Source organism: Hippopotamus amphibius, chromosome 5, assembly GCF_030028045.1.
Source record: "Hippopotamus amphibius kiboko isolate mHipAmp2 chromosome 5, mHipAmp2.hap2, whole genome shotgun sequence".
Lineage (NCBI taxonomy): Eukaryota > Metazoa > Chordata > Mammalia > Artiodactyla > Hippopotamidae > Hippopotamus > Hippopotamus amphibius.
In genome coordinates, this window is record NC_080190.1 from 44,448 (window position 1) to 187,774 (window position 143,327).

Sequence of the window (143,327 nt, forward strand, 5' to 3'; positions counted from 1 at the left end):
GAGGCAGGGACAGGGCAGGCCCAGGCGAGCTGTTCTAGAGTTTAGGGCCACGGCCCTGGGCCCACCCCCAGGCTGACAGGGCCACGGGAAGGAGGAGGGGAGTAGGGCTGGGGCTGGACTGCGGTCTGCCAGGTAGATGCCATGGGGCCAAGAGGGGTACACGGTGGAGGGGGGCAGGCCACCTGGGGTCAGGGCCCAGTTGGGGTGATGTCCACAGTGGGGGTGGGACCCAGGCAGGGTGACCTCCACCGTGGGAGCGGGGCCCAAGCAGGGTGACCTCCACAATGGGGTCAGGGCCCAGGTAGGGTTGACGTCCACGGTGGGGGCGGGGCCCGGTAGGCGGAGGTCCACGGTGGGGGCAGGCCCCAGGTGGGAGGACGTTACTGTTTGTTAACCGTCCCTGGGGTTGCTCTCTGAAGGCAGTGTACACGTCGTCGTCACTTTTATTTGACCCCATAGACGCTGCTCTCACTCCACGTGGCTGTGCCCTGAAGACACGGTGCTGGGGGAGACGCCAGGCACCAGGCCACCCTGTCCTGATTCCATCTGTGTGACTCGCAGAGCAGGACATCCGCGGAGGCGGCCGTGCTGTGGTGCTCTCAGGGGACTGGGAGGGACCCCGGAGGCTGGTCCGTGGGGAGGGGTCTCCTCCGGGGGGCGGAGGATGTTCTGGAACCACAGAGGTGGGGGCTGCACAGCACTGCGACTGCGCGTTGCCTATGAATTGTTCCCTCGGAAACAAAACCACACTCAGCGTAAACAACACACGCCAGGATTTCATGGAAACGTCGCCCACTGCGCAGGCTGGGGAAGCGGCAGCGCCTGTGACTGGGGGGAGGTGGGGTCCTCATCCCCGAGACCGCCCTGCACCTCTGCAGGAGGCACTGCGCCCCCAGCACGCGTGGGGCCTGGCCCCTGCTCCCTCAGGCAGAACTGAGACAGGAGCCGCTTTCGTCCCCAAGGCTGAGAGGCAGCGGGAGGGCTGCATGGAGGAGGCAGCCTGGAGGGAGGAGGCGGACGGTGGGGTCCGGCGGAGGGAGCGGCTGCAGGAGAGACGCTGCGGTGAGTCACCTGCAGCCGCTGCGGCAGCTTCCACAGACGGTCTGGCTTACAGAAGCACACGTTTATTCTCCTGTGTGCAGAGGCCACTCGTCCCACGTGGTCTCCGGGGGCTGTGCAGGTGTGGGCAGGGCACTCCCTTCTGGGGGCTCCAGGGGAGGGTCCCTGTCCTGCCTTTCCAGCTTCTGGAGGCCCCCATCCTTGGCTCGGGGCCCTTCCTCCCAGTGCAAAGTCAGAGGTGGGGGGTCCTTCCCATGCAGCCTGTGACCCCCCTCCTGCCTTCATCCCCGCTGCGGCACCGCCCGCCTGGGTGAGGAGGGGACTGCCCCCTGCTTCCGCTCATCTGCTCCGCCACCTGCCGCCCCTCCCCGGGGAGTGGAGCCGGAGGAAAGCACAGGTTTGGGGGATCTGGACGACTTTCGGCTCTGGAAGAGACCTTGCCTGGGGGAAGCTGAGTGGAGCCGGCTGTCAGGAAGCCCAGCCCAGAAAGGAGGGGGGGGACGGAGGGGGGAGAGAGGGGGGAGGGATGGGGGAGAGAGGGGGGCGGGAGGAGGGGAGGGGAGGGAGGGGGAAGAGAGGAGGGGAGGGAGAGGGAGAGGGGGGAGGGAGGGGGAGAGAGGAGGGGAGGGAGGGGGAGAGAGGAGGGTCTCTTCTGCAGGCAGTGGGCAGCCCCCACTTCACCAGCTGCACCTGGGCCCCTAGGCTGTGGAGGGGGCACAGTGGAGAGCAGGGGGCCAGTGGGGGCGGGGCTGTACTCAGGAAAGACCGAGGGAGTGCAGAGGGGTGGGGCGGGAAACGTGAGGGTGGGAGGTGGAGGGAGGAGGGAGGGAGCTGATGGGGCCCGGGTTAGAATGGAGGGAGGGAGGGAAGGAGGAACGAGCCTGATGCTGGTGGGCACCTGAGGGCCATCCCCGTAACAGGCCAGCCGGCCCCAAGCCCACTTGTAGCCGGGACGGAGGGATGAAGTTTCTGGCCAGAGCTGGGAGAGAGGCCAGCTGGAGAACTCCCCCCTTCAGCCCTTGAGCTGCTGCAATGTTTGTCCACTCTGTTCCCTCGACGTCCCGCTGGGATAGGGGGGATGCAGGGGGCACAGACACTTCATCGAGTGGACGACTGACCGAGAGGAGCAGACGGGAACAGGGGAGGGTGAGGGCCCGCCCTTCTGGGCTGTGGTCACCTCGCGGCCAGCGTCAGGGGCAGGCGGAAGCGCAGGTGTGAACGTGCCCTGGGGGTCCACTTCCACCCACCGCGGCCACACCCCCGGTCAGGGCTGGGACAAGGGCCACTTGGGGCAGAAGGGCCGGACACTTCGGTGGAGGACTTGGTCGAGTGCCAACCAGTGTGCCCAGGGATCAAAGGCAGGGGTGCTGTGGGGATGATGCAACGGGGCCTGGGGGAGAGTCTCGCTGGCTGCAGCCCCAGGCTCCAGTGACCACAGTGGTGGACAGCGGCCAGAGCCCAGTCAGCTCATCCTCACATCCCACCCTCTGACCACTGGGCCCCGCGGTCACACTCAGGGCGTCCTCACATCCTATCATCTGACCACTGGATGCCACGGTCACAGTCAGGGTGTCCCCATGTCCCCTGTGGGGGTCCGGTCCCTGCAGACTGTCTGCCGTGAGGACTCATGGACCCCTAGCCAGGCAGTGCTGTCCCCACAGTGGGGTCCGTCCGGAGCAGGGGAAGCTGCTTGCTGCCTGCCCTGGGGTCTGGGGTTGGGGCAGGTCAGCCCTGGAAGGTGCTGCTCCGCCCACATGCTGGCAGGAGTGGGGGTTCCCGAGAGAGTGCTTTAGGAAGTGCCCAAGGCTCCCGTGGGACAGAGACAGGAGAGGAGGCTGAGCTGCTGAGACTGTGCTGGATGCTGCTGGACTCCGTGCCAGCAGTGAGTGCCACCATCTGTCTGAATTCAGACGCCCCTGGGCGGGTGTGCTCCCAAGGTGGGCAGGGGCCCAGGGTGGTCCGCACGCCCTTCCCTCAGGCCCCAGGTCCTCCTTCCTGGGAACCAGCAGCTGGAAGGGCAGCAGAAGGACTGGGACCACCTGGGAGAAGCGTCCACCCGAAGGCTGTGGGGTCCCCAGTGTGGAGGGTCGGAGCCCCGCTGGGTCAGAGCCACTGAGCCCGCAGGTACTCCTGGACGGCGGTGCCCTGACAAGCCCACGTCTCCTGTGCCTCTGACCGCTGACGGGTGCTGAGTGGGAAGAGCTTGTTGGTCCAGGTTTCCTGTGCTGTCCTTATGCTGCAGGGGAGGGGACGTCGGGCCGGTGGGTGTGCGTGAGCGGTTGGGAGCTTGCTGAGCGTTCGGGGGCCTGGTGAGTGTTTGGGGGACCATGAGAATGTTTGGAGGGCTGGGTGAGCATTTAGGGGGGCCAGGTCAGCATGGGGGTCTGGGTGAGCGTTCAGGGAACCCAGTGAGAATTTCAGGGGACTGGGTGAGTGTTTGGGGGTCCGGGTGAGCATTTGGGGGTCCAGGTGAGTGTTCGGGGACCCTGGTGAGCATTTCAAGGGGCCGGCAAGTGTCTGGGGGGTCTGAGCAAAGGTCTGAGAACCTGGTGTTCGGGGAGCCTGCCGACCATTCCGAGGTCCGGCTGAGCACCTGGGGGCCCGGGGGAGGAGGAGGACAGGAACGCCGCTGGGTTGCCGGCTATGTGCAGGTCCATGTGTTCATTCACCTGAGAACTATTTCCTGCATGTCTACTGTGGGCCAGTCACCGCCTGCAGAGGCGCGTGGGGCCGGAAGGAGCCTTCCTGCGACTCACAGGTGGGTGGCCCAGGTGTCTCGCCTGGTCGGGGCAGTCAGCGGGGCTGCAAGCTTAGCTCACCCGCCCCACGTGCTCACCTGAGTCCCACGGTGACTGAGAAAGCAAAGGGTGGAGTGGATTCCACAGAGGAAGTGCTCGGTGAGAAAGTCTCCTAGCTTAACCCCATGGGGGGCGGGAAAGGCACCCGGCTTACCCCTGTGGGGGGCTGCTGTCTGAAGGCTTGAGGTTGGGGCCGCACCTGGGGAGTGGGGATGGCCTGGGTGGTTCTGGGTTTGCACTAGTGCTGAGCACACCTGAATCTGTACTTGGAAACCACAGATGTGGGGTCCTCAGAGAAGGCAAAGGGCAGGTGACCCACACCTGTGAACCTGGGAGGAGGAGAGAGCCTGGCACGTGCAGGATTGGTGTCCACAGGGATGGGATGCTATTCCTCCCATCACAGATGAACCCACCACCATCTCAGGCCACGGCAAACGGATGGATGCAGTACTTGTTACAAAGTAACCCAGATTCTGATGAAACAGAGGTCTGCGGACGTAGGGACAGAAGGGGACAGGACACCCAGTGGGCAGGTGACCTGTGTTATGGGGAGAGATCTGGGGACAGGAGGGGACAGGACACCCAGTGGGCAGGTGACCTGTGTCACAGGGAGAGATCTGTTCTGTGATGGGAAGACAGACACACACCCTCAGGTGTCCCCATGATGGTGACACAGATGTACCAACAGGAGCTCTACATGATGGGGACACACATCCACAGCTGCCCCCCACAAACCCCACAGGTGCCTGGGGAGGGGCGGGGTCTGTGCGGCCTGCTCAGGGAAGGGGCCCCAGAGTCTCAGCTGAGTCTCCGTGGGAAGGGTCTTTGCGGGAGGCCCTTTCCCAGGCGGACAGGGTGAGGGGTTTCTGGGCCCTCGTGTCACCTTCAACATCGTCCAGAGGGCCTTCGTCCCTGTCACAGGTGGGGAAGCCCAGGCACAGAGGCTCGAGAGCAAGTTCAGGGTCCAGGCCGGGGTGGGGGGGGTGGTGAAGACCAAGGTCTGCGTGGGGGACCGTTTGGGGCCCAGCTGCTGCAAAGTCAGGGTTTGTGTCTGCAGGTGATTGCGTTTTAGAACATCTCCTTCCATGATGGGGTGTCCAAGTTCCGTCCTCCAGTAGGTAAAGGGCCTAGTGTTTTTACTCCCCTGTGTCTCCCCCCAGGATACCTGCCTGTAACAGGAGGGAGGGGACAATTAGACCTCGGCTGTGATGGGGGGGGGGACACTCAGACTTGACCTGTGACAGGAGGGAGGGGACATGCAGACCCTGGGCTGTGAGAGGAGGGGGGAGAAATGCAGACCCTGGGCTGTGACACGAGGGGGGGACACTCAGGACCTGGGCTGTGACAGGAGGGGGGGACACTCAGGAACTGGTCTTTTTGGGAGGGGTGGCCTAAGTTATAGAAAGGCAACCTGGAAACCACAGTGAACAAGGGTGTTTAGTGGGGTTTGTTCAGTGGGCATCTCCTCTATAAATGTGAGGTTCCTTTGCAGAAGGAAAGCTTGTGTCCTGTTCTAGGGCTTTCCCAGCATCTGCTGGTTCTTGGTGGCCTGTAGCTCAAAGTAGCCCACACACCTAAAAGCATCTTCTGGGGTTGTGTGTGCTGGAGCCCTCATTTCTGCACTGATTCGCCAGGGTTCTCGCTGGAACCCTAACCCTAACCCTAAACCTACCCCTACCCTAACCCCTAACCCTAACCCTAACCCATAACCTTAACCCTAACCCCTAACCCCAACCCCAAGCCCAAACCCGAACCCCTAACCCTAACCCCTAACCCTAAGCCTATGCGCCACAACTACTGAGCCTGCACTCTAGAGCCCACAAGCCACAACTACTGAAGCCCGTGTCCTGCAACCACTGAAGCCCACGAACCTAGAGCCCATGCTCCACAACAAGAGAAGTCACCACAATAAGAAGCCCACACACCACAACAAAGAGTAGCCCCTGTTCGCCGCAACTAGAGAAAGTCTGTACACAGCAATGAAGAACCAACGCAGCCAAAAATTTTTAAAAAAAATTTTTTTTTACTCAGTTGTTCCTGTACACTAATACTGAACCATCAGAGAGTGAAATTAAGAAAGCAATCCCACTTACAACACCATCCAAAAAACAAAATACTGGGACTTCCCTAGCGGTCAGTGATTACGACTCTGAGCTTCCACTGTAGGGGGCACGGGTTAGATCCCTGGTCAGGGAGCTAAGATCCTGCATGCCACATGGTGCAGCCAAAAAAAAAAAGAAGAACAAAATAAATAGAAAGATATCCTGTGCTCATGGATGTAGAGAATTGGTAGTGCTAAAATGTCCTTTCTACCCAAAATAATATACACATTCAATGCAATTCCTACCAAAATTCCAGTGGCATTTTTCACAGAAACTGAACAATCAATCTTGACATTTGTGTGTGTGGTCCCCAAAGGACCCCAAACAGCCAAGGTGGATCCCGAGAAAGGAGAATAGCAGCTGGAGGAAACTCACTCCCTGATTTCAAACCACAGTACAAAGCTACAATAACCAAACAGTGTAGAAATGGCACAGAAAGACGCACAGGGGCCAGCAGAATAGAAACAGAGAACCCAGCAATAAGCCCACACATATGTGATCAGTTAATTTATGCCAAATCTGCCAAGGACATATACCAGGGAAAGGACAGTCCCTTCAATAAACTGCCTGGAAAACACATCACCAGCCAAAGGACACCAGACACCATCTACACTACACACAAAACTCTCTAAAACCCACCATTTCCCACATCAAGCCCTTCCTCTGCTAGGTCCCCTGAAGATAAACCCCCACCCAGCAGTCACCCACACTCACCAAGCTTCTCCCCACTTTTTCCTCACCTTTCCTCCCACAGCAGCACCTCCCAGCCGGACCTGAGGAAACAAAGCTCCTCTCAATGTGGACACAGCTCTGCATTTGTCCAGAAGCCAAATCCCTGGCTGGTCACGAGGAGACCTAACTCTGGGCAGCTGTGCACAGGGCCAGGCCTGTGGGCAGAACAGGCAGGTGCTGCATTGGTAAGAAAGGCGGGCTTGTCACCCTCTGCTGGCAAAGTGGGAAATGCAGGCCACACCCACTCAGTTCAGTGGAGACTGAGTTCCCTGCTGGCCGTCCTGCTGAATCCAGTAAAGTTTAGAAATACAGACAGATGGAGGCGAATATTCCATGACTTCTGAAAAATAGTTACAGAACAATTAGAAACCATATGCAATGAAATTGATATACTATGACTTACACCAAAACTCACTCAAAATTGTCCACAGTCAAATTTTAAATGCAAAACTGTAAAAATTATGTAAGAAAACAGAAGAAAACCTATATTACCATGGGTTTGGTCACACAGATCACAACACACAGTATGAAAAGCCAACACACAGAAGGAAAACAATTAATAACATGTACTTTATAAAATTAAAAATTTCTACTCCATGAAATACCTTATTCAGAAAACCAAAAGGCAAGCAATGAACTGAGAAAAAAATATTTGCAAAACATATCTGATAAAGGATTTGTATTCAAATTATACAAAGAACTATAAAACAAATAGCTGCATTAAAAATGGGTAAATATCTGAACATACACCTGGCCAAAGAAGATACACAGATCAACATTGTATACCATTTGGGAATTGCAAATTAAGACAACACTACTCACCTATTAGAACTGCTAACCTCCTTTCAAAATGACAATACCAATCACTGGAGGATGGATAACAACAGCAGCTCTCCTTCACTGCTGATGGAACACACAGACAGCCTCTTGAGACACAGTTTCACAGTATTTTCCAAAGGCAAAGAAGTCTCACACCTTGAGATTCATCAATCACGCCTTCAATATTTACACAACTACTTTGAAAAACTATATCCAAACAAAAACAAGGATATTATGATCCACAGAAGCTCTGCTCATAATGCCTAAACCTTAAAGGAATCAGGATGTCTTCGGTAGATGAATGCATAAGCAAATTGGGATACATCCATGTGAAGGGGAGCAGAATATGACTCCCCAAAATATGGAATTTCCAGAAACTACAAAGAGCTAACACGATGTTAAAAAGCAAAATCAAAGTTGGAGGCTCACACTTTCCAACTTCCAATGTTAGTGCACAGCAACAGTAAATAAAACACTGTGAAACTGGCATAAAGATACACACACAGATGAACGGAACTGATGGAGATCCTGGAATAAACCATCCATCTATGATGAAGTGAGTTTACACAACAGTCCACACAATTAAACTGGGGGAAAATGATGTTTTCAACAAACAGTGCTAGGCAATTGGCTATCCACATGCAGAGCAGTGAAACTGGAGCCTTACCTCACACCAAATGCCTTGTATCCATGGGTTTCACATCCATGGACTCAATCAACTCCAGACTAAAATATTAGGGGAAAAAGTCCTAACAGTTTCCAAAGGAAAAACCTGAATTTGCTATGTGCCAGCAACTATTTACATAGCATTTACATGTACCTACAATATTTACATAGCATTTATTGTATTAGTTATTATATGTCATCAGGAGATGATTTAAAGTATACAGGAAGATGTGCCTAAGGTATTTGCAAATACTATACCATTTTATACAGGAGACTTCAGCATCTGTGGATTCTGGTATCTGAGGGGTGCCCTGGAACCAATCCCCCACAGAAACCAAGGGAAAACTATGGATACTCTCCAATAAAACATGGGGATAAACCTTCATAACCTTGGATTTAGCAACAGTTTCTTAGATCTGACAGCAAAGCACAAGCAACAAAAAGAAAAATTGGCTTTCCTCAAAATTAAAAACATTTGTGCATCAAAAGATGCAATCCAAAAGTGAAAAGACAGCCCACAGAATGGAAGACAATATTTCCACAGTACATATCTGATGAGTCTTTATCCAGTGAATATCAAGAACTTTTACAAGTCATCAGTGAAGACTGACAACCCAATTTATATATAGACAAAGGACTTCAATCGACCCTTTTCCACACAACACATGCAAATGGTCAACAAGCAGAAGAAAAGCTAAGATAGAAATGCAAATTAAAGCTACAATGCAATAACTCCACACAATCTAAAAGGGTTACAATCAAGAAAACGTAAAATAGCAGATGCTGACAACTCTGCAGATAATCTGGAACCTTTAAACACGACTTGTGGAAATGGAAAAGGGCACACCCTATGTTTACAATGTGAATACACAATTACCATATAGTTCAACAACTGCACTCCTAGATATGGACCCCAAAGAACTGACAACAGGTGTACACATATATTGATAGCAGCACTGCTCACAATAGGCAAAAGGTAGAAACAATGCAAACGTCCATCAATTGGTAAATGGATGAACGTAATGGGGTTGATCCATAACCGCCACGTTATTCTGCCATAAAAGGCATAAAGTGAAACGGTGCAGCCCCTGTGGAAGACAGTACAGCACAGGTAAGCACAGGATTAACATGTGATCCATCAAGTCCCCATCAGGGTGTGTGTGCACCCAAAAGACTGAAAGCAGGGCCAGAACACATATGGGCACACCCATATCACAGCAGCACTAACCACGACAGCAAAAGGTAGAGGCGACCCAAGTGTCCAGCGATGGATGAGTGGATAAACTAAATGTGGTGTGCACACAAAGGAATGTAACTCAGCCTCAAAAACTAAGGAACTTCTGACACATGCTACAACTTATATGAACCCTGAAGCCATTGTGATAAGTGAAATAACCCTGTCACAAAAAGGAAAAAAATAATACGATTCCACTTCTATGGGGTATCCAGAGAAGTCAAATTCAAAGGCAGAAAGTATAAGGCAGTTGCCAGGGGCTGAGGGAAATTCATGTTTAATGGCTACAGAGTTTCACCAGTGAAAATTGAAAAGTTCTGAACATGGATGGTGAGGATATTTGTACAACAATGTGAGTGTGGTTAATGCCATAGAACTGTGTACTTAAAATGGTTTAAAATGCTAAATGTTATGTACATTTAATCAGAATTTCTAAAATGAATGAATGTGTAACTCATACATGTTACAATACAGAAAAGGCCAGCCAGATCATACTCATCTTGTGAGCTTTCATTTCATCATGGTTGTGAAAATGAGGGAAAGTATCAGTTAATAGTTCCAGAAAAAGAAAACTGGATCAGAATGGAAAAAGTCATTTCCCTAGAGTCAGGGCAGCTGGTGAAAGTTGAAGGGGGCCTGTGGATTGGATTATAATGTGGAAACCATAATAATTTTCTCATTTGGAGGTTACATGCTGGTTCCCTGGACAAGTATCCCTGTTTTGGATAAAACACATTGGAGAATTTTTTGTGAAGTGGCTAATGCAGGAAAGCAAGGAAGTCTGGGGAATCTGAGTGTAGAGATAAACAGTACTCTGTTCTGCTATTGCAAGTTTTCTGTATATTTGAAATTACTGGAAAGTAAAGAACTTTCCAAAACACCACGTCAATACCGCACCAGAGGGACTTCCCTGGTGATGCATTAGTTAAGAATCTGCCTGCCAATGCAGGGGACACGGGTTCAGTCCCTGGTCCTGGAAGATCCCACATGCCACGGAGCAACTAAGCCCATGCACCACAACTACTGAGCCTGCACTCCACAACTATCGAAGCCCGCGTGCCTAGAGCCCATGCTCCACAACAAGAGAAGCCACCGCAATGAGAAGCCTGTGCACCACAACAAAGAGTAGCCCCCACTCACCACAACTAGAGAAAGGCTGTGTGCATCAACAAAGACCCAATGCAGCCATAAATAAATAAATAAGTAATAAATAAATAAATAATCTTTAAACACACACACACACACACACACATACACATCAGAAAAGCAGAGAAAACATCACACTTGCTAATAGAGGCCAAGCCCTACCCAGATCCAGCTCATGTAGTCATGAACCTAATCGCCCTTCTAGGAGCCCATGTGTAACTTACACGCACTGTAGGAAGGTTATATTAGGAGCCACTATGTCTTATGTGCTGTGGATGACCTGGACGTGATTACAAAAGAAAAAAAAGTCGGATTTTTAAGTTCCAATTTTCTACATCATTTCACCAAAAAACTATTAGAACTAATAAACAAATTCACCAAAGTTACAAAATCCACACACAAAAATCAATTGCATTTCTAAACATGAATAATGAACCATCACAAAGAGAAACAGAACAATCCAATTTACAACTGCATCAAAAAGGACAAAATAACAAGGAATAAATGTAACCAAGGATTTGAAAGACCTGCATCCTGAAAACTTGAAGACTGATGAAGAAACTGAAGAAGACACAAATAGATGGAAAGATACCCCACGCTCATGGAATGGGAGAATTACTTAAAATGTCCATTCTACTCAAAGCAATGGACACAGGGAATGCAAGCCCTCCTAAAATTCCAATGGTGTTTTACACAGAAATAGACCAAATCATCCTAATATTTGTGTGGACCCACAAGGGACCCCGAAGAGCCAAGGCGACCCTGAGACAGGAGAGCAGGCGGGAGGCATCCCCTCCCTGACCTCGCGCCCCAGCGTGAAGCGACAGGCACCAACACGGCGCGGGACCCGCACAGAACCAGGCGCAGGGGCCAGAGGGACAGGACGCAGAGCCCAGGACGCGCCCGCACGGGTGGCGTCCGGTAACTCACGACAAACGGGCCAAGGGCACACCACGGGGAGGGCCAGCCCCGCCACACACGGTGCTGGGAAAACAGGACACCACACGCCACATGCCGTCTACACCACACACCACACTGACTAAAAACCCAGTTTTCCACACCACTTCCTTCCTGGGTCGTGGGAAGAAGGACCCCCCTCAGCAGTCAGTCGCCCACAGGAAGCTTTTCCCTCTTTTCCTCACTGTCTCCTCACCTTTTCCTCAGGCATCCCCTGGGTCCTCAGGAAACCCAGTTCCTGTCAGCATGGACACAGCCCCGTGTTGTCCTGAAGCCGAAACCCCAGCGAGTCCCAAGGACACTGAACTCCTGTCAGCAGAGATGCTGACGCGGGCGTCCAGCCGAAGCCCCAGCGTTACCTGAGGGGTCCCAGCTCCTCTCAGCTGCGCTCACAGTCCAGTCTGAGGCGGAACGCCTGCGCTGTGGGTCAGAGACGTGGGCGCCGCCCCTGTGGTCAGTGCCGGAAGTGCAGTCCACGCCTCCCTCACGGGTCGCTGGAGACAGCGCCCCCTGCTGGCTGTGGTAATTCAAACAAATGGAGGCTAGATCCCATAGCTTCTCCCAAATAGTTGAGGAACACTTGATTGGAAGCCACATGGGATGAAATGAATGTAGATGCAAACTTTACAACTTACACCAATTCACTCAAAATCATTCATTGACAAATTTTAAATGCAAAACTATCAAAATTATAGAAGAAAATGTAGATGAAAATCTACATGACCTTGGGTTTGGTCATGTAGCTCATGAGCTTTCAGTTTTAACACACAACACAAAAAAAGGAATCCACACAAGAAAAGAGCAAGTAACACTGTGGGCTATATAAAATTAAAGATTTCTACTCTGTGAAAGCCCTTATTCAGAAAGTCAAAATACAAGCCACAAACTGAGAGAAAAATATTTGCAAACACGTATCTAACAAAGGCTCTGTCTCAAATATACAAACAACCCCATTAAAAACAGGTAAAGATATGAACAGACACCTGGCCAAGGAAGATATACAAATAGTATACAAAAATATGTTCAGCATCATATACCGCTAGAAAATTACAAATTAATACAATGAGATATCACTGCACACCTATTAGAACTCTCGAGTTCTATCCGTCTTGAAACCTTGTGGATGGACTAATAATAAAATTGGCACAAGACAGATCAAAAGAAGAAGAAATAAATTTAATTCTTGCACACAGAGGTCTCATAGAAATGAGACCAAAGAAGTAGTCAAAGCAGGCAGGGAAAAAAAATCACAGATGGAATGATGTCAAAGGAAACAGGAGCCAAAGGGTATCAATAGCCAAAACAGGAATAAACTGAGCAATCGAATACTGCAGTGCTGGGTTATAACCAAAAGCTTAAACTAACTATCCAGATGTCCACACTGGTGAAAATAAATGATTGCAAAGGTATTTTATTAATAGGATTGAATAGAAATATTGTATGCAGGAGACGGCTAGATAATTGATGGGATTAAATAGAAATCTCCTATGCAGGAGGATTCCAAATAATTGATATACACACTTAGCCATCCTTCAAGGAGGAAGAGCTAAAACCCCTCTCCTGAAGTGTGGGTTCCACATAGCGACTTCCTCCTGTCAAGGTCATTGAAACAAGAAAAGTCTGAGAAACTGTCAAAGACAAGAAGAGCCTAAAGATGATGACATATCATGTGGTACCACGGATGGAATCCTGGAACAGAAAAAATTAGAATGAAGGGAACCCAAATAAAATATGGACTATAGTTAATAGTAAGGTTATCAGTATTTGTTTATTAGTTGTAAGAATTATGTAGAAAACTAGAAAGAGGGGAGAAATTAAAAATCAAAGAATAAAAATCAAATGAGAGAAACCTATTGCATCAAACTGGAAACCAAGAGGAACTGGGTGATTTCTTAGTAAAAGCACACATTAACAAGATGGACCTTAAAAAAAAAAAATACAAACAAATCAGCCATCCAGGGACGTCTTTTCCCTGCTGGTTCTCCTCTCATTGTACTGGGGTTTTCCACTCCTGTGACAGGGAAGGAACAGGGACAGAGATGTTTGGCAGCTCCCCTAAGATCTGACCCCACACAGTATCTTCACCTCCCCCAGACATGACCCACCCAGTGAGGACATCATGTGGAGGGAGACTCACAGAGCATTGATTCTGACGAGGCAGCAAGGACTTTTCTGATTCCAAGGGACTGGACACTCTTACTGAACTAAAATATTTTAAAATATTTTAAGTGGTAGAAATAAATTCATACATTCAAGTGGCAAGTCTGAGTGGCTTTGGACAGGGCAGGTTGAGGGGCTCACTCTCTTGCAGTGTGACCTGGTCCCTCTCCAACCCTATGTCCTGCCAGGTGACTTGGGGTGGCCCCGTTCACAGGCACAGTCTCTCTCACTGCATCCAGGGCCTCCAGCAACTCCAGGCTGACACCCACTCAATGTTCATTTACCAGAAAGGGTTTCTCCTTCCCATGAAAAGTCATGGTCTAAAATGGCTTTGGCTTGGGTCACATTTTCATTCTTGAACCCATCAGAGCACCAAGAGGATGGAGCATAGGACTGGCTAGACATGGATCAGAAACCCACCTTCACTGCGGGTGGAACATGGGGGCAGCCCTCTGGAAATGTGTGGATTGGACGCAGGTAACAAGCAGTGCCCCCAGGAAAGCTGAGCTGCTGGACTTGGCCATGAGAACAGCTACCCATTCAGGGAAAGTGGCTGCTTCTGTATCACTGACAGCTGTGGAATCTGAAGCCCAAAGAAGGAAGGGCTTCAGTTAGGGTCAGGGGCTGCAGCCACCCATCCAGGGCTCTTGCTGTCCTCCTGTAATGGCAAGAAGCTCTTCCACTTGCTAAAACAGCAACTTTGCTGTTGGTGGTTAAAATCAAGGCTCTTGCTTTGGGCATCGGGTCCTCACTTCAGAGACTGGCCCTGATTGCCCGTGGGCCTCAAAAGGCACACAGATTTCACGCGTGTCCCTGGGAGGTGGGAGTCCAGGAGTCACACCTGCCCTGGGCCACATTAATCACTCATCCCTGAAGAACAAAACTGCTCATTTTCCAGTCTCTTCTCTCTCTTTTACAAACAGCAGAGACCAAATGCTGGGTGGTAGGGAAACTCCTCTCAGCAAAGCAGTGGGAGCTTCAAGGGCTATTCCTTGCCACAGAACCCTCAGCTGGCAAGCTTCTGGAGGACACAGGGGCTGAGCCCTGAACCCACATGGCTCATTGAGACCACGCGGCCTCACTGAGAAACTGCCTGTGGGGAGGCCCAGTGCCTCCACATCTTTGACTGTTAACAAATATGAGCAAAAAGTTTATTACAACTGGAGAGACCTCAAAAAAGATGGCACAGGAGTGGGACATGGAGATCACCTTCCTCCCCACAAACATATCAAAAATACCTCTACTTGTGGAGTCGCTCCTGCAGAACACCTTCCGAATGCTGGCAGACCTCAGACCTCCACAAAGGCAAGCGAATTCCCATGTAATTGGGTAACACGAAGGAAAGGGGAAAAAAAGAGACAAACGAGTCCTGAGGAGACCGGCCCCTCTGGGAGGGAGCTGGGAGGGAGGGAAGGCTTCCACACACGGGGGAGCCCCCTCACTGGCGGGGACGGAAGGGGGAGCCTCAGAGCCCCAGAAGAGAGAGCAACAGCAGGTGTTCAGAGGGCAGAGCAGAGAGATCCCCGCGTGGGAGTCAGGTAGCAATCCCCAGCCAGAGAAGCTCATCTGCTCACCCCCGGAGGAGGTTGGGGGCTGGGAGCCAAGGCTTGGGCTTCTGAGAACAGACACCAGGGAGTGAGCTGGGGCTGGCTGCAGGAGAACAGCCTGGGGGGCAGGTGCACCAGCTAGCTAGGAGGGAGTTTGGGGAAAATCTTGGGCCAGACAGAGAGGCAAGGGACCTTTGTTTCTGAGTGCTTGGGAGGAGCTTCCCTCTCCTTGAACTCACAGGCTGCAGAGCAGCACAACCCGTGCTGGACTGAAAAGCCTGCCCGCCACTGTGCACCGCCACCCACCCACCCACTGCCACCAAGGGTCCTGTGTGTAACGCAGGCTATTGGCCACACCCTCCCGGCAGTAGGTGAAGTCCACCAACACCAAAGATCCCGTGTTCAGCATCAACGTCCCTAGGAGAACGCAGGGCACACCTCAAGCTCACACTGAGCTCTGCAGCTGCAAGCACTCCCACAAATTTCAACTAGACTGCCATATCCCTCCCTCCCCCTGACCTGACGTTGCAAGTGAGCCCCAATCACTCGCTTTCACCCCCTCTTGCCTGGGCAGGGAACCGACTCCTCAGAGCAAGCCACACGCAAAGAAGGGACCAAAGCCAAAACTGATCCCCGAGGACTGCAGGACCAAAGAAAAGAAAGGGAAACAGCTGCAGCAGGAGCAGATTTAATACTCACAATAGGCTCCATAGACCCTGCATCTGTGGATCACCTGAAGAGACGAGTGTTTCTACAATAGAGACTGTAGACATAGGGGGCAACGGGGGACTGTGGGGACAAATACACACAGGACTAACAGCAGATCACAGTCTGAGCTCTCCCCAGTCCTCTCCACAGCAGGGGCAGAGCCCTACCTAGAAGTACTGGAGGACTTGGTATGTTTGTCTTGTTTCTGGTTTTAGGTATTTATTAGTTTAATCTTTACTGTATATATTTGTATGTGGATTTGCTTGTAATTGGTATGAGTACTCTCTTCCTTCTTTTCTTTGCTCTCTCTTTTTCTCTTCCCTTTGGTTTCTTTTCCTCTTCTCTTTTTGCAAGCGCGAGGGTGCATATCTCCTTGTGTGATTTTGACTGATTAGAGTTGTTTTTACCACCAGTCTTGGGGATCTGTCTGTCCTTTCCCCTTCTTCCCTTTTTTCTTCCTTTTTTTCTTTGCTCTCCTTCTACCTCCTCTTTCTCCACGCTGTGCAGCTTCCAAGGTCTTGGTGCCCTGGCTGGGGATCAAACCTGGACCTCTGAGACAGCAGAGCAGAATCCAGGATGTTGGACCACCAGAGAACTCCCGACCCCATGGAATATTACTCAGCAAGTGCTCCCCCAGAATTCTCATTCTCAACACCAAGCTCCAAATCCAACCAAAGGCCAGCAAGCTTCAGTGCTTGATACCTCAAGCCAAACAGAATAGGGACAAGAGGAATGACTACTAGGCAGCATAGGGAAAGGAGACAGCAAATACGATAAATTAGACAAAATGAGAAAACAAACACCTTGCAGGCAAAAGAGCAAAATAAAAACCCACGAGGCCAAATAAATGAAGAAGAAATTGGAAAATTGCCTGAAAAAGAATTCAGGGTAATGACAGTAAAGATGTTCCAAAATCTCAAAAACAAAATGGAGAAAATAAAAGAAACATTTAATAAGGACCTAGAAGAACTAAAGAGCAAACAAATAGTAATGAACAACACAATAACTGAAATTAAAAATACTCTAGATGGTATAAACAGCAGAATAACTGAGGCAGAAGCATGAGTAAGTGAGTTGGAAAACAGAATGGTGGAAATAATTGCCACAGAGCAGGAAAAAGAAAAAAGAATAAAAAGAATGGAAGACAGTCTCAGAGACCTCGGGGATAACATTAAGTGTACCAACATTTGAATCGTAGACATCCCAGAAGAAGAAGAAAAAAAGAAACGGTCTGTGAAAATATTTGAGGAGATTATGGTGGAAAACTTCCCCCATATGGGAAAGGAAATAATTAACCAAGTCCAAGAAGTGCAGAGAGTCTCATACAGAATAAACCCAAGGAGAAATACACCAAGGCACATATTAATCAAACTAATGAAAATTAAACACAAAGAAAAAATATTAAAAGCAGCAAGAGAAAAGCAACAAATAACATACAAAGGAAAACCCATAAGGATAACAGCTGATCTCTCTGCACAAGCTCTGCAGGCCAGAAGTGAGTGGCAGGATATAATTAAAGTCTTGAAAGAGGAAAACCTACAGCCAAGAATACTCTACCCAGCAAGAATCTCATTCAGATTCGACAGGGAAATCAAAAGCTTTACAGACAAGCAAAAGTTAAGAGAATTCAGCACCACCAATCCAGCCTTACAACAACTGGTAAAGGAACTCCTCTAGGCAGTAAACACAAGAGAAGGAAAAGACCTACAAAAACAAAGCCAAAACAATTAAGAAAATGGTAATAGAAACATACTGTCGATAATTACCTTAAATGTAAATGGATTAAATGCTCCAAGCAAAAGACACAGACTGGCTGAATGGATACAAAAACAAGACCCTTATATATATTATCTACAAGGAACCCACTTCAGATCTAGGGACACATACAGACTGAAAGTAAGGGGATAGAAAAATGTATTCTATAAAAATGGAAGTCAAAAGAAAGTTGGCATAACAATACTCATATCAGACAAATTAGACCTTAAAGACTATTACAAGAGACAAGGAAAGACACTACATAATGACCAAGGGATTAATCCAAGAAGAAGATATAACAATTGCAAATATCCATGCACCCAACATAGGAGCACCTCAGTATATAAGGCAAATATATAAGGCAAATGCTAACAGCCATAATAGGGGAAGTTGACAGTAACACAATAATAGTAGGAGACTTTAACACCCCCCTCACACCAATGGACAGATCATCCAAACAGAAAACAAATAAAGAAACACAGGCTTTAAATGACATACTAGACCACCTTGACTTAATTGATATTTATAGGACAGTCTATCCAAAACCTACAGACACAATTTCTTCCCAAGTGCACAGGGAACATTCTCCAGGATACATCATATCTTGGGTCACAAATCAAGCCTTGGTAAATTCAAGAAAACTGAAATTATATCAAGCATCTCCTCCAACCACAATGCCACGAGACTAGATATCACTTACAGGAAAAAAACTGTAAAACATACAAACACATGGAGGCTAAACAATATGCTATTAAACAACCAAGAAGTCACTGCAGAAATCAAAGAGGAAATCAAAAAATACCTAGAAACAAATGACAAGGAAAACACGACAACCCAAAACCTGTGGGAAGCAGCAAAAGCAGTTCTAAGAGGGAAATTTATAGCGATAAAATCCTACCTCAAGAAACAAGAAAAATTTCGAATAAACAACCTAAACCTACACCTAAAACAATTAGAGAAAGAAGAATAACAACAACAAAAAAACCCCAAAGTGAACAGAAGGAAAGAAATCATAAAGATCAGATCAGAAATAAACGAAAAAGAAATGAACGAAACAATCGCAAAAAGGAGAAGTAACAACCAACACTGCAGAAATACAAAAGATCATGAGAGACTACTACAAGAAACTATATGCCAATAAGTTGGATAAGCTGGAAGAAATGGACAAATTCTTCGAAAAGTACAATCTTCCAAGACTGAACCGGGAAGAAATAGAAAATCTGAGTAGACCAATCACAAGCACTGAAATTGAGACTGTGACTAAAAATCTCCCAACAAACAAAAGCCCAGGGCCAGATGGCTTCACAGGAGAATTCTATCAATCATTTAGAGAAGAGCTGACACCTATTCTTCTCAATATAGCAGGAGGAGGAACACTCCCAAACTCATTCTACGAGGCCACCATCACACTGATACCAAAACCAGACAAAGATGTCAAAAAAAAAGAAAATTACAGACCAATATCACTGATGAATATAGATGCAAAAATCCTCAACAAAATACTAGCTAAAAGAATCCAACAACACATTAAGAAAATCATACACCATGATCAAGTGGGGTTTATCCCTGGGATGCAAGAATTCTATAAATGCAAATCAATCAATGAGATACATCATATCAACAAACTGAAGGATAAAAACCATATGATTATCTCAATAGATGCAGAGAAAGCTTTTGACAAAATTTAACATCCATTTATGATAAAAACTCTCCAGAAAATGGGCATAGACGGAAGTTACCTCAACATAATAAAAGTCATACATGAGAAACCAAAAGCCAACATCATTCTAAATGGTTAAAAACTGAAAACATTCCTTCTAAGGACAGGAAAAAGACAAGCATGCCCACTCTCACCACTATTATTCAACATAGTTCTGGAAGTTTTAGCCACAGCAATCAGAGAAGACAAACAAATAAAATGAATCCAAACTGGGAAAGAAGTACAATTGTCACTCTTTGCAGATGACATGGTATTATACATAGAAAACCCTAAAGATTCTACCAGAAAGCTGCTAGCACTAATCGATGAATTTAGTAAAAACGCAAGATACAAAATTAATGCACAGAAATCTCTTGCATTCCTATACACTAACAACAAAAGAGCAGAAAGAGAAATTAAGGAAACAATCCCATTTGCCATTGCAACAAAAGGAATAAAAGATCTAGGAATAAACCTGCCTAAGGAGGCAAAAGACCTCCATGCAGAAAACGATATGATGCTGATGAAAGAAATCAAAGATGATACAAACAGATGGAGAGACATACCATGTTCTTGGATTGGAAGAATCAACACTGTGAAAATGACTATCCTACCCAAAGCAATTGACAGATTCAATGCAATCCCTATCAAACTACCAATGGCATTTTTCACAAAACTAGAACAAAAAATTTTATGGTTTGTATGGAAACGCAAAAGACCTAGAATAGCCAAAGCAATCTTGAGAAGGAAAGATGGAGCTGGAGGAATCGGGCTTCCTGACTTCAAACTATACGACAAGGCTACAGTGATCAAGACAGTATGGTACTGGAACAAAAACAGAAATATAGATTAATGGAACACAATAGAGAGCCCAGAGATAAACCCATGCACATATGGGTACCTTATCTTTGACAAAGGAGGGAAAAATATACAATGGAAAAAAAGACAGCCTCTTCAATAAGTGGTGCTGGGAAAATTGGACAGCTACATGTAAAAGAATGAAATTAGAATACTTCCTAACACCATATACAAAAATAAACTCAACATGAATTAAAGATCCAAATGTAAGGCCAGACACTATAAAACTCTTAGAGGAAAACATAAGCAGAACACTCTATAATGGCAGAACACTCTATAACATAAATCAGAGCAAGATCTTTTTTGACCCACCTCCTAGAATCATGGAAATAAAATCAAGAATAAACAAATGGGACCTCATGAAACTTAAAAGCTTTTGCACAGCGAAAAAAAACCATAAACAAGGCAAGAAGACAACCCTCAGATTGGTAGAAAATATTTGCCAATGAAGCAACCGACAAAGGATTATCTCCAAAATATACAAGCAGCTCATGCAGCTTAATACCAAAAAAGCAAATAACCCAATCCACAAATGGGCAGAAGACCTAAATAGACATTTCTCCAAAGAAGACATGCAGATGGCTAATAAACACATGAAAGATGCTCAACAGCACTAATCATTAGAGAAATGCAAGCCAAAGCCACAATGAGGTATCACCTCACACCAGTCAGAATGGCCATCAACAAAAAATCTGGAAACAATAAATGCTGGAGAGGGTGCGGAGAAAAGGGAACCCTCCTGCAATGTTGGTGGGAATGTAACTTGGTACAGCCGCTATGGAAAACAGTATGAAGGTTCCTTAAAAAACTGAAAATAGAACTACCATATCACCCAACAATCCCACTACTGGGCACATACCCTGAGAAAATCATAATCCAAAAAGACACATGTACCCCAATGTTCACTGCAGCACTATTTACAATAGCCAGGACATGGAAGCCACCTAAATGTCCATCAACAGATGAATGGATAAAGAAGATGTGGCACATATATACCATGGAATATTACTCAGCCATAAAAAGGAATGAAACTGAGTTATTTGTAGTGAGGTGGATGGACCTAGAGTCTGTCATACAGAGCCAAGTAAGCCAGAAAGAGAAAAACAAATACCGTATGCTAACTCATATACATGGAATCTAAAAAATTGGTACTGACGAACTCAGTGACAGGGCAAGAATAAAGATGCAGTTGTACAGAATGGACTTGAGGACATGGGTTGGGGGGCAAAGGGGAAGTTGGCACAAAGCAAGAGAATAGCATTGACATATATACACTACCAAATGTAAAACAGACAGCTAGTGGGAAACTGCTGCATAAAACAGAGAGATCAACTTGATGATGGGCACTGACTTCGAGGGATGGGATAGGAAGGGTGGGAGGGAGTCACGGGAGGCAGGGGATATGGGGATATATGTATAAATACCAATGATTCACTTTGTTGTACAGCAAAAACTGGCACAACAGTGTAAAGCAATTATATTCCAAAAAAGAGCTTTAAAAAAAAAAAAGTTTATTACAACTGGAAAGCCAAAGAATTGCAGGGTAACAGTCTGCTGTTTGGTTGTTCTGCCCAGTGCCACATTCAATGTTTGGAGGGTTACTACCTCTCTGGGCAGACTAAAAGGCTGTGAGGGAAGAGACACTTCTTTCAATCACATGGATGTAGGGAACTGAAACATCCAAGGGGATGTCCACACTGCCCAGGTAGCTATTCAACTGCACAGAAGCATGGTCAGCTCAGTAACTAGCAACAAGGGCTACACAGGGCCCAGGCTGGCCTGAGCTAGAGGACTGCAAATGCCTGCCTGGATGGTTGAAGGGCAAGGGCTGTCCTGGCTAAGACCTGACTATCTACTGCCTGCTACTTCAATGGGACAAAGGATCCATTCAGTCTCAGAAGCGCCCAACAAGCCTGCAAGTAGGCAGCACCTGGGGGCTGGCAGGTGGCTACACCCAGTCCTGTATAAATCCGCACATGTTGTCTAGTGCTCTGTGTGTCAGGGCTGTGCTGGAATCTGGGGATTCCCAGACAGAGCGGGGCAGCACCTCCTTTCCCAGGTGGGAGGACAGAGGGACACCCTGTGGGACTTCTGGGGCTCTCCACAACACTTGACTGAGTGGAGTTAGATTTGAAACAATCAGTGACTAGAATAGACATTTCATTCTTCTATCAGAGCACAGTACTGGGGTACAGAAATTCAACAGTCCAGCTTACCTTTCTGACTCATGTGTGACCCTGGGAAAGTCCTACCCTTCCTGGACGCCTCACAAAGATGGAGAGTTAGGAGGGGGAAGAGGACCAGTTATGCTTAAATAAAACTCTAACCCTAATCCTCTGATTCTAACACTCTAAGCTGTAACTCTAATCCCCTGATATCTAACTCTAAACCCTAACAACCCTAGCCCCAGATCCCTACACCGTGAACTCTGACCCCTAAACTCTAAACCTTGACCCTCCAACCCTAACCCTCTAATCCTGACCCATAACCCTAAACTCTGATCCCGACCCCAGCCCTAAATCCTAGCCTAGCACTGACCTTGACCCCCAACATTGACCCTGACCCTGAACTTGAACCAGAGCCCAACCATAGACCTTAATCCTGACCCTAACCCCAGGCAGTCTGTACAAGATGGGTTCTGGTTTTAAGGATCATTTGAAATTTTTGGTCTCTCCCTATATTGCATAAGTCAGTTCATTCCCAAAGAAGTGGCCCCAGTAGCAAGGAGATCATGGTCCACTCTGCCATAGTTTGGGTCAATAGTCCCTGACTTGAACCATGGTCTTGTGTGGGAATGGCCATGGCCTCAGTCACTAATTCCTATCCCTGTCCCTGGCCTTGACACTGATCCTAACAATGAAAGGTGAGACTGAATCCGGCCTCTGACATTGACTCTTGATCCTTTCCCTGACCCTGGTCCCAACTCAGACTCTTACTTGGACCCTTAATCCTAATGCTAACTCCGTGACTTTTCATAACCTTACCCATATCATGAGAGCTACGGATTTTTAGACGGTATATTCACCTGGATGTGACAGTTCAAGCTTTGAAACTTCAGAAGGGTGCTTTCGGTAGAGGCGACAGCCTTTTCAAAGGCTCAAGGTGGCTCTGAGCCTATTTATCCTGAGCAAGGAGGCTGGTGCCTTGCGCAGAGTGAGTGAGGGGATGCCCCGCCAGTTTGTCCTTTGACAGGGTTAGATGAAATAATCTCCTGCCACGACGAGAACAGGAACTGTTCTGCCACAGGAAGCCCTCCTTACAGGTTAGTTCTTGCTTGCTATTACTATTCCCAGGCTACAGATGAGGAAAACTGAAGGCAGCTCTTAGAGCAGGGCTTTGCACAGGTAGCGCTCAAACCTGCTCCTCACACCTGGTGTTAGTGTTGTGATTCGATCCCGGTCAACACGAGAGGAAAATGAGGGGTGGGATGTCTAGGAACAGGATTTGCGCACAGACTGAAGCTGGTAATCGTCACCTGCACTGCCTGCACCCAGATCCACTGGCCTCTCCAGAAACGTGAATTCTGCCCCATCCTGAGCCGGCGGGCAGCCTGACTGAACCTCCCCTTCACCTGCAGCCCCAGGTGCCCACCTGAGGTCCACCAAGGCCCTCCCAGACCCACAGGGGGGCGCGGCCGTCCTGCACCCCCTGCCCGCCCTACAGACCCGACACCGTCAAGCCCTCGGCTCCGCCTCCAGGGAGGATGCGTCACGCGCGGCTCGGGGTCCCGCGGGGAGGAATCAGGGTCTCGCTCCAGCCTCGCGCTCTCCTCCGCATCCAGCCAAGCAGGGCAACCAAGATGCGTCACGTGGCGCCAACCCACGGCCACGCTCCGGAAGGCCCACACGGAGTCTTCCGGCAAACCGGCAACCACCCCTACGTGTGCAGAGACAGCCAACGGAACCCGCCCACCCCACAGCCAGCGTCAGGCGCGCTCGCGGCAACGCGGGCGACGTCACGTGGGCCGGGCCCCGGGGAAGCCTCTACACACCCGGAGCTCACCGGCTCCTCAACCCGCCCATCGCAAGCCCGGAAGACCGCGCCGGCCCTTTCCGCTCTGCGCCGGGCGGCCTCAAGCATGCGCACTGACGCCTGCCCAACTGTCTAGCCCGCGGCCAGCTCGCGGGGTGGGGTGGGGGGTGTGAATGCGGCGTGGGAAGCACTGCGCAGGCGTGCTGAGGACGCCCCGCCCCCGGCGCAGGTTCCATCCAATCCCAGCGGAGGCGCCGGACGTTGGGCGCCGCCGAACTGAGAGGAAATGGCAGGGCGGCCAGGGCCTCCGCCCGTGGAGCCGGCGGGAACCGTAGGCCGGGCTGAGGAGGCCGGAGGTAGAGCTGCGCCTGATGGCGGCCTCCGACGAAACCTGCGGCGGGAGCCTGACTGTGGAGGGCTGGGTGGGCTGGGAGCGCACGCGGGCGCCGCTTCCTCAGAGTCGGGGCGGGCGTGAGGTAGAGCGGCTGTCAGCCCCTCCGGAAGCGTCTCGGCGGCCTTGCCGGGAGCTGCGAGGAGCCACCCGCAGGCCCGCGTCCTGCGTCCCCTTACTTCCCGCTGGCCTTGTTTGCCCCATGTGCTCCGCTTAAGTAGCTTACAGTAGGCAGAGGACATCCTTTCTGTTTGATCTTGAGAGTCCCCGCAGGCGTCGCCTCCTGCAACAGAAAAGAAAGTGTTCGTGGGGCTCCCACACCCGAGGGAGTGAGTCCGTCCCATTTCTCTCATCTTACAGCAGCGCGCTCCCGAATTTCCCTGCTGTCCCATAAGGGTTCGCAACAGTGGATTTTTTTTTCCCCCCCAAACCGGGATCCAGACGGCTCCACACAGCGTTACGGTGTTTTGTTTTTTGTTTTCTTCCTGCCACTGACCTGTCGAGCTATGGCTTCCACCACACCGGGAGAGGGGAGACATGGCAGCTCATTCCAGTAAAGAGTTTTCCGAAATTACAGCCTAGTATAGAGGAGAGAGATAAAAAAGTGTTCCCTAGATGTGTACACCCCTGGAAGGATATGCTCCTGGGTGTTATACAAAAGCGGAGAGAATCGTACGAGGACCACCCATCCCTCAGCCTGTTGACTCTGCTCTTCTTGGCCCATCTGTCCCCCTCGTTATGAACACGTCTTGGTGGTACCCTTCACACCTGCAGGCAGTAGTGTGGCTTTGGTACATGACAGGTGCTTCGTAGCCTTTTCATAAAATAAAGGTTTAAATAATGAAATGAACAGCACAGAAAGCTTGCTTGGAGCAGGGTGTGGTATCCAGTAACAATCGTCAGCTAAGGACATAGAGAACAACAGGACAAATTCATATAGATGCCTTTTCTTAAGCACCTACTTTGGCCACCACTGTGCCAAAGAAACCCTGTAGTATCTTTGTTTCAAGTTCCTCAAACTAGCGTACTTAGATGAAGGTTTAATCAGCTTCACCAGTGTCTTATAACTGATGAAATGCTGTATCCTGGGTGGCTTATAAACTTAAGAGTTTTAATTCTCACGGTTCTGGAGACTGGAAGTCCAAAGCAAAGCAAAAGCACCAGCAGATTCAGTGTGTGGTGAGGATTGGCTTCCTGGTTCGTAGATGTCCATCTTCTGGCTCTGTTCTCACATAGCAGAAGGGGCAAGGGAGCTCTCTGGGGTCTCTTAAAAGGTACTAATTCCATTCATGAGGGCCCCACCCCCTAATACCATTCCGTCAGACGTTAGGATTTCAACAAAATTTGGAGGAACACAAACATTCACTATAGCAATTAACAATGAAAGAAAATCAAGGGACATCAAGATTCCATTTTCAGTCCATCAGCTTGTTTAAAAAAGGGGGCAGTGGTACTATCTAGTGTTAAAGATAGTGTAGAGACACAGACCTTATACTCATGGTAAGAAGACTAGTAGGTAAAGGCTTTGCAGTACCCCATCTGGCACAAATTTTAGCACTTAAATTATTTTTCCCCGATTTTGGTCACCTTCCTAAAAGATCACTCAAAGCATATAGATGTATGTATTGGATAGTCACTGGAGTCTAGACTGTGGTAGGAAAACATGGGGAGGGAATAGCTAAATCCCATGCATAATGGGATATACCTGTAAAGTGGATTTCTAAAATGAGGAAGAGATGGAATTAAAATCCAGGTAACTAAGTCAACTTTTAAATGATTAGATATACAGATACAGCATGATCTTCAAAAGAGATATTTTTATGAGAGAAAAGCAAGATGGAAAAATTGTAGTAGTGTGTAGGTTGCACAGAAAGATGTCTGGAGGCTATTTTTCTAATTGACTCTGTGGGAGGGCTTTGGTTTCTGAGGGCAATGCAGAAGTGAAGGAACATTTTTAATCTTAATGTTTGTTTTTTCTACTAGAACTATGTAATTGATACTTGTGGAACTTTAAATTGTAAAAGTGAAAGGGGACATTTTTAAAATGCCATTTGAGGATCATATGTTAATATCCGTTACTATTAATCTCAGTTTTAATTCCACTGTGTTTACTACATAAGAGAGTGTCCTTATACTTCAGGACTTCACACTGTAGTATTTGGGGGTAATGAAGCATTGTGTCTGCAACTCATTCTCAAGGTTCAGGAATGTTAGCAAATGGAAAATCAGGGTGAAGGGCATGTAGGCTGTATGTCCTATGTCTGCAACTTTTAAGTAAATTTGAAATTATTTAAAAATAAGTAAAAGGTAGGGGACTCATACAACATAGGAAGTTTTGTAACCTTGATTTTTTTTATTAATAATATATTAGTTGGTTCATTCAACAGATATTTACTGCTTTCCCATTCTGTGCCTTACCTTATGACATGCAATAGAGAGAAGAAAAATAGAGGTGCAGCTCACTGCCTAGTCTATTAATAATAATGCCTGGAAAAATTGTTGCTCAAACTGTAAAAGGCATTTTGGGGTTACCCAGAGAAATCTATTAACTTTTAAAAGTAAAACCATAAGCAGAAGTATGTGGTGAAAAGTAAACATTCTCTTACCTAGCTTTTCAGCCCTGCTCTCCAGAAGAACTACTGTTGAAAAATTTTTGTGTGCTTTGGGCCACAAATTTTCTAGACATAGGATACATATATTTTAAAATGACGAAGTATATCTGTAACCTCTTTCTGTAGCCAGATGGGATTCTATATTACACCATTTTGCACTTTCCTTCCTTTAATCTAGGATCACTTTCATTATTAATACATATAAATCTACCCCCTTTTCAATGGCTGCACAATATTCTCTTATGGGCATGATTCATAAATTCTCTACTGATGGGCATTCATGTTGTTTCCCACTTGTAACATAAATATTGCTTCAGTGTCATTTAACATACCTTGCGCATATTTAACCAAGCATGTCTGATGGATAAATTCCTAGAAGTGGAATTTTGTCTTCAAAATGTTGATATAGCCAAACTGTCCTCCAAAAGGTTGCATCAGTTTCCACACTCTATCAGTGCATATTAGTGCCTGTTTCCCTACATCATCATAAACACTGGGCATTATCAGACTTACTAATCTTTACCAACCTGCTAGATACAACATTTTATTTTCATCTCTTTAATTATGACTGAGATTGTACATCTTTTCAAATATTAACTATTGGTGTAGTTTTTGGTTAACTGTTCTCTCCATTCCTCCATTCTTCTGTAAAAATGATTACCTTATCTATATTGATTGACTGGTTGGTTGGTTGGTTGATTTTTTTTTAACTTATTGTGGAAAAATTTAAGCATATACAAAAGAATATACAGGCACATGAAAAGATACTCACTCAACATCGCTAATTATTAGAGAAATTGAAATCAAAACTACAATGAGGTATCACCTCACACTGGTCAGAATGGCCATCATCAAAAAATCTACAAATAATAAATGCTGAAGAGGGTGTGGAGAGAAGGGAACCCTCCTACACTGTTGGTGGGAATATAAATTGGTGCAGCCACTATGTAGAACAGTATGGAACTTCCTTAAAAAAACTAAAAATAGAGTTACCATATGATCCAGCAATCCCACTCGTGGGCATATATATATCTGGCAAAGATGAAAGCTCTAATTAAAAAAGATACATCCACCCCAGTGTCCTACCAGCACTGTTTACAGTTACCAAGACATGGAAGCAACCTAAATGTCCATTGACAGATGAATGCATAAAGATGTGTGTGTGTGTATATATGTATACTGGGATATCACTCAGCCACAAAAAAGAATGAAATAATGTCATTTGCAGCAACATGGAGGGACTAAGTGAAGTAAGTCAGAGAGAGACAAATATCATATGATATCACATATTCGGAATCTAAAACAGTGGTACAAATGAACTTATTTACAAAACAGAAGTCCACTCACAGACAGAAAATAAACTTATGGTTGCCAAAGGTGATAGGGGTTGGGGAGGGATAAATTAGCATTGGGATTAACAGATACACACTACTAAATATAAACAGCAAGGACTACTGTATAGCACAGGGAACTATGTTCAATATTTTTTAATCTAAGAGAAAAGCATCTAATGTGTATATATATATTTATATGTATAAATTATATATGTAATTTATGTATATTTATAACCAAATCACTTTGCTGTACACCTGAAACTAACACATTGTAAATCAAGCATACTTCAATTTAAAAAATTTTTAAGAACAAAGTATAATTACCTATGAACTCAGCTTTCAGTTTTAACAAGTATCAGCTCTTAACCAATCTTATTTCCTCATTATCCTCACCCACTCCCTACCACCTACTCCATTTCATTTCACAGTATCCCAGGCATCATAATGTATCATCCATAAATATTTGCATGTGTATCTCTAAAGAATAAGTACTCTTTTCAGAAAAGTAACCACAATAGCATTGTCACATCTGAATTAATAGTTGTTGCGTCAACTATCTAGTCAATTTTCAAATTTCCCTGATTGTGTTTTTAAAAAGTGCTTTGGATTGAATCAAGATCCAAATATGATCCACTATATTGAAATTGGTTGATATGTTTCTTTAACCTCTTTTTGTTTGTAAGGGTCTTCCTTTCTCCCTTTTCCCCCAAAATTGTATGTGTGTGTGTATGTATGTATGTATGTATGTGTGTATTTATTTTTGGCTGTGTTGGGTCTTCATTGCTGCACACTGGCTGTCTCTAGTTGCGGCGATCAGAGGCTATTCTTTTGTTGTGGTGTGCTGGCTTCTCAGTGTGGTGGCTTCTCTTGTTGCGGAGCATGGCCTCCAGGCGCACAGGTTTCAGTAGTTGTGGCATACATGTTCTAGAGCGCAGACTCAGTAGTTGTGGCACATGGGCTTAGTTGTTCCACGGCATGTGGGATCTTCCTGGACCAGGGATCAAACCTGTGTCCCCTGCATTGGCAGGTGGATTCTTAACCATTGCACCACCAGGGAAGTTCCTGTCCCGGGGCTTTGATTCAAGGAAAGTGAAAGTCTGCTCGCCCTCCTTGGCCCCAGCTTGCAGCTGAGATGCTGCCCCTCCGGGTGCTCACCAGCCTCCTTCCACCTGCTGCTCCGCTTCCTCTGCTGCCTGCTCCAGACCAGGACCTAGTACCGCAGAGCCTGGAGGGGTTGCTGGGAGGTTTGCTTTGTTTTTAAATGTTCTCAAAGTTAAATTAGAAAAAAGATTTAATTAGGAGCCAGATTGAGTCAGAAAAGGGAATAAAAACACTGGACATGTGGGCCTTAGAGTGCACAGGCTCAGTAGTTGTGGCATGCAGGCTGTAGAGCGCTGACTCAGTAGTTGTGGTGCACGGGCTTAGTTGCTCCACAGCATGTGGGATCTTCCTGGACCAGGGATCAAACCCGTGTTTGAGTCTTAACCACTGCACCACCAGGGAAGTACCTTCAAAATGTATTTAAAGAAACTGGGTTGTTTTTCCTGTGAAGTTTCCTAGTGTGGATGTCGCTAATTGCATGCCCATATGCCACTTAAAATGTTCCTCTTTCCCTGTATTTCCTTTGAATTGGTTATTTAGATTGAGAGGCTTAACAGGTATGTGTCATTTTTTGATAAGAATCTTACATTGTATTTTTATATCAAGTAGCTCATAGTGTCCAGTTATCTTTATTGTGATGTTAATGCCATCGATAATAATTGCTTAGATTTAAGGAGTTAAAAATAAGTACCTATATTGATTATAAGCAAATTAATATGGACTATTTTACTGGGAGGCTCCAGAATAATGACTGTATGTAGGAAAGCTATTTGTATTTATATATATTTGAATGAGACATCGTATTACATTTTCTCACTATTCCTTGTGAGGTTTTGCAGGGTAATATTCTCTAGAAATTTCTAGTTGATTATGCCATCTACCAGTTACAGTGACTTCTGACTCCTTGTTAATACCACTTCTTTTTTTTTTTTCATTATTACATGCTGAGCTTTGACCAAGCCTTGAACAGTATCAGCAGTAAGAGTGCACCCCTTCCCTTGCCCAGAGTTTTATTAAGGGGAAATCTGTGGTGTTATTTCACCCTTTAGGAAAAGCTGACCATGAAAGGGCCCAATTCATCTCTTGTGCAGCGTCTCCCTCAGGTCAAGGAGCAGAGGCACCACTCTGGCTGGAGACCTGCCCTCAGCCCACCTCAGTCCCAGCCCAAGGTTATCAGATCCTACCTCAGGCTTCTCACTCCTACATAATTCTTAAATGTTTGGTTTTGTCTCCACAGGGCAGGCCAAGTCCTCACAGAAAATTGAAGACTTGATGGAAATGGTGAAGAAGTTGCAGAAAGGTCACGTCTCCTTTGTAACTGAGGCTCAGCCTGAGGTTTGGGGTCAGGCAGAAGCAGAATCAATTCCACACCCCAGAATTCACCACCTTGGGAAATTAACTCATTTGTTCTTTCTTACTTTTAAAACAATTCTTTTACAGTATAAATGTGACCCCATGATTCAAAATTCAAGTATAAGGGGATAAAATGCAAAACATTTTCCCAAAACCCAGTTGCAATCCACTTGCTGGCCATCCATTTAGCTCCCACTGCACTCTGTTGAATCCAGGTTTTCACCTTTACCTCCCTTCCCTCCGCCTCACCTCTGCTCCTCTCTGCTTGCTCATCAGGCACCTTCCACTCATGTTTCCACCTCAGGGCTGGCCTTTGCACTGACTGTCTCTCACCGCCACCCAGGGAACTGCACAGCCTGCCCTCCTCATGTGATTTGGGGCCCTCAAGTGATCTTGCCATATCTGAAGAAGCACATCCCATTCCTTCACTTTTTAATCTGTTGCTCCTCTGTTTCTCTTGACTGCAGTTACCACAGCCTGACTTGGTATCTCTGTCTGTTCCTGTCTATCTTCCCCAGAATGTGAGCCCTTGGAGGGCATCCACCTCCCTCTGCCTGCCCTGTCATCTTCACTCAACAACCTCCTTCTCTCCCTGCAGCGGGAAGCCTAGAGCCCAGGGTTGAGGTCCTGATTAACCGGATTAACGAGGTTCAGCAAGGTAAGCCCAGGACCTTGGCTTGTCTGCCAGGAGCAGCTACATAATTTGCAGGGCCCAGTACAAAATGAAAATGCAGGGCCCCTTGTTCAAAATTGCTAAGTGATTTGAAACAGAGCATTAAACCAAGCATGGTTCTGTTGGTCCATCTAAATACAGGTTCTATAGTCACATGTTTATTAACCTGGCTCTGCTGTCAACTGAGCCCAACAAGAAGGGCTTGGGCTCTGGAAGCCTTGTTTCCTGCTCTGTAAAATCTGGATCCCTCTGGGTTTGCTTGAAGATAAATGTGTAATGTTTGCAAGGACAGACACACAATGTGCTGCTGTTTGACACAGCAAAAAAGAAAGCCAGTGAGGAGCTGGGAGAGGCCCGGACTGTCTGGGAGACGCTGCAGAAGGAACTGGACTCATGTAAGCTTGTGGGGGATCACCCAGAGGTCCCCACAGTGTCATACATCCTTGAACCCCGTATTCCAGAAGGTCAGCACCCTTGCCATGGCCAAGGGCTCCTGCCTTCTCTCCGACCTGAGGGACAATCAATCTCCCCTGTCCAACTCTGGATGGGACTGTTCCTGAAACATCCTCCAAGCATACTCCTACCTCAGGGCCTTTGCTAGGCAGTTCCCCCAAATAATACAGGTTCCTGTTGCCTCACATCATCATTCAGCTCTCAGCTCAAATGTCCCTTTCTCAGAGAGGCCTTCCCAGTTACCCCACCCAAAGACAGTACCCTGCCCGCACCCAGTCACATGTCCCTTACTACTTGATGTGTTTCTTCACAGCCCTTATCCAGCTTCATGTGATGTGCTTATTTTTTCTCTTCCCCCCATGTAAACGCACTGGCATTCCACAGGGTCCTCAGCCACCTTTATCAACTTCGGGGCCCTTTGGTGCTTACAGGGAGCATGGGCACAAGAGGGGCAAGGGCTTACCTTGAGGGGTCTACATTTGGGGTTAGGAGTAGGGCTGTACCAAACCTCCCATGTGACCATGGGCAAACCCAGTCCCTCAGGGTGCAGCGTGTGGTTCCTAAAGCCTGAATATGTTATTGATTTTTCCAGTGAGTGGAGAGAAAGCACACCTGAAAGAGATCTTGAGCAAAAAGCAAGGTAATTGCAGCTACTCTTATCTCCAGGTTTTTGCCTTTGCCACCCTGCAGAAGCCCACTCTATAGCAGTAGAAGCCTTTTGAAACCTGAATCATCTTGCATCCCTCCTGTGGCTTCCACCAGACACACAGTAAATGACAAAGTCCCATCAGCTCCAGGAGACCCCACGTGATCTGGCACTTTTACCTCCGCCCAAATCTCATGCCTTGATGGGCTCTCACAGGACCCTCACTTCCTATCCCCACAGAGACCCTGAGGATCCTCCGGCTCCACTGCCAGGAGAAGGAGAGTGAGGCACAGAGGTAAGAGCTTCCATCTTGCCCCTGCTCAGCGTTGCCCCTTCATTCTGGTAGAGTAGAGAAAGTAAGGGAAATTGGTCTTAGACCCATAGCTTCCATCTTCTCCCTCTGTAAAACAGGGAGGCCAGATGACTGTCTTACCACTTAGACTCCAACAGTAGGCAGTAGTGTTAAGACGACTCTCTCATTCCCTGGGATAATCATTCATTTGCTAGGATATCAATTAAATTCCTTCAGCTGGTTTTTATTCCATACCTTTTATACTTTCTGCAGGCTCTCATGGCTGTCTGTTCACACATCTGTCCCTTCATTTAGGCTTCAAGCCAACCATCTATCTATCAATCCCTCTCCATTCATCCATTATCCTTCCATCCACCCAACTATTTGTGCATCCATCTCTCTACCTCCTGAATGCTCGCTTTGCTCATTTTGTGACCAGAGGCCCCAAGCCCTGGCATACCAACATTGAAACTGTTTGAGAAATTCACATGAGATTAATATGTATGTGGGCTTGTGCGTGTGACCATGCCCACATTGATCTCCTTAATCTTCATGACATTTCTAGAGGGCATGTGCTCATGCCCCACCCCTCACATTACAGAGAAGGACCTCAATCTAGAAGGCTAGAACAGACCTCAAGAGAAGGAGCCTGAAGCCCCACCCCAGAGCCCTTCTAGGGAGACATTCAGAAAATATGATGGCTGCCTTGCCTCTTGCCAGGAAGCAAACTATGCTGCAGGAGTGCAAGGAGCGAATTTCTTCCCTGAACTCCCAGATTGAGCAAGAAAAGAAAAAACAGAGGCAGCTGAGGTAAGGTCAATGCCCAAGGCTTGAGGGGCTGGATGGGTTGTAAGTGGGGGTAATACTAGGAATGGGGGTTAGAAGAGGAGCTGGCTGAGCTGAAGCTTGGAAGGTCAAGGAAGCAAAAGTGCTTCCAGCAGAGTGAAGAGCATGGGCAAACTCCCCCATGTCTGTGCATGAAGACCCCAGCCTAGGCCAGGTTGGGAAGGGGTGTCAACCCATGGCCCCTCATCCTGTGTGGTTGGTCCTCAGGTTGGACTTCGAGGAACAACTGGAGGATCTGATGGGCCAGCATAAGGACCTCTGGGAATTTCACGTGAGTCACTCAGAGCCACTCCTTTCACCTTCCACATCTTCCCTGGCAGCACCAGGCCAAAAATTCAGGGTCATCCTCTAGGCCTCCTTCCTCTCAATGGCCACACCCAGTTCCTGAGCAAGCCCTGGCAGCCATATGTCAGAATCATGCTCTGTCCGGTTCCTCATCACCCTCACTGCTACCCAGTGTTGTCCTCTTCACTGGCCCTGCCCACCCATCCCTGATGCCCACCCCCTCCAGGGGCCTTAAGTGGTCAGGAAGAACCCTGATGAACCAAGGAGGGGTTATCCATAGAGGAGATTCATGGATGTGTTTGGGGCCATCAAAGACACAGGGCAGATAGTGGGGAACCAAGCAGGCCAGTGTTTGCCACCTGGGGATCCCAAAAAAGAAAATAAGCAGAGAGAATGAATGTCAGGATAGAGGGCTCCATGAGGTCACATAGAGGGAAGAGAAGGAACTGCAGTCTTGGTCTGGTTAACAGACTCTCCAGAGAACAGCCTTGATTTGTGGTGTTTGCAGGATCCCCTGTAGTAAATAATCACCCCAGGGCTAATTTCAAACCTGGCAGAATTCCTGAACACTAACCACCTCATGAGCTTCTCCAGCATGGCACCACAGGTACCTGGGGTGAAACAGTTCCAGGCGGAGGGAATGGCCAATGCAAAGGCCCTGAGGCTGGACAGTGCCTGGCATTCATGGAGGGCCAGATTAGTAGGAAGTGAGGTGTGTTGAGTAAAGACCAGATCCAGATCGGCTTCTCTGAGGCACATGGGAGGAAGCCGGGAGATGTGGACAGGCCTCCTTTCTACCCCTCAGAAGCCAGAGAGGCTGGCCCTGGAGATTGGCGCCCTAGACAGCAGCAAGGAGCAGTTGCTCAAAGAAGGTGAGCCCTGGAGAATGGGGATGCCCTTCTCTGCCCTGCCCTTCTCTGCCCTGCCCATCTGTCCCTTCCTGCTGCAGAGAAACTGGTGGAGGCAAAGCTGGAGGATGTGAAGCATCGACTGTGCTCCCAGTTTGGAGCCAAGGGCTGCTCAACAATCACTGAGGGGCTCTTCCTCCGCAGCCAGGAGGCAGCAGCTGTGGTGTAAGACAGGAATGGGGAGGGGGGGAATGGGCAGAGGGAGGGAGCTGCCAGCTCTGATGGCCCCACCCTCAGGCATCTGTTTGAGGAGGAGAACAAGAAGGCCCAGGAGCTCCTGGAGGCTGCTGCCCAGCGCCAGGAGCAACTACAACAGAAGTGCCAGCAGCTGCAGCAGAAGAGGCAGAGGTGGGCATGAAGCCCTTTGCCCCAGTCCCCAAGGGGAAGGTGGCTGAGGGAATCTCTGGTCCCTCATAGACTCTGTCTCTTGGTCTCTTTACAATCCTACCCTTCTCCCCACCAACTCTCCTACCCCAACCCCCTGCCCCTTTCTGTCCAGGCTGAAGGAGGAGCTGCAAAAGCTTGGGGTGCAGGTCCCTGCTCAAGCCCAGAGCAAGCAAGAGGAAGGGGCTGGCCCAGGAGAAGCTGTGAGTCCTGGAATCTGGTGCAGGGAGCAGAGACAGCTTATGAAAGGAGCTGTGGGTGGGAAGGCAAGAAGGGGGTCCGCAGATTCCTCAGAAGAAAGTCTTCAGGGAAGGGCATTCCCGAAGGGATACAGCCAAGGCAAAGGAGCAGAGGCTGGCAGTGGTGGGATGAGGAGGGGCAGGACCCAGAGAGGGTCTGGGCACAGGGATGTGAGGAGACTCCCACCTCAGACCCTAACCCTCTGCAGGCCGATCCCAAGCCCCTTGGAGTCATTGAGGAGAAAGACCCAGAGCTGCCCACCGAGCAGGGCCTGATGCCCTCCTAGGCAGGGAGGACCCACCCTGCACTGAAGCTTATGCCCTGGGCTTCAGGAAATAAAGGCATTATTTCAATACAACTGCCTCAGCTGAGTCCATGCTTGTGTGTGTGGTGGGGGGTGGGGGTGGGGTGTCCATCCCAAGATCCCTGGCACCTGAGACTGAGTGAAGCCTTGGCCATACTCTGCCTCTTGGGTTCAGCCAGAGTCCCACAGCAGGCACTCAATAAATGTTTCTCTAATTTCACAGTCTCTGACCTGGTCATCTCTAGGACTTGAGATGTTCTAGGTCCCCAGGCAGAGGGATGCAAGACTAAGACCCTCTCACAGGGTTCTGCAAACCCACTCTATGATTGTTTCTTCCATTCCTTATTCAGGCCTAGACCACACAGAATCCCAGAAATCCCATGAGGACCAAGGTGCTGGGGTCCTTAGCAGTTAGTTCCATGCCCACAGTCCCCACTGATTAGCCGAGAAAAAGAAATGTAATTGGAGCTGAAATGTAATTTGTGCCCTCAAAAGCACAAAATCTATACCTGAGACGCTTGTTAGAAGAACGTATGTTAGAAATCCTCAGTGTTTTGGGAGTCAATAACCTAGGACTATTGTGTGCTAATGGCATGTTTCAAATCTACTGGAATGCATCAGCCCAAGCAAGGGCAATGTTGGGAGTCAAAATCTGTGCTCCTGGGTCAAAAGACAGTGAATTCAGTAGGTACAAAGAGCCTTTCTCTTCAGAGGCTCCCCCACCCAGGTAGGACAGTGACATAGCAGGGTAGAGAGAAACCTCAATAATCCATATATAGGATGGAGAAAAAGACGGTGGCGAAGTAGAGGGCCGTGGAATGCATCCCTCTCCACAGATGCATTGGGAATGCACCAAAAGACACAATAATTCCCACAGAGAACCAACTGAACACCAGCAGATGACCTTGGACACCAGAAAGGACGGCAAGGATCCCGACATAACCAGTAGGGAGGCATCTACAACGGCTCAAAGCGGGTGAAGCAGCGGAGCTGTGGCAGACGGGAGGGAGTGAGAAACATACGGAGGCTCCACACCGCAGCTCAGCGTTCCCGGACTGAGATGTCGATTCACAGCTGAACAGAGGGCCCGGGAGCGGGAGCATGGGAACCGGAGAGCTGGTTCAGGGTGAGAAAAATTGTTGCCAGTAAGGTGACGGACCGAGAGGACAGGAGGGAAGAGGTCCGAGTGCCTGCCCCTGAGAGCTGCCCGGCCATGATGGCAGCTGGATGCAGCAGGCCCACAGGCGGGGGGGAGGCGCCGTGGGCATAGCCTCTCTCTCTCCTTTGGTGCCTGCAACCAGCAGCAGAGAGAGGCCCTGTGGGCCACCTAAAGCGCTCGGGGATAACAAGTACCCTCAGGCCCTAGGGCAGGGCTAGATTAAAACCCCTTGGAACTCCGGCAGCAGGGAGACTGCCGAGAAAAAAAAAAAAAAACCGAGAGAGGCCCAACTCTGAGACTTTCTGTTTACACCTGAGGCGTCCCTCTGCAACAGGTACCTCCAAGCCCGACTGAAACAACAGTGCGCCACTGCTCACTCACTCCCAGGGGAAGGAGCCACTGTTGTACCCTCTCCCTCCCCACACACCAACACTTACAGACCAACAATAAAGGAAGCTCTGCTGGCCACAGAATAATGCAAAAAAACCCAAGGTGAGTAGAAGGACACTTACAGCTGAGACGCTAAGGAAACAGAAATATTAGTATCAATTCTATTGGACTGGTCCATTCTGGGATCAGTTCTGGATTTTTTTTTCCTTAATTAATTACCATCTTAGTCCTAAGGGCTCTACAAGTTTTATAACATATTTTTTTAATTCTATTTTTTATTCTATTTTTATTTTTTTGCATCTTTATATACTTCTATTTCTAGCTATGTTTTTGGTAGTATGGACAATATATCTCTCATACCTACCTTTCATCTCTATCTTTTATACATTTCTATTCCTTTCTTTTTATTTGCATATTTCCAATCACACTACACTCTTCTGTTCCCCTTTCTTCCATCCATTTTTAGTTTATTTTATCTTAACATACTTATAAGCAACATTATCGATCTGCTCAGACTCCTTGCTTTATTCTCCAGATGACACACCGCCTTGGTATTTAATATTAGGTTTTTGTCTTTATCTTAGTTCTTAGTACAATTGTCTAATTTCATTCTGAGAATCTCCATTCTGTCTGGTGGTACTCTAGCTCTTTTCTATATTTGATCCTAGCTTACAAAATCTCCCTGGATTAGTGTTTGTATGTGTAAAGTGTTATTTGTTTGTTTGTTTGTTTGTTTTTGCTTTTGTTTCTGATTTGTTCTGTTTCGGTTGTCAATCTCTGTTGAGTTTCTCTTTGAATATCTGATAGTATACTGGGGTTCTTCTGTCAGGTCTTTCCAGAGCCTTATGTCCTAATGGATTCAGTAATTGTGTGTCTTATACATGTATGTGTTTCCTAGACTTAATATTGGTTTAACCCAACATTTGGACATTAGTCTGAGGCTTGGACAGTCTTCTATAAACACCTCTATCGCTGGGACAAGCAACCCCAAAAGTTTGGACAACTATAAGGAAACAAACACCATGCAGGCAAAGGAGCAGGAAAAAAACCCCACAAGACCAAATAAATGAAGAGGAAATAGGAAAAATGCCTGAAAAAGAATTCAGAGTAATGATAGTAAAAATGATACAAAATCTCAATGACAAAATAGAGAAAGTACAAGAAACAGTTCATAAGAACTCAGAAAAACAAACAGCAATGGATAACAAAATAACTGAAATTAAAAATACTCTAGATGCTATAACCAGCAGAATGACTGAGGCAGAAGAACGAATAGGTGAGTTGGAAGATAGAATGGGGGAAATAACTGCCACAGAGCAGGAAAAAGAAAAAAGAAGAAAAAGAATAGAAGACAGTCTCAGAGACCTCAGTGATAACATCAAGCATACCAACATTCGAATTATAGGCATCCCAGAAGAAGAAGAAAAAAAGAAAGGGTCTGAGAAAATATTTGAAGAGGTTATAGTGGAAAACTTCCCCAACATGGGAAAGGAAATAATTAACCAAGTCCAAGAAGCACAGAGAGTCCCATACAGAATAAACCCAAGGAGAAATACACCAAGGCACATATTAATCAAACTAATGAAAATTAAACACAAAGAAAAAACATTAAAAGCAGCAAGAGAAAAGCAACAAATAACATACAAAGGAAAACCCATAAGGATAACAGCTGACCTTTCTACAGAAACTCTGCAGGCCAGAAGGGAATGGCAGGATATACTGAAAGCCCGGAAAAAGAGAAACCTACAGCCAAGAATACTCTACCCAGCAAGAATCTCACTCAGATTTGACAGGGAAATCAAAAGCTTTCCAGACAAGCAAAAGTTAAGAGAATTCAGCACCACCAAACCAGCCTTACGACAAGTGCCAAAGGAACTTCTCTAAGTAGGAAACACAAGAAAAGGAAAACACCTACAGATACAAACCCAAAACAATTAAGAAAATGGTAATAGAAACACACATGTCAATAATCACCTTAAATGTAAATGGATTAAATGCTCCAACCAAAAGACACAGACTGGCTGAATGGATACAAAAACAAGACCCTTCTATATGCTGCGTACAAGAAACCCACTTCAGACCAAGGGACACATATAGACTGAAAGTAAAGGGATGGGAAAAAGATATCCCATGCAAATGGAAGTCAAAAGAAAGCTGGAGTAGCAATACTCATATCAGACAAATTAGACTTTAAAGACTATTAAAAGAGACAAGGAAGGACACTACATAATGATCAAGGGATCATCCAAGAAGAACATCTCACAATGGTAAATATCTATGGCCCCAACACAGGAGCACCTCAATACATAAGGCAAATGCTAACAGCCATAAAAGGGGACATCGACAGTAACACAATAATAGTGGGAGACTTGAACACCCCACTTACATCAATGGACAGATGATGCAAACAGAAAATAAATAAAGACACTCAAGCTTTAAATGACACATTAGACCATCTCGACTTAACTGATATTTATAAGACATTCCATCCAAAAACGACAGAATACACTTTCTTCTTAAGTGCACACGGAACATTTTCCAGGATAGGTCACATCTTGGGTCACAAATCAAACCTCGGCAAATTCAAGAAAACTGAAATCATATCAAGCATCTTCTCAGACCACAATGCCATGAGACTAGATATCAATTACAGGAAAAAAACTGCAAAAAATACAAACACATGGAAGCCAAACAATTCACTATTAAACAACCAAGAAATCATTAAATCAAAGAGGAAATCAAAAAATATTTAGAAACAAATGACAATGAAAACACAACAACCCAAAACCTATGGGACACAGCAAAAGCAGTTCTAAGAGGGAAGTTTATAGCAATACACTCCTACCTTAAGAAACAAGAAAAATATCAAATAAACAACCTAACCTTACACCTAAAACAATTAGAAAAAGAAGAACAAAGAAACCCCAAAGTGAGCAGAAGGAAAGAAATCATAAAGATCAGAGCAGAAATACATGAAAAAGAAAGGAAGGAAGCAATGGCAAAAATTAATAAAACTAAAAGCTGGTTCTTTGAGAAGATTAACAAAATTGATAAACCATTAGCCAGACTCATCAAGAAAAAAAGGGAGAAGATGCAAATCAACAGAATTAGAAATAAAAAAGGAGAAGTAACAACGGACACCTCAGAAATACAAAAGATCATGAGAGACTACTACAAGCAACTATATGCCAATAAATTGGATAACCTGGAAGAAATGCATAAATTCTTAGAAAAATACAATCTTCCAAGACTGAAGCAGGAAGAAATAGAAACTATGAACAGACCAATCTCAAGTACAGAAATTGAAGCAGTGATTAAAAATCTCCCAACAAAAAAAAGCCCAGGGCCAGATGGATTCACAGGCGAATTCTAGCAAACACTTAGAGAAGAGCTAACACCTATCCTTCTCAAACTCTTCCAAAATATTGCAGAAGGAGGAACACTCCCAAACTCATTCTACGAGGCCACCATCACTCTGATACCAAAACCAGGCAAAGATGTCACAAAAAAAGAAAATTACAGACCAATATCACTGATGAATGTAGATGCAAAAATCCTCAACAAAATACTAGCTAACAGAATCCAACAGCACATTAAAAAGATCATACACCATGGGCTTCCTAGGTGGCGCAGTGGTTGGGAGTCCACCTGCCAGTGCAGGAGTCACAGTGCAGCAGTGCAGGATCCTCCCAGCTCCGGGAGGATCCCACATGCCGCGGAGCAGCTAAGCCCGTGTGCCAAAAAAAAAAAAAAAAAAGATCATACACCATGATCAAGTGGGGTTTATCCCTGGGATGCAAGGATTCTTCAATATACGCAAATCAATCAACGTGATACATCATATCAACAAATCAAAGGATAAAAACCACATGATCATCTCAATAGATGCAGAAAAAGCTTTTGACAAAGTTCAACATCCATTTATGATAAAAGTTCTCCAGAAAATGGGCATAGAAGGAAATTACCTCAACATAATAAAAGCCATATATGAGAAACCAAAAGCCAACATCATTCTCAATGGGGAAAAACTGAAAGAATTCCCTCTAAGAACAGGAACAATACAAGGGTGTCCACTCTCACCATTATTATTCAACATAGTTTTGGAAGTTTTAGCCACAGCAATCAGAGAAGAAAAAGAAATAAAAGGAATTCAAATTGGAAAAGAAGAAGTAAAATTGTCACTCTTTGCAGATGATATTATACATAGAAAACCCTAAAGACTCGAAAACTGCTAGCACTAATTGATGAGTTTAGTAAAGTAGCAGGATACAAAATTAATGCACAGAAATCTCTTGCATTCCTATACACTAACAATAGAAGAGCAGAAAGAGAAATTAAGGAAACTCTCCCATTCACCATTGCAACAAAAAGAATAAAATACCTAGGAATAAACCTGACTAAGGAGGCAAAAGATCTGTATGCAGAAAACTTTAAGCCACTGATGAAAGAAATCAAAGATGACACAAACAGATGGAGGGACATACCATGTTCCTGGATTGGAAGAATCAACATAGTGAAAATGACTGTGCTACCCAAAGCAATTTACAGATTCAACGCAATTCTGATCAAATTACCAATGGCATTTTTCACAGAACTAGAGCAAGAAATCTTATGATTTGTGTGGAAACGCAAAAGACCCCGAATAGCGAAAGCAATCTTGAGAAGGCAAAATGGAGTTGGTGGAATCAGGCTTCCTGACTTCAAACTATACTACAAGGCCATAGTGATCAAGACAGTATGGTACTGGCACAAAAATAGAAAGGAAGATCAATGGATTAGAATAGAGAACACAGAAGTAATCCCAAACACATATGGGCACCTTATCTTTGACAAAGGAGGCAAGAATATACAATGGAAAAAAGACAGCCTCTTCAATAAGTGATGTTGGGAAAATTGGACAGCTACATGTAAAAGAATGAAATTAGAACACTTCCTAACACCATACACAACAATAAACTCCAAATGGATTAAAGACCTACATGTAAGGCCAGACACTATAAAACTCCTAGAGGAAAACATAGGCAGAACACTCTATGACATCCATCAAAGCAAGATCCTTTTTGACCCGCCTCCTAGAATCAGGGAAATAAAATCAAGAATAAGTGAATGGGACCTCATGAAACTTAAAAGCTTTTGCACAGCAAAAGAAACCATAAACAAGACTAAAAGGCAACCCTCAGAATGGGAAAAAATAATTGCCTATGAAACAATGGACAAAGGATTAACCTCCAAAATATACAAGCAGCTCATGAAGCTTAATACCAAAAAAGCAAATAAGCCAACCTACAAATGGGCAGAAGACCTAAAGAGACATTTCTCCAAAGAAGACATACAGATGGCCAACAAACACATGAAAAGATGCTCAACATCACTCATCATCAGAGAAATGCAAGTCAAAGCCACAATGAGGTATCACCTCACACTGATCAGAATGGCCATCATCACAAAGTCTGGAAACCACAAATGTTGGAGAGGGTGTGGAGAAAAGGGAACTCTCCTGCACTGTTGGTGGGACTGTAAGTTGGTACAGCCACTATGGAAAACAATTTGGAGGTTCCTTAAAAAACTACACATAGAACTACCATATGATCCAGTAATCCCACTCCTGGGCATATACCCAAAGAAAACCATAATCCCAAAAGAAACTTGTATCATAATGTTTATAGCAGCACTATTTACAATAGCCAGGACATGGAAGCAACCTAAATGCCCATCAACAAATGAATGGATACAGAAGATGTGGCATATACATACAATGGAATATTACTCAGCTATAAAAAGGGATGAGATGGAGCTATATGTAATGGGGTGGATAGAACTACAATCTGTCATACATAGTGAAGTAAGTCAGAAAGAGAAGAACAAATAGTGTATGCTAACTCACATATACGGAATCTGAAAATGGTACTGGTGAACTCAGTGACAAGAATAAGGATGCAGATACAGAGAATGGACTGGAGAACTCGAGGTATGGGAGGGGGCGGGGGGTGCAGGGGAAACTGAGACGAAGCGAGAGAGTAGCACAGACATATATATACTACCAACTGTAAAATAGTCAGTGGGAAGTTGTTGTATAACAAAGGGAGTCCAGCTCGAGGATGGAAGATGCCTTGGAGGACTGGGGCAGGGAGGGTGGGGGGGACTCGAGGGGGGGGTCGGGGAAGGGAGGGAGTACGGGGATGTGTGTATGCAAACAGATGATTGAACCTGATGTACCCCCCAAAAAAAATAAAAAATAAAAAAAATTAAAAAATAAATCAAGAATAAACAAATGGGACCTCATGAAACTTAAAAGCTTTTGCACAGCAAAAGAAACCGTAAACAAGACTAGAAGGCAACCCTCAGAATGGGAAAAAATAGTTGCCTACGAAACAACGGACAAAGGATTAACCTCCAAAATATACAAGCAGCTCATGAAGCTTAATACCAAAAAAGCAAATAAGCCAACCTACAAATGGGCAGAAGACCTAAAGAGACATTTCTCCAAAGAAGACATACAGATGGCCAACAAACACATTAAAAGATGCTCAACATCACTAATCATCAGAGAAATGCAAGTCAAAGCCACAGTGAGGTATCACCTCACACCAATCAGAATGGCCATCACATAACATGGAAACCACAAATGTTGGAGAGGGTGTGGAGAAAAGGGAACTCTCCTGCACTGTTGGTGGGAATGTAAGTTGGTACAGCCACTATGGAAAAGAGTTTGGAGTTTCCTTTAAAAAGTACAAATAGAACTACCATATGATCCAGTAATCCCACTACTGGGCATATACTCAAAGAAAACCATAATCCCAAAAGAAACATGTACCATAATGTTTATTGCAGCACTATTTACAATAGCCAGGACATGCAAGCAACCTAAATGCCCATCAACAGATGAATGGATAAAGAAGATGTGGCACATAAATACAATGGAATATTACTCAGCTATAAAAAGGAATGAGATGGAGCTATATGTCATGAGGTGGATAGACCTAGGGTCTGTCATACAGAGTGAAGTAAGTCAGAAAGAGAAAGACAAATATTGTATGCTAACTCACATATATGGAATCTAAAAATGGTACTGATGAACTCAGTGACAAGACAAGAACAAGGATGCAGATGCAGAGAAAGGACTGGAGAACTCGAGGTTTGGGGGGGCGGGGGGTGAAGGGGAAGCTGAGACAAAGTGAGAGAGTAGCATAGACATATATATACTACCAACTGTAAAATAGATAGCCAGTGGGAAGTTGTTGTACAACAAAGGGAGTTGAACTCGAGGATGGATGATGCCTTAGAGGACTGGGACGGGGCGGGGGGGAGTCGAAGGAGGGAGGGAATATGGGGATATGTGTATAAAAACAGCTGATTGAACTTGGTGTGCCCCCAAAAAATATAATAAATAAATAAATAAAATGGAAAAAAAACACGATAACTGATGTCTATGCTGAGATTTCAGACATATTTTAATCTTAAAATATACCACAGGATAATGCTATTAGTGAGCCCAAAGGAATAACTTCACATCCTGTGGAAAAAGGGCAGGGGATACATTTTGGATATGGCTAACATATCCTCCAAAGATATGTTATTTTTATTTTTTCCAAACAAGAAAATAGTGTCTTATTTTTATTTGAATCCTTTATAAGAGACAGTAACTCTGGTGACCAGGAAGCTCTACTTTTACAGAAGATTTTAGTTTAACCTACAGTGATATGTTCTTATTTAACATGGTTTCTGGGAACTCCAACACAAACTAAATCACAGTGTGCTTTAATTGGTTTAATTAGTTTGACACAAGCTTTTTTGATTTGCTTTCAAACTCTATCTGAAGCATGTGGCTGGAAAGCACCCCTCTGGCCCCATTGACGCCCTGTGGAGCCCTGGCTGCCCTTGCTGAGGGGGTACAGGGGAGCAGGAGGCCTTCAGGCCGGCATCAAGGAGCGGGGTCTTCAGAGCACGTGTGCCTCACACTTGCGAGCGGGGAATGACACAGAGTTTGTACCGGGGGGGGATCTTGGCAAACCCAATTGCGATGGGGCTGAGGTCGATGTCCTTGGGGTCAACAAGCGACTTCAAGTTAAAGTGCTGCAGGATGGCGGCCAAGAACAGGAAGAGTTCCATGCGAGCCAGGCCTTCTCCAACACACACCCGCTTTCCTGGAGGTGACAACAGCACTAAGACACTGCTCCAGGCGGGACAGCGGGGGGACCGCTGAGTGGGAGGAGGCCATGCATCAACGGCACCCTAAGCAGACCTGAGCCCCGTCTGCCCGTTGAAAGGGAGCCCGGAGTGGATTTCAGTGTAAGGGTATCAGCGACAGGTGTGTTCAGGGACCAGCCGTCACACAGCCTCCACCGCCAGGACTCCGCTGCATAAAGCTCCGTTAGGCTGGGAGGATGGGCTCTGCCAGTGCTCAGCCCCACGTCCTACAGGAAAGCAGTGGGGCCCCGGGTGGAAGCCAACGCTCTCGTGTTGGGTGTTAAAGTTATCGAGTTGGTTACAGATCTTTCCTCACACCCACACCGAGGGAAGGCCCTGGGAAGGCAGCCAAGGACTGGGAAGCTTCGAGGGCCCTGCGATGAGTCTGGGTAACCAAACGTTAGACGTTGCTCAGTAACCCCTGTTTACACTTATAGAGAGTTAGGTAGTAATGTTTTGAAAGATTTTCACTAAGTTCTATTACATGAAGAGTTTTAGCACTGAATGAAGCGAAGTATCTAAGGAAAAAATAACTCATCTCAACGCATTCCAGGACTTCTGTTGAAAAGATGTCATTTAACTCTCTGAACAGGGAAGAACACATTTGGGTCATGTCGGGGCCAGAAATAAGGGGCATGATACAGATCACACGTGGAGGAGAGAGCAGGAATTAGAGACAATCCCTGGGGAAGGTACTACCTCTGACCTCTTCTTACCTGCGGAAAATGCCTTGAAATGGTCGCTGTACTTGAACTTTCCATTTTCATTCAGAAAGTGCTCTGGCTTAAACTTCTCTGGTTCAGGGAACTCTTGGCTGTCATACAAGACGGAGTCCAGTGTCGGAATTATGACTGTGCCCTGGAAAGAACAGGGGCTGCCTTGGTCAGTCAAGCTAACACAACACAGGCTTTCATCTGGGAGTCCCCAGTTGAATGTTACATGAGATAAGATGGTATGTTTCCAGCTGGGGAAGTTGTTCGCCTGAGGGCAGATAGAGAGCAGGTGGGGGTCACGACTAAGTGGCGATGAGAGCTCTCATCTTTTCAGCGGAGTAGCTCCTCTGAATTACTCATCCAGGGCTGGATGTTACTACTTCTGCCTGTCTCTGGAGTTGGAACCCACCACCGCCCCCAGGCCCCATCTAAGGAGCCCCGTCCCCAGATTGCCTCCATTTCTACGGCCACCAGGTCCATGTGAGGCCTGCTCGGGGAGCAGCGCTCCGCAGGTAGGGATGCTGGCCCCGCCCCCAGTGTTCAGCCACATCCTGCAGGTGTCCTTGGGCCCCATCCCGCTCCCGGCGGGCGGCTGGTCTACAGGGCAGGGCTCAGGGCGTGCGCTGCAGGCTCCCTTCTGACCTTGGGGATGACGTATCCTCTGAACACTGTGTCCCGGGTTGCTTCATGCAAGAGGTTGGAAGGAAGGAGGTCGATGAACCTCTGAATCTCGTGGACCACAGCATCCAGGTAGGGCATGTCCAGCCTGTCCTTGACGGCAGGGATTCGGCTTGGCCCAATCACCCTGTCAATTTCTTCATGAAGCTTCTCTGCCAAGACATGCATGGAATAAGCGCACGACTCCAGGCTGCTCCCAACCATCCGCCCAGCAGACGCTTGTGGAGCTTTGGGTTATTAGATGGCTCCCCCGCACGCGTCAGCAAGCGCTGAGCTCCGTGTGCTTAGGTACCGTCCACAGCATCCACGTACACATTTACTTATGGCCTCCATTACCATAGCTGGTCACGGCTAGTCCAGTTCTAGTCCAGCCCTTGTCTCTGTGCCAGGAGTCGAAAATAAAAAAGCGTCTGGGGATTTCTAGCTGGAGGGGAACTCTGTGTTAGTTATTATGCCAGGCTGGTTTGTGGCACGCTTCTAAGGAGTGCGGAGGTGAAGGGAGAATGGAAGCAGACGCGCATGGTGCCTTCTGGAAGAGCCCGGGGGGCAGCCATCTGGAAGACCCTCTCCTGACAGAGGCAGCAGCAGCCTTTGGCAGCTGCGTGGCCTCTATGGGTTGGAGGTTACCTGCGGACCTTGCTCAGATGTTGAGTGAACTGCAAACCTCCGTGCAGTGCGGTAGCCAAGTGAAAATTTTACACACGTAACACACTGTGGATGGGATGCTGATGCTTCGTAAATGGTAAATGTGAGAAGGCCTCCGTGCAGGTGCCACACAGCAGGGCAGGGATACTGCGGAGTCTGGGGTGGGTGCGGACGGCAGGGAGGCGAGGAGAGGCCTCAGCGGGCTCTGCAAGCTGCTTTCTTTCCAAGGGCTCTGAGCCAGTACTGCAAAAGGTGAGCACACGTTCCCTTCGGCACTGGATGTATGGGTGTCCATTGTATTTGTGTTCTGTCTTTTTCTCTGTTTTGGAAAATCCTCATAATTAATCATGCAAACAATTTTGGAGTCCTGGCACCCTTAGTACAGAGCGGTCAGAGGCTCCCTCAGAACTGCCACGGACCCGTGGAGCCTCCGCCCCTGGGCTTTCAGCTCCTTCGCCTCACCTTTCTGTCAGCAGAAGAGCAAAGGCTTTGGAGTCAGACAGACCAGGTCTGACCCTGGACGAGCCCATCTCCACGTTCCTGGGGAGATGCCCTCACACCCTTTTCCATCTGCCCTCAAGAATACAGTGCGTTAAAGGGCTGGTCCCCGCACCTGGCACACAGCGGGACCAAATCACCATCAGCAGCAGCCAGCATGGCTCGGGGGTGAGGAGCTCCTTGCCGTGGGGACCCCCACCCCAGCTCTGTGCCCAGCTCAGCTTAGGGCGGGGGCTCCAGGCCTGGCACTGGCGGGGAGGGCACCCCGGCCCCAGGCGATGGCGCCTGTCCCTCCTCTGTCCTCGGAGGCTGGTGCTGATCGGACTGTGGACAGATGGCACTGCTCACACCGCCCCCAGTGGGCCCGTGTGGGGCTTTCTGGTGCCCGGTGCTCTCTGCATGCGGCCCCCAAAGCCGTACCTGATCCACCCCGGGTCCCACCTGGTCCAGGAGCGGGGGAGGAGCCCTGGGAGGGAGGGCCGGGTCCAGGGCTGTGGGCACCCTTGCAATGCTTTTCCTGGGCTTCCTCCTCTGATCCCCACTCTCCCAATCGGCTGAGCCATGTCAGGAGCCTCCCCCCGGCCACCGGCCCCCTCCCAGCTCTGCCTGGAAGGCTGGGTCCTGCTCGGGGGCGAGGTGCACGTGTTTCTCTGCCTTAAACAGACCACGTCCTGGAGTGGATGCACACCACACGCCGGTCCCCCACTGGGCTTTCCTCCCGCGAGCTGGGGTTTGTCAGCAGGTGTGGGAGGGCTGAGTGCCGGGTGCCTGCCATGTACTAGGACACTCCCCCTAATGCGTTCGTCCAGCCATCCCAGTGCCACTCCTGCAAGGGTTAACCAGCAGTGCCAGCCCCGTTGTGCAGACAGCACGCTGAAGCCCAAAGGCTCCAGGCTAACCGTCCAGCCACACGGCCCAGCGTCCTTGCCTGTTACTTGTCCTACCTTCAACCTCCGGGTATTTCATGAGAATCAGGAGCCCGTATCTCAGGGTGGTACTGGTGGTCTCTGTCCCCGCAAAGAGCAGGTCGGCCACGGTCACAGCAACGTTGTCCAAAGTGTACATAGGGTCTGCGCTGTGTTTCTCCTGCGTATGTAAGAGACAGGGACTCAATACCGGGACGTCTTCAGGTGGATGAGAAAGAGACCCTGTGTCCCTCAGCAGAAGAGCACCTGGCAGCCCCACCAGCTCCACGGGGGCCTGTCCTGCCCAGACACTGTGGTCTCCATGGCAAGGTTAGGGAACAGAGGTTCCCAGAAAACCGACCAGGGGCAGGACTGTGCCCCCGCCTGGCTGCGGGGTCGGCGCTCCTTCTCTGGCCCCGAGGGCCCTCCTGGGGGGTGGGGCTCTCCTTGGCCCTGTGCCACCACCTCCAGCAGCCCAAGGCTGAGCTGTGGGGCTTCTGCAGTGCTGCACGCAGCCTCTTTCTGCCCCCACGGCCCATGCCTTTGCATCCCAGGAGGCAGAGACGTCGCTGGGATACTGGGCATCGGGTAGGGGGTGGAGTGCGGAGAGGGGTGGGAGGGGGCTCAACTGAGGGAGGAGCCTCTCAGACACCCAGGACAGTTACCCTAGGAAACCAGGTGTGGTGCTCACATGTGGTCCCAGAGCCACGTGTGATGCCAAGGCAACAGGAGAAGCTCGACCGGTCTGCGTGGGGGAACCAGGGGTGCACCAGGGAGGTGGTGCTGGGAAGGCCTGGGCCCCCTGGTGCTCGTGCAACACGGGGGGTTACGTGCCGATGAGGAACGCTGAGGGCCTCTCCCGTATCAGACACGCCCATTGGTCAGTCGATCAGAAGTGGTTAAGCAGCTGCGCTGAAGGGAGCCAGTGTGAGGGTCTCACTCACCCCGTCCCACAGCCCCCGACGGTGTCCCCAGAGAAGACCATCTTTGCGGCCAGCAGAGTGGACAGTACACTGGAGTGGCCAGGCAGGCTGGCTCTGTGTCAACATGCGGTCACGCTGAAGCCAGTGTATTTGTGTAAAACTAAGAGCACCAGAGTGCACACAATGTGGGCAGTGTGGACGCCACAGTGCAGGTCATCGTATAAATCTGAACAATGCACCCCCGCCCCCGCAAACCCATCTCATAACCGCCGAGTGCTCGGCTCTGCCTGGTCTGGAAGCTGCGAGCTGTGAGGTACCTTCTGCATTTCCATCAGCATGGTGTCAGTGAAGTCTCGGGGACAGCTGGGCTCCAGTGACTTCTGGTGGTCCTTCACTCTTTCTAAAGCATAATCTTTTATTTCAGAGATATTTTTCAGTAGTTTCCTATGGCTTCCAGGCAGGTACTGTAGGTAACTTGAGAAAATATTATAAAGCTAGAGAGAGAGGGAGGGAAGGAGAGAATTTTCTTACTATATGCATTTTTCTGGATGCAATAGCATTTTGTGTACGAGGCGAATGACCTTCTCCAAACCTGAATTTATGGCCTCACTATTGTATTATTCAGAGTATTCTGGCTGAAAGTATCTTTCTGGGCACCACTCTACAAGGCCGTGTGAGTTCTGTCGTGGGAATGTGAGCGATAGGCAGAGGTACCGCGTGTCTGGTGAGGACCAGTTTTGAAGCGTGAAAAGGTAAGTGTCCCGAGGCCAGCACGGGGGAACGGCAGGCCCCACGGACGTCTCCAGAAGGAGCGTTCAGGCTCCCTAGTCTCATGTGCCTGTTTGTCCACACACTCAAGTGCCGCCTCTCAGCCCTTTCCTGCTGTAAACCCTAGACAGAAGCTGGGTGCTGACACGGCAACAGGGAGACAAGTGCTTCACCTGGATCCAGGGTGTACTGAGCAGGTAGAAGTCCTCATTGAACAGACGCATCAACCGCAGACCAGTCTTGTCACTGTAATCAACGCGCTTGTGGAAGAGGATGTCGGAGATGACGTTGTAGGGCCCGAAGCCGATGACAAAGGTGGGGTCGAAGGGCTGGCCTGGAAAACAGGGGCGCCGTCATGGCGCTTGGCTCGTGGGCGTGGCGGGAGGGATGCTTCCAGAGCTTGTGAGGAGACGCCCTGGAACTGTGAGAATTCTCGGGAGGCGGTGACGGTGTGAACCCCGCCGGCTTTCTTTACTTGTCCGTTATTCGGGACACCCCAGCCACACCCTCCATGAGCATGCCCGCTCCCTGGATTAGAGAGGAATCCGGCTTGAGCAATGGTGCCTGTGGGCTGACACGGGCAGCCGTCTCGGGCCGCAGGGGCTGCGGGGGCCGGGCCAGGCGGTACGCACCCTGGGTGCTCCGGAGCGCCTCCAGCAGGAAGTGGGCCTCCCTCTGGATCCGCTGCTCGTTGCCCTGTTTCCCCATCCCTAAGTCACGCAGGGTGGTCAGCGAGAACCGCCGGGTGTCCCGCCAGGTCAGTCCATTATTGAAAATGACCCCTAAGGAAGAAGGGTGAGCAGAGCCATTACTGCAGATGCTCCTCTCAGGAGAAAGGGGGCAGGAGTGAGGGGCGGCCGGCACTCTGCTCTGCAGCGGGAGGAACTGAGGGGCCACACTGACCAGCACAGGGACAGAGGCTCGGGTTTGGAGAGAAGCCTTTGGGGGCGGCCTGCTTTCTGCACGCTGCTGTAAGCTCTGCAACCACCAGCCTCCTTGATTTCCCCACTCTGCCTTGCGTCCTCCCCATGCGAGGGAAACCACACCTGACCACCGAGAAAGTCCTCCCTCCTCTTTCCTGCCTATGGACTAATTTCCCTGAAGCCATTCTGTGTTCAGTGATTTTGACCCTCACACTATAGACACCTCCACTTGCACTTTGTGGCTTCACAGCTAGTCCTTACTAGAATCAGAGGTCACAGGGCCCCCCAGCCATGCAGACCTCGGGATCTGGGAAGACCTTGAGCTGTTTTCCTCCTGCGTGTGGAGGCCTGAGGAAGGCCATGGCCCCAGATATTCCGGAAGGAAGTCTGTCCAGGCCTGAGGGGTAAGGAGGGGAGGGCTTCATTCTACCCCCAAAGAACACCTGGACAGCCTGCAGAGGAAGCTCAGGGCAGGGGTGGGAGGGGAGGAATGTGACCCAGGGAGGTTGCCGTGGAGACAAGCCTGCGGACAGACAGCAGGACCGCTGATGGGTGTGTGGGCACCGAGGAGGCCCATTTGCAGGTGCCGTTCAGCAGGTTAAAAGCACAGGTGGAACTGAGTTCGGGGTCCCGGGTCCAGGGGTCCTGGTGCAGATTCCTGCGGGACACTGCACAAATGGCCGCATGGACGCTGGGCACGTGGCACAGCAGCCCAAGAGGGAAGGACACTCCACACGCACGGGTGTCTGAGCCAGCAGCCTGGCCAGGCCCCATGCAGCCCCAGCCTTCTACGTGCAGGACCAGGGCACAGGGCAGACCAGCACGGGGGGCAGGGACCAGGTGTGTGTGCTGAGGAGCCAGAGGACACGGCACAGACTGTGCCCAGAGCCCCGAGGGCCAGGGGAGCCAGAGGAAAGGCAGGAAGCAGAGATGCTGGGGGACCACCCTGAAGGGCATGTGATGAGGAGAAGAGGGGGCAGAGGAGCGAGGGGCAGAGAAGCAGGTAATTTTACAATGTTCTGCGAAGAATTGTGGGGAAAATAGGTGGAAAATTCAGAAAACGTGAGAAAAGACAGAAAGAGAGAGATACAGAGATAGAGAGACAGAGACAGATGGAGAGCGAAAGAGACAGAGAGGACAGAGTCAGAGAGAAAGAGACACAGACGTGGAGAGAGGGAGAGACAGAACCCAGAGGAGCGCCCTCGTCTGGGACCTAAACAGGCTGAAACGCCGCCTCCCCCGGAGCTGCGTGAAGATGCACTGAAGCAGCGGGTGGGGCCCCCGTGGCTTGTCAACATGCAGCTGCTGCGCTGTGCCGCGCCGCGCCACGGCGGCCACCAGCCGGCACGTGCACTGTTCCTGGGGACCAGACGCAGCCCTGGTCCCGGGCCTGGCTGATGTGCAGGGTCCGCCCTGGGCCACGTGGGACATACAGAAACAGGACCCTGGGGCCTCAGGCAGGAGGCAGCCGAGCCCCCGTGTCCCACCTGCAGGCTGTGGATGCGGGGCCCTGCCTGGCTGCTTGCAGGGACCCGTGACTGGGACCAGGGCTGGCAGATACAGCGTGCCCAGAGCCAGGATGGAGCGCCTTAACCCCAGAACGCCTGCCCTCCTGGGGCTCTCCTCCAGGGACTCTCCTCTTGTGTTAATGACAGGACTAGGGGCTTGATTTCGCTTCGAGTCAAAGAAACCCTCCATGTCTAAGAGGGACCATCAAAGGCCACTGGTTGTGACAGGATATAACCTCGGAAATGGAGACTGCAAAAACTAGGCGAGGAGGCCGTGAACGACGGTAAGCGCATTCATTTGGAAATTCCACATAAAACGAATACGTTTTCTAGAGGCTCAGGAAGACCTAGAGACGTCCATGTTTTATAGGGTAGATGGGACACTGTTGCATTCTCACCTGCTTTGGGACCTCAAACACCAGTGAGCAAGTGGTGAAGGACAAACAGGCCTGGTTGGAGGACAGCGGGCGGGGCGGGGAGCTTTCAGAGCTGAGAGGTGGAGGAGGGCGCCCCCACCCAGCCGGTGTCCCCCCACCCAGGCTCCAGGATGTGCCCAGAGACACAGAAGGTGGAGGCTGAAGTCAGGAGTCTGGAAAACACTCAGATAAAGACCAGTTAATCAGAGCAGAAATAAATGAAATAGAAACAAAGAAAACAATAGCAAAAATCAATAAAAATAAAGGCTGGTTCTTTGAGAAGATAAATAAAATCGATAAACCTGTAGCGCGACTTATCAAGAAAAAGAGGGAGAGGACTCAAATCAATAAAATTAGAAAGGAAACAGAAGTTACAACAGACACCGCAGAAATAAAAAGCACCATGAGAGACTACTACAAGCAACCATATGCCAATAAAATGGACAACCCGGATGAAATGGACAGATTCTTAGCAAGGTATAACCTTCCAAGACTGAATCAGGAAGACATAGAAAATATGAACAGTCCAATCACAAGTAATGAAATTGAAACTGTGATTAAAAATCTCCCAACAAATAAAAGTCCAGGACCAGATGGATTCACAGGTGAATTTTATCAAACATTTAGGGAAGAGCTAACACCCACCATTCTCAAACTCTTCCTAAACATTGCAGAGTAAGGAATACTCCCAAACTCATTTCATGAGGCCACCATCACCCTGATACCAAAACCAGACAAAGACACTACGAAAAAAGAAAACTACAGACCAATATCACTGATGAATTTAGATGCAAAAATCCTCAACAAAATACTAGCCAACAGAATCCAACAACACATTAAAAGGATCATACACCATGATCAAGTGGGGTTTATCCCTGGAATGCAAGGATTCTGCAATATACACAAATCAATCAATGTGATACACCATATTAATAAACTGAAGGATAAAAACCACATGATCGTCTCAATAGATGCAGAAAAAGCTTTTGACAAAATTCAACACTCATTTATGATAAAAACACTCCAGAAGGTGGGCATAAAGGGAACCTACCACAACATAATAAAGGCCATATATGAGAAACCCACAGCAAACATCATTCTCAATGGTGAAAAACTGCAAGTATTCCCTCTAAGATCAGGAACAAGACAAGGATGTCCACTCTCACCACTACTATTCAACATAGCTTTGGACGTCCTTGCCACAGCAATCAGAGAAGAAAAAGAAATAAAAGGAATCCAAATTGGAAAAGAAGAAGTAAAACTGTCACTGTTCGCAGATGACATGATATTATACATAGAAAATCCTAAAGATGCCACCAGAAAACTACTTGAGCTAATCAATGAATTCGGTAAAGTTGCAGGATACAAAATTAACACACAGAAGTCTCTTGCATTTCTATACACTAACAATGAAAGATCAGAAATAGAAATTAAGTAAACAATCCCATTCACCATTGCAACAAAAAGAATAAAATACCTAGGAATAACCCTAACCAAGGAGGTAAAAGACCTGTACTCAGAAAACTATAAGACACTAATGAAAGAAATCAAAGACGATACAAACAGATGGAGGGACATACCATGTTCTTGGACTGGAAAAATCAACACTGTGAAAATGACTATACTACCCAAAGCAATTTACAGATTCAATGCAATCCCCATCAAATTACCAATGGCATTTTTCACAGAACTAGAACAAGAAATTTTACTATTTGTATGGAAACGCAAAAGACCCCGAATAGCCAAAGCAATCTTGAGAAGGAAAGCCGGAGTTGGTGGAATCAGGCTTCCTGACTTCAGGCTATACTACAAGGCTACAGTGATCAAGACAGTATGGTATTGGCACAAAAACAGAAATATAGATCAATGGAACAGGATAGAAAGCCCAGAGATAAACAATGGTCTACTAATCTATGACAAAGGAGGCAAGGATATACAATGGAGAAAAGGCAGCCTCTTCAACAAATGGTGCTGGAAAACTGGACAGCTACATGTAAAAGAATGAGATTAGAACACTTCCTAACACCATACACAAAAATAAACTCCAAAGGGATTAAAGACCTAAATGTAAGGCCAGACACTATAAAACTCCTGGAGGAAAACATAGGAAGAACACTCTTTGACATAAATCACAGCAAGATCTTTTTTGACCCACCCCCTGGAGTAATGGAAATAAGAACGAAAAAAAATAAGTGGGACCTAATGAAATTTCAAAGCTTCTGCACAGCGAAGGAAACTATAAGCAAGAAGAAAAGACAGCCCTCAGAATGGGAGAAAATATTTGCAAACGAATCAACAGAAAAAGGACTAATCTCCAAAATATATAAACAGCTCATCCAGCTCAATATCAAAAAAACAAGCAATCCAATCAAAAAAGGGGCAGAAGACCTACATAGGCATTTCTCCAAAGACAACATACGGATGGCCAAGAGGCACGTGAAAAGCTACTCAGCATCACTAATTATTAGAGAAATGCACATCAAAACGACAATCAGGTATCACCCCACACCGGTCAGAATGGGCATCATCAGAAAATCTACAAACAGTAAATGCTGGAGAGGGTGTGCAGAAAAGGGAACGCTCTTGCACTGTTGGTGGGAATGTAAATTGATACAGCCAGTATGGAGAACAGTATGCAGCTGCCTTGAAAAACTAAAAATAGAACTACCATATGACCCAGCTATTCCACTGCTGGGCATATACCCAGAGAACACCATAATTCAAAAAGACACATGCACGCTAATGTTCATTGCAGCGCTATTTACAATAGCCAGGACATGGAAGCAACCTAAATGTCCCTCGACAGATGAATAGATAAAGAAGATGTGGTACATATATACAATGGAATATTACTCAGCTGTAAAAAACAAGGAAACTGGAACATTTCTAGAGACATGGATGGACTTGGCGACTGTCATACAGGGTGAAGTGAGTCAGAAAGAGAAAAACAAATACCGTATATTAACACATATATGTGGACTATAGAAAAATGGTACAAATCTACCATTTTTTGCAAGGCGGAAATAGAGACACAGATGTAGAGAACAAACATATGGACACCAAGTGGGGAAAGCGGGGAGGGTTGGAGGGTAATGAACTGGGAGATTGGGATACCAAATTGTATGCTCTAAATATATGCAGTTTATTGTATGTTAACTGTATCTCGATAAAAGTTCTAAAAAAAAAAAAAAAGACAAAGAAATAAACTTCCCCGTATATGTAAGATTGGAAACCATCAGATTAGCAACATAGGAATTATTTAGAAGATGGTTATCTGGAATCTTATAAAACCATTTCTCAACAGTATTTGCTCTGAATTGGAAATTCATTTTTTAGATTATTTTCTAGCAAGTCCAGGAAAAGGAATATGTTTTTCTGTTTTTAATTAAGGTGCAAATTTTATCAGCAGCTCATGAACAAGATCTCTTTTTCTGTTTATATCAGAAATGAAAAGAGGTTACATACCTCTCCTCCTTAGATATATTGGATTACCTCTGGCAGGTGTCCTTGTTTAAACTGAAGTAATTAATTAAAGTATACAAATATTTACAAAGTTATTGCACCAAGAATGACAACACAACAGGTAGCACAGGCATTTTGTAATAATACTCATATGTTCTTCAGTGGAATGTGGCAACATTTTAATCAATGGATACATATTTTGAAATTAGTTTATGTTTTCGAGTAGAAATAATTCTTTAGATAACAAAGACTGTAGAATGGCTCTGGGTACCTTGGGGAGACATAATTTCCAATGAAACTGTGCAAATTCCTCTATAGGGCATAGGTCATACCAATCACATTCTTTTTATATATAATTTACTGCAGCAAAATAATATATCAATTGTTCATGTACAGTTTGTTCTGTATGGAAATGGTGCATATTTTCCATGCTTTATAGATTGTGTTATTGCATGACTTGGAAGGACAGTGATAAGAGATACGAAATTCTCTCTCTCTATCAATTTTGAAGTTAAGTATTAATCAGGGTTTGGTAACTGGAAGAGAAAGGTATTTACACTGTCCTTTGAATTCTAATGCATTTCCAGTGTAATGCCTTTGTAATAGAATATTAAAATTTGTCTTACATATCATGAAAAAAAAAGACCAGTTAGCCATCCCTCCTCACCGCCCAGGCTGCCTCCCCCTGCAGGAGGGGAACTCGGGGCCCTGGGGACCCCGGGGGTCGGGGCATAGGAAAGCGGTGAGGCTGGGGGGACCGAATCACTGGGAACTCTCTGCACCCCTTCCTGGTGGAAGCACAGCCCCAGGTGGGGCGTCGGAGAAGCGGGGTGCCCGTGGCAGGTGAGGGGTCCTGGGGGACAGAGCCCCAACACCCAGGCGCAGCCGAAGCTGTGAGTGGAAAGAGCCCCAGGAAGGCCGAGGCACAGCCCAGCTGTCAGAAGCAGCTCCCTCTGTCCCGTTTCTCTAGGAACATGTCTGTCCTGGTGGTCAGGGCTGGGTCCTCCGGGCCTTGTCCACGCTGGGTCCATCCAAAGGCGCAGAGCAGTGACTGAGTGAGTGAATGCACCAGCCTTCACCTGAGCTGTGTGCGGCTCTCTTCACCTTTCCGTCTCCAGCACGTTGTTACTGTTATTTCAGTACCTGCACCCCCATCTCCCCAGCCCCCTTATCTAAGACGCACCTTTGTCCTTGTGCACCTGGAATGCTGGGTTTTCTGCTCTGCCCGAAAACTCGTTCTTGTAGTCGAGCAGCACCTCCTTCACAGCCTTGTAGCCGTGCAGGACCACGACGCGCTGCGAGCCCAGGTACAGGGTGAACACCGGCCCGAACCGCTCTGCCAGCTGCGGAGACCACCAGGCGGCGGAGTTAGCCGCTGCGGACTTGGGGAGGAGGCCCGCGCTTTACAGGGACCCCCCAAGGTCGCTGTTGTTGACAAGCAGAAACCAGAGTGATCTGGGGAGACCCTCCCCACAGAGGCTTCTTCAGCGGGGAGTGCATCCTGGGTGCGCCAGCTGCCCTCCCTCTGGGACGCAAGGAACGGGGCGGGCTGGACCAACTCCTCTTGTCCCCCTGAGGCCCCGTTGCCCACGTGGGCCCCGCCAGCCCCAGTCTGCTGTCCCCAGTCAAGGTCGGGGCCCCGGGGCCCTGCTGGGGGCCCCAGGGCCGGACTGTCCCCAGACCCGAGAGCCCATCTTGCTCCGTGGGGCCCGAAGCTCAGCAGCGCCTTTCAGGGCGGCTCTGCGCCCTGCGGAATTCTTCATTAACGCATTCAGCAGATTCGTCAGTGCATTTAGCTTTTAGATTTCTTAGCTCGTTCACTGTTTGCAACGACCTTAGTGGGAGGTGGGGCGGGGTGGGGTGAAACGCTTCACTTTGCACCCTGTTCTTGGGCAACTGCAGAGAACTGCAGGTTGACACCCGGCCCGTGAGCACCTGGGCTCAATGCACGTCCCTCCTTGCATCGCAGGACAAACGGCGACAGCCCCGCCACACCGCCCTGGCCAAGCTGCCCAGCGACAGCAAGACAGTGGACACTCTGCTCAAGCAGGGGCCTCCGGGGCTGGCCACGGCCACAGCCATGGCTACGGCCACAGGCCCACGGAGCTCCAGGCCCCAGCTGTAGCGCTAGCTGAATATTTTGAATATCACTCTTGGGTGCTACTGATAATTCTGTTAGTTCAGAACAAGCTGGTGTCGAATTACCATTTGTCTGAGACTGAGTTGAATGCACTCATGTTACATCTAATTCTTGATTTTCCTCCCTCAAGTCAACAACACTTCGCTTACCCTGGTGAAGGATTTGGGAATATCCTTCACTTCCAACTGGAAAAGGTTCCCAACGATGGGCAGTGGGAAAGGGCCAGGGGGCAGTTTCCAGCTGCTGTAGATGTGCTTCCAGATGGAGATGAGCAGCAGAGTGGCCATCCACACCAGCAGAGCGACCGTGATGCCGAGGACGGCCATGGTGCCTTCAGGGGTCTGCCGACGCGTGGGGATGCTCCTGTGGAGAGGCCAAGCTTTATAACGCGTCCTCAAGAAGGAGGGTGACCAGCCAACCAATCCCACCTTCCTTTGCGTCCAGCCCAAGATGTTAGTTTATTATTAGCTGCAGCTGGCCCTCATTTCAAAGCTGATCCCTGCAGCGGCTGCCACTTAGAACTTCATCCAGGCACCACCTGGCCAGGCCTGGGCTCTGGGGGCACTGTCTGCTGACACGTGCACAAATGCCAGTAAACAGGGCACCCAGGGGAGCTCCACCACCCCATAGGTCAGAACAGGGGTGGGGGCCTGTCCGCCCTTTGACACTGGTTGGACAAGGAGGAGTATGGTCCTGTTTACATGGGTTTGTTTGAGTAGGATTTATGTAAGGCAACATCAATTATGTGCTGACAGTCTCCATGGCAGAGTGCCCGATCGCCTGGTGCACGTCTCACCCCTGGGCAGGTTTGTCTGAGCGGCCCCAGTGGTACTGAATCCAATGGTACAGCAGCCAGACCCACAGGCCAGAGAAGGAAAATTCAGCATCTGAGCTTTGTTCCACTTTGTCAAATCAGCAGGTAAATTCAGTCGAGGACAAAGAAGAAAAAAAGAGTTGACCAATTTTGAAAAAGTTAATCGCTAATTATAAAACAGGTCCATTTTTATTGTAGAAACTCAGGGGATAATTACTGTTTAGAATCATTTTGTCAAATTCTAAAAAACGGGGCTTCCCTGGTGGTGCAGTGGTTAAGTATCCCCTGCTAACACAGGGGACACGGGTTCAAGCCCTGGTCCGGGAAGATCCCACATGCCATGGAGCAACAAAGCCCGTACGCCACAACTACTGAGACTGCACTGTAGAGCCCACAAGCCACAACTACTGAGCCTGAAGGCTGCAACTAATGAAGCCTGCGTGACTAGACCCTTGCTCCACAACAAGAGAAGCCACCGCAATGATAAGCCCGCACACCACAAAGAAGAGTAGCCCTCACTCTCCGCAACTACAGAAAGCCTGCTCACAGCAATGAAGACTCAACACAGCCAGTAAATTAAATAAATACATAAATTTAGTAAAAAAAAATCCTAAAACAGGTACATTAGGGGTTTTCTTGTGTTTGTTTAAATCAATGAGCTATTTGGGTAGACTTTCTGTTTCAAAATGTCACCTCTGTGCAGGACACCATGCACCTCCAAGCTATTTCTTTTCAGTTGTTTTAGATATTTTACAGTTCTTTTGTGTGTGTTTCATTCTGTCTTCTAACTGGTGATGTGGGAAGATCTTAATTTATAAGTTGTCATTTTATACTTTTAAATAAGTCGTGTATCTCTGTGTACAATTCAAAGCATGAAGGAAAGTGAAAAGAACAAAAACCACCTCCTGTGCTTTTATTTACATAAAGCAGAGGCTGCATTCCACACTCTGAAGTCTAGCGCACGTTCCCTCCCAGCTTACTAGCAAGTGACAGGCCCTGATTGTTCTGCATGTAGCACTGCAGCTGCATTACTGGTGTTGGACATGTTAACGTCCTCTGCTGTGAAGGGGCGTTGACCTTGGCGGGACTCTGGGACCCGTTTTCTGCCCGTGAGCTGGTAGGCTGCAGGCCTGCTGAGCTGCATGTGCTCCTGTCGTTCCCTCCCAGGGGCTGGTGTGGGGTAGCAGGGCCCATTCCTCAGCATGCAGACTGTGCCACCTCGACCCCTCTGCCCTCTTCTTCCACCCTGCCAGGCCTGCCAGACCGACATCAGGGTCCACGCAGCAGTTTCCTTTTCAGGTTGTCCCTCCTGCTGGTGCTGGAGGGATGGGCAGGGTCAGCCTTCCCTGGGGCTCCAATTCAAGCCCTGACCGGTGGGCGTGCAGACAGGACGTGAGTGAGGCCGAGCAGGCCCCGGGGCCCCACCCTGGCTGAGAATAGCTACATCTGGCAGCTTATGTGAGCGTGTGCATCCTGGCAAGGGGGCCCAAGGGCAGGCGCAGGTGAGCCTAGACCCCCCGGGGTGCAGCCGCGGCCTGGGGCAGGCCCTCTTTGGAGAGGCTGCGGGATGGCCACACAACACAGATTCTAAATGCAGGTACAGATGTCCTTGCAAAGTGAGGGCAGTTTGGAGCACTTCTTCTCAGAAGCAAGGCCTTTTTATGTGTCTTGCATCCTGGTCACGTGCCTGCAGCTTCTTGGACAAGGTTGACTAATTGGGATGACAGAGGTGGCCTTGCCTTGTGCCTGGCAGGACGGGGTACTTCTCCATCAAGTCTATTGCTGGTTGGTTGTGACAAAGAGACAATCATATTGGGACCATTTTCTGCTCTCTCTTGTTGACAAAGAGTATTTAGCAGGGATGAGTGTTGAGATAATGAAATATCTTTTGAATTGAGACAGTCCTAGGATTTTTCTCCTTAAATCTGCTGGTATGATGCTGGATGAGAACATGGTTTCGTACGAAAGCAGGCTTATGGTTCCACTTCACAGCCAAGATTTCCGTGGAAAGATACTCTTTTCACATGCTCATGGATTCAACTTGTCAGTAGTGTTTTTAGTCATTTTGCATCTATGTGTTAATAGATAAAATTGGGCTTCAGATTCTTATGTTTTAGTGTGTTCTTCTGTAAGAATTGTGCTAACTCTAGAAACAACTGAAATTCTCTCCATCTTTTTCCATTGTGTGGGATACTTTAAATTTTGGGGGAATTATCTAGACTTTGAAATTTTCATAGAATTGACTAGTAAAACAGTATGGAAAGACCTTATTGCAGTTAATTATGTCTAAATTGAAATATCACCAAAATTAGGAAAGTAAGACATGCGCCTTGTAAGAAATCAAACAATGCAGAACTGCATAAAGCAGGAAGTGAGAGTCCAGACTTTCCCCACAGAGGTAGCTTCCCTATTTGAAGTCACATTAAGAAAGAAAACATACTGCCAATTCTGTTTTTAATTATTCCTGATTTTTAGTTTATACCTACTAAAAGATTTCTTTTGCTCTTACTTTGAACAAGTGTATCATCTTGTGCATCCATTTGAAAGGCAAATGTAAACAAGTGTCTTGGTTCAAGTGTACTTAAAATAACACCCAGGTGCTGCAGAGCACAGGGAGGTCAGCCTGGTGCTTGGTGATGCCCTAGAGGGGTGGGGTGGGGAGGGCGGGAGAGAGGCTCAGGATGGAGGGGGTATGGGGATGTATGTACACATACAGCTGGTTCACTTTGTTGTGCAGCAGAGGTGAACACAACATTATACAGCAATCATACTCCAATAAAGATATATAAATAAATAACTTTCAGTGTCCTTTCCTGGTCAGGAAAGAAGCACATCTTCAACACTGGCATAATCAGTGGCACCAACTTGAAGTAAAGTCCTGGAAGAATAGTAGAAACATCTTTTTAAAAGCTGCCCTGCAATGCTTTAAATGGCACAGAGGGAATATTTTGTAGGGAAACCATGGACTTTGACAGCTCAGGAGAAACGTGTTTCAGAGAGTTGCACCCAAATGGTTTATCCTGGCTACAATTCCCCATCAGATATAGAATTTGCAAGTATTTTCTCCCATCCTGTAGGTTGTCTTTTATTTATTTTTTTTTTATTTTTTGGCACACGGGCTTAGTTGCTCCGCGGCATGTGGGATCTTCCTGGAGCTGGGATCGAACCCGTGACCTATGCATTAGCAGGCAGATTCTTAACCACTGCACCACCTAGGAAGCCCCTGTAGGTTGTCTTTTTACTTCCATGATGATGTCCTCTGAAGCACAAAAGGTTTACATTTTGATGAGGTCTAAATTTTGATGAGGTCAGGTTGATCCTTTGTTTGTTTGTTTGTTTGTTGTCACTTGTGCTTTGGTTTGTATGTAAGAAATCATTGTCTAATCTAGGGTCACGAAGATTTATCCTGAGATTTTCTTCTTAGTGTGCGATTTGAATCCATTTGAGCTGTTCCGTATAGGGTATGAGACAGGGTCCAACTTAGTTCTTTGGCATGTGGGTATCCTTTGTCCCAACACCATTTGTTGAAAGGAACAAATTTCAGTAATGGAGAAAGACCCAAGAAGGCCAACTGTCTTGGCACTTTTGCTGAGAATCAATTGACCACAGATGTGAGGGTGTATTTCCAGACTTTCAGTTCTATTCCATCATTCTACGTGTCTATCCTTATGCCGGTTCCACAGTGTCTTGATAACTGTAGCTTTGTATTAAGCTTTTAAGTCAGGAAGTGTGTCCTTTAAGTTAGATCTTCTTCTTAAAGACTTTTAAAAGCTATTCTGAATTCCTTGCATTTCCGTTTGAATTTTAGGATTAGCTTGTCAATTTCTGCAAAACAGATACGTGAGATTTTGATAGGGATTGAAATAAATCTGTATGTCTCTTAGGGAGTAGGGCCATCTGTATGAGTTGCTGGGGGCTGCCATAACAAAGTACCACAGGCTGGGTGGCATAAACAATAGAAATTTATTCTCACAGTTCTGGGGGATAAGTCCAAGATCAAGGTGTCCGCAGGTTTCCTCTCTTCTGAGGTCTTTCTCCTTGGCTTGTAGGCAGCCACCCTCCTGCTGCCTCTTCCCGTGGCGTTTCCTCTGTGCACAGGCACCCCTGGTGTCTCTGTGTGTCCTCGTCTTCTCTTCTTATAAGGACACAGGTCAGATTGAATAGGACCCACCCTAATGCCTTATTTAAACGTAATTACCCCTTTAAAAGCCCTGTCTCCAAATACAGTCACATTCTGAGGTGCTGGGGGTTAGGACTTCAACATACGGCCTTGGCAGAGGGGAGAGACGCAGAATGCAGCCCATTCACCATCTTAACACTCCTACAATAGTAAGCCTTCTGATCCACAGGGGGGAATGTCTTCCCATTTATTTAGGTCTTTACTTCCATGATGTCTTACAGTTTTCAGTGTTCACGTTTTATAATTCCTTTGTTAATTTCTTCCTGAGTGTTTTCTTTTGGGTGATATTGTAAATGGAGTTTTTTCTTAATGTCACTCTTGCATAGTTCATTGGTAGTGTCTAGAAATAAGGCTGAATTTTGAATATTGACCTTGCATCTTGCAACCTTGCTGAACTCATTTAGTTCTAATAGTTTGTCTATTTTCCTTCCCATTTTCTATACACAGGATTACATCACCTACGAATAGACAACGTTTTCCTTTTTTGTTTCCAGTCTGAATATCTCTCATTTCTTTCTCTTGCTTAATTGCTCTAGCACCTCCAGGATTATGTTCAATAGAAGTGGTGAGACTGGACATCTTGTCTTGTTCCTGATCTTAGGGAGAAAGCATTCACTCCTTCACCGTTGAGTATAAAGTTACCTGTGAGATTTTTGTAGATGCCTCTTATCAGCGTGAGGAAGTTCCCATATATTCTTAGCTCGTTTAGTGTTTTTATTATGAAAAGGGGTTGATTTTTGTGAAAAGCTATTTCTGTATCCACTGAGATGATTGTGCAGCTTCTGTCTTTCATTGTATAAGTATTGTGCATCATACTGATTGATTTTTATATGTGAAGTCAACCTCGCATTGCTGCGATAGATCCTATGTGGGCATGCCATGTAATTCTTTCTATGTGTTGCTGGATATGGTTAGCTAGTATTCTGCTGAGAATTTTTGAGTGTGTAGTCATGAGAGGTATTGTATTTTTTTTTTTTTTGGTGACATCTGTGTCCTGTTCTGTATCAGGTGATATCTGGTGATATCTGTATCAGGGTAATACAGATCTCTTAAAATGAGCTGGGAAGTTTGTGAACAATTGGTATTAATTTCCCTTTAAACTTTTCGTAGAATTCACCATGAAGCCTTGTGAGCCTAGAATCTGCCTTGTTGGGAGTTTTTTGATTCCTAACTCAAACTCTTAACACTATAGGTACATTCAGATTTTCTATTTCTTCTTAAGTCTGTTTTGGTAGTTAGTCTAGAAATTTGTTTGTATTCTAGGAATTTGTCCATTTCTTCTTGACTATCTATTGTGTTAGCATGCAGTTGTTTATAGCATCCCATAGAAACATTTTTTATTTCTGTAAGGTCATTAGTGATACTCTCACTTTCATTCCTGAGTTTAGGGATTTGAATCATCCCTCCTTTTTTTCCTGATCGTTCTAGCTATATCCATTTAAAAAATATTTTCAAAGAATCAATTTTGGATTAAATTTTTTCCTCTATTTTTTTCCTGTTTAATTGATTTCTACTCTAGAATTTATTATATCTTTCCTTCTGCTTCCTTAGGGTTTAACTTGCCCTTCTGCTTCTAATTCATTAAGATGGAAAGGTAGGTTATTGATTTGAGATCTTTCTTCTTATTTAATACAGGTGTTTACAGGTATACATGTTATAGGCATTACTGGTATAAGTTTTCCTCTAAGCAGTGCTTTAGCTGCATCTCCTGTGTTTTCATATGATGTGTTTTCATTCACATTCACCAAAAGATATTGTGTAATTTGCTTAGTAATTTCTTCTTTGACCCACTGGTTATCAGAAGTATACTGTCTGATTGTCACATGTTGTTTGCTTTTCAAAATTTCCTTCTGTTATTGATATGTAATTTTATTCTCTTGTGGTCAACGAATATACCATGTGTGAGCTCACCCCCTTTACATTTACTGAGACCCTAAGTTACAGCTACATCCACAGTCTGTCCTGGAGAATGTTCCATGTGCCTCTGAGAGAATGTGTATGTGACTGCTGATGGGTGGGGTGTGCTATAGGTGAGTGCTGAACCTAGGTGGGCTTTAGTGCTGGTCAGGTCTTTTATTTCCTTGTTGATATTTTGCCTAGTTGTTCTGCATACCCGTTAATGAAAAGGGAGGAGTGAGTTCTCTAGTTTGTCTTGCTGAATTGTCTCTTTCTCCTTTCAAATCTCTGAGTTTTTGATTAATCTCAATTTGGGGGCTTTGTTGTTAGGTACCCATAGATTCGTGATTGTTGCATCTTCTTGATGGAATGATTCTTTTATCATAATAAAATATCCTTTGTGTCTCTGGCAATAATTTTTATCATAGAATCTCTTTTGTTGGATATTCCTATAGAACTCCTGCTCTTTTGGGTTGCTTTTTTCATAGCAACTTTTCTATCCTTTTACTTTCAACCTTTTCATGTCTTTGAATTTAAAATATGTGTCTTATAGATCACATGACGAAGAATCATTCAAAAAACTCTATTCTGCCAATCTCTGCCTTTGATTTGACTGTGTACTCCATTTACATTTTAAAAAATTACTGATAAGGTAGAAATTACATCTAACTTTTTTTATTAGTTGTATGTGTGTCTGATCTCTTTTTTGGTCTTCTATCCCTATTTATGTGTGTGTGTGTGTGTGTGTGTAATAGATATTTTCAAATATGCTATTTAAATTCAGTCTTTGTTTAAGCTATATATCATTTACATTGCTTTATAATATAATTGATGTATTATTATGTATACTACAAATTATATGCATTATTATATTATATTTATTATGAGTTAGTTCCTTATCAGTTGCCTGAGCACTACAGTGAACATCTTAATTTAAGATCTAGTTTGTGTTAACACCAACTTAATTTCAATAGTATACAAAAGTTGCCCCAATTTACCCTTGTTCTCCCCCCCTCTTTTGTGTAATTTTTGTCTTACAAGTGGCATCTTTATACATGATAAGCCTTTTGACACGTTTATAATTATTGATTTATGCAGCTGGGTATTAAATTAGAGAGAAGGAAAGAGTTAACATGAGAATACAGTTATGCTCCATGTAGTTACTTTTAGTGTCCCTTCGTATTTTGTCACGTGGATTTGAATTACTGTCTGGTGTCTTTCATTTCAGCCTGAAGGGCTGCCTTTAGTATTTCTTGTAAGACATGTCTGCTAGGGGTGAATTCTCTCAATCTGGGTTTATCTGAAAATGTCTTAATCTCTCCTTCTTTTTCGAAGGATTGTTTTTCTGGATATAGAATTCTCGACTGACGGTACAGTTGACCTTGGAACAGCATGGGTTTGAAAATTGCAGGCCCACGTATGTGTTGATTTTTAAAATAGCAATATTCAAACTATTGACCTTCACTGGGGGGAGGGGAGGGGGGAGGAGCAAGATAGGGGTAGGGGAGTAAGAGGTAGAGACTGTTAGCTATAAAATAAGCTACAGGGAATAACCAATATTTCACATTAAGTATACATCGAGTGTAACCTTTAAACTTGTGAATCACTATATTGTACACAAACTGACCTCAATGAAACATAGCAAACACTACAGTGCTGCCCCATCTGCGTAGGTTGAGTCCTCGGGTTCGGAACTGAGGGTACAGAGAAACCGAGGGTACAGAGGACCGGCTATCAGTTACATGTGGATTTTCCACTGGATGGATGGCTAGCACCCCTAACCCCAGCTTGTTGAAGGTCAAGTGTCTGTTCTTTCTGCACTTGTCGTTTCACTGCCTCTGGCCTCCACGATTTCTGATGAGAAGTCAACTGTTAGTTGTGGAGGACTGCTGACACATGGGGCTCACTTTCTCTTGCTGCTTTCAAGGTGCCATCTTTATCTTTATCTTCTGACAGCATGACCATGAGGTGTGCAGGTGTGGCTCTCCTTCAGTTTACTTTCCTTGGAGTTTGTTAAGTTTCTTGCATATGTAGATGAATATTTTGCATCAAATTTGGAAGTTTTCGGTAATCATGTCTTCCGATAGTCCTTCTGTCCCTTCTTCTTTTCTCTCCTCCTGGGGCTTCCTTTATGCTTCTCCGAGGCTGACTTCATTTTTCTTTATTTTGACAATTTGGTAGTGTTTTCATCACTGTTATGGAGGAGCAGATTTTCAGAGTTCTTAATCCACCATTCTGGAAGTGTTTTTCTCGCCTCTCCCTTTATCCCTTTATCAGCTCTTATTCAAGAGCTTCCAAAAAACTTCCAGGAAACCTGAAATTGCTTTTATTATTGGTTAGCGCATAGCCACTCCTACATGCAGGAGAGGGTGGAATGTGAAGATTTAGCTTTTCCAGACCTTAAAAGTGGACGTGTTCAAAGAAGAAAGTGATTGGAAATGGATGTTAGATTATCAATTAATAGTGTGTGCCCCACTGTGGTTATTCTTCCAATTTTTAAAAGCTTATATAAACACACACACACACACACACACACACACACACATTTCTTCCCCAGAGAATTGTATCATAGTAATCACAAAATTATTTACTTAGCAATAATTATGCTACAGGTATGCATTTTTAGAGCTAAAGCAAACAACTCTGCATCATTCATCTTACTGACTGCAAAATATTTCATTTTGTGAATTTTTTATTATTTTTGTATTTTCATTTGATGAAAAGTTAGTTTTCCTTGAACATTTTGCTATCACACACAGTGCTGCAATGATATCTGTTGTCAGCTATAAATTGGAACTTGCCATCTGCCTGTACAAGAATTAAATCACTTTGTGCTGCTATAGCTACTGACCTTCCACATCCCCTGAAGGGAATTCAGGGTGGATACCAGGAATGAGGCACTCTGTGCTTTGGAGGATGGGCAGAACAGGTCTTTAGATAGTTAGGTGTTTTCAGGAGCTGATTTTATGAGCCGTGCGTCCTCTCATATCTAGAAAAGCACTAAATACCTACATGGTGATGTCTGCTCCTCATGACTAGCAGAAACCCCCTTTAAAAAAATGTATTTCATTGCAATTACTCCTCCTTTACCAAGAATACATGTATACTAATCTTCCCCCTGCCTCTTTGGAACAGTTTCTCAGAGGCTGTCTGTTGCAGCCCTCATTTTGCCCCAAATAAACTCAACTCACAACTCTCATGTTTTGCATTTTTTTAAGTCAACACTGTGTAGATGTATTATTTTTTCAGACATGCATATATTTCCATAAGACAGTTTGTGACAGCGGGGTGGTTAGATCACTGGGCATGCGAACTTAAGATGTGAGTCATACGTAAATTTCTCCTCAGAAAGACTGCAGTACCTGAAAACCCTCCCACAGTAGTATAGCCGCGCTAATTTCTACACATTTTCTTCTGACACTGGATGCTGTCGGTTACTGATCAATGAGAAAAAGCTATCTCATTACTCTAATTTGCATTTCTCTGATCAATAAAGTTCGTCAGCTTTTCACTCACTTATTAGCTATTTTATTTTTAATTTAATGAAGTAGCTATTTATATATGTTTCCCTTTTCATATTGGTGTTTTATGAATTCCTTCTCAGGTTTTTAGAACTTTTAAATAAGAATACGTTTAAAAAACATCACCATATTTTATTCGTCTTATCGATGGGCATTTCCTCATTGCAGCCACACGGGGACAGAAGAAGTAAACTTTCTTCTGCACAAAGGGTGTGACATTGACAGCAGATGATGGTGGAAATGTCTCCATCTGCTCACGCTGGCTGAGGGAGGCCTGCGGTGAAACTTGGAAGTGAATTCCTGGTGCCCAGAACCCGTCCAGTGTTGGGGAGGCACGTTGAGGAGGGAGGAAACCATCCCTTCCCCAGCAGCGGGAACTCCCCCAGGGACATTTGAAAAAAGTGTTGCCTGGTCCTCAGTCCCACCCCAACCCAATGTGTCCCACTCACTGGACTGCAAGTTGTCCTAGACCTCTCCTTTATATATCAAATAAATATTAGTTATTTTCCTGTTTTATGTGCTGGAAATAATTTCTCCCAGTTTCTTGTTTGATTTGCCATATAGAACTTTAGATTTTTATGTAGTCAAACATTTAAAAAGTTTTCCTTTGTGACTTTCAGAATTTAGATCATGCTTTAGAAGACCTTCTCCATCTTGAGATTACAAAACATTTATATTTTTGTCTGTTAATTACTTTATAATTGTGTAATTTAAAACTTGTCTTTAAAAAATGTGTGGATCTTAGTCCTAAGGGATTTACAAGTTTTATAATATATTTTTGATTCTATTTTTTATTATATTTTATTTCTAGCCTTTTTATATATTTCTATTTCTAGCTAAGTTTTTTGTAGTGCTGATTATATATCTCTCCTACCTTCTTTTCATCTCTATCTTTTATACATTTCTATTTCTTTATTTTATTTTCATATTTCCAGTCACACTACGCTCTTCTGTTGCCCTGTCTACTATCTTTTTTTTGTTTATTTTATCTTAACATACTTATAAGCAACATTATCAATCTGCTCAGTCTCCTTGCTTTATTCTCCAGATGACACACCGCCTTGGTAGTTATTATTAGGTTTTTGTCTTTATCTTAGTTTTTAGTGTAATTGTCTAATTTCATTCTGAGAATCTCCAGTCTGTCTAGTGGTACTCTAGCTCTTTTTTATATTTGATCCTAGCTTTCAATATCTCCCTGGATTTGTGTTTGTGTGTGTGTGGTGTTATTTGTTTGTTTCTTTGTTTTTGCTTTTGTTTCTGTTTTGTTCTGTTTTGGTTTTGAATTTTTGTTGGTTTCTTCTTTGAATGTCTGATAGCATACTGGGATTCCTCTGTCAGGTCTTTCCAGTGCCTTATGTCCTATTGGATTCAGTATTTGTCTGTCTTATACATGCATGTGTTTCCTAGACTTAGTATTTGTTTGACTCAACACTCTGCCATTAATATGGGGTTTGACAGTCTTCTTTAAACCCCTTTATTGCCGGTACAAGCAACCCCTGAAGTTTGGACTACCATGAGAAAACAAAGAAACACCATGCAGGCAAAGGAGCAGGAAAAAAACCCTCAAGACCAAATAAATGAAAAGGAAATAGGAAAAATGCCTGAAAAAGAATTCAGAGTAATGATAGTAAAAATGATACAAAATCTCAATGACAAAATACAGAAAATACAAGAAACAGTTAATAAGGACTCAGAAGAACTAAAGAACAAACAAATAACAATGGACAACAAAATAACTGGATCTTGCTTTGATGGATGTCATAGAGTGTTCTGCCTATGTTTTCCTCTAAGAGTTTTATAGTGCAAAGGCCAAATGTTTAAGCATTTTTCTTTTTTCTTTGCTTAATATGTATTTATTTGGCTGTGCCAGGTCTTAGTTGCAGCATTCGGCATCTTTATTGCCTGTTGCAGGATCTTCAGTGCAACATGCAGGATCTAGTTCCCTGACCAGGGAAGGAACCTGGGGCCCCTGCATTGGTAGCTCGGAGTCTTAACCACTGGACTGCCAGGGACATACCCTGACTCATTCCTCATATAGGTAATTCTTAAAATCCCAATGTAAATGTCTCATCCACAGACAGGACTTCCAGGTGTTCCTCCTAATGTAACCCAGACCCTCTGTCATTTGCTGACATGTCCCTGTTTTGCTTGTCTCCTTTCACGTTAGTTATCTCATCTTGTAGTCACGTCTGCGTGACATTTCTTTTACATCAGTTTCCCAACTACAACATAAGCTACAGAAACAGTTCTGCTCACCTTTGTGCACCCAGCCAGGAGCACAGTGCCGGGAATTCTCTCTCTCTCTCTCCCCACCCTTTCTCATACACGGATGACACACACACAACACATACACACACCACACACATGCACACATGTTCACACACTCGCACCCAAGGTCTTGGGCCTTCTTCAAGTGGGAGAAGATGGGACCGGGGGAGGCAGCCACAGCAAGGGGGTATTTCTGCCTCTGAAACCAAGAGAAGAGCCTCCACTGAACTAAGTCCACTCACTGGGAACAGTGGAGCAGGTGTCTTCCAATGACGAGGTGCTTACAGCAGAGGCAGCAACACGTCTGGCTGGAATCTACGAACGAGATTTTTGTCCGTTTTTCCCTGCTCCTTGCCTGGCAGCCAGGAAGCCTGTCTAGCTGTTGATATCAGTATGCACTCCCACATGCAATAGAATAGATGAGCACACGGTCTCACACACAGGTACAAAGACACCCACACGTGACGGCGCACATACCTCCACGCGCGCATACGTTATTCCACACAGCAGGTGCACTTGTACGTACTTCTGTTCAGTGAACAAATAAACTGTATGATGAGAGGGGAGTGGAAACTCTGGTCTAAACACAGCCCTGGCTCCTACGTGACCACACGCCTCACACACCAGGACGCGGGCCTCTTCCTCGCGGCATCCTCGGATACCACTTCTTCCGCAACGTGTAATAGTGGGGACTGCGCCGAATTATCAGTTATCAAACTATTTGGTCCCCACTTAATTGTAGGGACAACCTGAAAGGAAGTGCTTTCAAAACTGAAGTTAAAGATGTCAGGAGATGGGATAATCAGGGGACACACACGTGGCTGAGAATTTCTGAGTCGGCATCAGCATCTTGCCTCTGAAGAGCAGGGCTGCTACCGCGCCAAAGATTTCAGATTCCAAAACGTTTCAGCACTTCTCTTTTCCCAGCATTGAGACTAGTGAACTATGGAAACATAAATCTGAGGTGACAACTAGGAAGGAAGTATTAGTAAATCACCTTTTGACACTCTGTGTGGTCAGAAGCTCGGTAGTACTTGTTGGAAGGCTGGAATAGTGATGGCGAACAAGTTCCTGAGGCCCTGCCAGGTCATGACATATGCTTGGTAAAATAATTTCATATTCACATCAAAACAAAACACTGTTATATTTTAATTGTGTCTTGACCAGAGGGTAGAGGAAAGTATTTACATTTTTTTGTCCAAAGACTGTTTAAGCAAAGGCATCATCACCTTCTTTGAAAAGAGAATTTATTAATCTGAAAATGGAGTTTGAGCTGAGTGCCCGCCTTTTCTGGGCTTGCCATCCAAAATTCACCTTCGCTTTTGGATAATATTTACCAAGTGCCTACCATGTGGTAATGGTTTACCGGTATTTCACCACCCAACTCTTATAACAACTCTCTGAGGTTAGGCACCATTATGATAACTCCACTGTTATAAAGTGGAGATTAGATAGATAGATGATGATAGATAGAGATAGATAGATAGAGATGATAGATAGATAGATAGATAGATAGATAGATAGATAGATAGATAGATAGATGGATGACACAGGCTCAAAGAAGTGAAATGATTTTCCCTGGTCTCCTGGCTCCAAAGTTTATACTGAAAACAGCATCCCTGCTGTCAGCCTTTTAAATCGCCATCGAAGTTCAGGGTGATGAACTCGGCTGCACTGCCATGGAGCTGCAGAGGAATCCACAAGTGGCTGGAGCAGGAAGCCCTGGACTCCCGAGGAGGCAGGGGACATGATCCCAAGAAAGGGAGAGAATCTGAGGGGAATTTGGGTGACAGTGAACATGGACTTCCTCACTGCTGTTTGTCCTGGAAATCATAAAGCTCTAAGCTCCGAGCATCTGGGCTAGCTGCAAGGCTGCACCTGAGCAAACACTGTGGGCAGACTGGGAGGCAGCCTGGGGCCACCTGAGGGGCAGGTGAGGGGCAGGCCAGGACCAGGCGCAGAGAGTACAGGCAGCAGGGTCACGAGGTCAGGAGCTCCCTGCAGCAGGAGAGCACAGACATGAGGAAGGGGTGTTTGGACCTCTGCTGTGACACTTTGCTGGAGCTGTGGCCCCTCTCAGGGGTCCCCTGAGTGCCTGACGAGGTCCTCAATGGACACGTGTTACACGGACTCCATTAATTGGCTGTCGTTTTAAAAAGGAAACAACAGTGAACACTTTAAGTTAAAGTAGTTGTGAGAAGATGAGTGTGGACTTTAAATACGTGACCCGCTCTCCCCAGGGCCATGCGGAGCGTGTGTGGCCAGGCTGCTGGCACCCCGAGCTGGGCAGCGGTCAGGCTGGCAGGGCTGTGGAGATGTGTAAGTCAGCACCTCCTTTCTGGAAGGCGGTGGACGACCTGTCGAGAGCCTTAAACAGCTCCTCCTCCCCCAGACTTCATTTTACAGAATAATCTGTAAAGTCATGTTTTTTTGTATGACGATAATCTTTACAACGTTATTTAAAAATAAGAAAGAGACCGGAGAAAGGTAGCAGGGGAGGAGCACACGGCGATCACCCTCCTGCACGCAAATACTTGAAAAACACGGCCCCTTGGGGACTGGCTCCTGGAGAACGCCTCCCGGATGCCAGCAGGAGACCCCAGACCTCCAAAAGGGCAGGAGAAATGCCCCCTAATCGGGCAGCGCAAAGGAAAGAGGGGGCGAAACAGAGACGAAGAATTCTGAGGAGACCGGCCCCTGTGGGAGGGGGCTGGGAGGGGGGAAGGCTCCCGCACACGGCGGGGCCCCCAGGAGAGGGAGCCGCGGCGGGTGCGCCCGGGGCAGCGCCGGGAGAGGCCCGCACGGAGGAGTCGGGCGGCGCCGCCCAGCCCGAGAAGCGGGGGGCTGGAGCCCTCTCCCCAGGGAGCGCGGCCGGGCGGGCGCTGCGCCAGCCGGACAGGGAGTTTGGGGGACCCCTGGGACAGACGCAGAGGCGGGGGACGTTCGTCTCAGAGCGCCCGGGAGGAAAACCCCTCTCCACGGACCCACAGGCGGCGGCGACGCGGCCCAGCGGGCGGCTGCAGCTCTGCACGGCCCCCGCCCCGCCCCCCGCCGGCCCCCGCCCCGCCCCCCGCCGGCCCCCGGCCCCGCCCCCGCCGCCGTGCAGCTGGCCCGCCGCCCGTCCACCCGCCGCCGCCAGGGGCCCTGTGTGTGAGGCAGGTTACGGGCCGCACGCTCCCGGCAGCAGGGGAAGCCCACCGACATCTCAGGCTCTAGCGGAACTCTGCGGCTGCCAGCAATCCCGGAGATTTCCGTTAGTCTGCCCTCCCTACCTCTGACCTGAAGCTGCAAGTGAGCCCCAATCACCCTCTCTCCCCGCCTCTTGCCTGACTCCTGAGAGCAACCCACACGCAAAGTAGGGACCAAAACCAAAATGGACACCCAAAGTCTGCAGAACCAAAGAAGAGAAAGAAAAACAGCTGCAGGAGGAGCACGTCTGATGCCCACAGTAGGCTTGAAAGAACCTGCACCTGAGGATCACCTGCTCAGACGAGTGCTTCTGCAATAGAGACGGCAGACATAGGGCACAACTGGGGACGGTGGGGACAAATACACAGAGACGCATAGGTTCCCTCTGTGCACACCTTCTGGAGAGTTTTTATCACAAATGTGTGCTGAATTTTGTCAAAGCTCTTTCTGCATCTATTGAGGTGATCATGTGGTTTTTATCCTTCAGTTTGTTGATATGATGTATCACATTGATTGATTTGCGTATATTGCAGAATCCTTGCATCCCAGGGATAAACCCCACTTGATCATGGTGTATGATCCTTTTAATTTGCTGTGGGTTCTGTTAGCTAGTGTTTTGTTAAGGATTTTTGCATTTATATGCATCAGTTATATGGGACTGTAATGGGGTTTTTTGTTTGTTTCTTTGTTGTTTTTGTGACATCTTTGCCTGGTTTTGGTATCAGGGTGAAGGTGGCCTCATAGAATGAGTTTGGGAGTGTTCCTCCTTCTGCTATATTTTGGAAGAGTTAGAGAAGGATAGGTGTTAACTCTTCGCTAAATGTTTGCTAGAATTCGCCTGTGAATCCATCTGGCCCTACGCTTTTGTTTGTTGGGAGAGTTTTAATCACCCTTTCAATTTCAGTGCTTGTGATTGGTCTGTTCATAGTTTCTATTTCTTCCTGGTTCAGTCTTGGAAGATTGTACTTTTCTAAGAATGTATCCATTTCTTCCAGGTTACCCAATGTACTGGCATATAGTTGCTTGTAGTCTCTCATGATCTTTTGTATTTCTGCAGTGTCCATTGTTACTTCTTTTTCGTTTCTAATTCTGTTGCTTTGCATCCTCTCCCTTTTTTTCCTGATGAGTCTGGCTAATGGTTTATCAATTCTGTTTATCTCCTCAAAGAATCAGCTTTTAGCATTATTGATATTTGTTATTGTTTCCTTCATTTCTTTTTCATTTTTTTCTGACCTGATCTTTTTTATTTTTTAAGCTCTTTATTGGAATATAATTGCTTTACACCCTTGTGCCAGTTTTTGCTGTACAACAAAGTGAATCAACTGTATTTATACGTATATCCCCATATCCCTTCCCTCCCGCAACTCCCTCCCACCCTCCCTATCCCACTCCTCTAAGCTCTCACCCACCCCCTTGTTGATCTCCCTGTGTTATGCAGCAGCTTCCCGCTAGCTGTCTATTTTACATTCGGTGGTGTATATATGTCAATGTTACTCTCTCACTTCGTCCCAGCTTCCCCTTCACCCCCACCCCATGTCCTCAAGTCCATTCTCTACATCTACATCTTTATTCTTGCCCTGTCACTGCGTTCATCAGTACCACTTTTTTAGATACCATATATATGAGTTCGCATACAGTATTTGTTTTTCTCTTTCTGGCTTAGTTTGCTCTGTATGAGAGACTCTAGGTCCACCCACCTCACTACAAATATCTCAATTTCATTCTTTTTTATGGCTGAGTAATATTCTGACCTGAACTTTATGATTTCTTTCTTCTGCTAATTTTGGGGTTTTTTGTTCTTCTTTCTCCAATTATTTTAGGTATAAGGTTAGGTTGTTTATTTCAGATTTTTTTTGTTTCTTGAGGTAGGATTATATTGCTATAAATTTCCCTCTTAAAACTGCTTTTGCTGCATCCCATAGGTTTTGGGTCATTGTGTTTTCATTGTCATTTGTTTCTAGGTATTTTTCTATTTCTTCTTGGATTTCTTCAGTGATCATTTGGTTGTTTAATAGCATATTGTTTAGTCTCCATGTGTTTGTAATCTTTACAGGTTTTTTTCCCTACAATTGATATCTAGTCTCATGCATTGTGGTCAGAAAAGATGCTTCATACAATTTCAAATTTCTTAAATTTACCAAGGCTTAATTTGTGACCCAAGATGTGATCTATCCTGGAGAATGTTCCATGTGCACTTGAGAAGAAAGTATATTCTGTAGTTTGGGGATGGAATGCCCTATAAATATCAATTGAGTTGAGATGGTCTAAGGAACCCTTTGTGTGTCCAGAACAGGGATGCCAGTTAGCAGACAAAAACCAGAGAGCCCAGTTACATTTGAATTTTAAGCAAACAATGAGTTTATTTTTAGTATAAGTATGTCCCAAATATTGCATGACAGATTCTTATGCTGAGCACTATTTTTGTTGACCTGAAATTGAAGTGTAACGGGCGTCCTGTGTCTCCCTGGCAACTCTAGCCTAGACACCGCATCTCTGAGTACCTTCTGGGTCAGGCTCAGAGGCAGGGTGTAGAACAGAACCTCAGCCTGTCAGAGGCCCAGGCTCACTCCCAGCACCTCCCCTACAGGCACCTGCACTGTCTGTTGGGGCATCTGGCATCACCCGGTGTGACGCAGGGTCCACCCAGGGGCGGCAGCAGTAGGGCCATGTGAGGCTGCCTTCTGCAGCCTCCACAGACTGTCAGGAGGGAAGAGGCAGCCCTGGATGCAGGTGGCCCAGGGAGAGGGCGATGGGCGAGATGGGTCAGACACCAGGGCTGAGCGGAGGTCAGCCACAGAGAAGCAGTTGGGGATGAGCCCACGTCCCTCTGCTCCAGAACACATGGCTGGAATCCTGAAGAACTTATGAAATCTGTCAGTGCTACTTTTGTGCAATTATGAGAAAGACTACATTAATTCCTACTGAAGCTAAAATGTCTCATTTTCTAAAAGACTGGGAAAATCACATAAACTTGAAGCCTCTGCCTCTGCCTGTGCTGCCCTGTCATCCCAGGATGGGCTTCCTGCAGACCCTGTGGAGGGGAACCTGAGAGAGAGGTGGAGCCGTGTGACAGTGCCCCCCACTGCCCACTACCCAGGCCCTGCTGCAGAGGACCACTAGGTCCCAACCCTGCCTCCCCCTTGTCCACACTTCATTACAATATTACAGCCAATCAAGGCCTCACTAAACATCAGAAGAGTTCGCAAAAACTTGCTGTGTCCTGATGTAAGAAGGCCCAGGTGTTACGGCGCTTCCACACACGCAGGGAAGGGAATCTCTCTGCTTTAACATTTGAGAAGGTAGAAACAAAGTTCAGCATCATTTTAAAATCAATTCACATGATGGGCTTTTTAAAAATAATGCAACATCCTAATAACAAAGACCTACTGTACAGCACAGGGAACTATATTCGATACCTCTAATAACCTATAATGGAAAGGAATCTGAAAAAGAATAGCTATAAATGTATAACTGAACCACTTGTCTGTACACCTGAAACTAATACAACATTGTTAATCAAGTATACTTCAATAAAAAATAAAAAAAATAAAAAATAATTGAAACTTCCAGATAAGTTCCTAAACAGAGCAACTCTGGCTCCCTGCTGGGTGACTGAGAGCCCCCAGGAGGCCCTTGGGCCAAACCTGGCCTTTGGCATGGGGCAGGAGGTCCTCACCTCACAGCCTGAGGCTCGGCAGGGCCACTGTCTTGCTGCTCAGGGTCCGGAGGTGGCTGCTGGCATCAGGTGACTCTGGTGTAAATGGGAACAGCCTGAACTGTGTGGCGTAACAGAGAAAGCTGCTGCTCTCGGGAGTGCAGCTCCAGGGCCCCTGCCCAACCAGCGGGAGCACGGGGGTGGCCTGGGGCTGGGACAGTCCTCCCAATCGTGCCTCTTGAGAAAGCCATTTGGGGGGCGCAGGCCCAGACGGGCTTTGCCCCAGGGCAGGTGTGAAAGGACACAACCACCTTGCACATGTGGCTGGAGGCCAGGGCCTGGCCCAGCGCCAGCTCTCTTCTCAGCTCAGTTTCCCGAGTTTCCGGAGGGGACACAGGCAGGACTGGGGGGTGGCGAGGCCACTCCTGTTGCCCACATTCCGGAGAAAAGGATCTTAACTTTCTCCAACCATGTTTGCTGACGTGATGACAAGACACCGAGGGGCAGGGACCAGCCAGTCGGGATGGGGGGTCATTGTGACTGAGGAAGGAGCAGAGAGCCGGAGGCCTCCGAGACCCTCCAGGCAGGAGAGCCATGCCAGCAACAGGAGCTCCTGCGACAGGCTGCTCCGCGTTGTGCGGGGACCACCTTCAGAAGCTCTGGGGTCCCGGCCTCTTCTCGTGAGGCCGCAGCACATAGCATTGACGAGTGTATTCTCTTGAATGGACTTAATTGATCCACCAACTTCTGGTCTCATAACTCGGTCCCCAGATTGCAGGCTATGCAAACACTTTTATCCACCCCAAACTGCAGGGAGTGCAAACAAAACTGCATCATTGGTGTCAGGAACGATTTTTAAACTTTGAAGATCTTAGACTCGGAGAAGACTTGAAAAATCCCTGAGCCAGCTTCCCCTTCCCAAAGATCTTACACAGCCACCTAATAAATTATCAGCATTAGGATATTAACCTTGGTGTGATATTAACTAAATTACAGATTGACTGGAGTGTCACCAGTTTGCCCACAAACACCCTTTTCAATCCAGGACCCACTTTGTACTTTGCTGTCGTGCCCCCTGGTCTCCTCCCCGTTCCTCGTCTTTCAGGGATCAGGCGTTTGTTGAGCAGGGGTCTGCAGCAGGTGCTCAGGCTGGGTTTGTCTGAGGTCTTCTCATGGTTGCTGGAGGCTGTGTCCACGGGGAAGGGCACCCGGTCCACATGCCCTCCTCAGAGTGTCTGAGGCCCACACATCTTACTGGTGGTGTCAGCCTTGACCTTGCGCTGTCAGGTTCTCTCCCTGAAGTCATTATTTCCCTTTGAAATTACACGGTTTTGGGGGGGAGGGACTTTGAGAGGATGCAAATACGCTGTTTGTCCTTAAACTTCTCCCCCTAATCTCAGCCTCCTTTGGTGGTCTCACCTCCACGGCAGTTTCCTCTCCCCTCACTCCTGCATGTGAGCACTTGTATCAGGGCAGGGGCTCGTGGGCACTTGTTTTGTTCCTCAGCTCACCATCCAACACGGCTGCTCAAACTGTCCCTGTTTGGTCATCAGAAACTCTTTCAGGCTGGCTTCTCTAAAAGTGACACGTGGCTTCCTTTTTCTTCTTGCGTTCTGGCTCCACAAGATGCTCCAGGCTCATCGTGGGCTTTCCTTGCCCCAGCCACAGAGTCAGCCACTCTCCAAGGAGCCCTGGTTCCTCTTATTGGAGAATAGTAGTCAGACACCAGGATCTGTGAGCAGGGATGCCCATTGCTACGGGGGTGTCACTGCTCCAGCCCTCCCGGCAGACAGAGGTGAGACGTGTACCTCTGTCCACTAATCCACTCACAAGACACGTGTATTTGTACTGCATCTTCAGATCCAAATAAGGTATATGCCACATTGATACCTCCAAGTCCAGCTCATGGGATGTGTTCTAGTCTCCCCCTTGCATACCTGTGGGCTGTTTCTTTCATAGTGAGGAACCTTCTCGCATTGTCTGCAGCGAGTCCACGTCTTAGGTCCACCCTCGTCAACAGCAGCGGGATTGCTGCCCTGCACCCGGGTGGTGCGGCTCTTTGCTGTTGTCCCTGCAGGATCCAGCCCACCGCTATTTCCCAAAGCCCCGCGGCCCCTTCCCTGCCCTCAGAGGAGCCACATGGCTCATTCCTGACAGATCCCTTTGTCACGCCTGCAGTCCGTCTTTCCCTGACATCTTCTCGACTTTTAGGAACTTAGAGTAAAATCAACTCTTTGTGCTGAAAGTACATCTGTATGACTTTGAGAAACGGGTAGACCATGGAACCACCACCACCCAAATTTCTCCTTTACCACAAAACACCCGTCTGCCACTTCTTGTGGGCAATCCCGCCCCACCCCCAAAGGATTTTTGCACACCGGCAGGGCATCTGCAGAAAGTGTCACAGTGCAACGTGCTGGGTCCCGGCTTGACCGTGTCCGGGAGCTGAGTCTGGGAATTGTCCCTACAAGGCATCTTGTTTGTGTGACATTCTGTGCTTGAAGTTTGCATTTTCACAAAGCACACACTTTATTGCCAGGAGTTAATGCAAACATCTGTGTATTTAAGCTCTACATGTGTGTAATGTCAAAGAGGTTTCAAGGGACCCTATTTCTGCTGGTCTGAATTCAAGAATGTCTAGAGCACATGTTTCTAAATGGGAGATCCTGGGTGTCAGTGGATTTAGTCTTTGGCTCCCAGCAGAAGATGCCCCCTAATGAGAACGTTCTAGGTTATGATAACTTGGAATGTTCAGCTTGCCTGAGCCAGCACTTCTTACGTTTAGACATTGTGTTTATAGTTTCTCTGATAAAAATGTGAAGACCTTCGTGAGGGCTGCCTTGACCTCCCTGTTCATCATCGTGTAGATGCGAGGGTTCATGGTGGAGCTCACGGTGGGATGAAGCGCAGCCATCACCTTGCCAGTCCGTGGGGAGTCACTGGAGCCAGGGCTCTGGTAGGTGTAGATGACAGTGGGGTGGTACATGGTCACCACAATGAGGCGGGACTAGCAGGTGGAGAAGGCCCGCCGCTTCCCCTCGACTGTACGAATCTTCAGGATGGTGGAGAAGAGGAAGCCGTAGGAAACCACGGTGAGCAGGAAATACAACACGGCAAAGAAGATGTCAGCCACAATCGCCGTGAAGTGAGTCACGTACGTGGAGGAACAGGGGAGCGGCAGCAGAGGGGGGTCTCCCAGAAGACGTGCCGGACCACGTCGGGCCCACAGACGGTCAGTTGCAGCATCAGGCAGGCGTGGACTCCAGCTCCGAGCGTGCCGACCCCCCACACAGCCCCCGCCAGCACCGCACACCCTGGGGCTCCTCGTGGAGCCGTAGTGTTCTTTACTTCCCACACGTTTGTGAGTTTTCCAGCTTTTTCCACACTGATTTCTAGTTTGATAGCATAGTGGTCAGAGAAGATATTTAGTATAATTTTAACCTTCTTATATTTGTTAGTATCTGTTTTGTGGCCCAATATGTGATAGCATAGATCATGAGGTTCTCCTGCATGTGCTTGAGCACAGGGTGTATCCACTGCTGTTGGGTGGAATGTCCTGAATGTTTCTGTTAAGGCCTTTGGTTCATGGTGTTATTTATGTCACAGGCTCCCTGACTGATTTTCTGGATGGATGATTAATCCATTTACAAAAGTGAGGTATTGAAGTCCTTCGGCATCACTGTGTTACTTTATACTTCCTCTTTCATTCTACTAGTTGTTTCTACATATAGTTAGATACTCCACCAGTGACTGCATATAATTTACAATTGTTATTGTATTGTCTTCATGCATTGCCCTCTTTATCATTACACGGTGACTTTCTTTGCCTTTTAGGACTGATTTTGACTGAATGTCTGTTTTGTCAGATATAAGTATAGCTACCTCTGCTCTCTTTTGATTACAATTTGCATGAAGTATATTTTTCCATTCCTTCCTTCTCAGCCAATGGTTGACCTTAAAGTTAAAATGAGTCTCTTGTAGGCAACGTATGGTTGGATCCTGGGTTTTCTTTGTTTGTTTGTTTCTTTATGTGTAGCTACTCTGTGTCTTTTGAGTGGAAAATTTAATCCACTTGCATTTAAAGTAATTATTGATAGGTAAGGTATTACTGTTGCCATTTCATAATAGTTTTTTGAGTAGTGGTTTCTTTGGTCTGTTCTTCCTCTCCTGCTGTCTTCCTTTGTGAATCGTTTCTTTTCTGTAGTGGTATGCTCTGATTCCCTTCTGTTTATCTTTTGTGTATCTACTAGCAGTTTCTGCTTTTTGTATACCATGAGGTTTACACAAAATGACTTTTCATTGTAAAAGTCTATTTTAAGGCGATAGCAACTTAACTTTAGTAGCATACAAAACTCTTTTCTCTCTTCTCCCATATTTGTACTATTGATATCACACTTTACATCTTTTTATATTGTATATCTGTTAACAAATTATTGTAGCTAGAGTTACTTTTAATACTTTTGTCTTTAATGTTTATACTACAGTTACAAGTAATATTTTCACCACTGTTACAGTATCTGAATATTCTGAACTTGACTATGTATTTACCTCTAACAGTTTTATACTTTCATAAGATATCATGGTGTTACTTGGTTCCTCTCATTTAAACTTGGTGAACTCCAGTTAGCATGTCCTGTAAGGTCGGTGTAGTATTGATGCACTCCCTCAACTAATGTTTGCCTGGGAAAGTCCTGTCTCTCCTAAAATTCTGAAGGACAGTTTTAGTGTGCTTGGTTGGCCGTTTTTAATTTGAGCACGTTACATTTACCCCAATTCCTCCAAAACCTGCAACGTTTCTGATGAAAAATCTAACGATAGCCTTGGAAGTGATGAACAGCGTTTCTCACGCTGAAGTTCTGTCTTTGACATTTGACAATTTGATTATAATGTGTTTCAAGGTAACCTTTAGCCTCATCGTGCTTGGGATCCTTTGAACTTCATGAAGCTGTGTGTTCATGTGCTCCCCAAATTTGGGATGTCTTTGGTCGTTATTTCTTTCTATATTTTTTTTATTTTTAAACTCTTTATTGGAATATATTTGCTTTACACTCTTGTACCTGTCTCTGAGGTACACCAAAGTGAATCTGCATCTACACATATATCCCCATATCCCCTCCCTCCCACGACTCCCCCCCACCCTCCCCATCCTGGCCCTCCAAGGCATCTCCCATGAAGTTGATCTCCTTTTGTTATACCGCAACTTCCCACTAGCTATCTATTTTACAGTTGGTAGCATAAATATGTCTATGCTACTCTCTCACCTCGTCCCAACTTCCCCTTCACCCCTCACCCCAGCCCCGTGTCCTCAAGTCCATTCTCTACTTCTGTATCTCCACTCTTGCCTGTCACTGGCTTCATCAGTGCCATCTCTTCAGATTCCATATATATGTGTTAGCATACAGTATTTGTTTTTCTCTTTCTGGCTTACTTCACTCTGTATAGCTTTCTGTTTTCCCTTTTCTCTTCTCCTCCTGGGACTTCCATAATGTACATATCTGTTCACTTGATGCTGTTCCATAGGTCTCACATGCTTTTAAGTCTTTTTCATTCTTGTCTTTGTTTTGTTCAACTGGCTAATTTCAAATGACTTCTCTTTGAATCCACTGATTCTTTCTCCTGCATTATCAACTCTGCTGTTGAAGCTCTCTATTGAATTTCTCTGTTCTGACATTGTATTCTTTAGCTCCAGGATTTCTGTTTGATTTTTTTAAATGGATTTCTTCATTTCTTTATTAAACTTCCCATTTTTTTCATGCATTGCTCTCCTGATTTCAGTGAATTGTCCATCAGTGTTCTCTTGTGTCTCATTGAGCTTCTTTGAGATGATTATTTTGGAGTCTTTCCCAAGAAATTGGGATCTCCATTTCTTTGAGGTCAGTTCCTGGAGCTTTATTACTTTCCCTTGATAGTGTCATGCTTGCTATGTTATTCATGTTTATGTGAAGCAAAAACTGACAGAAATGCAAAGAAAATAGATCAACCCACTATCATAGTTGGAGACTTCAATATTCTTTTCTCAGAAACAGATAAATCCAGAAGGCAGAAAACCAGTAAAGATGACTGTCCATGAACCAGCTGGGTATAGTTTACATGTATAGACTACATCATCTAACAACAGAATACACATTTTTCTCAAACTCTCATAGAACATTCTTTAAAGTGGACCATATACTTGATCATAAAACATACCTTAACCCATTTAAAAGAATAGAAAGCATACACTGCTTGCTCTCTGGCCACAATAGAAATAAAAAAGAAATCAGTAACAGAAAAATAACTGCAAAATCTCAAAATATATGGAGATTACACAACACACTTCTAAATAACATGTCAAAGAAAAATCAAGAGAAATTTTAAAAAATGTTTAATGAAACAAAATACAACTTATCAACATTTGTGGGATGCAGTGAAAGCACTGTTTAGCAGGCAATTTATAGCATCCAATAAATATATTAGAAAAGAAGAAATGTCTAAAATGAATAATCTAAGTTTCTGAGGAAACTATAAAAAGAAGAGCATATTAAATCCAAAGAAAGCTGAGAAAAGAAATCATAAGAGAGGAGAAAAAGATGGCGGTGAAGTAGAGGGACGTGGAATGCATCCCTCTCCACAGATGCATTGGGAATGCACCAAAAGACGCAATAATTCCCACAGAGAACCAGCTGAACACCAGCAGATGGTCTCGGACACCAGAAAGGACCGCAAGGATCCCGACAAAACCGGTAGGGAGGCATCTACGACGGCTCAAAGGGGGTGAAGCGGCGGAGCTGTGGCAGACGGGAGGGAGTGAGAAACACACGGAGGGTCCGCACCGCAGCTCAGCGTTCCCGGACCGAGACATCGATTCACAGCGGAACAGAGGGCCCGGGAGTGGGAGCGTGGGAACCGGAGAGCTGGTTCAGGGGGAGAAACATTGTTGCCAGTAAGGTGACGGACCGAGAGGACAGGAGGGAAGAGGTCCGCGGCGAGAAGTGCCTGCCCCTGAGAGCCGCCCGGCCATGATGGCGGCTGGAGGCTGCGGGCTCCCGGGCGGGTGGCGGGGAGGAGCCGCACGCACAGCCTCTCTCTCTCCTTCGGCGCCTCTGCAACAGGCAGTGGAGAGACGCCCTGTGGGCCACCTAAGGAGCTCAGGGATAACAAGGACCCTCAGGCCCAAAGGCGGGGCTGGATTAAAACCCCTTGGAACGCCAGCAGGGAGGCTACAGAGAAAAAAAATCAAAAAAAACCAAGAGAGGCCCAACTCTGAGACTTTCTGTTTACACCTGAGCCACCGGCGTCCCTCTGCAACAGGCACTTCCAAGCCCGACTGAAACAACACTGCGCCACTGCTCACTCACTCCCAGGGGAAGGAGCCACTGTTGTACCCTCTCCCTCCCCACACACCAACACTTACAGACCAACAATAAAGGAATCTCTGCTGGCCACAGAATAATGCAAAATACCCAAGGCGAGTAGAAGGACACTTAACAGCTGAGACGCTAAAGAAACAGAAATATTAGTATCAATTCTATTGAACTGGTCCATTCTGGGATCAGTTCTGGATTTTTTTTTCCTTAATTAATTATGATCTTAGTCCTAAGGGATCGACAAGTTTTAGAACATAGTTTTTTTTAATTCTCTTTTTATTCTTTTTTTATTTTTTGGCCTTTTTATATACTTCTATTTCTAGCTAAGTTTTTGGTACTACGGACAATATATCGCTCATACCTTCCTTTCATCCCTATCTTTTATACATTTCTATTCCTTTCTTTTTATTTGCATATTTCCAATCACACTACGCTCTTCTGTTCCCCTTTCTTCCATCCATTTTTAGTTTATTTTATCTTAACATACTTATAAGCAACACTATTAATCTGCTCAGACTCCTTGCTCTATTCTCCAGATGATGCACCGCCTTGGTATTTAATATTAGGTTTTTGTCTTTATCTTAGTTCTTAGTACAATTGTCTGATTTCATTCTGAGAATCTCCATTCTGTCTGGTGATACTCTAGCTCTTTTTTATATTTGATCCTAGCTTACAAAATCTCCCTGGATTAGTGTTTGTATGTATAAGGTGTTATTTGTTTGTTTGTTTTTGCTTTTGTTACTGTTTTGTTCTGTTTTGGTTGTCAATTTCTGTTGGGTTTCTCTTTGAATATCTGATAGTATACTGGGGTTCTTCTGTCAGGTCTTTCCAGAGCCTTATGTCCTAATGGATTCAGTAATTGTGTGTCTTATATGTGTATGTGTTTCCTAGACTTAGTATTTGCTTAACCCAACATTTGGACATTAGTCTGAGGCTTGGAAAGTCTTCTATAAACACCTCTATCACCGGGACAAGTGACCCCAAAAGTTTGGACTACCATGAGGAAACAAAGAAACACCATGCAGGCAAAGGAGCAGGAAAAAAACCCCACAAGACCAAATAAATGAAGAGGAAATAGGAAAAATGCCTGAAAAAGAATTCAGAGTAATGATAGTAAAAATGATACAAAATCTCAATGACAAAATAGAGAAAGTACAAGAAACAGTTCATAAGAACTCAGAAAAACAAACAGCAATGGATAACAAAATAACTGAAATTAAAAATACTCTAGATGCTATAACCAGCAGAATGACTGAGGCAGAAGAACGAATAGGTGAGTTGGAAGATAGAATGGGGGAAATAACTGCCACAGAGCAGGAAAAAGAAAAAAGAAGAAAAAGAATAGAAGACAGTCTCAGAGACCTCAGTGATAACATCAAGCATACCAACATTCGAATTATAGGCATCCCAGAAGAAGAAGAAAAAAAGAAAGGGTCTGAGACAATATTTGAAGAGGTTATAGTGGAAAACTTCCCCAACATGGGAAAGGAAATAATTAACCAAGTCCAAGAAGCACAGAGAGTCCCATACAGAATAAACCCAAGGAGAAATACACCAAGGCACATATTAATCAAACTAATGAAAATTAAACACAAAGAAAAAATATTAAAAGCAGCAAGAGAAAAGCAACAAATAACATACAAAGGAAAACCCATAAGGATAACAGCTGACCTTTCTACAGAAACTCTGCAGGCCAGAAGGGAATGGCAGGATATACTGAAAGCCCTGAAAGAGAGAAACCTACAGCCAGGAATACTCTACCCAGCAAGAATCTCATTCAGATTTGAGGGAGAAATCAAAAGCTTTCCAGACAAGCCAAAGTTAAGAGAATTCAGCACCACCAAACCAGCCTTACGACAAGTGCTAAAGGAACTTCTCTAAGTAGGAAACACAAGAAAAGGAAAACGCCTACAGATACAAACCCAAAACAATTAAGAAAATGGTAATAGAAACACACATGTCAATAATCACCTTAAATGTAAATGGATTAAATGCTCCAACCAAAAGACACAGACTGGCTGAATGGATACAAAAACAAGACCCTTCTATATGCTGCCTACAAGAAACCCACTTCAGACCAAGGGACACATATAGACTGAAAGTAAAGGGATGGAAAAAGATATTCCATGCAAATGGAAGTCAAAAGAAAGCTGGAGTAACAATATTCATATCAGACAAATTAGACTTTAAAGTAAAGACTATTAAAAGAGAAAAGGAAGGACACTACATAATGATCAAGGGATCATTCCAAGAAGAACATATCACGATGGTAAATATCTATGGCCCCAACATAGGAGCACCTCAATAGATAAGCAAATGCTAACAGCCTAACCCTAAAAGGGGAAGTTGACAGTAACACAATAAAGTGAACACCCCACTTACATCAATGGACAGATCATCCAAACAGAAAATAAATAAAGACACACAAGCTTTAAATGATAAATTAGATCATCTCAACTTAATTGATATTTATAAGACATTCCATCCAAAAACGACAGAATACACTTTCTTCTTAAGTGCACATGGAACATTTTCCAGGATAGATCACATCTTGGGTCACAAATCAAACCTCAGCAAATTCAAGAAAATTGAAATTATATGAAGCATCTTCTCAGGCCACAACGCCATGAAACTGGATATCAATTACAGGAAAAAAACTGCAAAAAATACAAACACATGGAGGCCAAACAATTCACTATTAAACAACCAAGAAATCATTAAATCAAAGAGGAAATCAAAAAATATCTAGAAACAAATGACAATGAAAACACAACAACCCAAAACCTATGGGACACAGCAAAAGCAGTTCTAAGAGGGAAGTTTATAGCAATACACTCCTACCTTAAGAAACAAGAAAAATATCAAATAAACAACCTAACCTTACACCTAAAACAATTAGAAAAAGAAGAACAAAGAAACCCCAAAGTGAGCAGAAGGAAAGAAATCATAAAGATCAGAGCAGAAATACATGAAAAAGAAAGGAAGGAAGCAATGGCAAAAATTAATGAAACTAAAAGCTGGTTCTTTGAGAAGATTAACAAATTTGATAAACCATTAGCCAGACTCATCAGGAAAAAAAAGGAGAAGATGCAAATCAACAGAATTAGAAATGAAAAAGGAGAAGTAACAACGGACACCACAGAAATACAAAAGATCATGAGAGACTACTACAAGCAACTATATGCCAATAAATTGGATAACCTGGAAGAAATGGATAAATTCTTAGAAAAATACAATCTTCCAAGACTGAAGCAGGAAGAAATAGAAACTATGAACAGACCAATCTCAAGTATGGAAATTGAGGCAGTGATTAAAAATCTCCCAACAAACAAAAGCCCAGGGCCAGAGGGATTCACGGGTGAATTCTATCAAACATTTAGAGAAGAGCTAACACCTATCCTTCTCAAACTCTTCCAAAATATAGCAGAAGGAGGAACACTCCCAAACTCATTCTACGAGGCCACCATCACTCTGATACCAAAACCAGGCAAAGATGTCACAAAAAAAGAAAATTACAGACCAATATCACTGATGAATGTAGATGCAAAAATCCTCAACAAAATACTAGCTAACAGAATCCAACAGCACATTAAAAAGATCATATACCATGATCAAGTGGGGTTTATCCCTGGGATGCAAGGATTCTTCAATATACGCAAATCAATCAATGTGATACATCATATCAACAAATCGAAGGATAAAAACCACATGATCATCTCAATAGATGCAGAAAAAGCTTTTGACAAAATTTAACATCCATTTATGATAAAAAGCTCTCCAGAAAATGGGCATAGAAGGAAATTACCTCAACATAATAAAAGCCATATATGAGAAACCAAAAGCCAACATCATTCTCAATGGGGAAAAACTGAAAGAATTTCCTCTAAGAACAGGAACAAGACAAGGGTGTCCACTCTCACCATTATTATTCAACATAGTTTTGGAAGTTTTAGCCACAGCAATCAGAGAAGAAAAAGAAATAAAAGGAATTCAAATTGGAAAAGAAGAAGTAAAATTGTCACTCTTTGCAGATGACATGATATTATACATAGAAAACCCTAAAGACTCCACCAGAAAACTGCTAGCACTAACTGATGAGTTTAGTAAAGTAGCAGGATACAAAATTAATGCACAGAAATCTCTTGCATTCCTATACACTAACAATGGAAGAGCAGAAAGAGAAATTAAGGAAACTCTCCCATTCACCATTGCAACAAAAAGAATAAAATACCTAGGAATAAACCTGACTAAGGAGGCAAAAGATCTGTATGCAGAAAACTTTAAGCCACTGATGAAAGAAATCAAAGATGACACAAACAGATGGAGGGACATACCATGTTCCTGGATTGGAAGAATCAACATAGTGAAAATGACTGTGCTACCCAAAGCAATTTACAGATTCAGTGCAATCCCGATCAAATTACCAATGGCATTTCTCACAGAACTAGAGCAAGAAATCTTACGATTTGTATGGAAACGCAAAAGACCCCGAATAGCGAAAGCAATCTTGAGAAGGCAAAATGGAGTTGGTGGAATCAGGCTTCCTGACTTCAAACTATACTACAAGGCCATAGTGATCAAGACAGTATGGTACTGGCACAGAAACAGAAAGGAAGATCAATGGAATAGAATAATGAACTCAGAGGTAAGCCCAAACACGTATGGGCACCTTATCTTTGACAAAGGAGGCAAGAATATACAATGGAAAAAAGACAGCCTCTTCAATAAGTGGTGTTGATAAAATTGAACAGCTACATGTAAAAGAATGAAATTAGAACACTTCCTAACACCATACACAACAATAAACTCCAAATGGATTAAAGACCTACATGTAAGGCCAGACACTATAAAACTCCTAGAGGAAAACATAGGCAGAACACTCTATGACATCCATCAAAGCAACATCCTTTTTGACCCACCTCCTAGAATCATGGAAATAAAATCAAGAATAAGCAAATGGGACCTCATGAAACTTAAAAGCTTTTGCACAGTGAAAGAAACCATAAACAAGACTAGAAGGCAACCCTCAGAATGGGAAAAAATAGTTGCCTACGAAACAACGGACAAAGGATTAACCTCCAAAATATACAAGCAGCTCATGAAGCTTAATACCAAAAAAGCAAATAAGCCAACCTACAAATGGGTGGAAAACATAAAGAGACATTTCTCCAAAGAAGACATACAGATGGCCAACAAACACATTAAAAGATGCTCAACATCACTAATCATCAGAGAAATGCAAGTCAAAGCCACAATGAGGTATCACCTCACACCAATCAGAATGGCCATCATCACAAAATCTGGAAACAACAAATGTTGGAGAGGATGTGGAGAAAAGGGAACTCTCCTGCACTGTTGGTGGGAATGTAAGTTGGTACAGCCACTATAGAAAACAATTTGGAGGTGCCTTAGAAAACTACAAATAGAACTACCATATGATCCAGTAATCCCACTACTGGGCGTATCCCCCAAAGGAAACCATAATCTGAAAAGAAACATGTACCATAATGTTTATTGCAGCACTATTTACAATAGCCAGGACATCGAAGCAACCTAAATGCCCATCAACAGATGAATGGATAAAGAAGATGTGGCACATATATACAGTGGAATATTACTCAGCTATAAAAAAGGATGAGATGGAGGTATATGTAATGAGGTGGATAGACCTAGGGTCTGTCATACAGAGTGAAGTAAGTCAGAAAGAGAAAGACAAATATTGTATGCTAACTCATAGATATGGAATCTAAAAATGGTACTGATGAACTCAGTGACAAGACAAGAACAAGGTTGCAGATGCAGAGAATGGACTGGAGAATTCTAGGTTAGGGGGCATGGGCGGTGAAGGGGAAGCTGAGACGAAGTGAGAGAGTAGCATAGATGTATATATACTACCAACTGTAAAATAGATAGCCAGTGGGAAGTTGCTGTATAACAAAGGGAGTTCAACTCGAGGATGAATGATGCCTTAGAGGACTGGGATGGGGAGTGTTGGGGGCAGTCGAGGGAGGGGGGGAATATGGGGATATGTTTATAAAAACAGATGATTGAACTTGGTGTACCCCCAAAAAATATAATAAATAAATAAATAAAATGAGAAAAAAAAAGAAATCATAAGTATTAGAGCAGATATCACTGAAACTGAAAAGCAGAACTCAATAAAGAAAATCAACCAAAGTTGGTTTTTGGAAAAGCTTTTTGAAATAAAATCAATTAGCCTCTATTCAGGCTAACTAAGAAAAGAAGTAAGAGGATACAGGTTAGTAATATCAGAAATGAAAGAGGGGCCGTCACTACAGATGCTATGGAAATTATAAGGATGATGAAAGAATACTATGAACAACTCCATGCCCACAAATATCATAACCTAGATGATAGGCCAATTCATTGAAAAACACAATCAGCCCAACTCAAACAAAAAGGAAAAGATGATATTAATAAGCCTATCTCTATTAAAAAATTGAATTGATAATTAATAAACTTTGAAAGCAAAATGCACCAGGCCCTGATTGGCTCACTGGTAAATTCTAACAAACTTTTCAGAAATATATTCTCTACAATCTCTTTCAGGGACTAGAAGCAGAGGAAGTCCTTCCTAACACATTATATTCATTACACTAATACCAAAACCAGACAAATATATTGCAAGATAACTACAGACCAATTACTCTTACGAACACAGATCCAAAAAATTCTCAACCAAATATTACCAAATTAAGGCCAAAAAGTATAAAAAGAATTATACACCACAATGAAGTTGGATTTGTCTCAGGGATGAAAAACTGGTTCAACATTTGAAAATCATTAGTGTAATTCATCAGATGAACAGACTAAAACAAAAATCACATGATCATATCAATAGATGCAGGAAAAGCATGTGACAAAATCCAACACTCATTCATGACACAACACTCAGTAAACTCTGAAAAGAGGGAACTTTCTCAACGTGATAAATATTACTATAACAAAATGCCATAGGTTGGGTGACTCATCAACAATAGAAATTTATTTATCACAGTTCTGGAGCCACAGTAGTCCAAGATCAAGGTGCCAGCAGATTCAGTGTCTGATGAGAATCCGCTTCTTCAATGAAGGTAGTCTTCATAGTGTGTCCTCACATGGCAGAGGGGGAAAGGCAGTTCTAAGGGGTCTTTTGTAAAAGGGCACTAATCCCATTCATGAGGACTCTGACCAAATCAACACCCAAAGGCGTCACCTCTTAACACTATCAAACTAGGGACTGGAGCTACAACATAGGAATTTTGAGGTGACACAAACTTTCCATCTAAAGGACTTGTAAAGGGATTTTTAAAGGTGATTCTGGTAACAGCTCAAAAGGAGGAGAGAGCTGCAGAGAAAGCTTCTGTCTTCTCAGAGCATTTTGTACAGTCATGTGAAAAATATTGCCAGAGTACGGGTGGTAAAGACCATTCTGATAAGATCTCAGATGGAAATGAGGACCAGTTTATTGGACAATGGGGGAAAAGTGATCCTTGTAATAAAGTGGCAAAGAATTTGACTGAGTTGTGTTTGAGTTGCCATGTTTTGTGGAAGGCAGAGCTTTTGAGAAATGAATTGGATATGTAGCTGAGTAGTTTCCTTTTAATTAAAGTATAGTTGGTTTACAACATTGTGCTAATTTCTGCTGTACAGCAAGGTGACCCAGGTATACACATATATACATTCTCTGTAATATTCTTCTCCATTATTGTTTACCCCAGGAGATTGGATACAGTTCCCTGTGCTATACAGTAGGGCCTTGTTGTTTATCCATTGCACATGTAATACTTTGCATCTACTAACTCCAAACTCCCAATCCATCCCTCTCCCTCCCACCCTCCCCCTGGGCAACCTCAAGTCTGTTCTCTATGTCTGTGAATCTGTTTCTGTTTTTTAGATTGATTCATTCTTGCTGTATTTAAATTCCACACGCAATGCTATAAAATGGTATTTGTCTTTCTCTTTTTGACTTGCTTCATTTAGTATGATAATCTCTAGTTGCATCCATGTTGCTGCAAATGCCATTATTTCATTCTTTTTTTATGGCTGAGTAGTATCCCATTGTACATATGTACCACATCTTCTTCATCCATTCCTCTCTCAGTGGACATTTAGGTTGCTTTCCTGTCTTGGCTATTGTGAATAGCGCTGCTATGAAAATAGGGATGCAAGTAACTTTTTGAATTATAGTTTTGTCTGGGTATATGCCCAGGAGTGGGATTGCTGAATCATATGGTAATTCTATTTTTAGTTTCCTGAGGAACCACCATAGTGTTTTCCATAGTTGCTGCACCAACTTGTAGGAGCATTCCCTTTTCTCCACACCCTCTCCAGTATTTTTAATGATGGCCATTGTGATCTGTGTGAGGTGGCACCTCATTGTAGTTTTGATTTTTCTCTAATAATTAGTGATGTTGAGTATCTTTCCATGTGCCTACTGGCCATCTGTATATCTTCTTTGGATAAATGTCCATTAAGGTTTTCAGCCCATTTCTCGATTTGGTTGTTCGTTTCTTTGTTGTTGAGTTGTATGAGCTGTTTGTATATTTTGGAGATTAAGCCTTTGTCAGTCACGTCATTTGCAAATATTTTCTACCATTCCATAGGTTCTGTTTTTGTATTTGTTTTCAAGGTTTCCTTTGCAGTACAAAAGCTTGTACATTTGATTATGTCCCAGTTGTTTATTTTTGTATTACTTCTATTGTCTTGGGAGACTAACCTAAGAAAACTCTGGTAAGATTTGTGGCATATAATTTTTTGCCTATGGTCTCTTCTAGGAGTTTTATGGTGTCATGTCGTGTTTAAGTCTTTAAGCCATTTTGACTTTATTTTTGTTCAAGGTGTTCTAACTTCATTAATTTACTTGCACCTGTTCAACTTTCCCAGCACCACTTTTTCCCATTTTATATTCCTGCCTCCTTTGTTGAAGATTAACTGACCATAGGTGTGTGGGTTTATTTCTGGGCTCTCTTTTCTGTCCGATTGACCTGTATTTGTACGATTTGTTCCATTTTTGTACCAATACCACACCGTTTTGATTACTGTAGCTTTGTGTAGTATTGTCTGAATTCTGGGAGAATTATACCTTCTGCTTTGTTTCTTTTCCTCAGGATTGTTTTGGCAATTCTGGGTCTTTTATAGGTCCATATAAATTTTTGGATTATTTGTTGTAGTTCTGTGAAAACTATCATGGGTAATTGGATAGGGATCACATTAAAACTATAGCTTGCTTAGGGTAATATTGCCATTTTAACAATATTAATTCTTCCAATCCAAGAGCATGAGATACCTTTCCATTTCGTTGAATCCTCTTTAATTTCCTTTTTAGTCTTTTATAGTTCTCAGACATAAGTCTTTCACCTTGGCAGCCAGGTTTCTCCCTAGGTATTTTATTTTACTTTTTGGTGCAATATTACAAGGTATTTTAAAAATTCCCTTTCTGATATTGCATTGTTCATGTAAAGAATTGCAACTGAGGAGATAGGATTAAGATGGAGGAGTAGGAGGACGTGCGCTCACTCCCTCTTGCAAGAGCACCAGAATTACAACTAACTGCTGAACAATCATCGACAAAAAGACTCACCAAAAAAGACACCCCACATCCAGAGACAAAGGAGAAGCTGCAATGAGACGGTAGGAGGGGCACAATCATGTTAAAATCAAATCCCATAAATGCTGGGTGGGTGACTCACAAACTGGAGAACAGTTATACCGCAGAAGTCCACCCACTAAAGTGAGGTTTCTGAGCCCCACATCAGGCTTCCCAACCTGGGAGTCCAGCAACAGGAGGAGGAATCCCCAGAGTATCAGACTCTGAAAGCCAGTGGGATTTGATTGCAGGACCTCCGCAGGACCTCCACAGGACTGGGGGAAACAGAGACTCCACTCTTGGAAGGCACACAAAAAAAATGTGCTCACCAGGACCCAGGGGGAAGGAGCAGTGACCCCATGGGAGACTGAACCAGACCCACCTGCTGGTGTTGGAGGGTTGCCTGCAGAGGTGGGGGGCAGCTGTGGCTCACTGAGGAGACAGGGGCACTGGCAGCAGGGGTTCTGGGAAGTGCTCATTGGTGTGAGCCCTCCCAGAGTTGGCCATTAGTCCCACCAAAGAGCCTATGGGCTCCAGTGCTAGGTGGCCTCAGGCCAAACAACCAGCAAGGTGTGAACACAGCCCCACCCATTGGCAGACAAGCAGATTAAAGTTTTACTGAGCTCCGCCCACCAAATTAGATTAAAGCCTTACTGAGCTCCGCCCACCCAGCCCTACCCACCATCAGTCCCTCCCATCAGGGAGCACTCGCAAGCCTCCTAGATAGCTTCCTCCACAAGAGGGCAGACAGCAGTATCAAGCAGTATCAGCAATATTTTGTATTGTGGAACTGAAAACCACAGCCACAGAAAGATAGAGAAAATGAAAAAGCAGAGGACTTTGTACCAGATGAAGGGACAGGATAAAACCCCAGAAAAACAACTAAATGAAGAGGAGATAGGCACCCTCACAGAAAAAGAATTCAGAATAATGATAGTGAAGAGGATCCAGGACTTTGAAAAAAGACTGAATGCAAAGATCAAAAAGTTTACCAAAGACCTAGAAGAATTAAAAAGCAAACAAACAGAGATATGCAACACAATAACAGAAATGAAAAATACACTAGAAGGAACCAATAGCAGATTAACTGAGGCAGAAGGATGAATAAGTGACCTGGAAGACAGAATGGTGATAATCACTGATGTGGAAAACAATAAGGAAAAAAGAGTGAAAAGAACTGAAGACAGCCTAAGATACCTCTGGGACAATGTTAAACGCACCAACATTCGCATTATAGGGGTCCCAGAAGGAGACAAGAGAGAGAAAGGACCTGAGAAAATATTGGAAGAGATTATAGTTGACAACTTCCCTAACATGGGAAAGGAAATAGCTACCCAAGTCCAGGAAGCACAGAGAGTCCCAGGCAGGATAAACCCAAGGAGAAACATGCCAAGACATATAGTAGTCAAATTGACAAAAATTAAAGACAGAGAAATGTTATTAAAAGCAACAAGGGAAAAACGACAAATAACATACAAGGGAACTCCCATAAGGGTAACAGCTGATTTCTCAGCAGAAACTCTGCAAGCCAGAAGGGAGTGGCATGATATATTTAAAATGATGAAAGAGAAAAACCCACAGCCAAGAATACTCTACCCAGCAAGGATCTCATTCAAATTGGATGGAGAAATCAAAAGCTTTACAGACAAGCAACAGCTAAGCGAATTCAGCACCACCAAACCAGCCCTACAACAAATACTAAAGGGACTTCTCTAAGTGGGAAACACAAGAGAAGAAAAGGACCTACAAAAATGAAAGCAAAACAATTAAGAAAATGGTAATAGGAATATACATATCTATAATTACCTTTAATGTAAATAGACTAAATGCACCAACCAGAAGACACAGACTGGCTGAATGGATACAAAAACAAGACCCATATATATGCTGTCTACAAGAGACCCACTTCAGACCTAGGGACACATACAGACTGAAAGTGAGGGGATGGAAAATGATATTCCATGCAAATGAAAATCAAAAGAAAGCTGGAGTAGCGATACTCATATCAGATAAAATAGACTTTAAAATAAAAAATGTTACAAGAGACAAGAAAGGACATTACATAAAGATTAAGGGATCCATCCAAGAAGAGGAGATAACAATTATAAATATATATGCACCCAATATAGGAGCACCTCAATACATAAGGCAAATGCTAACAACTATGAAAGAGGAAATGCAAGGCAGAAATAGAGACACAGATGTAGAGAACAAACACATGGACACCAAGTGGGGGAAGCGGGGAGGGTTGGGGGGGATGAATTGGGAGATTGGGATACCAAATTGTACACTCTAAACATATGCTGTTTATTGTCTGTTAACTGTATATCAATAAAAGTTCTTTAAAAAAAAAAAAGAATTGCAACCGATTTCTGAATGTTAATCTCATATCCTGCTACTTGCTGAATTAGTTTATCAATTCTAGTAGTTTTTGTGTGGAGTCCTTAGGTTTTTCATTAAATAGTATCATGTCATCTGCATATACTGACAATTTTACCTCTTCTCTTCCAATCTGGGTAACTTTTATTCCTTTTTCTTGTCTGTGGCTAGGACTTCCAATACTATGCTGAATACAAGTGGTGAGAGTGGGTATCCTTGTTTTGTTCCAGATTTAGCAGGAAGGTTTTTAGCTTTTACAATTGAGTATTATATTGGCTGTGGATTTGTCATAAATGGCTTTTATTATGTTCAAATATGTTCCTTCTGTTCCCACTTTGGTAAGAATTTTTATCGTGAATGGATGTTGAATTTTATCACATGATTTTCCTGCATCTGTTGAGATGATCGTGTGGCTTTTTTACTTTTCTTTTGTTAATGTGGTGTATTACTTTGATTGATTCCCATATGTTGAATCACCCTTGTGAATTTGGGAAGAATCCCACTTGGGCATGGTGTATGATCTTTTTTATGTGTTGTTGGATTCAGTTTGCTAATATTTTGTTGAGAATTTCTGCATCTCTATTCATCAAAGATATTGGCCCGTAATTTTCTTTTTTGGTGGTATCTTTGTCTTGTTTGGGTATCAGGGTGATGGTGGCCTCATAGAATGTCTTTTGGAGTGTTCCTTCCTCTTCAGTCTTTTTGAAGAGTTTGAGAAGAATTGGTAGTTCTTCTTTGTATGTTTGGTAGAATTCTCCTGTGAAGCCATCTGGTCCTGGACTTTTGTTTGTAGGGAGTTTTTGTTTGTTTGTTTGTGTTTATCTTACAGATTCTATTTCATTTCTAGTGATCGGTGTTTTCAAGTATTTATTTCTTCTTTATTCGGTTTTGGTGGGTTGTATGTTTTTAGAAAGCTGTCCATTTCCTCTGGTTGTCAGATTTGTTAGCATATAATTTTTCATAGCATTCTCTTATGATTTTTTTGTATTTCTGTGGTATCCATTGAGATTTCTTCTTTTCATTTCTTATTTTGTTGGTTTGTGTTCTCTCTCTCTTTCCTTCTTGGTGAGCCTGGCCAGAGATTTGTCAATTTTGTTAACCCTTTCAAAGAACCTGTTCTTGATTTTATTGATTTTTTTCTATTTTAAAAAATATCTATTTTATTTATTTTTTCTCTGATCTTTATTATTTCCTTCCTTATGCTGACTTTAGGTTTCATTTTTTCTTCATTTTTTCTTTCTTTTTCTTCTTTTTTAGGTAGTAGGTTAGGTTGTTTATTTCAGATTTTTCTTGTTATTTGCAGAAGGTCTGTATTGCTATGAATTTCCCTTTAAGAACTCTTTCTGTTGCATCCCATGGATTTTCTATGGTTGTGTTTTGTCATTTGCATTTTTTAATTTCCTTTTTGATTTCCTCATTGACCCATTGGTTTTTTAGTAGCATATTGTTTAGATTCCATGTAATCATTATTTTCACATTTTTCCTGTGGTTGATTTCTAGTTTAATGCAGTTGTGCTAGAGAAGATGCTTGAAATAATTTCTATACTCTTAAAGTTGTTGAAGTTAGTTTTGTGCCCTAGTATCAGGTCAATCCTACAGAATGTTTCATGTGCACTTGAAAAGAATGTGTATTCTTTTTTTTTAAATTGTTTTGATGAACTGTCCTGAAAAGATCAATTAAGTCTAACTGTTCTATTGTATCATTTAGGACTTCTCTTGCCTTACTGATTCTCTGTCTGGAAGATCTGTCCTTTGATGTTAGTGATCTGTTAAAGTTTCCTACTATTAATATATTCCCATTAATTTCTCCCTTTATGTCTGTTAGTATTTGTTTTATGTTTGAGTGCTCCTATATTAGGTGCATATATGTTGATGAATGTAAAAGTCCTCCTCTTGTATTGATCCTTTCATCATTATATAGTGTCCTTCTTTATCTTTCTTCATAGCCTTTGTTTTAAAGTCTATTTTGTCTGATACGAGTATTACAGTTCCCACTTTCTTGTCATTTCCATTTGCGTGAAATAACATTTACTATCTCCTTACTCTCAATCTGTGTGTGTCCCTTGCCCTAAGATGGGTCTCTTGTAGACAGTATATTGCAGGCTCTTGTGTTTTGATAGTCTTCCACTCCATATCTTTCGACCGAAGCATTCAGTCCATTGGCATTTAAGATAATTATTGATACATATGTAATTGTTGCCATTTTAAACCTTGTTTCCCAGTTGATTCTATATTTCTTCTCTGTTTCTTTCTATTTCTGTTTTTCTTTTTGTGGTTTGATTGTTTCCTTTATTTTATGTTTGTGTTCTTTTTGTTTTTTGTGAATCTACTGCACTGTTTTTTATTTGTGGTTGCCCTGCTATTCAAGTACGTTAACCCTTTCCTATATCTGCTTACTTTAGACTGATAGTAGTATAGGCTCAAACACATTAAAAAAAAAAAAAAAAAAAAGAATCTACAGTTTTTTACTCTCCTTCCCCACATCTTATGATTTTTATGTCCCTTTTACATCTTTACATATATCATTTTTCTGTTCCTTGTGTTTCTCATTCTTTTCACAAATAGTTTTGCTTTTGGTCTGTATACTGGCTAATTTAAGCGATTTGCTTTCCAATTGTGATTTCCTGCTTCCTATATCTTCTTGCTTCTTTTCTTTTTTTTTCCCCCTTTTTAAAAAAGTTTCATTATTAACTTTTTTTCTTTTTTCCTCTTCTTTTCTATTTAGAGAAGACATTTTAATATTTCTTCTAGGGTAGGTTTAGTAGTGCTGCATTCTTTGAGTTTTTGCTTGTCTGAGAAATTCTTTATTTCTCCTCCTACTCTAAATGATACTCTTGCTGGGTGGAGTATCCTAGGTTGCAGATTTTTCTTTTTCAAGACTTTGAATATATTTTTCCCCTCCCTCCTGGCCATCACTGTTTCTGTAGAGAAATCAGTTGATAGCCTTAGGGGGGTCCCTTGTCTTTGGGGTCCCGAACTCTTCTTTTTTCTCTTGCTGCCTTTAGAATCCACTCTTTAACTTTTGCCATTTTTATTATAATATGTCTTGTCATAGGTCTGTTTGGGTTCATCATGTATGGGACCCTCTGTGCTTCCTGTATCTGGATATCTGTTTCCTTCTTTAGGCTTGGGAAGTTTTCAGCCATAATTTGTTCAAATACATTTTCAATCCCCTTTTTTCTTTCTCTCCTTCTGGAATCCCTATTATGTGCAGATTGGCACTCTTTGTATTATCTCATAGGTCTCTTATATTGCTTTTTTTTTTTTTTTTTCATTTGCCTTCCTGTCTGCAGTTTTGACTGGAAAATTTCCATTATTCTACCTTTGAGATCACTTATTCTTTCTTCTGCATTATTCATTCTGCTATTCATTGCCTTTACCTAGCTGAGCAGGTTTTTGAGCCAAGTGCTGATGGAACAAACTGGTTCCTCCTGGTTGTTTATAGTAAAATGAAAGGAAAGAAGAATGACTTGAAGATGGAATTATCAAGCAAAACAGAGACAGACTAAAATATTTGAGACAGTCTTAGCCTATCCCTATTGCAAAAAAGTAAAAATAAAAAGTGCGTATTTGGAAGAGAATACCAAGGGTGTGGCCTAGTGACCCTTGGATAAGGAGACTAGTGTGGGTGTGAAAAGGGAATTAATCAGATACCTTGGCAGGAAAAGTGCCAATTTAGAGTGAAGGGAAGGGGAAGGAATGAATAACTGCTGTTAGAATGTTTTGGATTTTACAAGATGGGATATTTACTTATTCAGCTGTGAAGTGTGCTAGACTTTTAGACAAGTGAAGCTTGACCCCAATGGTGACTCAGAGATCATCAGGGCTGCCTCTTTGGTTTCAAAGTGGGCATCATTGTCTTGCCTCCAGCCAGAGGTCCCTGTTGGAACTCCTGGGGGCAGGACTGCCTGACAGAGACCCTAGGGCATGACACCTGCCCAGCAGAGAATCAGGGGCAGGACCTCCGTCCTGGTGGCTACAGCAGGAAGAGCTTCAGCCAGAGGGGATCATTCTCAGGCTTTAAGATCTTGTAACTTGCTCTGCTAGGTTTTGGATTGGCTTGGGACCCGACACACCTTCCTTCTTTCTAACTTGTGAGGATGTTACCCAACATGGTAGATAGGACTTTGAATATGTGACAGGGTAAGGATCCTGAGAAGGGGAGATGATCCTGGGTTTCCTGGGTGAGCTCGATGTTATCACAGGATCCTTATAAATGAGAAGCAAGAGGGTCAGTGAGAGCTGGAAGATGCTGCACTACTGGCTGTGAAACCTTGTTTACTAGGAGTGTGAGACGTACGTGCTGCACAGTGCTCCCAGGTGCTGCAGCCTAGCCCGCTCAGCTCTCACGCTTTATGCCATGGGGAGGGGCTGCTGTCATGCCCACTTTACTAACAGGGAAGTCAAGGCAGGAAGGCGGGCCGTACCGTGGGTTTCCTGGTGTGTGCCCACTGGGTGGGAACAGGGATCTCCTCTCAAATTATTCTTCTGTTTCACAACATTGAGGTTCACTGAGCTGATTAAACATTTCCCCTTTTCTGCCTCATTCCTCACTAGGGTACCCATGTGCGTATAATTTCCCCTTCCAGGCACAAAGTCAGATTTAATATTAAGAGATAATACCTGATGTCTATACTGAGATTTCACATGTATTTTAATCTTAAAATATAGCACAGGATAATGCTATTAGTGAACCCAAAGGAATAACTTCACATCCTATGGAAAAAGGGCAGGGGATACATTTTGGATATGGCTAACATATCCTCCAAAGATATGTTATTTTTATTTTTTCAAAACAAGAAAATAGTGTCTTATTTTTATTTGAATCCTTTATAAGAGACAGTAACTCTGATGACCAGGAAGCTCTACTTTTACAGAAGATTTTAGTTTAACCCACAGTGATATGTTCTTATTTAACACGGTTTCTGGGAACTCCAACACAAACTAAATCACAGTGTGCTTTAATTGGTTTAATTAGTTTGACACAAGCTTTTTTGATTTGCTTTCAAACTCTATCTGAAGCATGTGGCTGGAAAGCACCCCTCTGGCCCCGTTGACGCCCTGTGGAGCCCTGGCTGCCCTTGCTGAGGGGGTGCAGGGGAGCAGGAGGCCTTCAGGCCGGCATCAAGGAGCGGGGTCTTCAGAGCACGTGTGCCTCACACTTGCGAGCGGGGAATGACACAGAGTTTGTACCGGGGGGGGATCTTGGCAAACCCAATTGTGATGGGGCTGAGGTCGATGTCCTTGGGGTCAACAAGCGACTTCAAGTTAAAGTGCTGCAGGATGGCGGCCAAGAACAGGAAGAGTTCCATGCGAGCCAGGCCTTCTCCAACACACACCCGCTTTCCTGGAGGTGACAACAGCACTAAGACACTGCTCCAGGCGGGACAGCGGGGGGACCGCTGAGTGGGAGGAGGCCATGCATCAACGGCACCCTAAGCAGACCTGAGCCCCGTCTGCCCGTTGAAAGGGAGCCCGGAGTGGATTTCAGTGTAAGGGTATCAGCGACAGGTGTGTTCAGGGACCAGCCGTCACACAGCCTCCACCGCCAGGACTCCGCTGCATAAAGCTCCGTTAGGCTGGGAGGATGGGCTCTGCCAGTGCTCAGCCCCACGTCCTACAGGAAAGCAGTGGGGCCCCGGGTGGAAGGCAATGCTCTCGTGTTGGGTGTTAACGTTATCGAGTTGGTTACAGATCTTTCCTCACACCCACACCGAGGGAAGGCCCTGGGAAGGCAGCCAAGGACTGGGAAGCTTCGAGGGCCCTGCGATGAGTCTGGGTAACCAAACGTTCGACGTTGCTCAGTAACCCCTGTTTACACGTATAAAGAGTTAGGTAGTAACGTTTTGAAAGATTTTCACTAAGTTCTATTACATGAAGAGTTTTAGCACTGAATGAAGCGAAGTATCTAAGGAAAAAATAACTCATCTCAACGCATTCCAGGACTTCTGTTGAAAAGATGTCATTTAACTCTCTGAACAGGGAAGAACACATTTGGGTCATGTCGGGGCCAGAAATAAGGGGCATGATACAGATCACACGTGGAGGAGAGAGCAGGAATTAGAGACAATCCCTGGGGAAGGTGCTACCTCTGACCTCTTCTTACCTGCGGAAAATGCCTTGAAATGGTCGCTGTACTTGAACTTTCCATTTTCATTCAGAAAGTGCTCTGGCTTAAACTTCTCTGGTTCAGGGAACTCTTGGCTGTCATACAAGACGGAGTCCAGTGTCGGAATTATGACTGTGCCCTGGAAAGAACAGGGGCTGCCTTGGTCAGTCAAGCTAACACAACACAGGCTTTCATCTGGGAGCCCCCAGTTGAATGTTACATGAGATAAGATGGTATGTTTCCAGCTGGGGAAGCTGTTCGCCTGAGGGCAGATAGAGAGCAGGTGGGGGTCACGACTAAGTGGCGATGAGAGCTCTCATCTTTTCAGCGGAGTAGCTCCTCTGAGTTACTCATCCAGGGCTGGATGTTACTACTTCTGCCTGTCTCTGGGGTTGGAACCCACCACCGCCCCCAGGCCCCATCTAAGGAGCCCCGTGCCCAGATTGCCTCCATTTCTACGGCCACCAGGTCCACATGAGGCCTGCTCGGGGAGCACCGCTCCGCAGGTAGGGATGCTGGCCCCACCCCCAGTGTTCAGCCACATCCTGCAGGTGTCCTTGGGCCCCATCCCGCTCCCTGCGGGCGGCTGGTCTACAGGGCAGGGCTCAGGGCGTGCGCTGCAGGCTCCCTTCTGACCTTGGGGATGACGTATCCTCTGAACATTGTGTCCCGGGTTGCTTCATGCAAGAGGTTGGAGGGAACGAGGTCGATGAACCTCTGAATCTCGTGGACCACAGCATCCAGGTAGGGCATATCCAGCCTGTCCTTGACGGCAGGGATTCGGCTTGGCCCAATCACCCTGTCAATTTCTTCATGAAGCTTCTCTGCCAAGACATGCATGGAATAAGCGCACGACTCCAGGCTGCTCCCAACCATCTGCCCAGCAGACGCTTGTGGAGCTTTGGGTTATTGGATGGCTCCCCCGCACGCGTCAGCAAGCGCTGAGCTCCGTGTGCTTAGGTACCGTCCACAGCATCCACGTACACATTTACTTATGGCCTCCATTACCATAGCTGGTCACGGCTAGTCCAGTTCTAGTCCAGCCCTTGTCTCTGTGCCAGGCGTCGAAAATAAAAAAGCGTCTGGGGATTTCTAGCTGGAGGGGAACTCTGTGTTAGTTATTATGCCAGGCTGGTTTGTGGCACGCTTCTAAGGAGTGCGGAGGTGAAGGGAGAATGGAAGCAGACGCGCATGGTGCCCTCTGGAAGAGCCCGGGGGGCAGCCGTCTGGAAGACCCTCTCCTGACAGAGGCAGCGGCAGCCTTTGGCAGCTGCGTGGCCTCTCTGGGTTGGAGGTTACCTGCGGACCTTGCTCAGATGTTGAGTGAACTGCAAACCTCCGTGCAGTGCGGTAGCCAAGTGAAAATTTTACACACGTAACACACTGTGGATGGGATGCTGATGCTTCGTAAATGGTAAATGTGAGAAGGCCTCCGTGCAGGTGCCACACAGCAGGGCAGGGATACTGCGGAGTCTGGGGTGGGTGCGGACGGCAGGGAGGCGAGGAGAGGCCTCAGCGGGCTCTGCAAGCTGCTTTCTTTCCAAGGGCTCTGAGCCAGTACTGCAAAAGGTGAGCACACGTTCCCTTCGGCACTGGATGTATGGGTGTCCATTGTATTTGTGTTCTGTCTTTTTCTCTGTTTTGGAAAATCCTCATAATTAATCATGCAAACAATTTTGGAGTCCTGGCACCCTTAGTACAGAGCGGTCAGAGGCTCCCTCAGAACTGCCACGGACCCGTGGAGCCTCCGCCCCTGGGCTTTCAGCTCCTTCGCCTCACCTTTCTGTCAGCAGAAGAGCAAAGGCTTTGGAGTCAGACAGACCAGGTCTGACCCTGGACGAGCCCATCTCCATGTTCCTGGAGAGATGCCCTCACGCCCTTTTCCATCTGCCTTCAAGAATACAGTGTGTTCAATGAGGTATCACCTCACACCAATCAGAATGGCCATCATCACAAAGTCTGGAAACAACAAATGTTGGAGAGGGTGTGGAGAAAAGAGATCTCTCCTGCACTGTTGGTGGGACTGTAAGTTGGTACAGCCACTATGGAAAACAATTTGGAGGTTCCTTAAAAAACTACACATAGAACTACCATATGATCCAGTAATCCCACTCCTGGGCATATACCCAAAGAAAACCATAATCCCAAAAGAAACTTGTACCATAATGTTTATTGCAGCACTCTTTACAATAGCCAGGACATGGAAGCAACCGAAATGCCCATCAACAAATGAATGGATACAGAAGATGTGGCATATATATACAATGGAATATTACTCAGCTATAAAAAGGGATGAGATGGAGCTATATGTAATGAGGTGGATAGAACTACAATCTGTCATACAGAGTGAAGTAAGTCAGAAAGAGAAGGACAAATATTGTATGCTAACTCACATATACGGAATCTAAAAATGGTACTGATGAACTCAGTGACAAGAACAAGGATGCAGATGCAGAGAATGGACTGGAGAACTCGAGGTATGGGAGGGGGCGGGGGGTGAAGGGGAAACTGAGACGAAGCGAGAGAGTAGCACAGACATATATATACTACCAACTGTAAAATAGTCAGTGGGAAGTTGTTGTATAACAAAGGGAGTCCAACTCGAGGATGGACGATGCCTTAGAGGACTGGGGCAGGGAGGGTGGGGGGGACTCGAGGGGGGGGCATCAAGGAAGGGAAGGAATACGGGGATATGTGTATAAAAACGTTGATTGAACCTGGTGTACCCCCCCAAAAAAAAAAATTAAAAAAAAAAATTAAAAAAAAAAAAAAAACACAATGAGATATCATTCACACCTGTGAAAATGGCTATTATCAAAAAGACAACAAATAAGTACTGTGGAGAAAAGGGGATCCTCATGCACTGTTGGTGGGAATGTAAATTGGTGCAGCCATGATGGAAAACAGTATGGAGATTCCTCAAAAAATTAAAAATAGAACTACCATATGATCCAGAAATCTCATTCCTGAATATTTATCCAAAGAAACTGAAAACACTAACTAGAAGAGATATGCACCCCTATGTTCATTGCAGCATTATTTAAAGTAGCAAGCTATGGAACAACCTAAGTCCCATCACTAGATGAATGGATAAAAAAAAAAAAAAAAAAAAAGAATACAGTGCGTTAAAGGGCTGGTCCCCGCACCTGGCACACAGCGGGACCAAATCACCATCAGCAGCAGCCAGCATGGCTCGGGGGTGAGGAGCTCCTTGCCGTGGGGACCCCCACCCCAGCTCTGTGCCCAGCTCAGCTTAGGGCAGGGGCTCCAGGCCTGGCACTGGTGGGGAGGGCACCCCGGCCCCAGGCGATGGCGCCTGTCCCTCCTCTGTCCTCGGAGGCTGGTGCTGATCGGACTGTGGACAGATGGCACTGCTCACACCGCCCCCAGTGGGCCCGTGTGGGGCTTTCTGGTGCCCGGTGCTCTCTGCATGCGGCCCCCAAAGCCGTACCTGATCCACCCCGGGTCCCACCTGGTCCAGGAGCGGGGGAGGAGCCCTGGGAGGGAGGGCCGGGTCCAGGGCTGTGGGCACCCTTGCAATGCTTTTCCTGGGCTTCCTCCTCTGATCCCCACTCTCCCAATCGGCTGAGCCATGTCAGGAGCCTCCCCCCGGCCACCGGCCCCCTCCCAGCTCTGCCTGGAAGGCTGGGTCCTGCTCGGGGGCGAGGTGCACGTGTTTCTCTGCCTTAAACAGACCACGTCCTGGAGTGGATGCACACCACACGCCGGTCCCCCACTGGGCTTTCCTCCCGCGAGCTGGGGTTTGTCAGCAGGTGTGGGAGGGCTGAGTGCCGGGTGCCTGCCATGTACTAGGACACTCCCCCTAATGCGTTTGTCCAGCCATCCCAGTGCCACTCCTGCAAGGGTTAACCAGCAGTGCCAGCCCCGTTGTGCAGACAGCACGCTGAAGCCCAAAGGCTCCAGGCTAACCGTCCAGCCACACGGCCCAGTGTCCTTGCCTGTTACTTGTCCTACCTTCAACCTCCGGGTATTTCATGAGAATCAGGAGCCCGTATCTCAGGGTGGTACTGGTGGTCTCTGTCCCCGCAAAGAGCAGGTCGGCCACGGTCACAGCAACGTTGTCCAAGGTGTACATAGGGTCTGCGCTGTGTTTCTCCTGCGTATATAAGAGACAGGGACTCAATACCGGGATGTCTTCAGGTGGATGAGAAAGAGACCCTGTGTCCCTCAGCAGAAGAGCACCTGGCAGCCCCACCAGCTCCACGGGGGCCTGTCCTGCCCAGACACCGTGGTCTCCATGGCAAGGTTAGGGAACAGAGGTTCCCAGAAAACCGACCAGGGGCAGGACTGTGCCCCCGCCTGGCTGCGGGGTCGGCGCTCCTTCTCTGGCCCCGAGGGCCCTCCTGGGGGGTGGGGCTCTCCTTGGCCCTGTGCCACCACCTCCAGCAGCCCAAGGCCGAGCTGTGGGGCTTCTGCAGTGCTGCACGCAGCCTCTTTCCGCCCCCACGGCCCATGCCTTTGCATCCCAGGAGGCAGAGACGTCGCTGGGATACTGGGCATCGGGTAGGGGGTGGAGTGGGGAGAGGGGTGGGAGGGGGCTCAACTGAGGGAGGAGCCTCTCAGACACCCAGGACAGTTACCCTAGGAAACCAGGTGTGGTGATCACATGTGGTCCCACAGCCACGTGTGATGCCAGGGCAACAGGAGAGGCTCGACCGGTCTGCGTGGGGGAACCAGGGGTGCACCAGGGAGGTGGTACTGGGAAGGCCTGGGCCCCCTGGTGCTCGTGCAACACGGGGGGTTAAGTGCCGATGAGGAACGCTGAGGGCCTCTCCCGGATCAGACACGCCCATTGGTCAGTCGATCAGAAGTGGTTAAGCAGCTGCGCTGAAGGGAGCCAGTGTGAGGGTCTCACTCACCCCGTCCCACAGCCCGCGACGGTGTCCCCAGAGAAGACCATCTTTGCGGCCAGCAGAGTGGACAGTACACTGGAGTGGCCAGGCAGGCTGGCTCTGTGTCAACGTGCAGTCACGCTGAAGCCAGTGTATTTGTGTAAAACTAAGAGCACCAGAGTGCACACAATGTGGGCAGTGTGGACGCCACAGTGCAGGTCATCGTATAAATCTGAACAATGCACCCCCGCCCCCGCAAACCCATCTCATAACCGCTGAGTGCTCGGCTCTGCCTGGTCTGGAAGCTGCGAGCTGTGAGGTACCTTCTGCATTTCCATCAGCATGGTGTCAGTGAAGTCTCGGGGACAGCTGGGCTCCAGTGACTTCTGGTGGTCCTTCACTCTTTCTAAAGCATAATCTTTTATTTCAGAGATATTTTTCAGTAGTTTCCTATGGCTTCCAGGCAGGTAATGTAGGTAGCCTGAGAAATAATTGTAAAGCTAGAGAGAGAGGGAGGGAGGGAGAGAATTTTCTTACTATATGCATTTTTCTCGATGCAATAGCATTTTGTGTACGAGGCGAATGACCTTCTCCAAACCTGAATTTATGGCCTCACTATTGTATTATTCAGAGTATTCTGGCTGAAAGTATCTTTCTGGGCACCACTCTACGAGGCCGTGTGAGTTCTGTCGTGGGAATGGGAGCGATAGGCAGAGGTACCGCGTGTCTGGTGAGGACCAGTTTTGAAGCGTGAAAAGGTAAGTGTCCCGAGGCCAGCACGGGGGAACGGCGGGCCCCACGGACGTCTCCAGAAGGAGCGTTCAGGCTCCCTAGTCTCATGTGCCTGTTTGTCCACACACTCAAGTGCCGCCTCTCAGCCCTTTCCTGCTGTAAACCCTAGACAGAAGCCGGGTGCTGACACGGCAACAGGGAGACAAGTGCTTCACCTGGATCCAGGGCGTACTGAGCAGGTAGAAGTCCTCATTGAACAGACGCATCAACCGCAGACCAGTCTTGTCACTGTAATCAACGCGCTTGTGGAAGAGGATGTCGGAGATGACGTTGTAGGGCCCGAAGCCGATGACAAAGGTGGGGTCGAAGGGCTGGCCTGGAAAACAGGGGCGCCGTCAGGGCGCTTGGCTCGTGGGCGTGGCGGGAGGGATGCTTCCAGCGCTTGTGAGGAGACGCCCTGGAACTGTGAGAATTCTCGGGAGGCGGTGACGGTGTGAACCCCACCGGCTTTCTTTACTTGTCCGTTATTCGGGACACCCCAGCCACACCCTCCATGAGCACGCCCGCTCCCTGGATTAGAGAGGAATCCGGCTTGAGCAATGGTGCCTGTGGGCTGACACGGGCAGCCGTCTCGGGCCGCAGGGGCCGCGGGGGCCGGGCCAGGCGGTACGCACCCTGGGTGCTCCGGAGCGCCTCCAGCAGGAAGTGGGCCTCCCTCTGGATCCGCTGCTCGTTGCCCTGTTTCCCCATCCCTAAGTCACGCAGGGTGGTCAGCGAGAACCGCCGGGTGTCCCGCCAGGTCGGTCCATTATTGAAAATGACCCCTAAGGAAGAAGGGTGAGCAGAGCCATTACTGCAGATGCTCCTCTCAGGAGAAAGGGGGCAGGAGTGAGGGGCGGCCGGCACTCTGCTCTGCAGGGGGAGGAACTGAGGGGCCACACTGACCAGCACAGGGACAGAGGCTCGGGTTTGGAGAGAAGCCTTTGGGGGCGGCCTGCTTTCTGCACGCTGCTGTAAGCTCTGCAACCACCAGCCTCCTTGATTTCCCCACTCTGCCTTGCGTCCTCCCCACGCGAGGGAGACCACACCTGACCACCGAGAAAGTCCTCCCTCCTCTTTCCTGCCTATGGACTAATTTCCCTGAAGCCATTCTGTGTTCAGTGATTTTGACCCTCACACTATAGACACCTCCACTTGCACTTTGTGGCTTCACAGCTAGTCCTTACTAGAATCGGAGGTCACAGGGCCCCCCAGCCATGCAGACCTCGGGATCTGGGAAGATCTTGAGCTGTTTCCCTCCTGCGTGTGGAGGCCTGAGGAAGGCCATGGCCCAGATATTCCAGAAGGAAGTCTGTCCGGGCCTGAGGGGTAAGGAGGGGAGGGCTTCATTCTACCCCCAAAGAACACCTGGATAGCCTGCAGAGGAAGCTCAGGGCAGGGGTGGGAGGGGAGGAATGTGACCCAGGGAGGTTGCCATGGAGACAAGCCTGCGGACAGACAGCAGGACCGCTGATGGGTGTGTGGGCACCGAGGAGGCCCATTTGCAGGTGCCGTTCAGCAGGTTAAAAGCACAGGTGGAAGTGAGTTCAGGGTCCTGGGTCCAGGGGTCCTGGTGCAGATTCCTGCGGGACACTGCATAAATGGCTGCTTGGATGCTGGGCACGTGGCACAGCAGCCCAAGAGGGAAGGACACTCCACACGTACGGGTGTCTGAGCCAGCAGCCTGGCCAGGCCCCAGGCAGCCCCAGCCTTCTACGTGCTGGACCAGGGCACAGAGCGGCCCAGCACGGGGGGCAGGGACCAGGCGTGCGTGCTGAGGAGCCCGAGGACACGGCACAGACTGTGCCCAGAGCCCCGAGGGCCAGGGGAGCCAGAGGAAAGGCAGGAAGCAGAGATGCTGGGGGACCACCCTCAAGGGCATGTGATGAGGAGAAGAGGGGGCAGAGGAGCGAGGGGCAGAGAAGCAGGTAATTTTACAATGTTCTGCGAAGAATTGTGGGGAAAATAGGTGGAAAATTCAGAAAATGTGAGAAGAGACAAAGAGAGAGAGAGATACAGAGATAGAGAGACAGAGACAGATGGAGAGCAAAAGCCATAGAGAGGACAGAGTCAGAGAGAAAGACCCAGACATGGAGAGAGGGAGAGACAGAACCCAGAGGAGCACCCTCGTCTGGGACCTAAACAGGCTGAAACGCCGCCTCCCCCGGAGCTGCGTGAAGATGCACTGAAGCAGCGGGTGGGGCCCCCGTGGCTTGTCAACATGCAGCTGCTGCGCTGTGCCGCGCCGCGCCACGGCGGCCACCAGCCGGCACGTGCACTGTTCCTGGGGACCAGACGCAGCCCTGGTCCCGGGCCTGGCTGATGTGCAGGGTCCGCCCTGGGCCACGTGGGACATACAGAAACAGGACCCTGGGGCCTCAGGCAGGAGGCAGCCGAGCCCCCGTGTCCCACCTGCAGGCTGTGGATGAGGGGCCCTGCCTGGCTGCTTGCAGGGGCCCGTGACCGGGACCAGGGCTGGCAGATACAGGGTGCCCAGAGCCAGGATGGAGCGCCTTAACCCCAGAACGCCTGCCCTCCTGGGGCTCTCCTCCAGGGGCTCTCCTCCAGGGTCTCTCCTCTTGTGTTCATGACAGGACTAGGGGCTTGATTTCACGTCGAGTCAAAGAAACCCTCCATGTCTAAGAGGGACAATCAAAGGCCACTGGTTGTGACAGGATATAACCTCGGAAATGGAGACTGCAAAAACTAGGCGAGGAGGCCGTGAACGACGGTAAGCGCATTCATTTGGAAATTCCACATAAAACGAATACGTTTTCTAGAGGCTCAGGAAGAGCTAGAGACGTCCATGTTTTATAGGGTAGATGGGACACTGTTGCATTCTCACCTGCTTTGGGACCTCAAACACCAGTGAGCAAGTGGTGAAGGACAAACAGGCCTGGTTGGAGGACAGCGGGCGGGGCGGGGAGCTTTCAGAGCTGAGAGGTGGAGGAGGGCGCCCCCACCCAGCCGGTGTCCCCCCACCCAGGCTCCAGGACGTGCCCAGAGACACAGAAGGTGGAGGCTGAAGTCAGGAGTCTGGAAATCACTCAGATAAAGACCAGTTAGCCACAGCCCCTGGCCCCCAAGGCTGCCATTGCCTGCAGGAAGGGAACTCGGGGCCCTGGGGACCCCGGGGGTCGGGGCATAGGAAAGCGGTGAGGCTGGGGGGACCGAATCACTGGGAACTCTCTGCACCCCTTCCTGGTGGAAGCACAGCCCCAGGTGGGGCGTCGGAGAAGCGGGGTGCCCGTGGCAGGTGAGGGGTCCTGGGCGATAGAGACCCAACACCCAGGCGCAGCCGAAGCTGTGAGTGGAAAGAGCCCCAGGAAGGCCGAGGCACAGCCCAGCTGTCAGAAGCAGCTCCCTCTGTCCCATTTCTCTAGGAACATGTCTGTCCTGGTGGTCAGGGCTGGGTCCTCCGGGCCTTGTCCACGCTGGGTCCATCCAAAGGCGCAGAGCAGTGACTGAGTGAGTGAATGCACCAGCCTGCACCTGAGCTGTGTGCGGCTCTCTTCACCTTTCCGTCTCCAGCACGTTGTTACTGTTATTTCAGAACCTGCACCCCCATCTCCCCAGCCCCCTTATCTAAGACGCACCTTTGTCCTTGTGCACCTGGAACGGGACGTGTTCTCCTCTGCCCGAAAACTCGTTCTTGTAGTCGAGCAGCACCTCCTTCACAGCCTTGTAGCCGTGCAGGACCACGACGCGCTGCGAGCCCAGGTACAGGGTGAACACCGGCCCGAACCGCTCTGCCAGCTGCGGAGACCACCAGGCGGCGGAGTTAGCCGCTGCGGACTTGGGGAGGAGGCCCGCGCTTTACAGGGACCCCCCAAGGTCGCTGTTGTTGACAAGCAGAAACCAGAGTGATCTGGGGAGACCCTCCCCACAGAGGCTTCTTCAGCGGGGAGTGCATCCTGGGTGCGCCAGCTGCCCTCCCTCTGGGACGCAAGGAACGGGGCGGGCTGAGCCGACTCCTCTTGTCCCCCTGAGGCCCCGTTGCCCACGTGGGCCCCGCCAGCCCCAGTCTGCTGTCCCCAGTCAAGGTCGGGGCCCCGGGGCCCTGCTGGGGGCCCCAGGGCCGGACTGTCCCCAGACCCGAGAGCCCATCTTGCTCCGTGGGGCCCGAAGCTCAGCAGCGCCTTTCAGGGCGGCTCTGCGCCCTGCGGAATTCTTCATTAACGCATTCAGCAGATTCGTCAGTGCATTTAGCTTTTAGATTTCTTAGCTCATTCACTGTTTGCAACGACCTTAGTGGGAGGTGGGGCGGGGTGGGGTGAAACGCTTCACTTTGCACCCTGTTCTTGGGCAACTGCAGAGAACTGCAGGTTGACACCCGGCCCGTGAGCACCTGGGCTCAATGCACGTCCCTCCTTGCATCGCAGGACAAACGGCGACAGCCCCGCCACACCGCCCTGGCCAAGCTGCCCAGCGACAGCAAGACAGTGAACACTCTGCTCAAGCAGGGGCCTCCGGGGCCGGCCACGGCCACAGCCACGGCCACGGCCACAGGCCCACGGAGCTCCAGGCCCCAGCTGTAGCGCTAGCTGAATATTTTGAATATCACTCTTGGGTGCTACTGATAATTCTGTTAGTTCAGAACAAGCTGGTGTCGAATTACCATTTGTCTGAGACTGAGTTGAATGCACTCATGTTACATCTAATTCCTGATTTTCCTCCCTCAAGTCAACAACACTTCGCTTACCCTGGTGAAGGATTTGGGAATATTCTTCACTTCCAACTGGAAAAGGTTCCCAACGATGGGCAGTGGGAAAGGGCCAGGGGGCAGTTTCCAGCTGCTGTAGATGTGCTTCCAGATGGAGATGAGCAGCAGAGTGGCCATCCACACCAGCAGAGCGACCGTGATGCCGAGGACGGCCATGGTGCCTTCGGGGGTCTGCCGACGCGTGGGGATGCTCCTGTGGAGAGGCCAAGCTTTATAACGCGTCCTCAAGAAGGAGGGTGACCAGCCAACCAATCCCACCTTCCTTTGCGTCCAGCCCAAGATGTTAGTTTATTATTAGCTGCAGCTGGCCCTCATTTCAAAGCTGATCCCTGCAGCGGCTGCCACTTAGAACTTCATCCAGGCACCACCTGGCCAGGCCTGGGCTCTGGGGGCACTGTCTGCTGACACGTGCACAAATGCCAGTAAACAGGGCACCCAGGGGAGCTCCACCACCCCATAGGTCAGAACAGGGGTGGGGGCCTGTCCGCCCTTTGACACTGGTTGGACAAGGAGGAGTATGGTCCTGTTTACATGGGTTTGTTTGAGTAGGATTTATGTAAGGCAACATCAATTATGTGCTGACAGTCTCCATGGCAGAGTGCCCGATCGCCTGGTGCACATCTCACCCCTGGGCAGGAGGTTTGTCTGAGCGGCCCCAGTGGTACTGAATCCAATGGTACAGCAGCCAGACCCACAGGCCAGAGAAGGAAAATTCAGCATCTGAGCTTTGTTCCACTTTGTCAAATCAGCAGGTAAATTCAGTCGAGGACAAAGAAGAAAAAAAGAGTTGACCAATTTTGAAAAAGTTAATCGCTAATTATAAAACAGGTCCATTTTTATTGTAGAAACTCAGGGGATAATTACTGTTTAGAATCATTTTGTCAAATTCTAAAAAACGGGGCTTCCCTGGTGGTGCAGTGGTTAAGTATCCCCTGCTAACACAGGGGACACGGGTTCAAGCCCTGGTCCGGGAAGATCCCACATGCCATGGAGCAACAAAGCCCGTACGCCACAACTACTGAGACTGCACTGTAGAGCCCACAAGCCACAACTACTGAGCCTGAAGCCTGCAACTAATGAAGCCTGCGTGACTAGACCCTTGCTCCACAACAAGAGAAGCCACCGCAATGATAAGCCCGCACACCACAAAGAAGAGTAGCCCTCACTCTCCGCAACTACAGAAAGCCTGCTCACAGCAATGAAGACTCAACGCAGCCAGTAAATTAAATAAATACATAAATTTAGTAAAAAAAATCCTAAAACAGGTACATTAGGGGTTTTCTTGTGTTTGTTTAAATCAATGAGCTATTTGCGTAGACTTTATGTTTCAAAATGTCACCTCTGTGCAGGACACCATGCACCTCCAAGCTATTTCTTTTCAGTTGTTTTAGATATTTTACAATTCTTTTGTGCGTGTTTCATTCTGTCTTCTAACTGGTGATGTGGGAAGATCTTAATTTATAAGTTGTCATTTTATACTTCTAAATAAGTCGTGTATCTCTGTGTACAATTCAAAGCATGAAGGAAAGTGAAAAGAACAAAAACCACCTCCTGTACTTTTATTTACATAAAGCAGAGGCTGCATTCCACACTCTGAAGTCTAGCGCACGTTCCCTCCCAGCTTACTAGCAAGTGACAGGCCCTGATGGTTCTGCATGTAGCACTGCAGCTGCATTACTGGTGTTGGACGTGTTAACGTCCTCTGCTGTGAAGGGGCGTTGACCTTGGCGGGACTCTGGGACCCGTTTTCTGCCCGTGAGCTGGTAGGCTGCAGGCCTGCTGAGCTGCATGTGCTCCTGTCGTTCCCTCCCAGGGGCTGGTGTGGGGTAGCAGGGCCCATTCCTCAGCATGGAGACTGTGCCACCTCGACCCCTCTGCCCTCTTCTTCCACCCTGCCAGGCCTGCCTGACCGACATCAGGGTCCACGCAGCAGTTTCCTTTTCAGGTTGTCCCTCCTGCTGGTGCTGGAGGGATGGGCAGGGTCAGCCTTCCCTGGGGCTCCAGTTCAAGCCCTGACCGGTGGGCATGCAGACAGGACGTGAGTGAGGCCGAGCAGGCCCCGGGGCCCCACCCCAGCTGAGAATAGCTACATCTGGCAGCTTATCTGAGCGTGTGCATCCTGGCAAGGGGGCCCAAGGGCAGGCGCAGGTGAGCCTAGACCCCCCGGGGTGCAGCCGCGGCCTGGGGCAGGCCCTCTGTGGAGAGGCTGCTGGATGGCCACACAACACAGATTCTAAATGCAGGTACAGATGTCCTTGCAAAGTGAGGGCAGTTTGGAGCACTTCTTCTCAGAAGCAAGGCCTTTTTATGTGTCTTGCATCCTGGTCACGTGCCTGCAGCTTCTTGGACAAGGGTGACTAATTGGGATGACAGAGGTGGCCTTGCCTTGTGCCTGGCAGGACGGGGTACTTCTCCATCAAGTCTATTGCTGGTTGGTTGTGACAAAGAGACAATCATATTGGGACCATTTTCTGCTCTCTCTTGTTGACAAAGAGTATTTAGCAGGGATGAGTGTTGAGATAATGAAATATCTTTTGAATTGAGACAGTCCTAGGATTTTTCTCCTTAAATCTGCTGGTATGATGCTGGATGAGAACATGGTTTCGTACGAAAGCAGGCTTATGGTTCCACTTCACAGCCAAGATTTCCGTGGAAAGATACTCTTTTCACATGCTCATGGATTCAACTTGTCAGTAGTGTTTTTAGTCATTTTGCATCTATGTGTTAATAGATAAAATTGGGCTTCAGATTCTTATGTTTTATTGTGTTCTTCTGTAAGAATTGTGCTAACTCTAGAAACAACTGAAATTCTCTCCATCTTTTTCCATTGTGTGGGATACTTTAAATTTGGGGGGAATTATCTAGACTTTGAAATTTTCATAGAATTGACTAGTAAAACAGTATGGAAAGACCTTATTGCAGTTAATTATGTCTAAATTGAAATATCACCAAAATTAGGAAAGTAAGACATGCACCTTGTAAGAAATCAAACAATGCAGAACTGGATAAAGCAGGAAGTGAGAGTCCAGACTTTCCCCACAGAGGTAGCTTCCCTATTTGAAGTCACATTAAGAAAGAAAACATACTGCCAATTCTGTTTTTAATTATTCCTGATTTTTAGTTTATACCTACTAAAAGATTTCTTTTGCTCTTACTTTGAACAAGTGTATCATCTTGTGCATCCATTTGAAAGGCAAATGTAAACAAGTGTCTTGGTTCAAGTGTACTTAAAATAACACCCAGCTGCTGCAGAGCACAGGGAGGTCAGCCTGGTGCTTGGTGATGCCCTAGAGGGGTGGGGTGGGGAGGGCGGGAGGGAGGCTCAGGACGGAGGGGGTATGGGGATGTATGTACACATACAGCTGGTTCACTTTGTTGTGCAGCAGAGGTGAACACAACATTATACAGCAATCATACTCCAATAAAGATATATAAATAAATAACTTTCAGTGTCCTTTCCTGGTCAGGAGAGAAGCACATCTTCAACACTGGCATAATCAGTGGCACCAACTTGAAGTAAAGTCCTGGAAGAATAGCAGAAACATCTTTTTAAAAGCTGCCCTGCAATACTTTAAATGGCACAGAGGGAATATTTTGTAGGGAAACCATGGACTTTGACAACTCAGGAGAAACGTGTTTCAGAGAAGTTGCACCCAAATGGTTTATCCTGGGTACAATTCCCCATCAGATATAGAATTTGCAAGTATTTTCTCCCATCCTGTAGGTTGTCCTTTTACTTCCATGATGATGTCCTCTGAAGCACAAAAGGTTCACATTTTGATGAGGATTAAATTTTGATGAGGTCTAAATTTTGATGAGGTCAGGTTGATCCTTTGTTTGTTTGTTTGTTTGTTGTCACTTGTGCTTTGGTTTGTATGTAAGAAATCATTGCCTAATCTAGGGTCACAAAGATTTATCCTGAGATTTTCTTCTTAGTATGCGATTTGAATCCATTTGAGCTGTTCTGTATAGGGTATGAGACAGGGTCCAACTTAGTTCTTTGGCATGTGGGTATCCTTTGTCCCAACACCATTTGTTGAAAGGAACAAATTTCAGTAATGGAGAAAGACCCAAGAAGGCCAACTGTCTTGGCACTTTTGCTGAGAATCAATTGACCACAGATGTGAGGGTGTATTTCCAGACTCTCAGTTCTATTCCATTATTCTACATGTCTATCCTTATGCCGGTTCCACAGTGTCTTGATAACCGTAGCTTTGTATTAAGCTTTTAAGTCAGGAAGTGTGTCCTTTAAGTTAGATCTTCTCCTTAAAGACTTTTAAAAGCTATTCTGAATTCCTTGCATTTCCGTTTGAATTTTAGGATTAGCTTGTCAATTTCTGCAAAACAGATACGTGAGATTTTGATAGGGATTGAAATAAGTCTGTATGTCTCTTAGGGAGTAGGGCCATCTGTATGAGTTTGCTCGGGGCTGCCATAACAAAGTACCACAGGCTGGGTGGCATAAACAATAGAAACTTATTCTCACAGCTCTAGGGGATAAGTCCAAGATCAAGGTGTCCGCAGGTTTCCTTTCTTCTGAGGTCTTTCTCCTCGGCTTGTAGGCAGCCACCCTCCTGCTGCCTCTTCCCGTGGCGTTTCCTCTGTGCACAGGCACCCCTGGTGTCTCTGTGTGTCCTCGTCTTCTCTTCTTATAAGGACACAGGTCAGATTGAATAGGACCCACCCTAATGCCTTATTTAAACGTAATTACCCCTTTAAAAGCCCTGTCTCCAAATACAGTCACATTCTGAGGTGCTGGGGGTTAGGACTTCAACATATGGCCTTGGCAGAGGGGAGAGACGCAGAATGCAGCCCATTCACCATCTTAACACTCCTACAATAGTAAGCCTTCTGATCCACAGGGGGGAATGTCTTCCCATTTATTTAGGTCTTTACTTCCATGATGTCTTATAGTTTTCAGCGTTCACGTTTTATAATTCCTTTGTTAATTTCTTCCTGAGTGTTTTCTTTTGGGTGATATTGTAAATGGAGTTTTTTCTTAATGTCACTCTTGCATAGTTCATTGGTAGTGTCTAGAAATAAGGCTGAATTTTGAATATTGACCTTGCATCTTGCAACCTTGCTGAACTCATTTAGTTCTAATAGTTTTTCTATTTTCCTTCCCATTTTCTATACACAGGATTACATCACCTACGAATAGACAACGTTTTCCTTTTTTGTTTCCAGTCTGAATATCTCTCATTTCTTTCTCTTGCTTAATTGCTCTAGCACCTCCAGGATTATGTTCAATAGAAGTGGTGAGACTGGACATCTTGTCTTGTTCCTGATCTTAGGGAGAAAGCATTCACTCCTTCACCGTTGAGTATAAAGTTACCTGTGAGATTTTTGTAGATGCCTCTTATCAGCGTGAGGAAGTTCCCATATATTCTTAGCTCGTTTAGTGTTTTTATTATGAAAAGGGGTTGATTTTTGTGAAAAGCTATTTCTGTATCCACTGAGATGATTGTGCAGCTTCTGTCTTTCATTGTATAAGTATTGTGCATCATACTGATTGATTTTTATATGTGAAGTCAACCTCGCATTGCTGCGATAGATCCTACGTGGGCATGCCATGTAATTCTTTCTATGTGTTGCTGGATATGGTTAGCTAGTATTCTGCTGAGAATTTTTGAGTGTGTGGTCATGAGAGGTGTTGTATTTTTTTTTTTTTTTTTGATGATATCTGTGTCCGGTTCTAGTGTCAGGGTAATACAGATCTCTTAAAATGAGCTGGGAAGTTTGTGAACAATTGGTATTAATTTCCCTTTAAACTTTTCGTAGAATTCACCATGAAGCCTTGTGAGCCTGGAATCTGCCTTGTTGGAAGTTTTTTGATTCCTAACTCAAACTCTTAACATTATAGGTACATTCAGATTTTCTATTTCTTCTTAAGTCTGTTTTGGTAGTTAGTCTAGAAATTTGTTTGTGTTCTAGGAATTTGTCCATTTCTTCTTGACTATCTATTGTGTTAGCACGCAGTTGTTTACAACATCCTGTAGAAACATTTTTTATTTCTGTAAGGTCATTAGTGATACTCTCACTTTCATTCCTGAGTTTAGGGATTTGAATCATCCCTCCTTTTTTTCCTGATCGTTCTAGCTATATCCATTTAAAAAATATTTTCAAAGAATCAATTTTGGATTAAATTTTTTCCTCTATTGTTTTTTTTCTATTTAATTGATTTCTACTCTAGAATTTATTATCTCTTTCCTTCTGCTTCCTTAGGGTTTAACTTGCTCTTCTGCTTCTAATTCATTAAGATGGGAAGTTAGGTTATTGATTTGAGATCTTTCTTCTTATTTAATATAGGTGTTTATAGGTATACATGTTATAGGCATTACTGGTATAAGTTTTCCTCTAAGCAGTGCTTTAGCTGCATCTCCTGTGTTTTCATATGATGTGTTTTCAGTCTCATTTACCAGCAAGTATTGTGTGATTTGCTTAGTGATTTCTCCTTTGACCCACTGGTTATTTAGAAGTATACTGTCTGATTGTCACATGTTGTTTGCTTTTCAAAATTTCCTTCTGTTATTGATATGTAATTTTATTCTCCTGTAGTTAATGAATATACCTTGTGTGAACTCACCCCCTTTACATTTACTGAGACCCTAAGTTACAGCCACATCCACAGTCTGTCCTGGAGAATGTTCCATGTGCCTCTGAGAGAATGTGTATGTGACTGCTGATGGGTGGGGTGTGCTATAGGTGAGTGCTGAACCTAGGTGGGCTTTAGTGCTGGTCAGGTCTTTTATTTCCTTGTTGATATTTTGCCTAGTTGTTCTGCATACCCGTTAATGAAAAGGGAGGAGTGAGTTCTCTAGTTTGTCTTGTTGAATTGTCTCTTTCTCCTTTCAAATCTCTGAGTTTTTGATTAATCTCAATTTGGGGGCTTTGTTGTTAGGTACCCATAGATTCGTGATTGTTGCATCTTCTTGATGGAATGATTCTTTTATCATAATAAAATATCCTTTGTGTCTCTGGCAATAATTTTTATCATAGAATCTCTTTTGTTGGATATTCCTATAGAACTCCTGCTCTTTTGGGTTGCTTTTTTCATAGCAACTTTTCTATCCTTTTACTTTCAACCTTTTCATGTCTTTGAATTTAAAATATGTGTCTTATAGATCACATGACGAAGAATCATTCAAAAAACTCTATTCTGCCAATCTCTGCCTTTGATTTGACTGTGTACTCCATTTACATTTTAAAAAATTACTGATAAGGTAGAAATTACATCTAACTTTTTTTATTAGTTGTATGTGTGTCTGATCTCTTTTTTGGTCTTCTATCCCTATTTATGTGTGTGTGTGTGTGTGTGTAATAGATATTTTCAAATATGCTATTTAAATTCAGTCTTTGTTTAAGCTATATATCATTTACATTGCTTTATAATATAATTGATGTATTATTATGTATACTACAAATTATATGCATTATTATATTATATTTATTATGAGTTAGTTCCTTATCAGTTGCCTGAGCACTACAGTGAACATCTTAATTTAAGATCTAGTTTGTGTTAACACCAACTTAATTTCAATAGTATACAAAAGTTGCCCCAATTTACCCTTGTTCTCTTCCCCTCTTTTGTGTAATTTTTGTCTTACAAGTGGCATCTTTATACATGATAAGCCTATTGACACGTTTATAATTATTGATTTATGCAGTTGGGTATTAAATCAGAGAGAAGGAAAGAGTTAACATGAGAATACAGTTATGCTCCATGTAGTTACTTTTAGTGTCCCTTCGTATTTTGTCACGTGGATTTGAATTACTGTCTGGTGTCTTTCATTTCAGCCTGAAGGGCTGCCTTTAGTATTTCTTGTAAGACATGTCTGCTAGGGGTGAATTCTCTCAATCTGGGTTTATCTGAAAATGTCTTAATCTCTCCTTTTTCGAAGGATTGTTTTTCTGGATATAGAATTCTCGACTGACAATACAGTTGACCTTTGAACAGCATGGGTTTGAAAATTGCAGGCCCACATATGTGTTGATTTTTAAAATAGCAATATTCAAACTATTGACCTTCACTGGGGGGAGGGGAGGGGGGAGGAGCAAGATAGGGGTAGGGGAGTAAGAGGTAGAGACTGTTAGCTATAAAATAAGCTACAGGGAATAACCAATATTTCACATTAAGTATACATCAAGTGTAACCTTTAAACTTGTGAATCACTATATTGTACACAAACTGACCTCAATGAAACATAGCAAACGCTACAGTGCTGCCCCATCTGCGTAGGTTGAGTCCTCGGGTTCGGAACTGAGGCTTCAGAAGCCGGGAATCTTAACCACTGTACCTCCAGGGAAGTCCGTAGAACACACAGGGACAGAAAAAGTAAACTTTACTGCACAAAGGATGAGGCATTGACGGCAGAAGATGGTGGCAATGTCTCCATGTGCTCACGCTGACTGAGGGAGGCCTGCGGTGAAACTTGGAAGTGAATTCCCGGTGCCCAGAAAGGGTCCAGTGTTGGGGAGGCGCGTTGGGGAGGGAGGAACCCATCCCTTCCCCAGCTGCGGTACCTCCCCCAGGGACATTCGAAAAAAATGTTGCCTGGTCCCCGGTCTCAGCCCCCGGCCTGATGTGTCCCACTCACTCGACTGCCGGTTGACCTAGAATTCTTCTTTATATGTTAAATAAATATTAGTTATTTTCCTGTTTCATGTGCTGAAAATAATTTCTCCCAGTCTCTTGTTTGATTTGCCATATAGAAATTTAGATTTTTATCTAGTTAAACATTTCAACACTTTTTCTTTGAGGTTTTCAGAATTTAGATCATCCTTTAAAAGACCTTCTCCATCTTGAGAATATTTATGTTATATCTTTGTCCCTGTTAATTACTTTTTAATTGTGCACGTTAAATCTTATCTTTAAATAATGAGTATGTCCTTGTCATTTCTAATAAGATGTGCTGATTTCTCACATTATAATCATGTTTTATTAAAAGCTGCTTTGTTTGAAAAGCTACTTTGACATATTCTATGCACAGTTTAAGACTGGTGATTTGTCTTTTAAGAAATTGTACGTTTTAGCAACAAAAACACATTTTATCCCCTTTGATAATTTTGCCGTGTATTTTCTTTTGTTCTTCCCAGCATTTGAAGTATCTCTATAGCATTTGTCCTTGGGAAATGCCTTGTAACACATTATAGCTTTGGCACAATTAAAAATTGTTTTTAACAGGAGAATTATGTCACATTTATTGACTGCTGGTAAATGTGGCGTTATGATATATATCCTTTCCCTATCATTTGCTGGATTTGTCACATTCTGTTTGTTCCTTTTCTTCCTTGATGCTTTGGTGCCTTTATGTTCTGTTGTTATTCTACTCTTAAGTCTGAAAGTGCACTTAGACTTATTAACCTGAAGAGTTAATCAATAGCTTTTGATCTGTGCAAAAAGAGACCTTTCGCATACTTCTCTTCTCCACTTTACATGCAATACACCACTTCACCCAAACTGTAAGGAATTTTAGTTTCATAACATTAGCTTTAAGTATGTTCAAATATATTTTCTTCTATTTTTGTAAGACAACTTTTGCAACTGCATTCATATTCATAGCCTCATAGCAAGTCACTATTTGCCTTTAAATATACACTTTGCTGGTCTCTTTGCTTGTTAATTCTACATCATATCTTGTCTTTCTTGGATTCCTGCTCTTAGAAGTGTAAAATCTACACTCAGCCAGGTCTTATGGGGCGAGGAGGGACTCCACGTTTGGAATACCCAGTGAGCCTTCTCGCCTCAAGCCTGCTGCTGGGCTGCAGTCCGCACAGCCTCCTTGGCCCTTCCTCCACGGGCCGAGCTCTCCTTAGTGGTAGCTTCTGTGGTGACAGTGTTCCTCTCAGGTCGATGTAGTGCCCTGACTTTCCCTTCCTTCCTACTCACAAGACGGACATACAACTATCCCGGAAGTTCCTTAAAAGGCAACCCAGTAGCCATGAGTTCTTAGACCACAGACGTAAAAGTAGAAGAACATTACTTCTCTGGGCACCCGAAAGGCTGTGGATAGGCAAGAAGGGAGGGGAGGAGAGGTGGAGTTGAAAATATGCTCAGAAGAGTGGATTCAAGGAGATTCTCCTGGAAATTCCCTCTTACTTTGTATGGGAAAAGGGTTGACAACAGCCAAATAGAAATGCGGGCAGGTAAGGAGGAAACATTTAATGCACCCTGGGCTAAAAGAATGAGCTTGACAAAAGCCAAAATCTCTTCCAAGGAAAACAAAAGCAGAGAGCACAACTTCCCAGTGTCTGAAGGGCCAGAGGGCTGGGCCCAGGAGCAAAATGTTTCACATCAAAGGGACTGCAGATTATAAGCGTGTGTTCTCTCCTCTGTCCCTTGGCTCTGCCTTCATCCCAGAGCTGCTGTTTAAGATTCTGGGAGCAAGCATCACGTTTTTCCTATGTGCAGAAGTGTTAGCCCCGCTGGGTGGAGGAGGGGGCCCTCCTGAATTCCAGGTGGGTGGCTTCAGCTTACCAAGACTCCAAGGAGATGCCAGCATGGGGGGGGGGGGGGGACTTGACAACGGAAGGGTCCCCAAAGGACAGTGATGCCTGTGGAAGATGGATGGACCCAGAGGGAGGACCAGCCACTGCAGGACCCACCAGAGGGCCCAAGAAGAGAGGCAAAAGGAAAAGGACCGCCTAAAGCCACTTTGTCCTTTATTATCTTTAGGATCACGCCTGGTACTTGGAAAGAATGTAAGAGGAATTCCGCCTGTGAATTAGGGTATAATAACGTAGTGAACCCCAAGCAATCCACTGCTAGGCCCAGAACTGCCCCCCCCCCAACTGCATCTGCCTGTCTCTGTCCCATCCCACTGACCCCTCCAGAGGTGACCACGGTCCCGACTTACCCTTCTAACGTTCTCGGTGGCTTTCTTGCCTATGTTTTCATATTGCTTCATTATTCTTAATTTTGAATTTCTAGAAGTGATTCCATCGTTACTTGTGTGCACGTGTGAGCTGTGGCTGCCGGTCAGTGACGAGGACTGTCCACTGTCCGTCAGATTATTTCCACGTTTTCGCTGCTGCAAAGCGTGTTGCTCAGACCTTTTTCAAGCATGCTTCCTGGAACACCTTGCAAAAACATCTCTAGGCCAGGTGTGTCAAGGGCTAGGTGATACATGACACCATGTCACTTCTTAAGTATTTAAACCCATTTGACTCCTACCAGCGTGTCCAAGTGGCCCTGTCCATTCACAACACTTAATACGGATGGATTTTTAATTTTCACCCATCTGATGGGCATAACATGGTACTGAGTTCTGGCCCCAGCGTGTGTTTCCCTGGTAACGAATGAGGTGGAGAATCTCCCTGTGTGTTGACTCATCGTGTGTCCTACATCTTCTTCTGCAAAATGGCCACTCTTGTACTTCCTCTCCCCTTTGGTTTGTCTTTCTCTCATGGTTGGAAGGTCTGCTTTAGGTATTCTAGCTAATGATCTTTTTTTTCAGTTTTATGTGTTGTAATTGCTCTTTCCTGTCTTTGGCCTACATTTTCACACTATTTGTGGCATTTTGAACAAATAAACAGATACTTTAAAACTGTCATTCTTTTATTTTGGAGTTAGCACTATTTTGGGTTTAAAAATTGGTCCTTACCCCAGAAAGATCAGAACAACAGTTGCCCATTTTTAAAGTTTTACCTTTCACGTTTACATCTTAAATGCATGTGAAACTGATTTTTGTGTATGGAAAGGTCTACGGATAAAGTTTGTTGTTCCTGTACAGATAGTAATCGTCCCAGGACAATTAACTAGGCTTCGTGTTTCGTGCATGCGTTTTAAAGTGCGATGCACAGACGGACGCTGTCTGTGAAGGGTCTGCTCTGTCTGTGCGGACCCCAGGACAGGAGCTGAGAGCAAGCACAAACACAGAGACTCTGACATTGCTGTGCTTCCTAAGCATATGGTCTTTTTTCTAGGAAGTCACATTTATTATGTTGTTTAAAAATATTGGCCATAACAGGTTGGGGAAAAAAAACGTGCAATAAACCAACTCCTTCTTATAGTCAGAGAAGCACTGGTCGAGATGAGGCCCATTTATGCAAAGGTTCAGCTAATGCTTGAAAAGTTGCATGTTCTATGATGCTGGGACTATTCAACTGTCTTTCTTGCATTAAATATGTTTCCTTCTTTTCTTGACTCCATGATGCATTGGCACTATTAAATCCTTCGGATCTCTCCCAGTGGGCCAATCAGTTTTTATTTTAGACACTTTGACCATTTTATCGGGTGCATTGAGGTTAGTATGTCCGGTAATACCTTCTGCCCTAGAGTCAACTTTGTTTGACACTGATGCTGCCCTGGTTTCCTGTATAAGGTGTTAAAGGACAATTTGGCGGAGACCAAAGGGTAATGTGTGAAACCAAAGGGTCAGTGGTGGGGCTGGTGTTAGCTTACATACACCTGAAGCCTAACTCAGGGATGGGGCACTTGGGGATGAGACTTCCATGTCTCACAAAAGACTATAGCCCAGGCTAACAACACGCAATCTTCTTTAAATTTCACACCCCTCCTCCAAGCGCAGGGACCACAGCTAACCAACCAAGGAAACACGGCACTGAGCTTGTCAGGGCAGTGCTGTTCATCATGCAGAGGACTGACCTCTAAGTGCCAATCCAACCTGCTGGCAACCCATCTTCTCTCCTCCATCTCTGCTCACAGAACGACGTTCGGTTTTCTCAAGGATTAGCCAAGAAGCAGTGGAGACATAAAGATAGGACTGGGAGAAATATTGGCCACAGAAGAAATTCCACACTGGAGGAAGTGATAAGGTGAAAGTAATGCATATGAACTAAAAACTAATTAGTGAATCAAGTCTTTACTGGACATTTAAATGGAGAAACTAATATAGAGGAAGACCATTTGAGTAAAACTAAATGGAAAAAAGTTAGACATAATTTATACAGGAAATCGACCAAGATATTAGACCATATTAAATGAGTGTTAATTAAAAGTCATCAATGTTGGCACAATTCTCTTTTAAAGGTGCATATTTATGAGAAAATGTCCTGTGAATTAAAATATCCTCACAGTAAAAGTGCAGAGAATAAGCACTCAGGCCTGGAGGCCTCTGGCCTTCCTTCCTTTTAAGTGTGGTCCAGGAGGACAGCTGCAGCGGCAGTTGTGGGCTCCCTGGTTAAACAGGGAAGAGCGAGAGACCCCTCATGGTTACACACTGCTTCAGCTCTAACCTGCCTTCTTCTAATATAGTAAAGTAGACTTGTCTGGCCCTTATCTAATTCCAGTTGCCATTAAATATCCCCCAACAGAGTGCTTTCAATCCTAGATGCACATCAGAATCACCAGGAGTGCTTTCCAAAAGTACTGATTCCAGAACCCCCAAAGCAACAGCACTGGGATCCCTGGTAGGGGGGTGAGCACGAGGGAGAAGCCATGTGCAGCCAGGATGGAGAGCACTGCCTCACAGCCGACACCTGCCAGGGGCTCTTCAACGGAGGGGCTGGAGAGGTTGTACAAGGGGCCCACAGGAAACGGGAAGGATGCAGGAAAGGCACGGTGGGAGAAAGAAAAGAGGAATGGGGAGCGCTGGGCCCAGAGGGTAAAAACAAGCATGAAGGAAGCACGTGGCTAGGAGGTGGAATCCTCAGTGGAAAAGGAGGAGCGGAGCACACCCAAGCCTTCGTTCCCTTTGCCGTGACCATGGTGGTGACCGTGACAGCGACAATCCTGTTGACGGTGGTGGCGGTGGGGATGAGGGGTTGGCCATGGTCAAAGCGGTAACAAGGACAACGCCCACGAAGCTGGTAAGAGGCGCCCATCTCAGTAAACCGGGCGTTATTTTCTGGGCTTAAACCACATGGGAGTCAGGATGCTTTCGATACGTTCGATGTGTTGGGAGGGTCCATAAGCAGAAATGCTGTCCGTTTTATTACTAGCGCCAGGAATAGCACCCTGTCTACACGTGCAGAGTTTCCATCTCGCTTTTTCTTTCACAGGGTGGTTATTTATGGGGATGATCTCTCACACACTGGGCAGGCTGCTGTGTGCCAAGAAACCGCCCTGTACAGACTAGACTCTGGCAAGCACGTCAGGAGGTCACCTTTGGAGGAAGCTGAGTAACAAAGCATCTCAGGCGTTAGGTCAACCGGCCAAGGTCCACACCACATGGCGGTGGAGGCGTGACGTGTGGAGCTCCTGATGCGGCGCTTCCGACAGTACGTCGGGGGCTGCCACCCACAGACAGCCGCCTCGCGCGTTCTCCTTCTGCATAGATTTGATTTCAATTTCTCACTAAACAAGATTGGGGGAATTATCTTTTAACTGTTTCTAACGCTTGATGTTTGAAAGAATGTGGTGTGTAACGTTTATATTTTATAATTTACTGAGATTTACTTGTTATTTTCTTTGTCAAAATTCTCGTACGTAAAATGGGCCTCTCTCTCTTTTGGTGTACAGGCCTATGAATTTTCATACTGGCAGTGTGGTGTAACCACCACCACTATGACCAGGGGCACAGCAGTTCTAGCACCTCAGAAGCCTCAGCATGCTGTCCACGTAGAGTCCCACATCCGGCCCCTCCCTCCCACAACTCCAACCAGCTGCTGGTGGGTTCTCCATCACTATAGCTTTCCTTTTGAAGGAGGGCATAGAGATGGGCTCATTGAAAGTAACCTTTTGGGCCTGGATTGTTTCACATAACCAAATCTCTTTATGAGCCATGCAAGTATCCATAGCTCATATAACACATATTTTCATTTTATGTTTTCTTACTTTTTGTATAATACTTCATGCTTATGCATGTAAATAATTCGAATTAAAATGACCAAGAAGTGTTGACTTGTATCTTTATAAAACAGTATCATATTTGATGTTACATATATTTTTATCTGTTTTCTATTTGAGTTATATTTAATATTTAGTCTCACTAACTTTCTAAAAAAATTTGTGAAAGAACTTAAAATATTAACTCTATCCTTTTGATATTACTCAAAAGAAATATTGAAGCAACACATGGGTCCTGCTATTTTTGCCTGGGAATTACACTCTTTACAAGAAACAGTGCCCACGAAGGTCATCTCTTAAAAATTAATTCAGATCAGCAATTCTCTGGATTTCATATGTATTAACCTCTTTCAATATTCTGAACTATGAGTGAGACCCCAAGGAACCAAAGTGATGGTAGCGGCAGAGCTTTCTGCGCAGCGTGCCCACGTGCACCCAGGCTCGGAAAGCCGCCAGCAAGTCCACGGGGGAGAGTCTCCACTGGCTACAAGCCGAGGGGTGAGACAACAACCCACCGGGCGGCTGTCTGTCCAGAGACGCGGAGGGGGCTCCCCCGAGGACCTCCCGATGCCGTGGTGCTGGAAGGGACCTGGCGAAGTGGGCTGTGCTGCGCCTGCTGGGCCCGGCGTGGGGCACAGGGACCCTGCTCCACCACCTCCCAGAGGGGAGACCTGGGAAGTGTGGGGAAAAGAGGCAGTGATGGGCGAGCACGAAACGCCATGGTGAGAATCAGTGCGAACGCAGCAGGGGCAGCAGGTAGACCCGCCTCCAGGAGCTCCTCGTCTCCACCGTCGAACCTTATTTCCACACTGGACGCAGGTCCGAGCCTCCGGGCGGCCGTGCCGCGTCTCTTTTCCCTCCTCTGGGCCCTTCTGTGGTGTCTCACGTGGGCCCCGGGCGGCAGCACCACCGCCTGCGGGTCTTGGCGAGTGGTGCGCGCAGCTGAGTCCCCTCGGCGCGGGAACAAGGCCTCTCAGGTCCCACAGGCTTCTCGTCACCCCTCCTAGGAGAATGCGACGTTTCTCCGTTGCGAAGTCTAAGCCATGGGAAGCCATGCCAGACTCAATGCTACGGTTGCGTAGGGTGGGTTCCAGGGAGGGCTAAGCGCACGGGCAGACGTCTCGGGGGGAGGTCAGGGGCCGCCGACCTCGTGTCCCCAAGGTGTGAGGCAGCAGGCAGGGCCCCGGCCCTGCTCAGCAAGCCTCCACCTGCATGGGTGCTCTGCTCCTCCAGGCCAAGGGCTCCCATCCTCCCTGGGCGGAGGGAAGCGTCTCTTCTCTGGGCACCAGCCTCAGATTCCCCGGGGATTTGCGGTGGGCCTCACAAAGCTTTGACATTTTGTTGCCGATACGAGTATCAGAATGGTATTTTAACGGATACTTTTCGGGTTTTGCTAGTTTGCTTCTTTCATGATAACCCACCACTTTGGGACCTACTGACTGTTGCCTAAATGGTAAAAGTGGAAACGGAAACACTGGGAATGAAACATCCATCTCCCTACATTCTCTGAAGGGAGCTTTATTTGATTGAACATGTTTCTCTGAAGGGACCCGTTATTCATCTGTGAAACACCAAGAACAAGATCTGAGAGACAGCTGTTACGTGGATTTACAGTTCAAAGTACAACCGGTGAATGTTGAGTGAGGCCAGATAGCACGGGGGACAGACTGTGGGAGGCCCAGGTACAATAGGGTCAGGCTGTGTGTGGTCAGGTGGGACAGGTGACAGGACCCTGAGCCAAGGTAGCATAGGGGATGGGCCCCATGCAGCCCAGGTAGAACAGGACACAGGCTGTGTGAGGCCAGGTAGGATGTGGACAGGTCATGTGAGTTCCAGCTAGATCTGGGGACAGGCTCTGGAGGTCCAGGGAAAACAGGAGAGGCCATATGATGCCAGGTAACCAGGCACAGGACACAGAGGGAGAAGCTACTGGGGAAAGATGAAGGCAGCTGAGGGAGGTGACAGGGTAACTGGCTAGACGTTCAGGACACGACTGTGCACTGAGGGACGGTCCGTGCAGAGACCACAGAAGGTGAATGTGGTTGTGGGGACACTGAGACAGATACAGCCGGTGGCCCTTGCACTGGAGCTGGTGGTGCGTGGCAGGTTGGGACCACCAAGGAAGAGCTGGGTCCGCGAGGGCCTGGAGGCAGTTTTAGGGTCAGGTTCGTGGGGGTCACCCAGGGCTGGAGAGATGTTTACCTGGATGCAAGAAAACCACCTCCCAGGACCAGGGGCCACGGTTCTGCAGCCGAGGCCTTACTGGGTGCACAGGGCCCCAGCCCGAGGGTAACGGTGCCAAGAGGGTGATAGCCAGCTCTTCCTCCCCCAAGCTGGTCTCAGGGAGGCAGCCCGGGAACTCCAGGCCGGAGAAGGGCTTGCACGAGTCTGCCCAGGGAGTGCTTGACCGCTGTGTTCCTCAGAGAGTAGATGATGGGGTTCAGGGTGGGGCTCAGCGTGGTGTGGAGCACTGCGGACACTTTGCTTCTATCGGGGCCGTAGCTGGAGGCTGGGCTGATGTAGGCACATAACACAGAGGAGTAGTACATGCTGACCACCAGGAGGTGGGAGGAGCAGGTGGAGAAGGCTTGCTGCCTGCCCGTGGTCGAGCGCACCCGCAGGATGCTGGAGATGATGAAGCCGTAGGACGCCAGGGTGAGCAGGAAGGTTATGACTCCAAAGAAGGCATCGGCCACGAGAGTCATGATGCTGTTCACGAGAGTGGAGCTGCAGGAGAGCTGCAAGAGTGGGGGGATCTCGCAGAAGAAGTATGTGATGACGTTGGGGCCGCAGAAGGACAGCCGCGTGATCAGCCCAGTGTGCACAGAAGCATTGAGGGCACAGACGGCCCACACGCCCGCGGCCAGCGATCGGCACAGCCGCTGGCTCATCTTGGAGCTGTAGCGCAGCGGGTGGCAGATGGCCACGTAGCAGTCATAGACCATGACCGTCAGCAGCAGCAGCTCGGAAGACGCGGACCAGGTGAGGAAGAAGAGCTGGGCCAGGCACCCCGGGAAGGAGATGGTGTTTTCCTCGGAGGCCAGGCCCACCAGCGCCTTGGGCAGCACAGACGAGGTGCAGACCATGTCCATGGCGGCCAGGTTGCACAGGAAGAAGTACATGGGGCTTTGGAGGCTGGCGCTGTGGCCGACCACGGCAATGATCACAGCGTTGCCCGCGAGCGCCACGGTGTAGAGGGAGAAGAAGCAGCCGAATCAGGGGCAGCCGCAGCCTGGGGTGCTCCGAGAAGCCCTGAAGCACAAACTCCATCACCAGCGTCCGGTTGTACCTTGTGGCCAAGCCGAGAGCAGCCCCAAGGCCCTGCTCCATGTGTGCACAGCCCTCTGACGAGAGATTACAGGACAGTGACATCAGACTCCTCCCAGGGGACCATCTCAGAGCACAGCCTGGTCTTGGAAAGGGAGGACGTGACCCAAGCCTTCACAGCAGCCCTGTTTGTTCCTTAACCTCCACCCCGACACTCTTCAGAAAGCCGCACATCCTTCACTGACTTCTCCTTTCACTTCCCACCCTGAGAAACTCTGTCCTCTAGGTTTGTGCTCTGTGGGGCCCCAGCCCCATCCTCCCCGTCCTTGCTGGTGAGCCACATGGAGCCTGTGCCAGTTACCATGGTGACGTGGCTATGCCCCTCCACCTCCCAGGTGCTCCTTCCTCCCACCCCATCTCTCTAGTGGACACACCGCCTCTCTTAGCTGTGCCCCTGGGCTCCCATCTCCTCTCCAATTCGAGGTGGGCGACTCCTCACGGCTGGTTTGGGGCGTCTTTTCTGGACCTGTGCTCCCTGCGCTCCAACATTACTTCTGTCGTGGATACTGCTCCAGTCCGACATCTCTCATAGCTGCCACTCCCAAAGATCCCCACAACCCCAGACCTGTGAACCCCAAGTTCTTCCTTGACATCTTCATCGAAACCTGAAACATTGGCCCTTGCCCCAAATGTGTACACTTTGTGGTTTTTACATCAGCGCAGAGTAATTCACCCACCCTCCCAGTCACCCAGGCACCCAAGGGCCTGGGCATAGGCTTCAGGGCAGCAGGACCTCACCTGGACCACGTCAAGCTTTAGCTCCTGGCCATAGGAGCTTCTGAGAATGCGTTTGTTCCACGAGCCAATGATGGTCTTCTTACCTCGCAGCCACTGCTCCCCGAGCCAGCAGGCAAAGCTTCCTACACGCTGCTCACAGACGCTTCCATCTCCCATCCTCACCTATGCATTTATTCAAGCTTTCTGTCACCTCCTGGATGGCCAGTTCTCCATTCCACACCCTCCCGAATGCCCCCACTGAGACCACGTGATGCCTGGGAGGTCAACCTGATCCTGGCCTTTCATCCCCTCCTCGAAGCTCATTGAGGCTTCCCAGAGCACTCGGGTGAGTTGGGTGCACCTGACGTCCTGAGACGTCCCCACGACCCCTCTTGCAGGGTTTCTCACGGGGTCATTTGCACCCACCCCCGCCCCCAGCTGGCAATTCCTGGAGGTGTCCGTTCTTCACACAGCTCCTTCTCCAGAAGTGCTCTTTGGTTTCCACCCCCTCATCCAATCCCCAAGGCAAAAAGACCCCCATCCTTCAAGGTGCGGCATCCTTGTGACTACTTCAGGAAGCCCTCCCCCCCCCCACAATCACCCCAGGAAAGCCCATCTCCGCCCCACTTTCTTCAGAGGAGCTTGTGCTGTTCAGTTTCCAATCACAGCCCTCAGAAGCCTTCTTGTCCTTCCATTACTGACTCTTTTCTTTCTCTAAAGGCTTCTCCACAACAGGAACCCAGCCTATTTCTTACCTCAATGCTGACCTCTGAGTTCCACAAAGAGTGTATCTCAGTCAAGGTTCAAATAATGAATGAACAAGGGACTTTCGTGACCAGACTGGGCTCTTCCCTGACCCAAAGTGCCTCCCTCCCCAGCCAGCAAACGTATCGGTGGACAGCATCTCGACCACTGCCCTCGGGGGGCTCGATCTCACCGGAAGTGGTGGAAGAGGGGTGCCTGGCGGGCCCCCGGCAGCCTCTGGCGGCCACGCCGTGGTGGCTTCAGTCCGGAAGCCAGGACCCTGCTGCTGCTGAGGCATCCCTGCCGCCCCCTCGGGCTCTCACCCAAGCTGGAGGTGCGCCGACGCCAGCCCCCGCCCGTGCGGACCGTGCGTCTGTCTGCTGCTTTGCTGTCACAGAAGTGGAAAGGTGCTTCCACCTCATCACTACCGTGGAAATCTCACAGCAGCGCCTCTCACCAGCAAAATCAAAATCTCAGCAAGAACCTTAGCCAAAGGAAATCTAGAAATCCGGTTTCTGCATCGCCATCAACACAGTCAGGCAGAAGCACACACGTGGGTGTGGGTGTGCGGGTTCTCTTTCCAGCAGCAGAGCAGTGGTCACACTGGCCGTTCTGCAGCTGGCACGCATCATCTCTAGTCAACGTGGTAAATCAGTCTCCCAAAGAGCGTTCAGAAGGCGGCAGACGTCAAGTGGGAATCCACCTCGGGAAGGAGGGCTCTTTCTGGAGAGTTCTGTTTTACAGCTTTCCCCCTGAGGCTACGTATAGATGTGGGTCTGGTAAAAGACAAGCCGAACTCTGAAACTTTACGGGGACTTCAGGGATCCCAAATTGGCTGGAAAGGAGGCGGGAAATCTGGAAAGGAGGGAGCCACAGAGGGTCGTTCCTCAAAGCTGCACGTAAAGAACTGAGCCCCTGAAATGTGCACGTGGTGTGTGTGCAAGACTGCAGGAGACCAATGGGAAGCAACAGCCGGGAAAGAGAAGGAACTGAGCAGAGACTCAGCGGCAGCCGATCACGGGGAAGAAGGAGTGCGGGTTTCCTTCCAGCCAAGAGGGTGGACCAAAAGTCAGCACCCTTCAGAGGCAGTTGCTTTCAGAACTCATCATCTCTACAATGTACCGTCCACAACATAGAATATGAGGGAGAGTCAGAAATCATCCGCACTCTGGCTGTACAGTTTACAGAAGTTTTCATATAACCAGAGTGTGGGTAATTTTTGACGCGCCCTTGTACATTGAAAAATTATCACATACGTTAAAAAAAAAAAAAAACCAACAACCAGGAAAATGTGGTCCATGCACAAGTAAAAAGTAATCAATATAAACTGACCTCATGACTTTGGAATTAGCTGCTGAGAACTTTAAAACATCTTTTATAAATATGTACAATGACTAAAAAAAATCCTTGTAGTAAATGAAGATTCAGGTTAACTAAGATGCTTTATATGACCTATAGGTTTAACATAATCTCAGTCACAATCTCCGCAGCCTTGTTTTAGTGTACTGAGTCTATGCAACTTATTTTTTTTATGTTGGAGTATAGTTGATTAACCATGTTGTGTTTGTTTCAGGTGTACAGCAAAGTGGTTCAGTTATACGTATATGTGTTTCTATTCTTTTTCCAGTTCTTTTCCCACTTAGCTTGTTAGAGAATGTGAGCAGAGTTCCCTGTGCTATACGGTAGGTCCCTGTTCTTTATCTATTTTGTCTATAATAGTGTGTATACGTCAATCCCAAACTCCCAGTTTATCCCTGCCCCGCCTTCCCCTTTGGTAACCATAAATTTGTTTTCCAAGTCTGAGAGTCTGTTTCTGTTTTGTAAATAAGTTCATTTGTATCATTTTTTTAGACCCACATGTGTGATATCATATGATATACGTCTCTCTCTATGTGACCTCCTTCACTTAGTATGATAATCTCTAGGTTCATCCATGTTGCTTCAGCAGCCATTTTTAAAACAGAAATAGACAAACCGATTCTAAAATGTATCTGGAAATACAAAGGACTTAGGAACGCCAAAATAGTCTGGAAAAGAACAAATCTGAGGGAGGACTTACACCTTCTAACCGCAACATTTAATAACCTATTCTAATCAAAGTAGCTTGATTTTTGCATTAGGATAGACAAATCAATGAAACAAATTGACAGAATGAATTCCAAAAACAGACCCATACATGTATTGTCAAGTGAATTTTATAATGAGTTGCTAAAGGTGTAACTGCAAAAGAAAAGCCTTCAGCAAATACAGTTGGAATGACCAGAATTGCAAATTTTAAAAACAAACCTCACCTCCTCATTTACACTGTACATCATAGTTGATTGAAGATTAATCCTAGACAGAAAAGGTAAATGATAAAGCTTTCATAAGTAAACCTTAGATAATAGTTTTGACCCAGAGACTCGGCAAACTTTCATACACAGGACACAAAAAGCACTAATAATAAACAACTCAGGGATAAATTGGATTTCATCAAAATCAAGACCTTCTGCTCTTCAAACACCACTGCTGAAAAGTGTAGAGGAGGCCACAGCTAGAAACACAGAGCTGACACAGAACTTCTCCACAGACTGTCACAGTCCCCTACAACTGAAACCGAAAAGGTCAGAAAGCTCAATTCCTTTGAGCTTTCTCAAAGAAAGACTGATTTGTAGCGTTTGGTGAAAGACTAACCAGATTCCACGCAGAACAAGACCTATGCATGGCCAATAGCACATAAAAATGTTCTCAACAACATTAGTTACCAGGGAAATGCAAAGTCACATCACAGTAACATTTGAAAACCCAAAAATGGTGAAAGGCTGGTGAGGATAGGTGGCAACCAAGATTCATGTTGTTGGGGACAACATAGCCACTTACACACCCCTTTGGTAAACGGTTTCTTGGAAACTAAGCATGCACTTACCCTATGCCTCAGTACTCCTGTTGCCGGGTGTCTACCAAAGAACAAGGAGACGCTTAGTCCTTGAAAGGTTTTGACGGAGAACACTCGCAGCACCTTCACTCATAATAGCCCAAATCTGGAATATCGATGAGAAAATGGATGAACAAATTCGGGGACCTTCATGCAATCGAACATGCCACAGAAAGGACTGAACCAAATACACAAAAATATCGATACCTCTCAAAACAAAAGGGTGTGAAAATGGGCTGGTTACAAGGAGGTATAATACGTGACTCCATTTGTATGACGTTCTGGGACAGGCAACACGGATGTGCGATAGGAAGAATGAGATCTGCGCTTGCCTCTGAGGGCCTGGGGAAATGACCAAGAAGCAGCAAGGCAGAAATTCTGGGGCTAAGGGAAAGTCCCACGCTTGGCAGAGGTGGGCTACTTAGTGCAGCGCTTGTCAAACACGGGTCGCGTGGTTCGTGTACGATGCCTGCATCTCATTCTATGTAAATTTGCCTTCAAACTGCAAAGACGCACTAAATTCCAGTTACTACGTTTGCTTTTGATAACAGCATAGGTCAGCCATCCTGAAACTACTTTCTGTGTGTCCCAGCCTCAGCAGATGGGTGAGTCTGTCCGGTGTGATGGGAGCCGCTGCTGGCAGGGTTCCGGCTGGTAAAATCTGAACCAATTTGAGACCCAAAATAAAAAATGCTAATAAAGAACTGAACTCCACTGAGTCGGGGTCCATGAATCTGCTTTCACATTAATTCATTTGAGAAAAGGGAACGTTTGTCCTTAAAGTAGATACAGCTGGTGAATATCACAGGGAAAAGGGACTCCCACATCATGGGTCGTTGCTAAAACTTGGTGGATGAGTGAGCGTTAAACCAGACACAAGGCTTTTACCTAGTCTCTAAGCATTTCCCAGAGATCTTTTGCTAATTACAGAGGAAAAGACTAGTAACGCTACTTTGATTACCTTCACCAAGTGGCAATAGCCGATTCTGCAGATGTGGGGCAAACTTCCTCCCCTGGAGAATATTAAGGAGCGTGCCCCCGTGTTTTCCAGTGTCGTGGTGGAAGTCACGTCACAGAGGTAAGGGAGGAACTGGGAAGCTCACCGTGGTGGGCGCTGGCCACCTCTGCCTGGACCTGGGCCGCGGGGCGGCCTTGCCCTGGGTGAGCCACCTGCTGAAACCCATGTGTTCTCTGCGAGACATTTTACACACACCGTAGGGAGGAATAGAAAGCCTCTTTTTGAAAACCTCAATAACTGCTCAGATTCCTGCCCACTGGCTTGAAGTGAGACTATTTTGACGCCTGTCTGGCCGGCTGCCGGGAGAGCTAAGCATTTTGATTCCTCTGTTTCCGATACGGGAACCGACACCCCGAGGGGATAAAGCGTGTGCTCCCCCCACCGCACACACGCACGACCAGGCAAAGGGTTCTCTGGATCCACACTCAGGCCCTTCCCGCCCGTGCAGGCTGTGCTTTGGGAGTAGAGCCTGGGCTCTGCAGTGTCCGTCCAGAGGAGGGCACAGAGCTGAGCTGTCGAGGCTGCCTCACGCAAGAGAGGACGCTGCCTGTCTGGAAACGAGGCGGCGTCTTCACGCGGGCTTGGAGCAGCCTGGCAGCAGCCCGCGGGCACTGAGCGGGAGCAGGGTCTCGGCAGGGCTGACCTCCACGCCTGGGAGAGCTGCGGTCTAGCAGAACGCGGCTGCCGTTGGGCCCGAGTTCTGTCCAGGCTGAGATGCCCCAGGGCTCGTGAGCCCCGGCGGCAAAGCTTCGTGCGCCACCCAGACCACAGCCCGCTTATCACGTGCCCTTGCCCCTCTAAACGCTCTCTCTTGGCTTTTGTTCTGGCTGACTTTGAGATCAAATGGCACCGACAGTTTATTCAGTGGCTTCCCGGCATCCGGGTGCTGACCCTGCTGCAGGGGACCTTGGCCAGCACTGCTAGGACTGGGTCGATATTTCCCTTTCATGGGGAGGCAGGGTCAGGGGCTGCGGACAGGGGTCAGGGGCTGCTGTCCGGGACAGTTTCTCAGGGTTCTCTCTGGAGGCAGGGCTGCGTGGGAGGACCCCCAAGTCTTGCCTAGTCGTGGACTTGGAGGGTTGACTCCTCAAAGTTGGTTTGTTTCATCTCACATGTAGTTTTATTGCAAAGCAGGTGAGTGAGAAAACCAGGTTTTGAACAAAGGGTAAAAATAACACATATAGATAAACTCATCAGTCTTGAAGAAAGACCGATATGGTGCTTTTTATATAATGGATCATAAGTCCAAACGTGTCCACCATATCCTTATCTTTGATCCATCACTTCCAAAGAAAGCTTGAAGAAGTATTACTTCACTTAGAATATGGTGCCAGAACTCCACACTGAGTTCCAAGAACTGTGACAAAACTCCATTTTCAGGGTGAAGTAAATATTTGTGCTCTTAAGGATCCCTGGCTGGAACAGCCATGCCTACCTCACCTTTGTCTGCTCCTGAGGCTCCGGTGGACGTTCGGGAAGGCAGCTCCAGACAAAGTGAGCGCTGCGGGGACCACGGATGCTCTCCGTCCTGCGTGAAGTGAGTCTGCAGGGTCCTCCCGACGGCACCTCTGGTTGGGGCTCAACTGCCCTTCAAGTAAACCTCTGTGTTTCTGAGACCAGGGGCAGGTGTTTGTCCTGCGCACCCTGGGGAGGCTAACTCGAAGAGAAGGTTCTCAGGGACCATTAAATGTGGCTCAGGGGTCCTTGACCAAAGCTTCCTACCAATTAGGTGTGGAGGAGGGACGCCGGCAACCAGAGCCTCGCACCAGGAGGGCAAGCGCAGCCCTTCCCTGAGGACCTTCTCTCCCGCACCCTCCCCCACACCACCTTCAGTGCGCTGACATCTCACCTCACACTGGCCCTGCGTGGAGGTTTTCCTGTTCAGACCAACTCAGCCGAGGCTCTTTCGTCTTTACTGTGCATCCCACTCACAGCCTACCCTCCTCAGCTCACTCACCACCACGTGGTGCTGCCCCAGGGTACTTTTGTAAGCACTTGTTATTACTATTCCTGCAATTAAGCAACTCAGTAAAGTGCCTAAATTTCCTATGAAGTGTTCCTTTAGCTTTTCTATTTTACTTTCTAGTTTTGAAACTCTGTAGAAAAGATTTTCAGAGTTTATTCTCTCTGGAATGTCCCCCAAATTCCATACTTTTTTCAGCAGGGTTGTGTTTTGACCAAATTTGCATATTACTCAGCATTCTTTCCTGTTTGGTGAGGATTTTACATCAACTTTATTGAGAAATACTGTTGATTCTTGAACAACACGGGGGCTATTTCGAGTATAATTTACACTCGGCCCCCCATGTGAGCATCTGTGGATTCAACCGACCATGGATCATGTAGGAAGTACATAGTATTTACTATAGAAAAATGTCTCCATAGAAGTGGACCCGGGCAGTTCAAACCCATGTTGCTCAACGGTCAGCTGCAGTCACAGGTTATAATCGTGATAATTCTATACACCGTGCAACCACCACCGCGCTCTTGAGCGAGAACAGCTGCGTCATTCCTGGGTGCTGTCTCCTGTCCTCGCCCCTTGCTTCCCGCCCCAGCAACACTGCATTTACTTCTAAATTCTTCTGTTAGTTCTGCCCCTTCCAGGATTTTGTGTAAATGGAATCATGCAATACCCCCTCTTTCGTGTCCAGCTTTAAAAAAAATAAAACAACACCTGTGAGATGTATCCATTTTTTAAATATTATTAGTGCGTTCATTTACCTTGATAGTAGTATTTCATTGTATGGACAAACCATGATTTTCCAAAAAATCCATTTACCTATTGATAGACACTGAATTGCCTTCCATTTTAAACGCTGCATGAGCACAGGTGCCATGGCTGTTTTTAGGCAGTCTATCTCTGGTGCCGACGTATGTTTTTATTTAGCTGAGTGAGCACTTAGACGCGAGCTGCTGGGGCATAACTCAGTGCGCTCCTAAACTCTCTCCCCAGCTGACCGTCCCATTCTAGAACCCTTTGCCTTTCTCTGACGAATAATAATGATATGCATTTTTCTTGTGCCTACTATGTATGTGTTTCCTTCTATGAAGTGTCTGTGCAAATAATATTCTTCCATGGGATGGGGGGACTTGTCTTATTACTGAAATGTAGAAGACGTTTATCGATTCAGGAAAGAAGTCCTTTGTCAAATATGGACTATGAAAAAATATTACTGTTATTGTATATAGACACGCAATCTGTTTCTCCAACTCTGTGCCTTGCCTTTTCACGTTCTTAAAGTCAGCTGAAGAGTAAAAGTCTTTGTGTTTGATGAAGTCTGATTTATCTTTGATCTCTTTCCTTTATAATTAGTTCTTTTTCTGCTTTAAGAAATCTATGCTTATGTGTGCAGATTTTCTTCTACCTTTACTTCCAGAAATGTCATAAAGTTACAATTTCAGTCATAGGCTGAGGCCCAGAATCTCTTTTTGAAACACTTCATTGAGGCATAATTTACATAGCATAAATTGCACAAGTTTAAGATGTGCAATTTGGTAAGTTCTGACGTAATTCTGTCCCTGTGAATCCATAGTGCAGCTGGTGCACGTCTCCATCGCCCAGAGTTTCCTCATTGCTCTCTGTAGTATCCTTCTCCCACCCCCCAACCCCCACCTTCCCCTCCAGGGTAATCAAGTATGTGCGTTCTATCACTATAGATATATGTGCTTTTCTATAACTTTATAAAAATGGAACAGTACAGTATATATTCTTTTTTTGGTCTGCTTGTTTCATTCACTTAGCCAAATTATCTTCAGATCCATCCAGGTTATAGCATGTGTCAATAGTTCAGTCCTTTTAAGGACAAGAAGTAATACATTGTATGGCTGTACCAGGATTTGTTTACGAATGCACCTGTTAGTAGACCCTGGATGATTTCCAGTTTGTGGCTATTGGGTATTAAGTGTTGAACATTTGTGTACACGTCTTTGCACAGACTCGTACATGTTTCATTTCTCTTGTGTCAATCCTTAGGATCGGAATGGTGAAATCGTACGTATATGTTTACCTTTGTAACAACATGCCAAACTATTTCCCAAAGTGTTTCTACCACGTTGCATTCTGACAAGCATGTATGAGAGTTCCATTTCCTCTACATCCTCGCTAACACTTGCTATTGTCAGTACTTTTAATTTTAGACATTCTAATAGGTTTTAATTTGCAATTTCCTAATGACTAATGATGTTGACATTGCACTTATGTGCTTATTTGACAGCTGAATTTCATTTTTGGTGAAGTGTCCTTTGCCGTGTTAAAAACTGGGTGTTTGTCTTTTTACTGTTGAATTTTAAGGATTTTTTTAATGTATTATGGACATGAGTCTTTTATCAGAAATGTATTTTGCAAGTATTTCTTCCTGTCAAGTTTTACAGTCCATTAGCCTGGTATAGTTCTTCTTTTGTTGAGGTCATCTATAATTTCCTTCATCCAAGTTTTGGTTTTTAGCATATGAAGTTTGCACACATTTGTTATAATTTATAACCAAATACTATTGCAAATGCTACCTTAAAATTTTTAATTTCTAATGGTTTCATTGTTTGCATGTAGAAATGCAATTGATTTTTGTATAATGAACTTGTTCCCTGTGACTCTGTTAAACTCTTTTATTAATTTCAGTAGCTTTTTGTAGACTTTTGGGGGTTTTTTTTCTACATAGGCAGTCATGTTTGTGTGGAATGAAATAGCTTCTTTCTTCCTCAAACACCTCTGTGCCTATTAATAATTTTCTTTGCCTTATCTCTTGGTGAGTATTTATAGTGTGATGTTGAACAGAAGTGATGAGTGAACACTTTTTGCCTTGTTTATGATCTGACAAGGAAAACATTCAGTCTTTCACTGTTAAATGTAGTGTGAGCTATAGGTTTTGTGTAGACACTGCCCTTATTAATTTGAGACAGCTTTCTTTAATTCCTGTCTTGCCTAGAATATTTATTATTGATGCATGTTGACTTTGGTCAAATGCTTTTTCTGCATTTTGTGAGATAATCATATGCTTCTTTGGGTTCTGTTGATATTATGAACTATATTGATTGGTTTTAAAATATTGAACTAGTCTTGCATTCCTAAGCTAAGGTTTAATTAATGTGATGTTTATCCTCTGTATATTATTAGATTCAATTTGCTAACATTTTATTGAAGGTTTTGATCTGTCATCTTCCTTCTTTATAATATCTTTGTGTCTCTCTGGGGAGTCAAGATAATACTAGTCTTTTCAAAT

General features: G+C 46.2%; 3 protein-coding genes, 1 long non-coding RNA gene and 1 pseudogene across 8 annotated transcripts; 1 reads left to right on the plus strand and 4 right to left on the minus strand.

Annotated features, from left to right (window-relative positions):
• Positions 1-12,888: 12,888 nt before the first annotated feature.
• On the minus strand, positions 12,889-23,870 carry LOC130854407 (uncharacterized). 2 transcript variants are annotated; one of them, XR_009054001.1, is made up of 4 exons: positions 14,912-23,870; positions 14,094-14,256; positions 13,651-13,717; positions 12,889-13,524 (listed from the first exon to the last, which is right to left on the minus strand). It is a non-coding gene; the product is annotated as an uncharacterized LOC130854407 (long non-coding RNA). The 2 variants fall into 2 exon arrangements; XR_009054000.1 differs by having other exon boundaries at positions 13,651-14,256.
• Positions 23,871-24,451: 581 nt separating this feature from the next.
• SYCE1 (synaptonemal complex central element protein 1) lies at positions 24,452-36,086 on the plus strand. Of its 3 annotated transcripts, XM_057737416.1 has the most exons (13): positions 24,452-24,568; positions 30,888-30,950; positions 31,602-31,661; positions 31,997-32,071; positions 32,722-32,769; positions 33,016-33,070; positions 33,788-33,877; positions 34,121-34,184; positions 35,004-35,070; positions 35,148-35,271; positions 35,344-35,454; positions 35,606-35,693; positions 35,939-36,086. In XM_057737416.1, the coding sequence occupies exons 1-13, from the start codon at positions 24,499-24,501 to the stop codon at positions 36,014-36,016; spliced, it is 993 nt and encodes a 330-aa protein (XP_057593399.1). In that variant the 5' UTR covers positions 24,452-24,498; the 3' UTR covers positions 36,017-36,086. The 3 variants fall into 3 exon arrangements, with proteins under 3 accessions (XP_057593399.1, XP_057593397.1, XP_057593398.1); XM_057737414.1 differs by having other exon boundaries at positions 35,606-36,086; XM_057737415.1 differs by lacking the exon at positions 33,788-33,877 and having other exon boundaries at positions 35,606-36,086.
• A 9,252-nt stretch (positions 36,087-45,338) lies between these two features.
• On the minus strand, positions 45,339-59,884 carry LOC130854462 (cytochrome P450 2E1). The gene is made up of 9 exons (XM_057737300.1): positions 59,499-59,884; positions 58,393-58,552; positions 51,533-51,682; positions 51,074-51,234; positions 50,450-50,626; positions 49,249-49,390; positions 47,126-47,313; positions 46,487-46,628; positions 45,339-45,727 (listed from the first exon to the last, which is right to left on the minus strand). The coding sequence occupies exons 1-9, from the start codon at positions 59,673-59,675 to the stop codon at positions 45,537-45,539; spliced, it is 1,488 nt and encodes a 495-aa protein (XP_057593283.1). The 5' UTR covers positions 59,676-59,884; the 3' UTR covers positions 45,339-45,536.
• A 43,259-nt stretch (positions 59,885-103,143) lies between these two features.
• Positions 103,144-114,841, minus strand: LOC130854460 (cytochrome P450 2E1-like). Of its 2 annotated transcripts, none has more exons than XM_057737299.1 (9): positions 114,622-114,840; positions 113,516-113,675; positions 110,555-110,704; positions 110,096-110,256; positions 109,472-109,648; positions 108,271-108,412; positions 104,932-105,119; positions 104,293-104,434; positions 103,144-103,533 (listed from the first exon to the last, which is right to left on the minus strand). In XM_057737299.1, the coding sequence occupies exons 1-9, from the start codon at positions 114,796-114,798 to the stop codon at positions 103,343-103,345; spliced, it is 1,488 nt and encodes a 495-aa protein (XP_057593282.1). In that variant the 5' UTR covers positions 114,799-114,840; the 3' UTR covers positions 103,144-103,342. The 2 variants fall into 2 exon arrangements, with proteins under 2 accessions (XP_057593282.1, XP_057593281.1); XM_057737298.1 differs by lacking the exon at positions 103,144-103,533 and adding an exon at positions 103,550-103,997 and having other exon boundaries at positions 114,622-114,841.
• Positions 114,842-131,730: 16,889 nt separating this feature from the next.
• LOC130853335 (olfactory receptor 13A1-like) lies at positions 131,731-132,721 on the minus strand (annotated as a pseudogene).
• Positions 132,722-143,327: the final 10,606 nt, after the last annotated feature.

Excerpts from the sequence above, each read along its gene's own strand:
- SYCE1 (XM_057737414.1), top strand. The coding sequence starts at position 24,499 with ATGGCAGGGCGGCCAGGGCCTCCGCCCGTGGAGCCGGCGGGAACCGTA. Across the intron at positions 33,071-33,787 it reads AAGGAGAGTGAGGCACAGAG|GAAGCAAACTATGCTGCAGG; the intron begins GTAAGAGCTTCC and ends GCCTCTTGCCAG. Across the intron at positions 34,185-35,003 it reads AGGACCTCTGGGAATTTCAC|AAGCCAGAGAGGCTGGCCCT; the intron begins GTGAGTCACTCA and ends TCTACCCCTCAG.
- LOC130854462 (XM_057737300.1), bottom strand. The coding sequence starts at position 59,675 with ATGGCCGTCCTCGGCATCACGGTCGCTCTGCTGGTGTGGATGGCCACT. Across the intron at positions 51,683-58,392 it reads CCAGGTGCACAAGGACAAAG|GGGTCATTTTCAATAATGGA; the intron begins GTGCGTCTTAGA and ends CTTCTTCCTTAG. Across the intron at positions 47,314-49,248 it reads GAAATACCCGGAGGTTGAAG|AGAAGCTTCATGAAGAAATT; the intron begins GTAGGACAAGTA and ends ATGTCTTGGCAG.
- LOC130854460 (XM_057737298.1), bottom strand. The coding sequence starts at position 114,798 with ATGGCCGTCCTCGGCATCACGGTCGCTCTGCTGGTGTGGATGGCCACT. Across the intron at positions 110,705-113,515 it reads CCAGGTGCACAAGGACAAAG|GGGTCATTTTCAATAATGGA; the intron begins GTGCGTCTTAGA and ends CTTCTTCCTTAG. Across the intron at positions 108,413-109,471 it reads TGCTGATGGAAATGCAGAAG|GAGAAACACAGCGCAGACCC; the intron begins GTACCTCACAGC and ends TTATATACGCAG.